This window comes from Mus caroli, unplaced genomic scaffold, assembly GCF_978045245.1.
Source record: "Mus caroli unplaced genomic scaffold, Mus_caroli_1 scaffold_4, whole genome shotgun sequence".
Classification (NCBI taxonomy): Eukaryota; Metazoa; Chordata; class Mammalia; order Rodentia; family Muridae; genus Mus; species Mus caroli.
In genome coordinates, this window is record NW_028227259.1 from 137,776,408 (window position 1) to 137,920,586 (window position 144,179).

The following is a 144,179-nucleotide window of genomic DNA, read 5'->3' on the forward strand; positions in this document are numbered from 1 at the left end:
AAAGGAAGATTAAATGTTCTCTAGGTTTCTCTCCGTCTCTGTGCTTATTTGAATGAGAATGGCCCCCAGAGGCTCATACATTTGAATGCTTAGTTCCCAATTGGTGGACTGTTTAAGAAGGATTAAAGGGGATGGCTTTGTTGAAAGAAGTGTGTCAGATGGTGGTCTCTGACATTCCAAAAGCCCCCCCCAACCCCACCTCTCCTCTCCTCTGCAGGTCACGATGTAGCTCTCAGCTACTTCTCCAGCACTATGCTGCCTATTTGCCTCCATGTTCCCCACCAGTGTGATGATGGACCAAGCCTCTGACTGCAAGCCCCTTATTAAATGCTTTCTATAAGTTGCCCTGATAGTGATGGCTCTTCACAGCAGTAGAACAGTGACTAAGATACCCCACAATTTGATTTGAATGAGAAAAGGAAAGAAGAAAGGAAGGAAGGGAGGAAAGAAGGAAGGAAGGAAGGAAGGAAGGAAGGAAGGAAGGAAGGAAGGAAGGAAGGAAGGAAGGAAGGAAGGAAAGGAGGGAGGGAGGGAGGGAGGGAGGGAGGGAGGGAGGGAGGGAGATCCTCTGAGAATCTCCAATGCAAAATATGTAATGAGGGCCAAGCCAGAATTCATTCAATATATGTACTAGAAAATTTAAACTTCTAAAAAAATGTTGACTATGAAGCTGCAATTAAGAACGGGTGACACTAGCACAGAGAGGCAAATAGACTCCTGATCTGTCCAAGCATCTCAATATTAAAGTAAGGAAAAGCTACAGTTGCCAAGAAGTGAGGAAGAGTCTGCCATTGTGATTAACAGTGACAATGGTGTATCCACATGGAAAACAGTGAGACCGACCTCATACCATATATACACATACTACAGAAACAACTGATGGAGGAACGACAACTTTGATCCTGGCATTAGAGGTTCCAATCTATCCTGGCAGACAGAAATTGGAACAGAGTAGCAACAGGAAGAGGCCAAGATGGGATGTACTCCCCAAGGAAACACCCTTAATTACCGACTTTCCCCAATTAAGCCTCTTTTAGGAAGTCTCTCCACTTCTAACAAGATAAAACTGTGTCCCTGAATTTTAACTGTTACATGTATGATGACAAACTTTCATGAGAAGGGAAAACTTTGAACTTTGAAAATTTTTAGGAGAGCATCTGGATTGTTTCACAACAGGGAATAATTTTTTCCAGGGCTCAAATGGACATAACACACAGGTAAACGTTTCTAATGATGGAACTGCTGTATCAAGGTTGGGATCTGGAACTGGGGGTATAGTTCAGTGGACAGCAAGCTTGCCCAGAATGTACAAGGTCCTGGGTTCATTCCAACCACTGTACAAACTGAGCTAGAGGGTGCACACCTACAATCCCAGCCTATCAATGGAGGTTGGAGGTGGAGATAGGATTGATAGGGTGTCCCCAGAACACACCCTTAATTACCAACTTTCCCCAATTAAACCTCTTTTAGGAAGTTTCTCCACCTCTAACAGGATTAAACTGTGTCCCTGAATTTTAACTGCTACATGTATGATGACAAACTTCTATGAAAAGGGAAATTTTTGAAGAAATAAAACGGAAGTTTCTAGTTGTGTCATGTGATGTAGACTCACATGGTGTTTTGTTGAGGCAAGTCTTGTGGGAGGATACATGATGTTTGGAGAGATGATAAATAGGACTCAAGGGACGGTGTTTGGGAGCTTGCATAGCTAGCTATACAACATTTAGTTGGTCTGGAATCTTCACTGATCTTCACTTCATTGAGAGAGGCATAGTAAAGAACTCCTGGCACTCCAGCTGGTCCTGGTAGCTCCTGCTGACTAGTGCCAGCTCAGCGGAGGCCTGGTAGTTTCTGCTGGTAAGTGCCAACATTGCTGATTCATGCTCCATGACACTTTTAAACTGAATTCTTGGTATCCTGACAAACAGAGATTGGAATGGCCCCAAAGAACTATTTCTAAACAGGTTCACATCCTCTCCTCCTATTTACCATCTTTTTGGGGTCAAAGAACTTAAGAGCCCTTATTAAAATGGGCTTTAAAAAATTTTAGTCCTATAGGGAATTATTCTCAGTTACATGGGAAGTTCAAGGCCAGCCTCAAATGCAATGACACCCTGTCTCATTTTTTTTAAGTCCTAATACAATATAAAAGAAAACCATAATGAAAGAAGTGCATATTTTTTCTAAAACAAAACAAAACAAAACAAAAAAAAACAGAGCTAATATTCAGAGAAATACAGAACGTATAACAATTCAGAGAGGAAAGAGCAGCTTGCCAGAAAATGGCAAAAAATTAGAAGCAGATATCTCACAGGAAAACAACACAGCATGAGCAGCCCACGAAGCCACAGAAAGATTCTAAACAATAATCAGAAAGATGTCATACTGTCAAAACATTTGAAGTGAAGCTGCACCAACTCTTGGCAGTGATGGGAGGCCTCGGGAAATTCTTAAGCACCGTCTGTGGGCATTTAAATGGTCACAGGGAATCTGGAATGCTCTTGCTTGACCCTGCTTGGCACAAACAGCTAGCTGTCCTTCAAGCCCCCTTCTCCCTCTTCCCAGTACTGTGATGCTCCTGAGAAGTGCCTGCCACTATTATCACAAATAATTAGGGAGTTGATTAAGGAATGAATCAATTAACAAGTGTGACTGAAGATTTGGAGAAACGGGAACCCCAGTGCCCTATCAGTGGGGAAGTAAACCGAGCAGCTGCTGTGGAAAACAGTGAATTCGTTACTCAAAAGATTAAAAAGAACTATCATAGGACTATCCCACCCAACTTTGAGATTTGGGAATTTTTACCCTAAATAATTTAAATCAGGATCAACATGTCCCTTAAAATGTAGGTCTAAAGAATTGGAGAGATGTAAGAAATGCATCTTTAAAAAAAAAATGGTCTAAAAAAAATAGCCATACAGTCCCAAGTATTTTGGCAAGGCAAACAGTTTCACTCCTGCAGAAGGGCGGTAGCTGTGCAAATCAAGCAGTCAGGGGTGGGGAGTTCTGGGTTTTAATTCATAATGGAAAGGGGTCCTGTGCCTCACTCCAAGGCAGTGGCTCTCAACCTGCAGGTCATGACCCATTTAAGGGATCGAATATCAGATATCCTGCATATCAGATATTTGCATTACAATTTATAGTAGTAGCAAAATTATAGTTATAAAGTGCAACAAAATAATTTTATGGTTGGGGGTCACCACAGCATACAGAACTGTACTGAAGGAGAGAGAAGAAGAAGAAGAAGAAGAAGAAGAAGAAGAAGAAGAAGAAGAAGAAGAAGAAGAAGAGGAAGAGGAAGAGGAAGAGGAAGAGGAAGAGGAAGAGGAAGAGGAAGAGGAAGAGGAAGAGGAAGAGGAAGAGGAAGAGGAAGAGGAAGAAGAAGAAGAAGAAGAAGAAGAAGAAGAAGAAGAAGAAGAAGAAGAAGAAGAAGAAGAAGAAGAAGAAGAAGAAGAAATAGAAGATCTTACATATAGTGGGTACAAAACCATTTCAACTAAGGAGATGGCTCAGTGGGTAAAAAGCACTTGCCATGTAATATCGATGACCTACTTCAAATCCTAGAATTCAGAGGAGGAAGACAGGGGAGGGGGAGGAGAAGGGGAGGAGTGGGGAGGAGGAGGAAGGGGAGGAGGAGGAGGATCATCTCTATAAAAACATTTCAATAAAACAAAAATTAAAGACTCCATTCCATACATTCCCATCTAGCATTCCTGCAGTAAGATGGGAGGCAAAGCAGCCAAGTCGTTGAGAAGCTTACAGGCCAGCTACCCTGAATCACAGAGAGCATCTGCAGAACAAGAAAGATTCAGCCTCCACAGACCAGGCGTGCAGATACCTACCCCTTTGCATTGCAATCACACATAGACATGGACACACACACACACAATAATTAAAAATTTAAAAGCAATTGCACTAAAAAATATTCTACAGATCTGCCATATAAAACCATGCTTGGGGGGGGTATCAACATGTATTGTGCATTAAAAGTGTTTGTTTGTTTGTTATTAATTAATTACTTTATTTATGTCCCAAATGTTGCCTCCTCCCAGTCCCCCACACACACTTGAGAGTCTTTCCCCCATCCTCACTTCCCTTCTTTGCTGAGAGAGTACAGTCCTCCCCCTGTATCCCTCCACCCTGGGACATCAAATTTCTACAGGATTAGGCTCATCCTCTCCCACTGAGGCCAAACTAGTCAGTCCTCTGCTATGTATATGCCAGGGGCCTCTGACCAGCCTGCATATGCTCTTTGGTTGGTGGCTCCGTCTTGGGGAGCTCCCAGGCATCCAGGTTAGTTGATACTGTTGGTCTTCCTATGGGGTTGCCATACCCTTCTGTTCCTTCAATCCTTCTTCTAACTCTTCCATAGACATCCCCCTATCTCAGTCTAATGCTGGGCTGTAGGTATCTTCATCTGTCTCAGCCAGCTGCTGGTAGAGCCTCTCAGAGGACAGCCATGCTAGGCTCCTGTCTGCAAGCACGACATGGCGTCAGTAATAGTGTCAGGGTTTGGTGCTCACACATGAGATGGATCCCAAGTTTGGCTGGTCACTGGCTGGCCATTCCTCCAGTCTCTGCTTCATTTTTGTCCCTGCATTTCCTTTAGGCCGGAGTAAATTTGAGTCATAGATTTTGTAGGTGGGGAGAAGGTCAACACTATGTTTTTTTTGTTTTTTGTTTGTTTGTTTGTTTGTTTGTTTACCACAATTAAAAAAAAAATGAGAACTCCTAGCAGATTCTGACCCACAATCAGAGGAGAACAGTTTTGTGTTCTAGCCTGAAGCTTCAGGGAAGGTCCATGGAATTTCTATATTTTTTTTTACACAAACACCTTTAGATCCAGTCTTCTGTATTTAATTCGAATTACTTCAGCTTGTGGGTGGTTTACTTTCAGAGCTTTATAAGTTCTGTTTACTTCCTGGAACCTTTGAAGCCCCCTTTATTTCTCCCCCTCCCCCCAGGAAGGATTATGTCCATTTAAAGGAGATTTCCACTACTCAGCAAATTTATACCTCCTAGAATTTTGTGTCCTGCTTCTCTTCACTCCACGCTCACTAGGGAATAAAAAGTGAACTCTATTATGTAACCTCCAGCAAAATAGGGTCTAATGGATAGGTAGTATTCAATTCAATAGATGTGCTGTATAATTCACTCACTCTGTTCCCTAGTATTAGATATCTCCTTTACAGAAACATTATACTGCCCCAAAATTATCTATTTGTGTCACCCATAATTAACTAAAAGGCTAAGATGATGCTTATGAATATGTCTGCAAAGAACACCACACTTAGAGTTAACACAACACAGAGGAGACTCAGTAACGTTGGGCAAGCTCCTTTCATGAATAGCTGAAAAGATTCTAATGTGGAAACTTTACCAGTTCTGTGCTGGGCTGCTCTTCCTGACAGTAGGACCATCATGGAAAGAATTCTAAAGTAGTCTGGGACCAAAAATAGAAAAAAATAACTATAATTGCCAACTCTGGCAGCTTACACACAGCATCAAAAGACCCAACATACTGCTTCCTCGGAACGTACCCACGTCTGCCTTTAGAAAACTGTCTCACATCCAATACCTTTCTGCAGAGGCTGTGATTATAGTTTTGTATTTATCCAAGACTCAGAACTGGTGGGACTCTTTTTCATATCTGCAAATTAATAGAGAGGTGATATCATGGGTTTTTGTCTACCTTTTAAAAATAGCTTAGGCTTAAAGTAAATCTCGCTTTGGGGAAGAGATTCTGGTCTGCTTCCCAGAGTGTTAAGTAATAAACTCTCACTTACAAGCACACAATTTCCCCCTTAGTGGATTCTCTAAAGTGCATATTTAAGGCTGCCTGTTGGAGGGCCTACTGTGACTTAGCTGATCTGTTATGAAAAAGTCATAGAATCTTATAGACAGGAAGACCCCGTGTTTGGCAGATGGAGGGATTGAAGCCTAGGGTCAGGCAGATAACCTCTGACAGAGGTCACAATTGAAGCAGGACTCCGCCTCTTTAGATGTCTAATGATAATCTTGACACCAGGACAATGGCTTTGGTCACTTTCATGGAGTACTTGAATTATCTTGTGTCTTAAATGAAGTCTACATGGATCCATTATTGTAAAACACACATAGTTGCTAAGAAAGAAGAAGATCATCCCAGCTCTCTGTCGGAGAGTGTGCTAGTTACGACTTGACACGTGTGTGGAAGTAAGAGAACAACTTGTGGGAGTTAGTACTATTCTTCCATTGTGTTGGTCTCAAGATTCAAACTCAGCTCTTTGGGTTTGATGCCAAATACCTTTACCTGCTAGACTGTCACACTGGTGTGTCATTTGTTAAGTTCATATTTCAACCTAGATATGTGTAAAAAGTAACTATTCTTCTTTAGTTTTTAGTTTCCTTTTCATTTTCTTCTTAGCGCATGGCCTGAGCTTCCCTGAGCCTTAAGATCTTCCTGCCTCAGCGCCCCTAGTTCTGAGATTATACACATGTACCACATGGCCAGCATATGACCTCAGGGCTATCTCAGTCATCTGGGATTTAAAACAGATTGTATGAGGCTGGAAATGTGGCGCAGTGGTAGAGAACTTCCCCAGCATGCATGAAGCTGTGGGTTCCATCCTCAGCACTGAAAAACAATGGCACAGTGGGCACTGTGCCTCTGAACAAGAAGGTTTAGGGTCAAGTAATACCTAGAACTCTAGAAGGAGGTCTAACAGAGACAAAATGTAATAGATGATGAGGAAGAAGAGAAGAAGAAGAAGAAGAAGAAGAAGAAGAAGAAGAAGAAGAAGAAGAAGAAGAAGAAGACGAAGAAGAAGAAAAACGAAGATGAGGAGGAGGAGGGGAGGGGAGGAGGAGGAAAAAGAGGAAGAAGAAAGAGGAGGAAGGGGAGGAGGAAAGGGAGAGGGAGAAGGAGAAGGAGAAGGAGAAGGAGAAGGAGAAGAAGAAGAAGAAGAAGAAGAAGAAGAAGAAGAAGAAGAAGAAGAAGAAGAGGAGGAGGAGGAGGAGGAGGAGGAGGGGGAGGAGGAGGGGAGGAGGGGGGAGGGGAGGAAGAGGAAGAAGAAAGGAGGAGGAGGAGAGGGAGAAGAAGGGGAAGAGGAAGAGGAGGAAGGGGAGGAAGAAGAAGGAGGAGGAGGAGGAGGAGGAGGAGAAGAAGAAGAAGAAGAAGAAGAAGAAGAAGAAGAAGAAGAAGAAGAAGAAGAAGAAGAAGAAGAAGAAGAAGAAGAAGAAGAAGAAGAAAAAGAAGAAGAAGAAAAAGAAGAAGAAGAAGAAGAAAAAGAAGAAGAAGAAGAAAATAGATAGATAGATAATAGGCAAGTAGGTAGATAGATAACATATAGATAGATGATGGATAGATGGTTAGATAGAGATAGATAGATAGATAGATAGATAGATAGATAGATAGATAGATAGATAGATATAGATGATCGATAGATATAGTAGATAAGCAATAGATTTTTAGATAATGATAGATGATACATACATACATACATACATACATATATACATACATACATGCCTTTGGAAGTAAAAAGATGCTTAATGTATAAGGTTAGTGATGTGTGCTATCACAGTGGAGGACACAGGGTCTCAAAGATGAATTAGTAAGCTGTGGTCCTAAAATCAACTATACAGGTATGGCAAAGCAGCTTATTCTGTAAGTAATTATAATGATGCATTTGAAGAAGATATGCCTAAGGAACTGGAGAATATGAAACACGCTCATAAAACAATGGATAAAGTGTGCTGATGAAATCTTGCTGTGTTTTTTTTTTTTGAGGCGAGACAGTACCCACCATACTCTACTTAGTATAGAGTACATACTTAGTACTGGCAGGAGGTTCATAAGGTGAGCCTGGCCTGGGTCACAAAATCAGACCCTATCTAAAAAAGGAAAAACAAGAAGGAGGGAGAGGGGAAAGGAAGAAGTGGGGAAGTATAAGGGGGTGGGGGGGACACTGTGATGTTCCCATGAACCTGGAAATCATGCAGGAGCAGCTGCAGATTGTAGGAACCCTCAAGTCCCAGACACCTGTTATTTTGGTTCTGGTTTTGTATTTAGCAAGAAGCCTTATGTTCAGATATTCAACCTCTTGCGCTCTAGAGAAGCAGATGGCTGAGAAGGCGACCATGAGAACTCTGGGCACTCCTCTACAAGGGACTAGAGTGCCATTCAGTCTCTGTGAGCTTAGTCAGGATAAATCAGTCTTCCGAGGACTCCCTGAAACAATGTGACAATGGAAGCAACTCTTCAAAGTGGATGTTCCTGGCTCCCCTTTCTTAACCGCTTTGCTGGTGTCTCTTGGGCAGTGCTGACAAAGCATGGGAAGAGAGAATACACAATTCTGCATAAGAGAATAAGAAACATGGACCCAGGTAGATAAGGACTGATCTGCCCACTGGGTTATTTCATATGCAGGATTAAGCAAGTCACTGAATGAGGTTTGTATTTTATTAACCTTAGAATGGAAACATTGAAGTATTATGCCTCATAGAGGCTGGGGAGATAACTCCACAGGTAAGGCACTTGCCATGCAGGAGTGAGGACCTCCCATAAACTCAGACAAGGTATATAAATCTGCTATCCACTGCTCCTATGAGGAGATGGGAAGCAGAGACAGGAAATTCCCTGGAAACTTGTGTGCCTGGCAGAAAGCAAGAGACCCTGTCCTAATGAGGTAGAAGGTGAAGACAGGACCCAAGATTGTTCTCTGACCCCCACATGTGCGCCATTACACGTATAAACCTGCATGTGCACAAACACACACATGCCTGCACACACACATAGACATAAGTACACTGAAAGTATGCCTCAAAGAATTTGAAGAAAGAAGGCATGTGGCACATAGTGTGTCCCAGAAAGCTCATGTAACACAGAAGGCCATGGCTTCAATACATAGACAATGCTGGTATGTGATGAGCTTAGCACGTGGCACTTGCTCATCTGGGTTATCTCCTCTTCCCAGTAGTGGACTGCTGTTTGGGGAATGGGAATTAATTTTTACTTTAACCTAAGCAAATCAGAATCAGGAAGTTAAATCTGTTGCCTTAGCAGCCCACCATAGTAAACATAGAAATGTACATCATCGTTAATGGTGTGTTTGGCAGCCTGGAACATCCTTGCAAGCTAGTCCCCCAGACAGATGGTTGAATTGATGGAGATTTCATGGCACCAAGCAAAGAGCACCAGGTCTGGAATTTAAAAGACTTCCATTTAGTTTTGCTTCCTTCCTCCTTTAGGGGACGGTGGGTGACAAATCTCATTCTGTGTCTAAGTTCCTCTGCCCCAGCATGTTAGTAGTCGGAATCCGGTGGGGAGATGGGCTTTTTCTGTGTCTGAGGAGATGGCTCAGGGGGCAAAGTGCTTGTGGCACAAACATGAGGACCTAAGTTCAGATCCCCTGAACCCACATAAAATCTGGGTGTGGTGACATGTCTGTAGCCCTAATTCTAGAGATAGATCTCTAGCCCCAGACAGGTAGATACTGGGCCTACCTAGCCAAAATGGTGATCTCCAGGTTCAATAAGAGATTCTGTCTCAAGAAATATAGTTGAGGGTGGTAGAGGAACATCACTGACATTGATCTCTGACCTCTACATGGGCATGTGTAGGTGAACACAGCTACGTGTGTGTGTGTGTGTGTGTGTGTGTGTGTGTGTGTGTGTGTGTGTGTGTGTGTGTGTGTGTTACTTACCTTGGTGAAGTGAGTAGACAAAAAGGGAGTATAGAGGAGCCATGAGAAAAATAGGGAGCCTAGCTGAATCCTCTCACCAGCTGAGAAGCAACAATTCCAACACAGTCAACAGTGTTTGCCTTTCTTTCTTCCTAGTCATGAACTTGGAGTTTCCTAAAAATATCAAAACCCCATTTATATTGAGAGTTGTATCCTAAAGCCCTGTGCAACTCAAATGCCTTCTGGCTTCACCTTTTCAGATTACCATAGCATCTAAGTCACCTCCACAGTGAAACCATAATCTCACCTCCCTAAAAGAGGAAAAATTCATTCATGGTTCTATTCCCAGGCCCTTCCAGATTTCTGTCTCAAAGCAAGTATGATGGGAAAGAAAAGTATGCTATTGTATCCATCTGTTCTATCCAGCCAGGAACTTAAATCTGACCTCATTCAGATATTTTATTGGCTGAAGTGAAATTACCCTTGAAACTTTAAAGCAGCTACTGAATTTCTGATTTGTAAGAAATGTCTGAGAAGTTGGGAAAACCTTAGCTACCAGGAGAAAGGCAGGTAAGGAACTGCTCCATACTACTACTGCTCTCAGAGCTGGAAATGGAAGAAGGATGTGGGTTTCAGGGAAGATATGCCACAGTTCAGGGTCCGGTTAGAACTTCGAGATAGAACATGCTACACAGTCACCAATGTTAGGAGTGGGACTCACATTCAAGGTAAGATTGATTTATCTTGGGAGAGAGGTGTAGCCATTTACCTCATACACACTGTGGATACCCTCAGTAATGGGTGTCCTTCAGTTAGCTGTCAGAGCATCTAAGGCCTACAGGAGAGAAAGCAAGAAAAACCCAAGAAGTTCAATTACAGAATGGGCCAGGAGATAGATTCAGCAAACCCACTGTCGGTGTTAATTTTGTGGGGTGATTGAAGTGGTCCATGGAATGGTCAGGTAATTGATGGAACATCATTTTGGGGTGGTTTTGTAAGGGTGGTTTGGGTCAGGATTAGTCTATAAAATGGTGGAATACATGGCCCTCATTAATGTGGGAGGGAATCTTCTAACTTACTGAAAGATCAATTAGAGGAGAGAGAGGGAGGGAGGGAGAGAGAGAGAGAGAGAGAGAGAGAGAGCAAAGAGGAATGCATGTCATTTATCCTGCTTATCTAAGCAATTCCTCTCATCTTCCCTCATCTCCATACCAAGATACCAAGATCACAACACCTACTCCTCTGTTTTACATTACTATGAACCTGGACTGAATCTTACTACAAATGCCAATGTGAAAATATAAGCAAATCAGTGGACTTACACATTATAATTATGCAAGTCATTATCTGTGTAAGATAGATAGATAGATAGATAGATAGATAGATAGATAGATAGATAGATAGATGATAGATAGATAGATAGATAGATAGATAGATAGATAGATAGATAGATTAGATAGATAGATAGATAGATAGATAGATAGATAGATAGATAGATAGATAGATAGATAGATAGATGGTGGATGTGTAGATAGATATAGATGATATATGGGCAAGCCTTTATATGTGTAGACAGACAGTCAAATAGTCAAGAAATTATCTGGATGAATGGATAGATAGATAGATAGATAGATAGATAGATAGATAGATAGATAGATAGATCAGATAGGTAGATGATTATCTGTATATATGACCATTATCTGTGTTGATGGATAGATATCAATATATACCTTATATATTGCATGCATGTTATACATATATGTGACATACACAGATAGATTAATAGAAAGACTATAGATATGTATATAGATGGTAGACAGACAGACATATAGATAACCTGCAGACTATTATTCTGAAGATCCATGCCTAACAAGCTAATAATGTCTGCATTCTTCAGATAGCTCTGAAGAGGAATGGTTAAGTTTGAGCCATAAACTTGAAGGAGAATGTCCCACTCTGGTCATTCCTAGCTTAAGCCTCACTGGGATCAGGATAGGATTTGGAAGTAGAGGGTAGGATAGGACTACAATCACAGCTAGACCCAGAAATCCAAGTTTTTCTGTCTATAATAAAGCAAGAATTATAAAGAAATCAAGCTGGTGAAACGTGGTCCTATATGTTGTATTCCACAAGTGTATGTAAGAGTCTCATCCTTCAGAAGCTTTGTGGGATTTCTCATGGCGCTGCATCAGTCTGCAGTTCCCCACCACAAACATTATCGTGTGTGGAGCCAACAGTTTCTTATCTTGCTTTGTTCTTTAAAAAGATGTCCTTAAACTAGATGAGAGGAAAGAGATACCCAGGACACACTGCCATTGCATCCACACTAAAATGCCATTTAGTCAGCATGCAAGCTGCCAGATAAAAGTGAGTGGTACCAGAGGGATGAATTGGAAATTGTCATTCCGTCAAACTTAGTGACAACATTATCTGCAGATCTTAAGAAAAATCAGCTCAGGAAAAAAATCCCTGGTTGGTAGTGATCCTCTCAGATAGATTGAAATCTTGCCAGGCTATTCCTCGGGGCTCATCAATCAAGGGCAGTTGTCATGGAGAACGGTTGAATAGATGGTTTCCATTTAATTATCTTCAGCCCTCTAGATATTGAAAGTGCTTGGGAACAAGCAGGCTTGGCTGGCCGGCCCTGGCCTCCTTGGATAAAACAGTGATTGTTCTTTCTCCAACAGATCCCCACCTGCATTCATACATCCATTCCATGATCAAAAAGCTGAGTATCAAGTACCAATTATGTGAGCACATGCAATATATGTCTGTATTAAAAATGCCCAGTGCCAAATTAGATGCCATGTACTTTAGGCTGGCAGAAGATAAACCCATAAGCAGTCATGAGGGCTGTGTCTGTTCTGTGTTTAGTAGAAGGTGGTGCTTCGTATGGGGAAAGCGCCATCTGTGGTGGCCAAGTTGATGAGTGCCTACTGTTGGATCCCTCACATAAGGATCTTGATGCAAAGATGTCTGGCTCCAGTTTCTTTGAAACCACTGAAAGAGGAAGTCAATAACACACGTACAAGTGAAGGCAGTGAAGCCCTCCCGCCATGAGAGGAAGTTCTGTTGTATCCCACATTTAGGAACATTTTTTTTTTTTTGCATTAACTTGGAGATGAGGCAAATGTCTATTCAGCCCACACACAGGACTCACAACAAACCAAAGTAACAATCCTACCAAAGTCCAACTTGATAAACCAATGAGTTTATTACAAGGACTTGTAGGGCATGGATGATGGGTTGCTAGTAAGAGCTGGGGGACCCCAAATAGCTATATCACTTCAATATCCTACCTCAGCATGAATGGTGACCTCATGGAGACAGTCTCACGAGGCCCAGCTACAAGCGATTTTGAAAGGTGCTATACAACATAGGTAGTGGGTGGTTGACTGAAAAGAGAACTCTATGATGCAGCTTCCATGATGTCAACTATAAATTAGACTGCTATAAACCTCTATGTATAGTAATGTAAAGAATAAGAGATCTGAAAATGGTATCTCACTTTGTAATTCTGTTTCCCTTACATCTTATTTTCCTTTTTAAAATGTATATATTTGTGTTGTCCCTGTCGATTTATGTGCACATACATGCAGGTCCCACAGAAGGGGTGACAGATCTCCTGGAGTAGGAGTTACAGGTAATTGTAAATTGCCCCACTTGGGTGCTGCAAGCCAAACTCAGGTCCTCTGCTGGAGCAGTAAGCACTGTTTACCAATGAGCCATCTTCCCAGCCCCTTATCTTCCATTTTAAAATTAATTTTTGGTTATTAACATTAATGGATATTATAGATATTATCATAGATATTATAGATATTAGATTATATTATATATCTAATTATCATATACATTATAATTAATGGTAAAATTAATGGGTTTCATTGTGACATATCTTTACATATGTATCTGGTTCTTTGTCCTTATTTATTTTCTTCCTCCACAGCCATCTTTTCTCTCCCATTACCCACAGCTGATTTCTTTTTCTCCTCCAGCTAATCCATACCTTCCCTCCTACCCCTCACCCTTCTGCTTGCCTATTCCAAATATTCCATTGTCCTTTTGCCCACTCACCTTCCTTAGGCCCTCTTACTCCCCTGATAACTCGGCTTTTTTTTTTTTTAAATCAAGTTACATTTTTGTTTCCTTTTCTGTGAAATGGAGATAATGCATGCTTCGTAGTAGATTAAGATTAGTTATGCAAAAGGATAAATTGACATTGGGAGATGGCTCAATTGATAAAATACCTAGTTAGCATGGGGACTTGTCTTTGATCCCCTTGAAGCCATGTTTTAAAAAAAAAAATCCAAACAGGGCATCACGTGCTTGCTATCCCAGCAACAGGGTAATGGAGACAGGTGGACTCCTGGGACTAAGGGACCAATCAGCCTAGTCTAGTTGGCAAGTCCCAAGTTAGTGAGAGACCCTTTCTCAAAAGCAAGCTAGATGGTGCCTAAAAAATGATAGCTGGAGTTGACTTCTGGCCTACACATGCACACGTATACACATGCATGCACTCCTGCATCTGTGTACACACCTGCACACATTTACACATACACACACACAAGATTTAAAACAATATTTTCTGATGCTTTTATGGTTGAAATTTAAATGTAAAATCGCCCCCTCAAAGTAGCAACTTTTTTGCCTCGGTTTCCCAAGTACTAGGATTATAGGCCTATGAGATCACACCTGGGAGAGTAAGAATAAACTATCTTATTCTTTCATCAAATTCATTAGAAGAAGGCAAATCCTATCTCAGACATTAACTGCAGGAGAATTTCCCAAGCTCTTGTATAAGAGAATGAAGAGAACGTGCCTGGGAATTCAGGAGTAAGCAGCAGATTTAACATTGCAAAAGTCACACAAGGATCAGAGGCTCCTACCAAAGCTCCGATGCAGCTGACAGACCCATTGCATGTCATTAAGGAATTTGCAAGTATGTATCCCATTGACATATTTAGAACAAATTAGTCAATTTGGCCTTGTGCCTCCAAATTGCATCATATCATTGCTTCATTAAAAATGCTCCAATTAAGGGAAGGGAAAAAGTTGCCTAGGATATCCATCTTTACATATTAGTCTAATATGTTCCAATTAGAGACTAAGCCACAGGTCTCTGTTACCATGAGAACCACAGTACTTCTCTGACTGTTCAAATTATTAACTCAGAGAACAACTGACTTCATAAACACTTCCTGTTATTTTGCTACTGGGCCACAGGCTTGCCTCCACCCAGAGAGAACTCTATTGATTACCAAGGCTAGGAAATACAAGAACGGCTACAGGAGATGGAGCAGCTGTCCCCTTCTTCCTGTCAAGAGTGTGGATCAGCAGCAATTCATTTTCCCACTTGCTCCATCTCTCATACAGGGGATAGGCAAGGAAGGACTGAGAAACCAAGAGGTAAGATAGTTTAAAGAGTTCATGATAATGTATAACATGAAGGAGACCCAGACCCAGAAAGTCAAATATTGTAGGCACTTACTTATAAGTGGATATTACCTGTAAAATAAGAGACAATCATGTTACAGTCCACAGACCTGGGAGAGGCTAAGGAACAAGGAGGGTTTAAGGGGGAGAAGCAAGGATCCCCCTGGGAAAGTGAAAGAGAATAGATTTTATGGACTGACTGGGTATGGGTGGGGCTAGAAACAGGAGGGATCAGCTATGGGAGAAGGAAGAAAAACAATACTGGGAGAAATAACTGGAATAAAATTGGGAGTGGGGGAAGGGACATTTCAGGGGCAAGATGAAAACCTGGAGCAATGAAACTCCATGGAATCTACAAGTAACCCTAGCAAAAACTCCTAGCAATGGAGGTAGGGGGAGGGTGGACATGGAACCTGAACTGGCCATCTTCTGTAACCAGGCAAGAACTCAACTGAAGGTATAGGGAAACCAATCCAGCCATAAAACCTTCAACCTAAAGTTTGTCCTGTCTACAGAGTGTTCTGGGACTGGAACATAGCAGAATTATCAGCAAAGTGACCAGAGAGACTTCATCCAGAAATTGATGGCAACAGATGTAGAGTCTCACCCACAGCCAAACACTAGGTACAGTTCAGGGAGTCCTGTGGATGAGGAAGAGGAAGGATTAGAGGAACCTGAGGGGTCAGGGACACACCAGGAGAGCACAGTCCATGCAATCAACTATCTGGAACTCATGGGATTCACAGAAATCAGGGAGCCTGTAGGGGGTCTGACTTAGGTGATGTCCTGGCCAGAGCAAGTGAAAGAATTTCTCTTAGCCTTAGAGCCTTTCTGTGTGAATTTGGGGTGAAGCATAGATTGGAGAGCAGCCACTTTCTTCCCCATGGCAGATAATTGGGCCCTGAGCTCCAATAGCTCATATAAAAACCAAGATTAGTTAAAAACAAGCTAGAAGCTATATACCAGCTTTTACTGTAAAAACCCTGAGGCTCTTTACTCTACTGTGAAGGACTTCTGCTTTTCGTGTGTGTGTGTGTGTGTGTGTGTGTGTGTGTGTGTGTGTGTGTGTGTGTGTAGCTATATATGTGCAGGAGCACATGCACATTTTCGTGAAATGACCATGGAGATCAGAAGAGGACACCAGAAGCTGTAAGTCCTGCAGCTGGAGTTACAGATGGTTGTGAGACACTTGACATGGGTGCTAGGAACCAAATAGGTCCTCTGCAAGATTGGTAAGCACTGATAACTACTCAGCCATTCCCAGCCAACTTTAAAAAACAGTTTTTAAAGATAAAACTACAAATTGATAATTGAAAGATTGATTTATGATCCAATATGAAGCTAAAGCAATGTAATTTGGCATTCTCCACCACAATACACTATCCTTAAGTGTATTCTTTTGCAGACATCACTGTACAGCAAACTCAAGAGTTAACAAAGCTTAAAAGGGAAAGGGGAGGGAAGAGGAAGGTAAGGGAGAACAAACAAACCACTAAGGGCCATGTGAGGGATCATATGGACTAACAACTGTAGAAGTTTCTTCAACTATATACATTTATGAAAGACGTCTAAATGAAGTCACCAAATTAAGGAGGAGATAACACCCCAACTAGACACCTTTCACCAGGAAGTGAAACTTCCTGTGCAGCAAATGGGTTATAACTAGTTGAGTTGTTGCTCAATGGGTCCCATGGAAATCCCCAAACAACTCTGGCAATTGCCAAGGCTGTTGCTTGCTCTCCACGAACTGACACTAAGTCCTCGTTCCTGAAGACAACACCTATATATCTTACTGAACATGAAGAAGTCAAGCTGGTGTTAAACTAGGTCCTTCACCCATACTGACTAGTGTTCATGTACCAGAGGAGAAAGATAACCACCAACCAAGCTCCAAACCTTGTGATCTACAATGGAGACTTGCCTGCCTGATATACTGGTGTATTAGTGGTACAAGCATTGGGAGTAACCAACTACTCTCTGATTGGATTTAAAGCCCACTCTACAAAATGGAATCCATCCCTACTATTGCTCCGATGGCCAAGAACCTGAAACAAGATAAGTCATAAAAATACATACATATATACATTTGGGTATATATGTTTCATAATGTATATATGTATGTAAATACATATATACATAAATGTATACATACATAAATGTATATATGTATGTAAATTTCTAGCTCTGGTTATAGAAAATAATATGGTCAGTTGTCAGAAGATTATAAGGTTCCTCTAACCAGGCATAAAAGATCTATATTTGGGAAGATGGCTCGGTAGGTAAGAGACCTGCATGAATTCCAGAACTAGTGCAAACAAACCATCAGGGACCTGTTGTACCTGTAGCCCCAACACTGTGGGATGCAGAGATAGGAGCATTTCTGGGCTGGCTGAGTGCCACCCTAGTTCCAAGTTCAGTGAGAGACCCTGCCTCAAAAAAGTAATGTGAATGGTGATAGAGTAGGACATACAACATATACTTCTGGATTTTGTACATGTATGGGCATACATGTGTGGTGTAAATGCATCTATACACATAAAACTCTCTCTCTCGCATGCGTGAATATGTGTGCGCACACACACACAGAATCTAAAGTCTGGCCCTGTTCTCCCAGTTTGTACCCCATTTTCCTATTTTTCTGGTCTAAAACCATCTCTATGTGACTCCCCAGAATATCTTCACATCTAGCTCTTGGGCCCATGTCAAACTCTTGTTCTTTGGTGGTTATGTCAAATCTTTTTGCAGATGTAATTGGTTATAGTTTCCATGTCCTTAGAGCTGCTAAGCTAGCAGTTTAATTTATCCTAATTCAGAACCTAATTGTCTTGCACTGCTGGCTAATTAAATGTTCAAAGAAGTGATAAATTAGGCAGGTTGATCATTACAGCACAAGTAATTAGCCAGTTGGTCTAAAGCCAGCCAGGTTTTTAGGACAGGACTCCAAAGGAGGAGGGAGCCATACACAGTAATAAAATGTTTGTGTCACATTGATTTGTCATAATGAAAGCTCATTGTAAAGTCTGCAACCCGCCATATGAACCATGGGTAGGATCTCTGTCATTCAAGGCCAGAGTTTTTCCCAAGTCTTGGATCGAGGTAAAATATTTTGGTCACCTAAGGCTCTCTGTGAACCTGTTATCTCCTGAAGCAGGCCCGGGAGATATTCACTGGGGCATCTGCACAGATGAATCGGATGAATTGAGTCTGAAAACTCTAGACACATTCTAGGCAAACATTAGTTCATAGGATTGAAAGAGGGAGATCCATTAGCACTGCCAAGATTCTGATATACTACATAGTTACATATGTATGTTTATATTTTGTGTTTGTGTGTGACTGAGGTATGCACATGCCATCTCACATGTGAAGGTCAGAAGACAATCTCAGTTGTCTGATCCTATATCCCTTCCTGTTTGAGACAGGATCTCCTTGTTTTGTTACTGTATACATCAAATTGGCTGTTTCTGGGGTTCCCAAGGATACTCCACATCTCTCCATAGAAACACTGGGATTACAGATACTCATGCTTGGGATTTGGCTTTTCACATCTTCTGGAGATTTGAGCTCAGGTCATTGTATTTTTGACAGCAAGTGCTCCTACCCACTGAGCCCAGCCTACTGCACAGTTCTTCCACAGTAATAAATCCCCCTTTCCCGGTCTTGCCTTTAATCTGACCTCTGCATCTCTGCCCCTACTTCCCCTTCCCAGAACAATGTTTCCCTCTTCACTACCTGTCATTCAATTCCTTGCACACCAAACTTGCCCACAGAATGCTGTCTCTGAAGAATATGATGCAATGTACACAGTCCCCTCTATATTCTTAGGGCATATCAAATACATGAAAGCAAGCTACTGGACACATGTTTAAGACAAATGAACTGTAGGGCTGGGGAGATAGCTAAGTTTGATAAAATGTGGGCCGCGCAAGCATTAAGACCTGGGTTTGATTCCCAGGGAGACACTTAAAAGCCACTCACAGTAGTTTGTGCTTGTAATGCAAGCTGGGGAGATAAAAGCAGGAGAATCCCTGAGACTTGCTGGGTAGTCAGTAGCTGAATTAGTAAGCCCAAAGCCAGTGTAATGCCCTTTCCCAAAAAATAAAACAGGAAGTAATTGAAGAAATATCCAACATTGACCTCTGGCTTGTAAAAGCAAATGAAAACATACATACACATACATACATACATACACACACACACACACACATACACATGCATGTGCGCATGCCTACACGTACACCCATACCCCACACACAAAGTAACTACTGGCTATATCAGGTTGTCTACTGATGCCCCCTTTGAAGACTATATGTATTCCAGGACCCCAATGTACTCTGACATAAGTCATGGATTCTATATTGATAAATGGTTCCCAGATTTTTCCAAAGCTCTACCAGTGCTGAACTCTGATCAAAATTCCATTGAATAAATGAAGTACCCTTTAAACACCCAAGAGACACCATAACTGAGGCCTCCCTCTTACTCCAACTCTTGATCAGGACTTTGTTCTTCACTTCCTCCCTCGAGGATCCACTGTATGACTGGCACAGGAGCTATTGGTTCAAAGATTGTTCTTGGGGGTCAGAAGACCTTCAAACCACATAGAGTTCTCTTTCATTGCCTCCTTCAACTGACTTGTTCCATGCCCATCCAACTGGTCTCTAATTGTGAACTTGACACAACCTAGAGCCTTATGGGTAAGGAATCTCAGCAGAAGGGTTACTTAGATCAGATTGGCTTCTGAGCATATCTTTGGGGCATTGTCTTGATTCACACAGGAGAGCCTGGCCCAATGTAAACTGTAACATTTTCTAGGTAGGTGGTCCTGAGCTCTACAAGAAAGGTAGCCATGCAGGTCTTTTACAAGTAAACCAGAAAGCAGTAGTTTCAAGCTCCTGCACTGACTTTCTTCAGTGATGGACTATGCTAATCCCAGCCTATAAGCTGAAATAAACTTTTTCCATCCCTTGATGCTTTGGGTCAGAGTGCTTTATCACAACAACAGAAAGGACACTAGAACAGAGAGCTACAATCTCCCAGAGAAAGGTATTTATTAATTCTAAAGTGAGAGGAAGTGAACCAAACAGCATTCTTCTGAGTTGATAGGTCTGACACTCAAAAAAAAAAAAAAAAAAAATCTAACAATCTGGGTGGTAGACCAGTTATCCCAGACTGCCCTCACATAGTTTATAAATTACCCTGTTTGCTCTATTAGTCCTCATTGGATGAAAAAAAGAAAAATAACCATAATTTCCCTCAGGCCCACCATCCATAATTATATTCTAATTCCAGATAAGGCAAAAAGGAATATCCATAAATCCTTGAAACACACATACACACAAACACACACACACACACACACCAGAAAGAAAAAAAAAACTCTGAATCATCTATTATTCTTACCTGCTTATGGATATCACTGGTCATCAGAAAAGATACAGTATGTGATCTGTGAGCTCATCCCTCACTTGGTTTTGGCTGGAGTCTCCTTTTTGTTGGAACTGTTGAGTAAAGAGGGGTTCAGAATCAAGGGCAGTAGCAAAGGGAGGCGAGGGAGATAAGGAAGACACCAAATGAATGTCTACCGCTTCCTAAAACCTGATGAAATGAACTCAAGGTATGAAAAATAGAAGTGGAGACATCCTTCGACAGGAGGGCTAATAGGCAGCTACGACCTCTGGCCTCATTTTGCAAATAGTATTCACCAAACCTGAAACATGAACCAAGTTCAGGAAGAAGGGCAGAAAGAAAAAGGAGCGTGTGTGCTTCAAGGTCTGCCTCAGCAGTTTGACTTTCTCCTATTGTCATCACTCTCAACTCAAGGACCTGTGGAGCCAGATCCACCCAACTGAGAGCAGCAATATCACACAAGGATTGGCTATCCATCATCGTCTCCATACTCAGAGAGCGACATCTGCAACAAGGCAAAGGCAAAGTAAAAGGAGAGAAGTAGCTACCCTACTTGCTGTTCTGTGAAGACATGGTGGTTCAGGACTGGGGTTAGCATTGACTTATAACCTAGCTGGCAGAAATGAATATATTCTACAGAAACACTTGTGTCCCACATTCTGTCAAACTACTGAGACAATGAACCCCAAGAAACTGGAATCCCCCTAAAGCAGCTTACTCTGTGAAAAAGAAAAGGCTGAAGCTTGGCTTCCTGCCAAAGGGGAACTTGCCTCCCACAAATTGTCAAATTGACCTTATATGAAGAGACTGGAACCAACATCATAATGAGTCAATGGTGGGTGGTACCACACTTGGACTTAAATGTGTGGTCCTCTATTTAAACTTTAATACCGTTTCAAGACCCCAAAGATGGACCATAGGGAATCACTGGATCTCTTTAGGTCCCTCTTCTCAATGGGGCCATGTTGACTAGATCCCCTTATTCTGCTTTTTGCTATTAACTTGGCTGTTCTAAATGCCTTGTGGAGGATAAGCAGCTGACCCTAGATTCTTAGAGCACACTCTGCAGCCCTAATTTTGGTAACATAGTAACTGATAAAAGCCCACAAGTATGGTGGCTTGAATGGAAAATGTCCCCCATAGTGGTAGACATTTGCACACTTTGTTCCCAGTTGGTGGCGCTATTTGGAGGAGGTTTAGGTGGTGTCCCTTGATGGAGGAAATGTGCAGTTAGGGGCTGGCTTGGGGGCTTAAGGCTTTGCCTACTGCCAGTTTGTTCTCTCTGCTTCATGCTCACGGTAAAGGATGTGAGTTCCCGGCGCCACTTGCTGCCATGCCTCCCTGCCATGATAAGCTCGCATCCCTCTACAACAGTGGTTCTCAGCCTTCCTAATGTTGTGACCCTTTACTACAGCTCCTCATGTTGTGGTGACCTTCACTATAAAAAAAATAATTTCTGCTACTTCATAACTGTATAATTTTGCTAACATTATGAATTATAATGTACATGTCTGATATGCAGGGCATCTGATATGCAACCCCAAAGGAGTCTTGACCTGCAGGTTGAAAACCACAGCTCTAGGATCATAGGCCTGAATAAACTCTATCTTTTATAAATTGCCTTGGTCATGGTGTTTTATCACAGCAACAGAAAAGTAACCGGCACAGGCTCCCATCTTCTGTGAGCCCTTCTCTTTTCCTAGCCTCTGCCCTTATGTTTAAGAGAGGACACAGCCGACTAGGCAGGGGAGCCCTCCAGAGGAAACACGCTGCTACTCTACTGCAGGCCACTCATAGCAAAGAGGTGACATTGTCACTGAACTTGGGATAACAATCACTACCCCGAGAAGATCAAGTTCAGCAGCCCACATCCTCCAGACACCAATTAAGGCAAACATATAATAAAAAGCAGAAAGTAGAGAATGGCCACTGTAAGAATGTGATGTTAGGATCTAGGCTCTGCTCATGCCACAGTATCTGTAGCAACCTGCTAGCTAACAGAATGTCAGAATCTCTCACCAGGAAAGTGTGTTTAAATCAAAACCATAACGGCCCCATGTGGGGCAGTGGGCTGTGAAAGGTATCCTAGTTCCCAGTTGAGCTAAGGCTAGAAACCCTGGTGACCCTAAAGGGACAGTAGGCGTTTTGCCTGTTCCTGGGCACCAGGCCCCTATCATGTAGCTACAATCCCCCCACAGCTCCCCAGAGAGAGGTTTGTGGCCATCAATGTAGGAGAAGCACCCCCAAGCCCTCCCACATGTAGATAAGGTATCCCCAAGCCTTCAGACCAAACCAATAGGAATTACCTGCTGTCAGACCCTGATTCACCCCAAAACTTATATAATATCCTGTCCAGAAGGAGTAAAGGTGTGAGAATGACTCCATCGTCTGAGAGCTTCTGTCATGAGAGCTGTAACACAGCCACTTGGGGAAGAGATCTGCTCTCCCAAATACGCCACTAGAAGCTCCCTCACACCTCTCGCTGGAGTCAGCCTCCCACCTAGCTCAGCCTGGCCCAACTCAGTACAGAGCGACCGACCTATGCAGCATCTTGGAGCAACTTAAGAGGCAACTATGGAGGCAGGGGTGAAGGCAGCTGCAGCAGCAGAGGTGGCAGAGGCAATTCCCCCCTCCCTTCTTGAGTTCTCTTCCCTTCGCCTGAACCCTCACACCTGGCCGGGCCAGAGATCTCCGTGGAAAGCCTCCAGTGCACAGGCCCACACCCTAGATGTTCCCCTGCTTCTGGAATCTGAGAGCCTGGCTACAGGCTACTTCTCAGCTGTAGAAGAGGTTTCCTCCTCTGCGGCAGGGGCTCTGACTCCTCTCTTCAGAGATCTTACCACACAGTCTGTTCCTGATGCTTCAGCCTGAATTGTCCTCTAAGCACCCACTATGCTGTTGTGTCTCTGTCTGCCCACTTACCTGAGTCAGAAATACTTAAAAACAGAATACGTCTATATGTCTCTCTCTCTGTCTCTCTCTCTGTCTCTGTCTCTCTCAAAACAATAGGGCAGGACACATTTGGACTAGTCACCAACCAACCTACTTCCCTTCCTTCCTCCCTCCCTCCTCTCATTATTTTAAAGAATTTATGGACTTCTGCAACTTTCTGTTCAGAGATGAGACAGCAGAGGTGTGCCTAGGTTTAAGTGGAAGGGACAGCATGAGCCCCTTCCCTTGAGAGAAAGCACATCAGGCACATCTTTTATACCACAAAGACTGGGCTCTTGGCTACAGCGTCCAAGAGTTCTAATTCTTCCAAGAATTAAGACCTGAGAACAATTGGTGTGTGTGTGTGTGTGTGTGTGTGTGTGTGTGTGTGTGTGTGTGTGTGTTTGAGGTTTATGGCTTTCATTCTGATTTTTGCAATGCTGAATGGAACAGAGACTTAAACAAGCTACTTGAGGGCTTTAACAGGAGTCATGGTGAAGGAGGTACAGAGGGAAGGAGAGGAGAAAGCCAGGGCTGGAGGTGGGAGTGAGGCAAGGAGATGGATGGAAGGAGGCATGGGGAGTGGAAAGGGGAAGGGAGGAGAAAGAAAGAGAGTAGATAACAGGAAGGAAGGACAGAGAGAAGAAAGCAAGGGCTGTTAGAAGAAAGATTGCTTGTGACATAAAGTACAGCTCCACTTCCTGCTCCGTTTTTCCTTCTCTGACTCCTGTGTCCCCACCCCCACCCCCCTACAGCCTCAAGGTCAGGAAGACTCAATTTTGCAGCTGAGATGAGACGCTTCACTTCCCTGCTCCAGACTGGCCAACTCTGAGCTTTTTCGCTTTGTTTTTATAAACTGAAGTGACTGGGAGTCAAGGTTGGAATTGATCCCACCTTTACAAATGACTGGCAAAATCGATGCTGCAGGAACTTCCAAAATCATGCGTTTTGCAGACCCAGAGCGAAACACTCTCTTTATCGCTAGTATTAAAGCGGTCATCGAGCCATCTTTTCTCTTTAACCGAGCTAATAGTTTCCCTCCTGACCAACAGGTTGAGTCATACATACTGCTCTCACTTCATGCCAACAAACCCTTGAGCAGAGGATAATGCTGTGTGGGAAGCACACCAAGTTGGGCATGAGAAGGTCAGAGGCTCCCACCATTCCTTCCTACTCCGTCCTCACAGGACTAACACATGCCCCTTGGACATCCTACAAGAACACGATACCAATGGTGAGGGTAGAGCCCCTAATATCTGATTATTAACCCAAAGGAACTCCATCTTTGATACCATTGCATAAAGAATTTAATTTCAAAACACAAATTTTACCTCGAGGAATGATCACTGTAGCACTGGGGGAGGCTAGGTGCGTCTGAATAAGTCACCTGTCATCTTTTATCCTCTTGTTTTCTTAAACTGTTGTTGTCATTGCTATTGCTGTTGTAGGATATATTGCGACAGTATTGGACACCAAATCTGGGTCCTCAACCAGGCTACACAGGTAGCACAGCATAAGCTAGGTCTTACCCTCAGCCCCTCACTGGGGATTCTAGGCAGGGGCTCTACCACTGAGCCACGCCCCCAGCCCCTCACTGGGGGATTCTAGGCAAGGGCTCTACCACTGAGCTATGCCCCCAGCCCCTCACTGGGGAATTCTAGGCAAGGGCTCTCCCACTGAGCTATGCCCCCAGCCCCTCACTGGGGAATCTATGCAGGGGGCTCTACCACTGAGCCACGCCTCCAGCCCTCACTGGGGAACTCCAAGCAGGTGCTCTACACTGAGCCACATCCTTCATTCCTTACTAGGGAATTCTCAGCAGGAGATTCTCTACTGCTGAGCTACATCTCTAGCTGTGGAGCATATTGTTTTATTGTGAGCATTTTCCTTCTTTATCCTTAATGGTTAAAAACCTGGTTTCAAGTGACTGTATGATAATCCATTGTATGAGCACGCCTTGACTTAACCAACCATTCGTCTATTGTTGAACGCTCTCTCTCTAATTTTCCCCACTGGCTTATTAATAATAGAGAAATATGAATAGCCTTATTCATACATCTTTGTCCACCTCTCTGATTATTTTTGCAAGACAGATTCCTCGGCATTAAATCACTGTGTCAAAGACATAAACAATTTAAAAGACCATCATGTATATTGCCACAAAGCTTTTCAGAATTGGAATCAATTCATATTCCCATCAGCTACTTGGAGGAGAACTTCAATCTCTTCATTCACAGCTCAGCATTATACTCTAGATTTTTTTTCTTTACACACTTGATAGGATAAAAAGGTATATTTTGTGTTGCTTGTCTTTTTTTTTTCTAGCCATTTATTTACTCAGTAGGTTGAGAGGTTTTAACTTATTTTAACTTTATTATTGTATGAGGGGTGCAAATGTCCATGTGCCACAGTACATATGTATGTATGCATGTGAGCATGCATGTACACACGTGTGCGTGAAGAGTGTGTGTGTGTGTGTGTGTGTGTGTGTGTGTGTGTGTGTACATCAGAGGATAACGTTGAGGACACAATTAGTCTGTTTTCTCCTTCTAGCTACAATGTGGGATCTGAGGGTATGACTCAGGTTACCAAGCTTGAGTGGCAATCCCTTTATATCCTGAGTCATCTTGCCAGTTGTAGTTTCTAAAACTTACCTATTATTTCATTTTGAACATCTCTCTGGACATATTCTGTTTTTATGTTTAATTTTTATCTTATTTTTTAATTGTGGGGTGTAGTGTGTGTGTGTGTGTGTGTGTGTATGTATGTGTGTGTCTGTGTATGTGTCTGTGTGTGTGTCTCTGTGTGTGTCTGTGTGTATATGTGTATGTATGTGTGTATGTGTGTGTATGTGTGTGTATGTGAGTGTGTGTGTATGTGTGTGTGAATGTGTGTGTATGTGTGTGTATGTGTGTATGTGTGTGTATGTGTGTGTATGTGTGTGTCTGTGTATGTGTCTGTGTGTATATGTATGTATGTGTGTATGTGTGTGTATGTGTGTATGTGTGTGTGTATGTGTGTGTGTATGTGTGTGTATGTGTGTGTATGTGTGTATGTGTGTGTATGTGTGTGTGAGTATGTGAGTGTGTGTATGTGTGTGTGTGTGTGAGTGTACATGTGAGTGTGTGCGAGTGTGTATGTGTGTGTCTGTGTGTGTCTGTGTGTGTGTCTGTGTGTATGTGTATGTATGTGTGTATGTGTGTATGTGTGTGTATGTGTGTATGTGAGTGTGTGTGTATGTGTGTGTATGTGTGTGTGTGTATGTGTGTGTATGTGTGTATGTGTGTGTATGTGTGTGTGAGTATGTGAGTGTGTGTATGTGTGTGTGAGTGTGTGTGAGTGTACATGTGAGTGTGTGTGAGTGTGTGTGTGTGTGTGTGTGTGTGTGTGTATACATGTGAGTTCAGTGTCCCTGGAGGTCAGCAGAAGGCATTGGATTTTCTGGAACTGATGTTACCAGCAGCATGGGATCTGATACTCAAACTCCAGTCCTCTGCAATAGCCACAAGCGCTCTTAACCTCTGAGCCATTCCTCCTGGCCCCCTTATGATCACTTTTTGCAGTACTGGTGACTGACACACACTAGGCAACCACTCTATAATTGAGCTACATCCCCAGCCCTTTCTTCTGACTTTTTATTTTAAAACAGAGTCTCACTGAGTTGCCCAGGCTTGCCTTGAACTTACTCTGTAGCCCAGAGCAGGCCTTGAAATTGCAATCATCGTTGCTGAGCTTCCTACGTACCTGTTACTTCAGGTGACTCTTACCACATCTGGCTTAAAAGAATTTATATGTTTTAATTGATTGATTAGTCATGAAGGGTGGCACCATGGCTCACATGTGGAGGTCAGAGGACAACCTTGGGAGTCAGTTCTCCCCCATATGGGTCTCTGGCTTGGCAGTAAGCATCCTTACATACCAAGCTATCTCACTGGTTCTTAAAAATACCTTTTTAAACTAAAGTAATACTAATAGCCCTTTCTCCTCAAGATTTTTGCTGTTATTTTCTCATTTCTGTTCTTGATGTTTTGCATGGGGAAGTTTGGGATATCTATGAACTGATGTATTAAGCTTTTCATTGTAGAAAGATTCTCCATCCCTGCTATCAGGAACTATGTGGCGTGGCTCTGTTGGTAAAGTGTTTGCTGTGCAACTATGAGACATGAGTTCAGACCTTCCCACAGAAAAGGCTGTGCAAGATGGAGTTCACCTGAGGAGACAGAGATAGAGGATCCCTGGGGTTCACTGGCCAGTGAGCCTAGTCTAATTGGTGAATTCCAGGCTGAATGGCACTGTCTCAAGAAACACCTAAGTTGGCCTCCAGCCTTCACATGCACATATACATGCAAACACACCTGGGTGCATACCCAAACAGACACACACAAAATCTCATGTACCTTGCCCTCACTGTTATAACTTAGCATGCCCCTACCAAGAGTTAAAGCTTTAATTCCTCTTTGAGGAGTCTTAGGAGGTAGAAACTATTGAAAAATGTTTGAGCCACATCTCATATCAGAATGGCCCCCGTGAACAGATGAACAGCCTCCTTCCAGCAATGTCTAAACAGTAGCCTCCCTGTTCCCTACATATGCACGCACATACACATACACACACACACATACACACTCACACATACACACAAACATATACACACATATACACACATTCACACACTCACACATACACACACACTCACACATACACACTCACACATACACACACATATACACACATCCACATATACACACATCCACACACTCACACACATACACACACTCACACATACACACACACACACACACACACACACACACACCCTGTTACATTTCCCTAGAAGCTTATTTCTCCTTATGCCATGAGATCTTCACTAATGCTGAGTAGGTTCAGGCCCACACTCAGTTCCTCCTGCTTGTGTGGCAGGCATGTTCCCAGCTGAGGCATCTCCTAATCCCAGAAAAGGGGAATTTGACACAAACAGCCTAGAGTTTCCTGGTGCCCCCCTTCCCAATCTTCTCAGACATTCAAAGCCATCGTAAGAAGACAGGTAAGTCCTGGTTCAATCTTCATTTCTTTCCCTCTAATGTCCCCTAGCCCCAACCCTGATATCTAGATTCTTGAGCTGAATATTTGTTTATTTACATACTTTCTCGTTTCAAAATTTGAGTGTGCATAAGTGCACATTTATCCCTCCCCTCCACTTCAACCACATTCCATAACACTTGGTAAGAACTGTTTCACTACTAGGATTTTTTTCAACGCCCTATAATTATGAATCTTATTTCCTCATGGACTTAAAAAAACGTATTATTGTTTTTGTTTTAATTTCTAAGCAAGTGGGTATTTTAAATGCTTAGCATCATTATGCCTGTTTTGCTTTGTGATCAGAAAATATGAACCCTGCAATTTCTGCTTTTTGAAATTTACTATGTTTTTTCCACAAAGCCTGGTCTATGGCCAACTCTTTTGATAGAAGCTTAATAAGGAATTGAATTCTCTAGATTGAAAAGTTCATAAAGCTAGCCTAGAGGAGATGGGATAGAGGGCAATGAATCTACTCTTAATTATTTTATTTTTAATCTGTGTGTCTCTGTGTACATGTATCATGTGTACAGGTTCACACAGAGGCCAAAAGATGGTGTCAGATCTCCTGAAGCTTGTGAGTCCCACAACACGGATTCTGGGAACTGAGCTCAGATACTCTGCAAGAGCCATAAGTTCTTCTAACACTGCGCCATCTCTCTGACCCCTATAATTATTTTAGTGCTTGGGCATTTAATCACTAGAACACAAAAGTGCTTAGGGAGTTATCTCTTCTCTCACACTCGCTGGTACTTTTTCTGTGTGTGTCTGTGGCATATGTGCATGTATGTATTCATACATATGAACACACATGGAAGCCACAGAAGAAAGCTAGCCATCCTGGTCTATCACTCTCACCCTTTAATTTCTTAAGACAGGATCTCTCATTGGACCTGGAATTAAATTGGCTGTCAGCAAGACCCAACCATCCTCCTGTCTCTGCTCCTGGTAGTGCTGGGGTCACATTTGCAGCCATACTTTCACGGCAAGTGAGAGGTCTTACGACTCAGATCCTCCTGCTCGCATTGAAGCTCCTTCCGATCCACCTCCCCCGCCACTTTCTACTGTTCATAGCTGCGATTATATGTTTTGATGCTGTTGACTATGCATTCATTGCCAAAGCAGAATGTCTATTTGCATGGTTTCCCCCAAACTCTGCTGCTTCCAATGGCATCCATGTTGAGTTTTGCAGCCATAAGTTGGTGCCCTGGGTGTTACTACTTCTTTTGTCTACATTTGCACCATTTCACCTGCTCTGTTTTGTCACAATTGTTAAAAGATAGGCACTAAGAAGTACAGTGGTAAAAGCGTGTCTTTGGGTTAGCAAGCTGGGTCAGATGTTAATGCATTTGCCATGCAAGCATGAGAACCAAGAGCTTGGGTTCCCCAGAACCTACATAAACATGGGGTGAGCATGTGGTCTCATTGTAGATCCAGTCTCAGAAGGCAGAGACTGGGGGTCCCCAAAGCACATTGATGTAGGGAGACTAGCCATTTTAGTGAGCTCTAAATCTGACTAAGCTCTAAATCTCAATGAATAAGGTAGAAGAGCAACTGAAGATGATTTCCAACATCATCCTCACGTTCATACATGTACATCCATATACACATACAAATGGGGGGAGGAGACCATCATTCACAGGATATCACCTAGTACATTTTTTTTTGTCTTCTTCCAGGGTTCCCTTCCAACCACAAAAGTAACTAATATATTCTTCAATATCAGTGGAAAACAAGAAAGGATATGTGAACATTTCCTTTAGACAGAATTAAGTATAGTAGAGAAAGTCTTTGGTTTTGAGGAGAGCCCAGGAGAACTACTCTTCATAATAGGGTCTTGGTGGTGATTACTAAGAAAAGAAAGGGATTCAAAGGTAATGGGAGGGAAAAAATGGTTGTCTCATCTGATTCTTTTTAAAGTATGGAATAAAGCCAGAGCCTCACACACTAGCAAGCATTGTGGCATGGAGTCATATCCACCCCTTCACTAGGGGAATTCTAGCCAGGTATTCTACATCTAAGACATATACCAGCCCCTCACTGGGGGATTCTAGGCGGGGGCTCTACCACTGAGCCACACCACCAGCCCCTCACTGGGGGATTCTAGGCAGGGGCTCTCTCACTGAGCCACACCCCCAGCCCCTCACTGGGGGGATTCTAGGCAGGGGCTCTACCACTGAGCCACGCCCCCAGCCCCTCACTGGGGGATTCTAGGCAGGTGCTCTACCACTGAGCCACACCACCAGCCCCTTACTGGGGGATTCTAGGAAGGTGCTCTACCACTGAGCCACACCCCAGTACCCCCCGGGGAGGGGGGATTCTAGGCAGGTGCTCTACTGCTAAGCCACACTTCTATGTCCTTATTAGGGTATTCTTTACAGGGACTATACTGCTGAACCAAGCCTACAGCTGTGAATTATGTTTCAAATTCTGAATACTCTCCCTGATTCAGACCCTTGAGCCAACTGGATATTCATTGGATATAGAAGAATCTAAAGCAAATTTCTCAGTACTCGAAATGGAGTCATTTCGCTATGGTGCAATTACAGTCTCACCAATCAAACCTAAACACAGAGCAGGGTGGCAGTAATTTATACATAGGAGAGGAACAATTTAGAATTTCTAGAAATGTCACTATGGCAACAAATTAAGAAAGTTAGCTACAATTTGTCATTCCTTAAAGTCATGCATATTACATTATCCTAATAATTTACGTAGTAATTACTTAACAAGCCCAAATGAGAGGCATAAGTAATCACGTGATTCCCCAGGCTGAATTGATGCCTGACTTAAAGAGTGGATGGCCTTGTCTCTTCTATGAAATCCTGTTACCTTCTGCTCATTAGACATTCAGCAAAATAAATGACCTATGCTTTCTTCAGGGTCAGATTTATAAAGGCAAAATTCTCCCTCCAGAGACAATCACGAGAGTTCATCACCATGCCCTGTACTTGCATGGACCAGGAGTCATTCACCAGTCAGAGGTGGAATATTTTGGCTTAAGCAGTGGTATTAATATTCGTCTGGTTCCAATCTTTAATATAATTACAATCAGCTATCCATGTCCATAGCTTCTAGAGCCAGAGAGTCAAGCAATTCAGATCCAGATCTCTGAAAAGGCTGTATTTGATGGCGCCTATCATTCCAGCTTTTGTGAGACTGAGGCAGAAGCATCTTCAGTTTGACACTGGCCTGAGCTACATGTTGAGATTCTCAAAGCTTTGGGATTTTTTTTTAAACTCCTTTGTTCTAAGCACCAGAACACTTCCGTACTTTCTTTTCCTCTTTCTTTTCCTTCCTTCTGCACTTCCTTGGCTCCCTCATATATCATTCTATTTCTTCCTTTGTTTCTTCCATTCCTTCCTTCTTTCCTTCCTCCCTTCTTCACTCCCTCCCTCTTTTCCCCTTCCTTCTCTTCCTTTTAATTCTTTTAAAACATTGTCCTGTGTGTGTGTGTTTGTGTGTGTGTGTGTGTGTGTGTGTGTGTGTGTGTGTGTATGTGAGAGAGAGAGAGAGAAAGAGAGTGCTTTCATTTACTGTGGGAATCTCTATAAAATCCTAGACAGAAGGTCGTGTGTGATTAGCTTGTATTTAAAAGGGTGTTTTCCCTTTCTACTGACAATATGAAGAGGGCAAGGAAAATGATGAACAGGTTAGAAGCAGACTGTGGAGAACGACTAAAGAAATTATGGATATCTGCCTGGAGACAGAAGGCTGAGATGTAGTTAATTACAGTCTTCAAGTTAATGAAGCAATATTTTATAGGCAATAGTAAGTGGCTGTAATTTTTTTCACTCAAAGAACAAGATGACCTTATGTCATCAGACCATCTGTGTTTAAAGGGTTTTGAAGTTAGAGACCTAACTCCTAAAAAGGTTATAGAATAACCCTGAGGAGTTTTTGTTAAGAGTTTTTCTTCTCTCCTCTCTCTGTCTCTGTCTCTCTCTCTGTCTCTCTGTCTCTGTCTCTGTCTCTGTCTCTGTCTCTCTCTCTCTCTCTCTCTCTCTCTCTCTCTGTGTGTGTGTGGGGGGGGGGGGGTATGTGCGCATGAGTACAGGTAACTGTGGAGTCCAGAAGGGAGCATTGGATCCCCTGGTGCTGGGGTTACAAGTGGTTGTGAGCTGACATGGTACTGGGAACTTAACTTGGGTTCTCTGCAAAAGCAACAAGTGCTCGTAGCCATTGAGCCATCTCTCCAACACCTGGTCTTAGTTTTGGGGTTTTTTTCCCCCCTTTTAATGTAGGTTTAAGAATATCTTATCAAACATGCTTAAGACCAAGAATGACTGGATCCCGAACTTTGGAAGTTTTCAAAATAATTGCATGAGCTATCTTAGGGGATAAACCTAAGTCTAAACATAAAGTGTGTGTGTGTGTGTGTGTGTGTGTGTGTGTGTGTGTGTGTGTGTGTGTGTTGACCTGCCTGTGTATGTGTAAGTAAGAGCCCAGGTATGTGCAAGTACATGTTCACATTTGTATGTTCATGGAGACCAGAGACTAACTTTAGGTATAATTTTTAGATGTTCTTTCTTTCTTTTTTTCTTTCATTCTTCCCTTTTTCTTTCTTTCTTGAAACAGGATCTCTCACTGGCAGGAGTTTACCAAGACGCTAGGTCACCTGGCTCCCGAGCCCCTGGGATCTACCTGTCCCCACTAGCCCAGCCCTGACATTAAAGGTATAAACCACCAGGCCTGGCCTATTCTTCTTTTCATGTGAATTCTGTGAATCAAACTCAGGCCCTGGTACATGTTTGGCAAGTGCTTTTCCAGATAAGCCACTCCCCAATGCCCACATGTGAGTATACATATACTCTCTGACATATACCAAATAAATTGAAAATAACGATATAAATCAATAAATGTTAACAGGATCTCCCCAAGGCTCCCAAACAGGACAACCTAATTATTCTAAGCCCAGATTTTGTGAGCAAAACTCCCTCTGTGTCATTTGTTAAGCCTCATGAGATAGGCAGGTTTATATCTTGTATCTATGACCATGCACATCGTCCAGGAGTTAGTATTTATTTAGACCCATAGTTTCAGAGGCTGTTGTTCATGGGCAGCTGGCTTTATTGCCTGAGGCCTAAGGTGAGGCAGAGCATTGTGTCTGAAGGGAATGGTGGGCCAGAAGTGTTCACATCATGCATCAAGGAAGCATTGAGAAAATTGTTTAGAGACCCAGAACAAGGACACATCTCTAGTGACCTGTCCGGAAGTTTTCAGCACTTCTCAGTAAAGCCATTAAATTACAATTCCATCAATAGGCCTGACTATTGATTAGGTCAGAGACTCATGATCCAGTCCCTTCTCAAAAAATCCCATTAACTTGTAGCGGATCCTTAAATACACAAACCTTGGTTGTGGAGTTTATTTTACATTCTGTATCAGAAACCTTCCACAGCTGAGTGAGGTCAGATCAAGGGAGACAGCATATTAGTGGCTTGAGGGGCAGCTCAGCACTTACAAGCAGATGCTGTTCTTCCAAAGGACTCGAGTTCAGTCCCAGTGCCTACATCACGTAGCTCACAAGCACCTGTAATCCCAGCTTCAGGAGATCCTATGCCTCTGGCCTTCTTGGGCACACACACTCATGCTTGAAAGTGTATAGACATGTAACACACATAAATTAAAAGAAGAAATCCTTTTTTTTAAAAGAACTGTTAAGTATTAAAGAGTTTGATGCAATTCTAATTGTTTCTAAGGACTTTGGACTGCTTACTCAAATGCAATGTCTTAAAGCCCCACCCCCCACCCCCCCACCCCCGCCAAAAATTAACAAAAGATTAAAATGTTTAGTATGAACCTGGGAGACGACTCAACAGGAAAAAGGACTTGCCATCAAGCCAAATAACTTTAGTTCCATCCCTGGAATCCACGTAATGAAAGGAGAGAACTGACTCTCCAAGTTGTCACTAATGCCACAGGAGCGCTCTGAGGCACATCTGTGCCCTGCCCCATCCCCGACACACACATAAATGTAAAAAAGAAAAATTCTAAAGCATAATGGTAGATTTTTTTTATCCTCGTTTAATAATGAAGCTCTATCCATTTAAAGGAACCCTGGCCCCCTTAACCGCATTTTGAACACAGCTCTGTATTTTTTAAGTAGAAATCCTCTTAAAGAGAGATCAACGCAGCAATGGTGAGTTCAGGTTGGAGAGTTTCTTCACAAACACTGACCTCCTCCCAGGGGAGCCTGCCAGAGTCCTTGCTAAATGGATGCTCCATTCAGCTCAAGAATGCAACCAGAACCTGGTTGTACCAGAGCCAGAAAGAGGGGACACTGGAAGTTCATGCTCTGAATCCCGAGGAAACAACTAGTTTATTGAAAGGGGGAATTCTCTTGAATCTCCTCACCTTGCAGGGACCTACATCCTCCAGCAAGACTCCACTTGTAGAGGTTCCATAAACTCTCCAACCAGCGCCACCTACTGGAGACCAAGTGAAGGGTTCTAATAAGCCCCAGCAAGGCAAACTTGGCAAACATGGCGCTGGAAGGTTTCACCCTCTGTCCCATCCCCTTCTCCCTTGCTAAACGGTCAGATTCCCTTACTTAAACTTTTCCACATTTCTACAGCTACCAATGAGGTCTATTCCCTTATTTGGTCACTTCTTTTTGCCTGACTTATTCCTGAGGCTGATCACCAAGGTCCGACTATCAAAATATCAAGGTCTAGTAATCAAAAATCCCCATTTGGCTACCCTAATTAACATTCCAAATCAGAACTTACCAACACATCCTATCTCATTCTCACATAGACCTCCCCTCTTTTCCTCTTAAAATTATTCCACAAAGCTATTTGCTGCTGTTTCTGCCTGATTCAGATTCAGCCACCTTGTCTCTTTGCTTTGCTTGATAAAGGATCTCTTTATGTTGGAAATTGGTGTTGGGTTTGGTCTATGCCTAATAGGGGTCTATCCCGAGCTACGCCGGCAAGAACATACTCGGGACAACCGGAATCTTCTGCAGCAAAAAGCTTTATTTCTTCTTCAAGAGGGAAGACCCAGACCCCGGAAAATGGGGTCACTTATATAGCCCTCAGCCATGGCGTTTCAGCACCTGATGTGGCGTGTCAGCTCCTGATTCGTTGCTCACCCATAACCCCACTACTACGTCCCAAGATAGGCAGTGACTAAGTGTGAGTTCACTCTCGCACTTGCGCACAAGGCTTATTTACTAGTTAGGCACAGTGGAGGCCAGCACCATCTTATAATGGTGATTGCTCACACGGCACAGCTCTCCACAGGGGTCCAGAGAAGAGAACCCCACAGGGCATGGGTCCCTTCACTAAGAATTCAAGATTATTAACCTATGGGGGGTATTTCATAATCAAACTATCATAATGAACTTGCCAAAACATCTGGTAGTGCCCATAATTTAATTTTCCTATTTTTGAGGCCCTCAGTGTTATTTTCTATAATGGCTATACTAACTTTCTATTCCCACCAATAGGGTACAAGCATTTCTTTTTCTTCACAAACAGTGGTTATCTCTTGTCTTCTTAAAGGAATCATTCTTTAAAACAGCCAGGGATAAGAAATCCTGATGTGGACTGGGGAGATGCCTCGGTCAATAAAGTGCTTGTTGAAAATCTGAATCTGATCCCCAGGACCCATATGAAAGCAGTGCATGGTAGTGGGTGCAGAGAGGCATAGTCAGAAACAGACAGAGACAGAGAGAGAGGCAGAAAGAGAGACAGACAGACACAGAGAAACAGAGAGAGAGGCATAGTCAGAAACAGAGACAGAGAGACACAGAGAGAGAGAGACGGACAGACACAGACACAAAGAGACAGAGAGAGAGGCATAGTCAGAAAGAGAGAGAGAGAGAAAATCAAAGTGGACATTATCCTAAGGAATTAAACCAAGGTTGTTCAATGACCCATACAAGCAGATGCATGGATGTACATACACACACACACACACACACACACACACACACACATGTCAAAGAGACTCATTTCCCCAAGAGTGAAACACTAGAGAAGATGAAGCCTGTCCACAATTCAAGGGTTAGATCAGCAGGACAGAAGAAGTTGATGAGAAAGGGCCAGGGGAGCTTTGACAGTGGGAAGTATTGGCATGCGTCTCTGAATAAACTAAGAATGGGGTAGAGAGGTTTGGAGGTGAACTCTGAGATGTTTTAAGAGGATGCATGGCTTGGTTTTGAATGATGTCATGGGGCTAGTATTTGAACTTGACCTTCATGGAGCAACAGGGTGATTAGAGAAGTACCTTGAGAGAATTTCAGTGGGCATAAATTCTGTATCACCTTGGGGTTGAAAAGCCTTCTGAATCACTGAATCACTAATGTAGTGTACACCACACACACACACAACACACACACATAGAACACATACAACACACCACACACATCATATACACAAACATAGACCTCACACACATCACATACACATCACACACACATACACATACCACACACATACACACACATACCACACACACACAACACACATCACACACACACACACACACACACACACACGTGTACATACACACACACACAGCAGTACTTAATATTTCTTAGAGAACACATATTCTCCAAGTAGCAAATCCTTGGAAGTCACACTGAAGTCACACTTGAATGTGCTGTATTTGCATTCCATTTATTAATACACATGGGCTGTTCTCTCTAATCTCTACATCACAGCACAAATCTTTTTCATGCTCCGTTTCCTGCACAATTCAGCCTTCTAGTTGGTAGATAATGTTCCTCTTCTCCACTATGCTTACAAATGACTTAGGGGAAAAATACACACGGCTTAACCAGATTCAAGCAGCCGCCTGCTTAGACTATAACACAGGTTGCTGTGCGCTTTTGTTTATTTTTTTTTCCTTTGTAATATCGTTGACTACAAAGCCATGAAGATTCAAATGATAGAAGCTCTTGGAAAGATCAAGGATAGGTCAAAATGTCAGTTTTAAATCTGTGGGCTGTGGCCAATTTGGGAATCGCATATCAGGTATCCTGCCTATCAGACATTCACATTACGATTCATAACAGTAGCAAGATTACAGTTGTGAAGTAGCTATGAAATAATTTTTACAACTGGGGTTCACCACATAAGGAACTATATATTAAAGGGCCACAGCATTAGGAAAGGTTGAGAAACACTGTGTTAAGATATGTGAGGATACTTTAGATTCTTATAGTGTGTGTGTGTGTGTGTGTGTGTGTGTGTGTGTGTGTACGCACACGTGCCCTCAGATTGCTTGGTGCTGGAGTTTAAAGCAAACTCTGAACCACTCAGTGTAGATTCTAGGACCTGAACCCAGGTTCTCTTTATAAAGGGGTGTCGGTAATCCACAGACAGCTGTATCATCACCAATTCCCAACCTGCTATGGGTGGTGCACTCATGAGCACTGCATCCTGGAGTCTCAATTTCCATTAGCCAACTACTTCCTGTATTCTCTAATATCTCCCAGGATAATTTGCAGTAGAGGGGGAGAGACCCTAGATGAGGGTCTCTAGACCCTCTCCAGGGAATAGCATTTGCTCCATTACCAATGTCTTAGGCCTACAGACCACTAGACTGCTATATTGTTCTGCTCTAGTCGCCTTGACTACAGATGTGTAAGCAAGTCCAAAATGGTCAAGTTATGAGTGGAAGAGAAAATGTCACGTGCAAAACTACCTACAGAGTAGACCAACTGAGGGCAGAATGAATGTAAAACAGCAGCCTCAAGTTGGAGATGAATTTTAGCACTAGAGCATCTGCCTAGAATCCCCAAAGGCAAAGCTGGGGTATCTCGACAGTGGAATGTTTGCCTAGAATGATCAAGTGGGGTGCTGGGAACATAGTTCAACAGTAGAGCACTCCCTAGTACATGCAAGCCCTGCTACAAAAATAAATGAAATAAAAGGGGGAAAGCAATGTTCTCTGCTGATTATGTCAGCTAATGACATTGTACCTGCCTTAGTCTGGTGCCTTAGGGTTTCTATTGTTAGGAAGAGACACCATGGCCAAGGTAGCTCTTATAAAGAGAAACATTTAATTGGGGCTAGCTTACAGTTTCAGAGGTCTAGTCCATTCTCATCATGGCAGATAGCATGGCAGCATCCAGACAGACATGGTGCTGGAGAAAGAGCTGAGCTCTCCATCTTGATCCGAAGGCAGCAAAAAGGAACTGTGTCCCACAGGCAGCAGAAAGGAAGACTGTCATCCACATTGGGCAGAGCTTGAGCATAGGAGACATCAAATCCCACCCCTACAATGAGAAACTTCCTCTGACTGGGCCACATCTACTCCAACAAGGGAACACCTCCTAATAGTTCCACTTGCTATGGCTAGGCACTCAAACACATGATCTATGGGGGCCAAACCTATTCAAATCACCACCACATTTGGCAAGCACAGTTTAGAATATTCATAACATGATAAAAATAAAACCACCTTCCAGAATGTGTCTACTTTTGTTAAGTGCTTTTGTTGAGTGCTAATCAGCAAAACTGTGAAACGAAGCCTCCCAAAACTCAGTAGCTATAGATAAAGGCATGCTGTAAGAGCCCACAACTAGTAGCCTCCCTGCTCATACAGCCCTATGCCTAGGCCCTTTATAGCCATTGATAGTGAGGAATCTGAAAGAGACAGAGAGACAGAAACAGACACAAAGGAGGGGAGGGAGAAGGAGAGGGGGGGCGGGGGTATTCATAAATGCCAGAAGAGATCCCCTGAAGTTGGAACAATGGCAGAATGATAGGCAGCATTGAGCCACCCAGTGTAGGTGCTAAGAACTCAGGTTCCCTGAAAGAGCAGAAGGATCCCTTAACTAATGAGCCATCTCCCAAGTCCCCAGAGTGTTCTTAACTGTCACAGGCCCCCAAAACTGGTATAAACAAGAACCAATCTAACAATGCTACCCTACCACTTGTTCACCAGCCTTGCGATCTGCGAGTGGCTGTTGGTCCTTGGTCCATACTGTTTAGCAGCCTAGGGATGCTTTCAGATTATACTTCCTAGGCTGCCTTCTCTTTATTTGCCTGTGAGTCTCTTTGCCCATCTGATAGAGAACTCCTTGAAAACAAGCAGTGAGCCTCCACTCAAAACCTTTAGATTTAACCTACTGCTATGGTAAGATATTCTGACAGGAGGAAAGGGTTTATCTAGCACACAATCCCAGGTGACAGCCCATCTTGGATAGGAAGTCACAGTGGCAGGAGCTTGAAGCAGCTGCCCCAGGTGTGTGTACCACTGGAAGTTGAAAACTATGCATACATACCATTCCTCATCTTCTTTTTCTTATACTGCCTAGGATACTCTGGGTTGGAAATAGTCCTTCACACAACCAAGGCCTTCCAACATCAGCCAGCATAATCAAGACAACCCTTCTCAAGCATGGGCAGGGGCCCATCTTCAGGTAATCCTAGTTTTTGTCAATTTGACAACATGCACCATTAAATCTATTAGCTACAGAAACCTCGAATGATTGGGTGAGAGAGACTTGCCTAGCCATCTAAACTGGTAAGAACAGCATCTCTTTTGGGCAGAGCAGTTAACTTCCCTGGGCTCAAAAGAAACTGAAGTAATGAACCATGCCACCTTTTTCTTTCCCTTCAAGCCTTATGTCTCAATGGAGTCTATTTATATTCCGGCGAAGCTATGAACTACGTACAGAAGAAAACCCCCAAGTCCCAGTGGCAGTCATTTCAACGTGGTACCTAAATTAGGCTGTGATCGTCCATCTGTTTATTTTGGAGATCACTCACATCCCTCGATCAGAGCCCTGATCCTGCATCGCTCTTCCTCTTTCCCCCCCGAGGAGGCCGCCTGTTGTCCCATCCCGGTCTTGTCTTGTGTAGCAGGCTGACGTTTGATCTTCAGTTCACATTTGTTCCCTCTCTTCTCACTCTTGGGAGGGCCACTTTAGACTCTTCTGATGCCGTCAAAGGTCTTTAATGCCTACCTTTCGGCACATCGCGTGTCATCTTGTCGACGCTGCTGAGTGTGAGCTTCAAGTTGCCCAGGGACATCCCAGACCTTATGAATGACAAGTAGGCACAGACTGAATTTGCTCTCTTTTAACTGGTCTCAAAACAGAACCTCCAAATCATAAGGTCGTTTGCCCTTTGGGTTAAGGGATTCCTGGATGTAACTTTTTCAGAGCCCCTATCCTATAAGCAAAGGCTGGCGGAGACAAGAGAGGGGGGAAGAGTCTGAGTTCCATTAAGCATAATAAGTGGGTATTAAGACATTCAACAAGCCATGCCTGGTGGCTCAGACCTGTAACCCCAGCTACTGAGGGGCCCGAGGCAGGAAACTAATCACAAGTTCTTGGTTATTTGGGCTACAGAGTGAGAAAAAGGACAGCCTGGCTACATTGTTTCAAATTTTTTTAAAAAATAAGTCATTGTTTCAAAATTAAAATTTTAAATTAAATTAAAGATTGGGGTTATAGCTCAAGTGGTAGAGCAGTTGCATGGAACCCACTAATGAGGGGCCAGGAACATGGCTCAGTGGTAGAGCATCTGCCTAGAATCCCCCAGTGAGGGGTTGGGGGTTTGGCTCAGTGGTAGAGCCCCTGCCTAGAATCCCCCAGTGAAGGGCTGGGAGTGTGGCTCAGTGGTAGAGCACCTACCCAGAATCCTCCAGGGAGGGGCTGGGGGAGTAATCCACCTCTAGTCTGGGCTGCACCCTCTGCTGGAAGCCTGTATAAGGGCACGGAAGAGGTAAGCTTTGGGTCTTTGCCTGACTGCTTTTGCCTTGCTGCCTTGTCCATTTTTCACTGACATTAAAGCCTACCTCTTCAGGATTCCGGTGTATACTGAAGACCAGATGACACATCCAGTCTTGTGGACTGAGCAAATATTGAGTTCTTAGACCTTTCATTCATAATCAGCCTTTGTTGGACTAACTGGACCACAGCTTATAAGTCATTCTTATAAATCCCCTTTCTATATACATAGAGAGATTTATTCTATAAGTTCTGCTATTCTAGAGAACCCTGACTAACATATAGAATATATTTAGTCGTATATAGAATAATGTTATATAGAATAATGGTAACGGGCAGCAGTTGGTCTGGGAAAGGAAGCAGACACAAAACCGCTCTTATGTAGGAGGTTTCTGAGGGCCTTAGCATCATAATCAGGCCTCAGAGTAGGAGGGAGAGCATTAGACACATATGGGGTGCACTGTATGGAGAGGCTCTCCTGGCTAGTTTTACATTAACTTGAGTCATGTGAAAGCAGGAAATCTCAATTGAGAAAATATTTCCAGAAGACACGCCTTTAAGGCCTTTTATTTATTAGTGATTGATGATTGATGGGAGGGGGCCCAGCCCATTGTGGGTGGTGCCATCCTGGGCTGGTGGATCTGTGTTCTGTAAGAAAGTGGGCTGAGCAAACCCATGAGATGGAGACAGTAAACAACACACCACCACCTCCACCACCACCACCTCCACCTCCACCGCCACCACCACCACCACTACTACCTCCACCACCACCACCACCACCACCACCACCACCTCCACCACCACCACCACCACCACTACTACCTCCACCACCACCACCACCACCACCTCCACCACCTCCACCACCTCCACCACCACCACCTCCACCACCTCCACCATCACCACCACCTCCACCACCACCACCTCCACATCCACCACCACCACCACTAACAACAACAACAACAAAAACCCCTGCTCCCAGGGCCTCTGCATCAGCTTCCTGACTTTTTTGAGTTCCTTTGAGTTCCTTTGATGATGAGCAATGATGCAGAAGTTTAAGCCAAATAAACCCTTTCCTCTTCAAGTTTCTTTGGTCATGGTTTCTCATCAAAGCAATGGTAACCCTGACTAAAACAGAGACCAAACATGATAGAGAGCCTAAAGTGAGGAAGAGACTGGATGGGAGCTTCATTAAGGGGCAGACTATGAGGGACTGGAGATGGCTCAATGGTCAAGAACATGTGCTGCTCTTGCAGACTCACCACCACCAGTAATCCCAGATCCGGGGAATCTAATGCCTCCTTCTGGCATCCACAGGCACTTACACTTGTGTGCACATGCACACATATCACACACACACACACACACGTACACACAAATAAGTAAAAGTAAAGTTTTAAATAGACTAAGAAAGATAAGTGAGAAGGGGGAGAGGAAGAGCGAGACCATGGAGGTGATGGTAGGATAAGGCCAGAAGACTGTCTTTAAAGACCCACCCAGAGAGACTGGAGAACCCCACCCCCCAAAGACTACCTGATTCTCCTAAGTTTTGTGAGGCTAGCAAGAAGTTCATATCACATGACTTAATTCAAATAGTGTAAGTGACAAAGAGCATAGAGGAGCCTGGGACTTGTTGGGACCAAAAATTAGCTGTAAAGGTCAAAGCACAGAACCACCTTTTAACTCTCTGCCCCAAGCAGAGAAGCTGGGATGGAAAGGGATGCATGACCTGCTCGTTCAGGTTATAGGATCTGGCATCTTAAGTGACCACTGTCCCAGCAGTCAATGTAGAACCTCATACTTAATCAAAGTACAGCGAATAAGACATCCGGGATTCAACCATAAATAGAACATCAATATCATGCCACACCAGGCCCCCGAGGCTCAGGAAAGGGGGCTGGGGAGTTTTAAAAGGCCAGAGGTCAAGGAGGTCGAGGGCTAAATAATATCTTCTGAACATGACAGAGCTGTCACACACAAAAGCTCATAGCAGCTGTGGTTGCCTGCGTAAGATCCAGCATTGGGGTGGGGGGGTGTACATGCTTTCACTTCTAGCCGAGGAGCTATTGACAGTAGGTGGCTGCTGGTAGAGGAACAGTTAGTTTTCCTGAAAGGTATGGTCACTGGTAGGTGGACCACGACCCTGTGGAGGACCCCCATATCTATGAGTAGATGGGCAGCACACACTGGGCTCTGTGGTTTCTTTTTAAAATAAATTAATTTGGGAGGGGGGTTGAGGGAGGGGGTCTAGATCTCAGAGGACTTGGGAGAGGCACGTTGATGTATACAAATAAATATATTACATCCATTATAATATTCTTGAAGTAATATTTAAAAAAAAAGCAATCACTGCCTCAAAGGACCAAGCTAATAATCTAACAGAAGAAGTGGGGGAGGGAGAGAGAATGATGGAGGGAGAGAGGGAGGGAAGGAAGGAGGGAGAGGATGCTAGAAGGTACATAAACCCCTGAATAGAGGTCTGTGCTGCTGCTGCTGCTGCTGCTGCTGCTGCTGCTGCTGCTGCTGCTGCTGCTGCTGCATGGAGACAAGCTTCCCTTTCCCCTTTGCCCAGAGAGGAAGTCTGCTCCCTCTGAGCGGATATTCCCATTCTTAACTGAATTTGGTGAGTGTCTGAATGAGAGGTCCTCCCCTCTCATAAATCAAACGCAGGGAATAATCCTACCCATACAGAAACAGGAGAATATGAAAATTAATGCTTGCAGTAACCTTATTTAATTTTGCAGTAAACTGATTTCCGTGACATTTATGCTGTGTATTTTGTGCAGTTGTGCACAGATCCCCTCCCTGCCCCTGCCACGTCTTTTTATATTGTTTTCTACTCACCCCCACCCCTGCCCTTTTGACTCCATTTCAGAGAGGCCTGTGGACGTTCACTTCTAAAATGACCTTCCTTTTTTGAAATCCTTGTCCTTCCATTTACAATAAAAAGTCATCAACTTGTGGATGGGCGGCAGGGGGGGTGGGAGGGATCAAAATCATTACTACAGCAATATACTACAAGACCGCCATTATTAACCTCTGGATGAACAGGCAGGCGGGGAAGATGGATAGAGAAGGATAGGGCTTGTGTTGATACACGTTTATCTTTGGTAATTAGCCATCTGGGGGGAAAACCGCAAATACAGGCAACAGAAATTGATTTATCTTCAAATAATAAGTTTTGCTTCACAACAAGGTCTAAAAGTGGCTCCTCTCAAGTGCTAATTCCGCACGTCACTTGCAAGCTTTAAGGATGAAAGTAGTAATTACCAGGCCTTTCATATGCAAAAATGAGGTGCTAAGGAGGTGGGGCTGGCTTCATCCAAGAGGAAGGAAATGTGTGTGTGTTTCTGTGAGATCCTCGGAGGTCCTAAAGGATCTTCCGTTGTGCCCCCTAGAGGCCCAGAAAGAACCATCAGTAAGAGATTTTAAGGAATCAGCTGTAGACAAATGTGGGTCTCCACTCAGAACTGTGAGAACTTCCTTAAGCGGTCTTTGCCAGTATTTTGTCACGGGATCAAGAACAGAGAACCAAAATGCAAACAAAGCCCTGGATGACAATCTTATGTCATTTTTATTGTTTAATCTCCTACGTAGATCATAGTATTGGCATACTTCAGGCTGCTTAGAATCAGAATGCTGCTTGGTTTTCTCAAAGGACACATTGAACAGCTCAGTGGGGACCAGAGCCTGTGCTGGCACAGACTAAAGCAGCCCCGCCCATAATATATCTGTACTGCTTAACAGGGGTATCTAACCCACGGCCCATGGACCCCTTAAGCCCCAGGATGCCACTGAGCTCAAAATTTATAAGGATAGGATGGAGAGATGGCTCCATAGCTAAGGGCAGCGTCTGCTCATGGAGAGGACCCCAGTTCAGTTCCCAGCACTCGCATTAGGGTATCTCACAACCATCTGTAAGTTCAGAGAGTCAGGTACCCCTTTCTGCCCTCAAGGGATGCCTGCATCCCCGTGGTCATCCACACAGAGAGACGCACTACACACACACACACACACACACACACACACACACACACACACACACAAAATTTTGAAAGTGAAATCTTTAGAAATATTAGATTGATCTGTGGTTTCATTGCCTGCCACGTGCCCACTAAAACTGTGTGAGCCAAGCTGACACCAAGTTCTTCAGCAAACAGACGGACTGGGGGACTCAGGAGTCACCCCTGGCTCAGTCTCTGAGGGTTTGGCAGCGACCAGTGAGAGCCGACCAAAGGTCTTTTTGTTCCAGGAAGAAATAGCACAAACCAAAAGGGGATGTGTCCTGGCAATTCCCCATCTTTATAGCTAACCCTCAGGGGAAGCGCCGGCCTCTAATGAGCAGTGGTTCAAAACCACCCATCCAGGCTCACACATGGCACCCTCTGAATTTATTCGCAGACAAAGGAAAGCAGAGGGAGACACTGCAGAGAGGCCCTGCTGACATCCATCTGCCGCAGCTGAGCCTTCTCCCATTAAACCCTTCTCATAAATAGCACGAGAGCCCCGCCGCCTGCTGCCAAATGGTTTGCTGAACTGTTTGTATTAATAACAAATTGGGATCCATTGCTGTCTGAAATACACCCTGCACGCTGCCACCTGTGAACCCCTTTTGGCAGGAGGTGGGGGTGCCCGATAGGGAACACCTGTCCACATGCTTTAGGTGTGATTCTACGCACTGAGACAGACCCACGCACAAGCGTTCCAGACCTTGGGGGCCTCCTGTGACCACAGGGGAGCTGATCTGAGCATTTTTGTTGGCTAGTGGGTAAGGAGGGAGGCACCATACCTGCATTCCAGGTGTAAGCCCTGCTGCCCCTCATGGACACGTGACTCTGAAAGGGTTGGTTAGCTTCTGTTCATACTCTTCAAGGTACAATGGGGTCTTTTGCACTCAGAATGCCGTAGAAATGGTGTTAGCCAGGGTTGTCCAACAGCTTACAAGAACATATGTATGCTTGGGTTTTATTGATCTTTTATTACATTTATTTCTCTTACTGTATGTGCGGCAGTGCATGTTTGTGTGGCAGTGCGCGTATGTGTGGCAGTGCATATGTACCACAGTATGAGTGCAGCGCTCAGAAGGCACCCCGAGGGAGTCAGTGCTCTTCTTCTTCTACTACGAGGGACCTGGAGATCAAACCTAAGTTATCCGGCTTGGCAGCAAGTGTTACCCACAAATCAACCTCTGCAGCCTATGAATGTTTATCTTTATTTGTGTGTGTACATGCATGGATGGCCACATGTGCACAGGTGGACAAGTGCATGTGGAAGCCAATATTGTCCCTCAGGATGCCATCCACTTTATCTTTTGAAGCAGGGTTGCTCATTAGCCTGGAGCTCACCAAGTGCAGTAAGCTGGCTGGTTGGGGAGTCCCAGGGATTTACCTGTCTCTGCCTCCTTGTATATAATTGCAAGCTTATGCCTCCAACCCTGGCTTTTTAAAAAAAACCAAAGATTTAATTTATTATTATTATTATTTTCATTGTGTGTGTATGTTTTCACACATATTTTCAGGAGCCCATAGAAGGCCATCAGACCCCCTGTAGCTGGGGTTATAGGCAACTGGGAGCACTTACATGGATGCTAAGAACTGAAATGTCATTCTCTGCAACAGCAGCAAGCGCTCTTAACTATCGAGCTGTATCTACAGCCCAGATGGGTTCTCAATGTTTTACATGGGTTCTTGGGGACAATCCCAGGTTCTAATGCATTCAGGGCAAGCACTTTATATACAATCTCCTCAGCTGTTAGCATCCCAACCCTGACCCATGTCTTCAGACAAAAAAATAAAAAAGAAGAACCTTATTTTGTTCAGAATGAAAGCCTTTTGACTTTTCCCCAACAAAGTCCCCAAACTCCACTTTGTGAGCTAGTTTCCCAGTCCACTATGGGAGGCACCATTCCCTAGGCTTTGGGTTCTGAACTATGTAAGAGTGTGCATACATTCATTTCTCTGTCTTTCATTGTGGATGTGATGCTCCTGACTCAAGTTCTCCAAGATGATAGACTGTAGTCTGGACTTGTAAGGTGAAATAAACTCCTGTCTCCTCTAAGTTGCTTTTTCTCTATGTATTTCATCATAGCAACAGAAATGAAACTAAGACATGAGATTACCTTGTAGTTATGAAGAGAATGGACATAGGCTTGTAAACATATTTTAAAAACATTGGTTTTATCAATATAGAGGGTATTAATTTTCTTTAGACATTTCTGCTTAATTTCTCCCAAGTGTAAAAAAATGACTTGGGCTGAAGGTGTAGTATGTTGGTAGTATGTTGGCCTAGTAGGGACAAGGCTTTGGGTTCTTCTAATTCTAACATCATATAAAACATGCATGGGTGTATACTCCTGTGATCTCAGCACCCGGGAGGTCAAGGTAGGCAGAAAAGAAACCCGATGGCATCCTCAGCTACACAGTTACTCTGAAGCAGGCCTGTATTTGAACCCATGACGGTCTATCTAAAAATAAATTACTTGTATAAAATGTAAATTTTTTTTAGTCAAGAAAACTTGACTATGAAAACATATGGCAAAACTAACATCCTACAGTGGATATTAATATGCTCCTTCTGAGGACCTTCTAAAATATCGTCTGTTGTTTTCAAATATTTATTAAGGTCTATTCTCATTCTTGGATAGGATCTTATCCAATTATTTTTAGAGCGATACCTGATTTCCCTCTCAGTTCTTTATCCCTGAGTAGAGATTAAGAACTATATTGGGAAAGGATATTGATTTATCCAGATGGATTTGTTCAGCAGGATGAAAGTAACCCTGTAATATCACTGCACAAACACAAATATAAATATGGATGAGCATCTGACCATGTGATTAATTGCCCATATTTCGTGCAGAACCTCACTATTACATAGTGCATCATCCAGCAAGTCCTCGAAAAGCTCAGTGCCTTGCCTGGTAGGAATGAGTTTCAGGGTGTTCCCTATAGGTCTCTTCTGTCATCAGAAATTTTTGCGGAGCTAAATATGGTCAAATGTCTAAATATGGTCAAATGACATCTGCATATTCAAGGAGCTACAAACCTCTTCATCCTGTTTCCTTCTCTCCCGGGCCTCTCCTTGTAATGTGTACGTGTGTGTGTGTGTGTGTGTGTGTGTGTGTGTAGACAGAGGCCCAAGGTCAACCTCAGATGTCTTTCCTCAGGTCTCATCCACCTTGTTTTATGAGGCATTGATTCTCAGTAGGATTATCTAAATTACATTAGTCTCTGGTCATGTCTGTGATACATTTTCTGAATTAGGTAGCTTAGGTATAAAGACTCACCCTATATGTAGGTGTCACCACCAAGGTATTGAGGACCTAAGCTACACTGAAAAGGGGAAGGAAGGGAGAAGAGCTAAGGGCCAGCATTCATCTCTCTATGCTTCCGGACTGTGTATATAATCTTACCAGTTCCCTCACACTGCTGCTGTGACTTCCCTGTTATAATGCACTGTGCCCTCAAACTATGAGACAACATAAATCCTTCCTTCTTCAAGCTGCTTTTATCAGGTACTTTATGTCAGCAACAAGACTTGTAACCTGTGTACAGGTAACAGAATACCTGTACATATAGAGAGAAAGAGAACCAGCAAGTGGGGTTCAAGGAGGGCAGGGAAGAGGCAATGAGGGAGAAGGGTGAGTAAGAGTGAAGATAATATGTGTAAAAATGCCATAATAAAGCCTATGGCATGAGGCTGGAGAAATTCCTCAGCAATGCTTGCTGCACTTGCACGGGGACCAAATTTGCTTCATAGCGCCCACTTTGGGTGTCTTACAACTACCCATGACTCAGGTATCAGGTGATCCAGGGTTGCCTCTGGCTTTGCTAGCATGTGCACTCACATGCCCATAAGCACATATAGACACACACAAACTCATGCACACATATACACATATACTCATATACACACATACATATACATATATACACATATACACACAAGTGCATATGCATATACATGTATCCACACACATATATGCACATATGCATACATACACATACACACATACTAACACACACAATTTCAAATTTTTAAAAAATCTGTTCAAAAAATTCTAGAGACAAATTACAACGCTGTGTTCTTTCCTTGTCTTAGAGCTGCAGTTGTAGGGTTGTGTTGTTACTTTTCTTACTTCTTGCCCTGTCACCTTCTGGGAGAAAAAGTGACATTACACCTGTATAAGGCACATGTAGGTTCAGACCATTGGCACATACAAAGCATGTCCTATCCCACACCAGGGTTCTTCTCTCTGTGTGTGTCTGTGTGTATATGAATGTCTGTCTGTCTGTCTGCCTGCCTGCCCGACCCCCATCTACCTATACCTATCTTCTATCAATCTATAGTTATCCATCTCTATCTATCATCTATGTATGTATATCTACCATATATAATCTATCATCTTTATCTATCAATTATCTTCTAACTATATCTATTGTCTATCATTTCTATCATCTATCTACCTATCAGCTCTATCATCTATCTATCTATATCTATTATCTGTCTATCATTTCTATCATCTATCTACTTATCTATCATATATATATGTGTGTGTGTGTATCATATATATATATATATATATATATATATATATATATATGATATATATCTGCTCTCTCACTTTCTTCCTTCCAGGAGAATACAGTGGATGAAGAAGCGAGGCACCTTGAGAATTTACATGCATATTAATTGTGGCCTGTGGCTTCCTGGTGACAAGGTTTTATTTTGTAGCCTTTACAACTTTTATTAGAGACATGACTTCTTTGTTACTGTTTGTTGCCCCAGGAGTTTTAAAAGAACTGATTTTCTGTCAGAAAAGATTGGGATCAATTGCAGTCTTCCTCTCTAGATAGTGCTAAAACATTTATTTAAGAGTTTAGCTGCTTGCCTGGCCTTATCTGTATTCTGAACAGCCTGTCCAATGAAATAAAACTCATTCACGCCTTTGCTCTGTGTTATTGACAAAGCCTGCACTGTATGTGACTCACAACCAGAGACCTGTCCTCTGGGAAAACTTCCCTCTAAACTTGTCTGCAAGAATTGTTTCATGAGACTCTGTGTGCATGTGTGTGTGTGTGTTATATGGGGAGGAGGTAAGTATGTGGAGGTGAATAGCTGTGTTTGTCTATATACCCAGCTCAGGAATCACTAAATGCTAAGTGCCAGGGTTGGAGAGGAAGCAGGGCTGGGGGGCCTATAGGCTGGGTGGCTGGGGAAATCTAATTGAGCAAAAATAAGCAACCTCTTTTCTCTAGCCTGAGTTTCATTAGAAAGTTGAACTGAGACAACTGTGCTCCAGACAAATGAGCTCTATGGGTTGGCGACCCAAACTCAGGTCCTGGGGCTTGTGTAGCAAGACTTTGCCCATGAGCCAGCTCTACAGGCCCAAATGTGCACGCTTACATTCTAGTGGAGTTCTAAAGTCGCAGTCCTCCTCCTGTGCTAATGCAAGAGAAACTAAATGCAATGACTGACAGACAGACGGGGGTATATGTTCTAGTTTCATTTCTGCTGCAGTGATATAATCTCCCAACAAAAGCAGCAGAGGAGGTGTGATGGTTTGTATATCCTTGGACCAGGGAGTGGCACCATCTGAAGGTGTGGCCTTGTTGGAATAGGTGTGACCTGGTTGGAATGGGTGTGTCACTGTGGGTGTGGGTATAAGATCCTCACCCTAGTTACCTGGAAGTCAGTCTTCTACTAGCAGCCTTTGGATGAAGACATAGAACTCTCAGCTCCTCCTGCGCCAGGCCTGTCTGGATACTGCCATGCTCCCACCTTGATGATAATGGACTGAACCTCTGAACCTGTAAGCCAGCCCCAATTAAATGTTGTTTTTTATAAGACTTGCCTTGGTCATGGTGTCTCTTCACAACAATGAAAACCCTAAGACAGGAGGAAAGGGTTTATTTGTGTTATAGTCCATTGTCGTAGGGAATTCCCAGAGTTGGGATCTTGAAACACCTGGTCACATCACATCCACAGTCAAAGACCAAGGAAAACAAATGATGTTGTCTTGCTTGCTTGCTTGCTCGATTGCTCTCACTTTGATTTCTTCATTCATATAGTGTGGAGGCCCCAGTCTAAGTAATGACACTGTCCTCTATGGGCTAGGCTTTTCTATATCAACTAACAATAAAGATATCTTTACCTCTCCCCCTCCCCCTCCCCTTCCCCCTCTCCCTCTCCCAATCTCCCACTCCTCCTCCCCCTCCACTTTCCCCTTCCCCCTACCCCTCTCCTGGACCAAACTGATCTAGATAATTCATTCCTCAACTGAGACTCCCTTCTCAGAGGATTCTAGATTGTGGTAAATTGACACTTAAAACTAACCCTCACAGAAGAGGACTTCTTAGAAGGTAGAAAGGAGATGATGGGGGTCGAATATAGTCAAAGCCTGTTATATATTTATATATGAAATTGTCAACTTTTAATTTACCAGGAAAAAATGTACTTGGCAATTTTCTTAAAATCAAATATTTTGGGAAATAATTTCTAACAGATTGAATCCAGGTATGCAGTTCTTACACCGGAAGCCATAACAGAGGGTTAGACAGTCAAGGCCCCAGGTGTGACTTCAAAACCATCTGCTCACTGAATGACTAGGCCTTCTTTAGAAATTAAATGAAGGGGCTGGTGAGATGGCTCAGTGGGTAAGAGCACCCGACTGCTCTTCCGAAGGTCCAGAGTTCAATTCCCAGCAACCACATGGTGGCTCACGACCATCTGTAACAAGATCTGGCGCCCTCTTCTGGAGTGTCTGAAGACAGCTACAGTGTACTTACATATAATAAATAAATAAATCTTTAAAAAAAAAAAAGAAATTAAATGAAGCACATGGCTCCTGGCGAACAATGTGGGAACTAAGTGAAGCAGGGGAAAAAAAAATTTGTTTCATTTTTCTTCATGTGTGTCTGTGTGTGTCTCTTTGTCTGTGTGTGCAAGTGAGTGTGGGAGTGCATGTGCACATGCCTGCAGCTGCCTATGAAGGCCAGAAGAGGGTGTCAGAATGGCTGGAACTGGAGTTACAGGGATTGTGAGTCACATGTTGTGGGTGCTAGGAACTGAGTTCAGGCTTTCTGGAAGAATAGCAGCAACTGCTCTTAACTTCCGAGCCCTCCACCCAGGCCCTAGAGAACTTCCCCTTCCATGATTTTAAAGAAAACAGATGTTTTCTTTCAAATGTGCCTCAGTTTCTCTCCCTCTTTCCTCCTCATCCTCCTCTTTTTTGAGGCAGAGTTAGTGATGGTCAGTGTTAATCACCAACTCAACAGATTCTAAAATCATCAGGGAGATAGGCCTATGTACATACCTGTAGGTCATTACCTTGGTTACTTCTATGGATGTGGGAAGACCCATGTGGACTGTAGGTGGGAACATTCCTTGGTTGGAATCCTGGACTGGTAAACGGAGAAAGGAATGGACATTGACTGGAAATGCTTTATAAATAAAATAAACATAGTATATTCAATTCCTAACTCCTGGTACCTTATATGGTAATAGTAAGAGGTAGTCAAGGGCCCAGGAAATGTCTCAGTGGGAGAAGTGTTTGCATTGCAAGCAGGAGGAGGTGAATTAGAGCCCCAGAACCCATGTGAAAAAGCTGGTGATGGCAGGATGTGAGGAGCGGGTGTGGCAGCAGTCCCAAGATGGCCCAGGGACTGCAGCTAAGTCTTATGACTTGCACCTGACTTCCTCATACACCTGAAAGTAAGCCACGACCATCGTGAGAGCTGCACAGGTGCACAATGATGCTGGCGGTGTAAACAAGTCCATATTTGGTGAAGACATGCCCCTGCTGCCCTGATTGGCTGAAGCTGCGTGCCTGGTGAGGTGACGTGGCCGGCTGTGAGTGGATGGGGGCTGAGAGTATATAAGCAGACCTCCCTGGGTTCCCGGGGTCCCCGTAGCAGCATTGAGGCGTTCCTGCAATAAAGGCTGTTGAGAAGAATCCGACTGTATTGTGTCGTTCTTGCTGGTCGAGAGCAGACACAGCAGCAAGACACACCATTCCAGCCTCAGCAATGATGAGATGCAGGTCCAAGGCCATCTGAAACTTGCTGGCCAGGAAGCTTCATACTCTGCTCTGCATGGTTTGGGCCAGTGAGAGACTCCGTCTCAGAAATCAAGGCACACGGCACCTGTAGAATGTCTTCTGCTTCCAGTGTCATTAGAGAAACAAGTGGCAGAGACAGAGAACAAGCTGGACACAGGTGAAGACAGAATGAGCCAGAGAATGAGGAGGCAGGGGATTAGAATATATTGTCAACGTTAATATGTGGCCAAGCAGAGCAAAACATCAGAGGCTGAGAGAGAAGTCAGATTGAAGCAGTCAGCTTGGAGAGGAGTCTGAGCCAGAACAGCTGAGTTGAACCAGCCAACCAGAGCTCAGAGATAACTAGAAAAGGTGAGCTTATTCAGCAGCAAGTCTCAGAGACTGAAAACATTGTAGGCCTAGATAAGATTGTACAGAGGACAGAAGCTTCCAGAACTAGGCCTATGTCAGCAGACCAAGGCAGCAGACAATTACTTACTACAGGTGAGTAAATGATACTTTTCCACAGTTCTCTCTCTCTCTCTCTCTCTCTCTCTCTCACACACACACACACACACACACTCATAGCTACACACAGAGACATGCCCACCTACACAAAATTCAAAACAATAAAACCTCAAAAATAGATTAATGTCTGGTGGCTTTGAGATTCACAGGGCATTGTTTTCTTATTGAGTCCTCCTGGGACAGAAAGACAAGGACTGGGAAGACGGGACATTTCTACCTGAATATCTTCATGGATGTTTTTCTGTAAATACCCATGGGCATGGGGCCTGCTGATGCAAGGGCCAGCTCCTACCCTGTGTTTAGCCTTAATTGAAATGGAACTTGAAATCGGAACTATAAGAAGTCTTAGGTAAAGGCCTTAAGAAGCTGCAGCTGTGAACTGGACATCGAGGCAGGTACACCTATAGGGCTCAGTTCTCCAAACATAGAAAGAATAGTATGGTAAGGTCAAGGGGGCCAGCCTGGGATACATAGTGAAATGCTGTCTCAAAAACAAAGGGAAGGAAGATAAAAGGGCAGGAAGGAGGAAGGGATAGAGAGAGGAGAGAGGGAGAGGGGAAAGTGTGGAGAGAGGGAGAAAGGGAGGAAGGGGTAGAGGAAAGGAAAGAGAGAGAGGGAGGAGGGAGGAAAGAAAGAGGGAGAGGGAGGAAAGGAAAGAGGGAGGAGAAAGGGAGAGGGAGAGAGAGATGGAGGAGAGAGGAAGGAAGGAAAGAGTGAGAGGCAGGAAGGGAGAGAGGGAAGGGGAGGGAGGAAAGGAGGGAGAGGAAAAAGAGAGAGGGAGGAAGGGAGGCAGAGAGGTAGGAAAGAAGAGAGGGAAGGAGGGAGGGAAGGAGGAAGAGAGGAAAGGAGAGCAGGAGGGAGGGAGGAAAGAAGAGAGGAAGGGAAGGAGACAGGGAGGAATGAGGGAGGGAGGAGAGAGGGGAGATCGAAGAAACAAAGGAAATAATGAAGAAGGAGAAGGGAAAAGAAGGAAAAGGAAGATGGGAGAGAGACAGGAAAGTAACAGGGTTGGGGGGTGAGGGGGAAGATGGGAAGGAGGGGAGGCAAGGTGCCAGGAGGGAAAGCATCACACAGCAGCATCCCCAAGGTGTTTGAGTGCCAAGTCACTAACTTCTCTGGAAATTCATCAAAGGTTCTGTGACTATTTACTGAACGGTCACCATAGAAATGAACTTCAACCTCTGGTAATTCCCTATAGTGTGAAGGAGACTTTAAAGTCTGCTGACTAAAAGGGCCAGTGTTTTCCTATTTTATTAAAATCAGTGTTGAACAAACATTTCCACAGTCATGTGCCCTGCAACCTTTGCTAGACTCCGAATGTTCATTATAGGAGGCTCCATTTATTGGGGGAAGAGAAAATGTTCTGTTGGAGTTGGGAAATATATTTACCACAAAGGTCGCTTCTCTCACCAACTCCGTGATAATTAATTTGCCAGCCTGACCTTACTGAACTAAGTCTAATTAACTCCACCAGTACAAAGAATGCTACAGAGTCTAAAAGCTTGAGAACACCAAAGGCCATCCTTCTCCATGTAAATAGTGATTTTACATATTAAAAACAAGTCGCTGTGTGGTAATGACTCTCAAAATTGGAATTACCAGAGCATTTAAGAGGCCTGATTTTAGGGCTATAGTTCGATGGTAGAGCCCCTGCCTAGAATCCTCCAGTGAGGGGTTGGGTGTGGCTCACTGGTAGAGCCCCTGCCTAGAATCCCTCCGTGAGGGGCTGACAGAATGTTCAGGGGCTGGAGTGTGGTTCAGTGGTAAAGCCTCGGCCTAGCTAGGTGCCTGGCTCAGTGGTAGAGCACCTACCTAGAATTCCCCCAGTGAGGGGCTGGGGTGTGGCTCAGTGGTAGAGCACCTACCTCAAATCCCCCAGTGAGAGGCTGGAGTTGCTTTGTGGTAGAGCTCCTGCTTAGAATTATTTACTCTTTGTTTTTAAACTGAGTTTCACTAAGTCACCCAGGCTGGCCTTGAACTCATCCTTTAGCCCACACAGGTATTTTTGGTTTGGTTGGGTTGGGTTGGGTGTTTGTTTGTTTTTCTTTTCTTTCTTTCTTTCTTTCTTTCTTTATTTATTTATTTATTTTGGTTTTGGTTTTGGTTTTTCAAGACAGGGTTTCTCTGTGTAGTCCTAGCCGTCCTGGAGCTCACTCTATAGACCAGGCTGGCCTCAAACTCAGAAATCCGCCTGCCTCTGCCTTCCAAGTGCTAAGATTAAAGGCATCCATCACCACTGCCCAGCACCTACACAGATCTTACACTTACACTGCTTTGGCTTTCCTAGTAGCTACTGTGAACAGACTTATATCACTAACCTGGCAACTTTGTTTGACATATGAATGCACTTCTGAAACCATGTAGAATAGCAAACAGGTTTGTTTTGATGTCACTCAATGATATACTATGACCCAACACTGTAAACCAAGCCAACCACTGTGAGGCAATGGGCTATGCACAGACAGTCTGGTCTCTGAGGTCTGAACCCTGGTAAAACCTGGTGGTCTTAATTCTCACCTAATGAGACGGAAGGCGTTCCCTCAGGTCCGCTGGACCCCTGGCTCCTGTCAAAGTTACCACCCCCACAATCCCCACAAGAGAAGCTGTGGCTTTTAGTCACATACAGGATGTCCCAGGCTTCTGACCTTCAGGCTAGACTCCTCCACAGTTACCTAGCAACAACAAAATAACAAGCCCACTATAATAGGAGCTGTTTGGCCCCTCCTCACTCTCCTCTCTCTCCCTCTCACTCTCTAAGCTTTTACTTTCCTTACTCTCTCCCTCTTAACACTCTAGCCTTTCTTCTCTCTCTCCTTTTCCCCTTTCTCTCCTCTTGGACATGGCTGGTCTCTCTCTCTTTCTACCTTTTCTCTTTCCCCCTGTCTTTCTACAATAAAGCTCTAAAACCATAGACTGTCTCTGATCATAAAGGACTGGACTAAAGACTCTCGCCTGCATGGGAACCTTCTCCCCCCGCCCTCTCTTCCCGTATCTCTGGGGCTGAGAGTGTCACCCTAGAGCTCCTATTTTGTTCTCATCTGCTCTGTTGTATCCAGCGTGGGATGCTGAAGACTGAGAACCTGGTACGGGGGCTGCCCCTTGTCCCCCCTCCCCCCTCCCATAGAGTGGGGTAGCTTAACACAGCCAGATGCCCACCCGGGGCTGAGTGGCAAGAATCAACAGTTCTGCATCCGCCTGCACAGAGCACAGGAACTCTGGCTGGACACGGGCTCTCTCCCTCCCTCCTCTTTCTCCTACACCCACTAGCCCCACAAACCACTCCCTCTCTTACCTGCCCTTTGGTCATGGTGTTTATGGCAGAGAAGACACTATAACAGAGGTATCCAGAGAGTTTGGTGCATGGATGAAAGGTTTTAGTTACATAGGAGAAGTAAATTCTGGCATCTTACTGAACAGTAAAGTGACTAGATTCAGCCATCACAAAAATGTGTACTTTAAAGTAGCCAGAGATAGACTGGGAGCATAGCTCAGTTACTAAATTCGGGGCATGCAAGCAGAAGGAACTGAATATAATGCCCAGAACCCACATAAATAAAGGCCAAGTATGGTAGTGTGTGCATGTAATCCCAGCACTGGAGAGAAAAAGACAGGAGAACCCCTGGGGCTCACTGTCCAGCCAGCCTAGCAGAATTTGCAAGCTCTAGATAATAAATAAATAAACAAATAAATAAGAGGCTCTATCTCAAAAAGGAAAACATGAAATAAACGGGATAAATAAACATAAATAAACAGCTCAAGTTGTCCTCTGGTCTCCACATACACAAATCTACAAGTACACACACACACACACATAAAAAAATAAAACTAGAATATCTCTGAGAATTTCAAATGTTTCACTACAAAAAAAAACCACTAGGAAGTGTTTGAGGTGATGTATATGTTAATTAGCCTGATTTGATCATTATACAATACATACATATATCAAAACATCACATCATACCCTATAAATATGTACAGTTATTTTGTGTCAATCAAAGATTAAATGAAGCTAAACTAAGTCTTTGCAGAAACATATGCTGCCATTCTCTTGGGTAAATGCCTAGGAATGGACTGGCTGAATCCGATGCTATGCAGATGTCTACAATTTTCAAGAAAAATGCATAACAGTTTTCAAATATGCATACTTTCTTTAGCTTAGTACCTACAGGAGAACTGAAGAATTCTAAAGCTTCCATATTCCTATTGTCCTAGTTAGCACTGTCAACATGGCACAGCTGGAAGTCACCTGACAAGGGAGAGTCAGTTGAAGGATGATTCAAATCAGGCTGCCGGTGGGCATGTTTTTGGGAGCGTGTCTTGGTTGTTATTTGTCATAAGAGGGCTCAGCCCACTTTGGGTGACACCATCCCCCAGGCAGGTAGTCCTAGAATGCCAGCTGAGTATAATTTGTCTCTGAGCCAGCAAGCTGTGCTCCTCTGTGGTTTCTTCTTCAAGGTTTCCCTTGACTTCCATCAATCATGAACTATAGCCTGCAAACTACAACAAATCTTCCCCCCCCCCAATTTTCTTTGGGTCATAGGGTTTGATCACAGCAGCAGAAAGGAAACTAGAACACTGATAAACACTTAAAGTGCTCAATAATGAGCAATAGTAAATGCAAGATACCAGACCAACCTAGTGCTATACAATCTGAAAAATTATCTATTGTAGTCTTGCTTTGCATTTTTAATGAGTGACTTTATAAAGCATATAGTAAGACAATGCAAAAGAATAGTTAAATAGATAAATGAGTGAATGGATAGATGATTGGAAATAGATGATAGATAGTCAGTCAGACAGACAGACAGACAGATAGGCATATGATAGTGAGGGACTCTAAGGGCTTCTTCCAGTCCCATACTCTCTTTACTGTTTCCCCTCCTACATGGGGTCAAGGCTAGGCCAAGTTCCATTCTCCATGCACAGGAACATTTTTGAGTAAAAAGTTCTCAAAAAAAACTGAAGAATGTTCTGGCTGATAGTCACCTGGCCCTCTGGAAAGTCCCAGGTAGAGTTGAAATGCATGTCATGCTTGCTAGTCAATAGATTTAAAGGTCAATACACTTAGCCAATAAGTTTGAACTGTAACTTTGCTGATGTAACTTATGCCCCTAAAAAGTATAAAAACGGCTTATAATAGCCGTTCAGTTCACCTTCTAGTCACTCACATTGAGGGACTAATTGAAGGTCAACCCCTATGTGCCAGAAAATAAACCTCTTGCTTTTGCATCGATTTGCATTTCAGTGTCTCACTTGGGGGTGTCTCAAAGTAAGTACTACTAACCAAGGGTCGGGATCTTACAATAGAAGATAAATAGATAGATAGATAGATAGATAGATAGATAGATAGATAGATAGATAATAGACAGATAGCAGACATGATAGATAGAAGATCAATAGCTAACAGATGATAGATATACAGACAGATAATAGATAATTAAATGATAGATAGATAGATAGATAGATAGATAGATAGATGAGGGAGTGGTATATTGATAAACACAAAACAGAGAGAGAGAGAGAGAAAGAAACATCAGATGCGCAAAAGATCCATCAGAAACTGATTGGAGCATGGGAAAGTTGCCTTGAGGCAGTCATCAGGAATGTTCAAGTCAGAGCAGCATGCCCCCTTGGGTTCCAAGCAAATAGCCACAGATAGGGGACTCAAATCACCCAGCTAAAACTGACTCAGGAAATGGCTAAATGGAGTTTTTGTTGGAGCTTTCTATGGATGACTTTCTTATGGTAGAACTCCCCAAGTTGGTTTCTGCTAATTTGATTATGTTTTCCCCTTCTATCTGTCTAAACTAGTTGGTTTGGTTTTTGTTTGTTTTTTCAACTTAACACAGGCTGAGGTTATCAAGAAGACAAACCTCAAATGAGAAATCGTTGCCATCAGATTGCCTATAGGTAAGTCTGTGGAGCATTTTCTTAATGCTTTATGTGTAAAGGGCCAGCTCACTGGGGACCGTGCCACCTGTGGGCAGGGGTTTCACGGTGGTCTAAGAAAGCAGGCTGAGTAACAAATCATAGGAATCAAGCTAGTAAGAGGTTTTTATGGCTTCTGTTTCAGTTCCTGCCTTGAGGTCCTCCCTTGGATTCCCTTGGTGATGGACTATAGCCACTAAAATAAACCCTTTCTTCCCTAGGTTACTTTTGGTCATTCTATCTGTCTGTCTGTCTGTCTATCTATCTATCTATCATTACTTGTTCATTCACTTTGGCTTGCTATATATTTAATAAATTCCATCATTCAAAACAAGAACTCTGTTACAGATCATTCTCTGGACCATATAAAACAAACAACCAAATTGGAGAACACATAGGTGACTATCATCCAGCACATTATTAATGTTACAAAAGAAAAAGCATGGCACAGATAAGTTGTTTATGCAGAAAGGGGAAGAGTTAGCTAGAACCATTCCTTCTTCCCTTGATTCTATTTTACCATGACCTCCTTCAATATATGCCTATCTCCCAGAACTTTTATTCCATAAATACTCAACAGAAAAATGATCTCTCCTTTGGGAGCATGTTACTATTTTATTATAATGGTTAGTTTTAACTGTCAGCTTGATACAAACTAGAATCAGCTGGAAAGGTAGTCTTAATGAGAAATTATCTATCTAGGTCAAGTTGAGCCTTTACATATATCTATGTGGAATTGTATTGATTGTTAATTGGTGAGGGAAGGCTCAGCCCACTGTTGGCAGCACTATTCCTTAGAAAGAAATCCTGAACACCATATTCTCTCTCTCTCTCTCTCTCTCTCTCTCTCTCTCTCTCTCTCTCTCTCTCTCTCTCTCTCTCCCTCTCCCTCTCCCTCTCCCTCTCCCTCTCCCTCTCCCTCTCCCTCCCCTTTCCCCTCCCCCTCCCCCTTATCCTCCCCCTCCCCCATTGACTACCCTGAAAATGATGGACTGTGACCTGGAATCATAAACTGAACCAACCAGGAGAAGATCCTGCCTTGATTTTTGTTGGAATATTTATCACAGCAACCAATGTGAAATTAGGACAGTTATATTTTGACATACCTGAGAACACAAACATTTTGTTTTTCCTATACCCTTTTGGATGGAAACATTTAGTACATACTAGGTTTTGGTTTTCTTATATAAATTTAAATTATATAACATGATATTTTGACACACACATAAACAAATGATAATTATAGTCAGAAGCATTAATACATCCATTATCCCATTTACATTTTTATTTTTGTGACAAGTTACATTTCTATTTTTGTAACAAGGGCTCCTAAAACCTCCCCTTTCAGCAAAATTCCCGAATATGGAACAGTATTACTAACGAGACATTCATTCTCTAGGCTTCTTCATCTACTATCATTGTTTTTAAGTGCGTGTGTGTGTGTGTGTGTGTGTGTGTGTGTATGAGAGAGAGAGAGAGAGAGAGAGAGAGAGAGAGAGAGAGAGAGGGGATGTTTTGTGTTGCATGTATGTATAAGAACATGATGTGTATATGGGTGCATGCATGACATGCAGAAGCCAGAAGTCAACTTCAGATGACTTTCTCAGTTGGTCTCAGGGTGTCTGAGTGATCATAGATCTCTCTGTTTCAACGAGACTGGCTAGCCAGAGAGTTCTAGGGAACCCCCAACATCTACTCCCAAGAGCTGGGATTTCAGTTGTTTACCAAATGAACCTGGCTCTTCACATGGATGCTAAGGTTCCGAACTCAGGTCCTCGTGCTTTCACAATAAGCACTTCATTCACTGAGCAATTTCTGAAAGCCACCCTAGTTCTAAGGCACATTGCAAAGTTGTAAACATTGGCATGGGGGAGGGAGCTGGGCCATATGGGGGTCAGGGGGCATGGAGAGATGACTCAGCAGTAAGTCGCTTTTGCTACCTGATCAGAGAACCTAATTTAGTTCCCAGCATCCATGTTAGGCAACTCATCATCTGCTGTGGCTCCAGCTTCATAGGATCCATGCCCCTGTATGGATTATGCAGATACCCACATGTACATATGCACACATACACAGAAACACACATAGATGCATAATCAAACTAAAATCTGGTTTTTTTAATTGATATTCACATCTTGGGACCAGTGTAAATGGCTGTTACATCTCCAGTCGTATTTAAAACCATTTGACTTCAATCCGTTCTGGAAGGTTTATGCCTCTAAACATATTAGTATTGAAAATAGCATAGCTTTGCTGCCTGGTTTCTCAGGACCATAAGGGGGTTCCATCTTGTGGTATGATAACTATTGGCAGGACCCCATAATATCAAACTTCTTGGGACACATAAGCCTGTCTCTATAGTAGGAACCATCCCTGTTCCCACACTTTTACTGACTACAGAATCCTCCTCAGAGGTGCTTTCAATTTCAATGGTACTTTCTGTGCCTGAAGCCTACACACTGTGGGCCTAGGGGAGGCCATTTCTTTTTCCAGGAATCCATCAAGAACGTTGCAAATCTTGAGTAGTTTCTCTTTGCCTTTAAAAAAAAAAAAAAGAAGAAAAAGAAGAAGAAGAAAAAGAGATTCTTTGCTTTTTTCCATATGCTACCCATAAAATCTTATAACTCAGTCTGGCTCCCAGCTATGTAGATGCTTCACAAGTTAGTTGAAGTTGGTTTACATACATTCAACCCTGTTCTTCATGTGTTCATGTGTTTATGTCTTCTTTCTTTCCTGGATGATTTGCATGTGTTATTTTTGAGATTTATCTTATTATCTTAATTGTGTGTGTGTGTGTGTGTGTGTGTGTGTGTGTGTGCACATGTGTGTGGCTGCAGTACTCACAGAGACCAGAAGTGGGTGTTAGACAATCTGAACCTGGGGTTACAGACAGTCACGAAGTGTCTCACATCAGGGCTGGGAATCAAGTTTGTATCTGCTGTAAGACCAGGAAGCATTCTTAGCTGCTGAGCCATCCCTCATGGTCTTCTTATTTGTGACACAGTGTTTTTGCTGAACCCTGAGATTACCACTTAAAGTAGGCTGGCTAGTCAGGAATGTCCAGCAATCCTCCTGACTCTGCCTCCCCAGTGATTGGATTATAAACACAAACTACCCTGCCTGGCTTTTTACTTGGGCTCTGTAGACTGAACTCAAATCCTCTTGCTTGCATGACCAAGCACTCACTGAATGAGCCATCTTCCCAACCCCCAAATTTGAAATAATACATTTGTATAACCAGGACTCAAATCCCATCCACTGTGACCCTTATCCATGATAGTCAATGAAATAATCTCTCTGTTGCTATAGTTTTCAATTTCGCCTGAGTGACATAAGAACAAAATCACAACATCTGTAACATTTGAGGCTGGCTGCTTTTGTTGAGCATAGTGTTATAGAGTTATTTATATTGTTGCTGTGTTAATAGCTCATTACTTCATTGCTAAGTAATTGTCTGATGTGTGGATATAGCACAGTTTGTTTATTGATAGTTTCTAAAGCTTATGGGCTGTTTCTCATTTGGGTAAGTGTGTGTGTGTGTGTGTCCATATGCACATGCTCATCTATGTGCCTGATGTGTATTTATGTGTTTGCATGCACATATGTCTTTTGACATTAGTTACAGGTGTCTTCTCAGTTGTTCTCTACCTTACTTTTGGAGACAAGGTTTCTCACTGAACCTGTAGCACACCAGTTCTGCTAGACTGCAGGCAAGATGGCAGAGACCCAACTGCCCCCACCTGCCCAGCATTAAAAGTCTCGGCTTGCATCACTGTTCTTAGATTTTACAGGGATGCAGGGGGTTTCAACTCCCTGGATACTGTGTTTAAGTCAGAGTTTAAAAAAAATAATAATAATCAATACCAATGGAATGGTTATATACTAAGAGAAGGTAATTAAATCATCTTAGAATAAACAGTGTGAGTAATCCAGTATTGTCTGCACACAGGAGAGGCTTCTCAGTCTACTGGCTAAACACTTCAGCAGTCCTAATCTGGTACTGAAAACCTGGAGATCCCTGGAGAGCTTCTGGTCTTCCGTCTGCATTGGAAGCTAGATACTGGGTTGTGATGTCAGCAATGAGTGGTGGCAACAACAACAGGGTAGATGCATACACAAGTAAGAGGCAAAGACAAGCAGACCCCAATATATACAGAAGGCCAATAGAATCTGCTGCCCACTCTAGGGAGGGTCTCTCACCTGCCACCGCCAGCACATAATACACTCACAGACATAGGCAGGGGCATGTCTCTTAGTTGATGCCAAGTCCAATGAAATTGATAACAACAACTAACATAATAAATAAATAGATGAATAGATATTCATAAAGATATTCAAATATTTCATAAAGGTTTTATAGTAGCAGAGCAAGAAAAGTTGTAAATTTTTCAAAATATACTGGTGGAAATATCCACCAGGCAGTCTATAGTAAAGCCTCTACTCCAGGCCTCATAGCCCATCTAATGACATTTTTAGCCCTTGAATTAGTGGAAGCTATCAGTCTGTACCTTCCAAAAAGGACTCTCCCTAATAGTCACAAGGATTTGGGGTCAAGCACAGCAGTGAGCAACAAATGACTACCAAGACAGCTAAAGGTAACCTGTAGTGGCTATTCCTGGCTGTCGACTTGACTGTATCTGGAATGAACTACAATCCAGAATTGTAGGGGCTCACCCATGATCCAGATCGTGAAGCTAGAAGACAAAAGTTTCTGACCTGGATCTTGGCATGGAGATCTTGAGGTATAGTGGCCATGAAAATCATAGGCCCAGGCAAGGTAGTGTACTCCTTTAATCCCAGGAGACTAAGGCAAGGAGTTTTCTGAGTTCAATGTCAGCCTGGGACAAAACAAGTCCCAGATTCAGGCATGGTGGTACACACCTTTAATCTGGCCCACACCTCCTGCTGGAGACCTTCATGAGGACATTGGAAGAAGGAAGATTCGCTTAATTGCCAACACATCTTTTGGAATTTACTTCTACAGATGACCAGCTGAAACAACTAACCTTGTGGGACTGAGCAACTACTAGAGTCTTGGACTCTCCATCCACAGCTGACCATTGTTGGGGTAGTTGGGCTACAGACTAAGTCATCACAGTAAATTCCCTCAATAGAGAGAGACATTCCATACATTCTGCAACTTTAGAACCCTGACGACTACATAACCTAAGATAATCTGAAGAACCTGCAACTCTCCACAAGCTCTAATCTGTCAGTTTTGAGGAACAATGAGCATAGATGTGGCATTTCTTCTGGGAACTTCCATTCTCCACAGAGCTCTCTAGTGCTCTTTGAAGCATGTCTTCCTCACTCCAAGTGTGACCGTTTCCACAAAGTAGTCTCTGTATCTATGTATCTCAGTTCTCTTCTACTAAAGAAGTTGCAAGATGCAACAGGGAAACCTGAAGATCAAATCTGGTCCCCAGCACCAATAAAAACAAAACAAAAACAACAACAAGGGGGAAAAAAAAACCAGCTCTGCACTGTGGCCCACACCTGTAATCCCTGCATTGGGAAGGTGGGACAGGGAGACCCCTGGAGTTCACTGTCCATCTAGTCTTGCCATGTAGATGAACTCCAGGTTCAGTAAGAGAATCTGTCTCAAAAAATAAGGTGAGACATCTAGAAAGATAGTTTCTTAGTACTGTTCTATTGCTGTGAAGAGACATCATGGTCAAGGCAACTCTCATAAAGGAAAGCATTTCATTGGCAGCTTGCTGAAAGGCTTAGGTTAGTCAATTATCATCATAATAGGAGGCAGACAGGCATGGCAGTTGAGCAGTAGCTGAGAACTTTCCATCCTAATCTCTAGGCAACAGGCAGCAGGAGAGACCCTGGGCCTGTGTGCGATTTTGAAACCTCAAAGCCCACCCCTCAGTGACATTCCTTTTTCCAACAAAACAACAATCCTTCTAATCTTTCTCAAACAGTTCACCAACTGGGGACTAAGCTTGCAAATACATGAGTTGATGAGGACCACTCTCATCCAGACCACCCAGAGAGTCCGTGGTTAAGAGTATTTGCTACTCTTCCAGAAGATCCAAGTTTGGCCCCCAGCACTGTTGTTAAGCAGCTCATAAGTATCTGTAACCCAGATCCAGGGGATTGGCTGCCTTCTTCTGGCCACTGAGGACACCTCCTGTGTGCATACACACGCACACCTGTAATTAAGACTTTTTAATCTTCAAAAAAATATAGATGAACTGAACTCCCAAGCTAGAACAAAAGGCTCTGCACATGTTTAATGAGCTAGTCTCTTTGGGAGTTCACTGGTTTGGTTTTAGCACTAAGAATTCAGATCCCAGATGTCTGTATTTCAAAGCAGGGAATCTAAACATAATAAGCCTCTTTAAGTTGCATGTAGTGTGACCCGGGCCTGTAGTTCCATACATTTGGACAGAAGGGCTGGATATCAGAAGTTCAAGGACTCTATTGGGTGAACTAAGGACAGCTTGACCAATTAGTAAGACCTTATCTCAAAGTAAAGAATGAAAAAGGAGTTACAACTATGAATCAGTGGTAGAGTGCTTATCTGAAATCTGTCAGTGAGGGGCTAAGGGTGTGGCACATTGGTGAAGAATTTACTAGAATCCCCCAGTAAGGGGGATTGGCTGAAGCTAAAGGGTGGAGCCCTAGCCTAGCATGCGTGAGGCCCTGGATTCAATCCTCAGTGCAACACAACCATAGTAATCAAAACAAGCCCCTTTAAACTAGTGTTGAAGTCTAGTTTATTTCTCCCTTTATATAGAACACAGCATCTGTTTAATGAACACCCAGCATACGGGAAGAAATATGGTATACACGATGAAAAAGGAAGTTTGCCCATAAATCATGTGAGTGGAACCAGTGTTTTAAACAATGCCTAAGGGGCAAATAATTTTTTATAGTCATTCTGGAAACACAGATCTGGTGAAATTACCTAGTAAAAGCCTTGCAAATTTCCATTCCTTTATCCGAAAAATAAAGGGCCTCTGGATGATTCCTTGTGATACCTGTGAGGCACATTTCTTTCAATATTAATAAAGTCAATCATATGACATCATGGGTGCACATTCGGGGTTCAATGGCCGATTGCTGCAACCAACAGCTGCATAGCTAGTGGCTTAAAGCTACCACAGTCTGGCTACTCATCACATTTTAAATAGGTCAGTGATTCCCAGCCCATGCGTCTCAATCCCCTTGAAAGTCAAATGACCCTTTCACGGGGGGGGGGGGGGGGGGGGGCGTCACCTAAGACTAGCAGAAACCATAACTATTTACATCATGACTCATAAAAGTAGCAAAATTACAGTCATGAAGTAGCAAAGAAAATAATGTTCTGGTTGGGGCATCATCACAGCATGAGGAACTGTATTAAAGGGTCGCCGAGTTAGGAAGGTTGAGGACCACTGAGTTAGGTGGATTATCTCAAAGGTGCATCAAGTGGTCTTGAGACCGGAAAGACAGAGAGGAGGAAACTACCAAAGTGAGAGGAAAAGAGCCATTATCTGGAGTCTAGCTGAGGCCTCTCACCAGATGAGAAACACAAATTCTGGCGCAATTATCAGCCGCTTAGGCCTGTCTCCCCTCTGAAGCTGTAATGCTGTTATTTTCTAGGAATCCCACCAGAAATCCCACATCCAGGGAAAAGTCACGTCATAAACTACTTGTACAACCCTAATCTTTGTTGCTTTTATCATATCAGGTAGTAATTCACCCAAGGTACTGCCTTAGTTACCCTTCAATCTCAGTAATCAAAGGTTGGAACAGAGATAGAAGGAGAGTTCCTTTAAAACATGTTGTGATAGAATGCTGTGTCTCTCACACCAGCAAAACTGTCATCATCTTCATCAGACGGCCTGTGCCTGCTTGCCATATGTCATAGTGGGGCCTGTGGATTGTTGATATGACATTCCCTTGGAGAAAAAGGACATGGGGACTGTCATTAGACCCTTGTCTGAGTTTCGAGCCAATCTTTCCAACCATTTGTATACAATTCTGCCTCAGTTCCAGATGACCTCAGGGTTCTGGAGAGTACAGTATATTATCTGTGAGAGGTACTGGGGTATACAGATTATATATTATAAGGTATATGAGAAATGCTAGAGTATATACAGGATATATGATAAGGGGTTTCTAGAGTATATAGTATATGGTATACAATACATGGGATTGCTGGAGTACATTCTGTATATATTATATGGTCTGTAGGAGGTGCTAGAGTATATAATATATAGTATATAGGAGATTACAGAGTATATTAAGTATGTAGTATATGGCCTATAGGAAGTGCTACAATATATAGTATATGACATATAATACATTGGATTGCTTGAGTACATACTTTATATATTATATGACCTATACGAGGTGCTAGAGTATATAATATATAGTATATAAGAGATTCAAGATTATATTAAGTATGTAGGAGGTGCTAGAGTATATAGTATATAAAGAGTATGTGGTGGTTTGAGTAAGCTTGACCCATGGGAAGTGACACTATTAGGAGGTGTGACCTTGTTGGAATACGTGTGGCCTTGTTGGAGGAAATGTGTCACTCTGTGGGTGGGCTGTGAAGACTCCTAGCACTCAAATTCAGCCCAAGGCAGAAAAGATCCTCCTCCTGCCTGCCTGCCTGCCCGCCTGCCTGCCTGCCTGCCTGCCGAGAACAGTCTCTTCTTGCTGCTTTCAGATCAAGATGTAGAAAGCTAAGCTCCTCTCTAGCACCAGATCTGCCTTGATGATTCCATGCTTCCTGTCATGATGCTAATGGACTGAACCTCTGAAACAGTAAGCCAGCCCCAATTAAATGCTGTCCTTTATAAGAGTTGCCTTGGTTATGGTGTCTGTTCACAGCAGTAAAACCCTAACTAAGACAGAAGCATATGGAATACAGAAGGTTCTAGAGTATATAGTATATAGCAGATACTAGAATATATAGTATATATATTATATGGCTGCTTTGGGGTATTCCATGCCCTTGCCAGTAATTCCCTACCACGTTCTGTGAATAAACCCAATAAACCCATTAAGTCCCCAGAGGGAACTATGATAGTATCATATTTTGAGTTGTCTTGGGGAATGGTGCTTCTATGAGTTCCCTGAGCACTGTTCTATTTTCAACCAAACCCTAGTTCTGTTTTATTCATACCAACTCATACTGAAATTCTCCTGTGTTGAAGCCACCAGTCCTGGCTTTGCCTAAATTGAGGTCCTAAAATGATCAAGGGAATCCATCAGGCTACTGAGGGTAACAGTATGGAGCTGTGACTGCTCCCTCTCTGCTAACAGTCATGTGACCATAGCTAGATGGTGGCTGGGCATGTGATCATCCAAGAGATATACTGGGAGGGTTCTTCCCCTCCATAGATGTTCTCCACACTGCTCCACTCACTGGGCAAGCAAGACTTCACCATGATGGGCCAGGGCTCCTAAAACTACAGAAACAGAAACTGCATGGGCTCAGACAAGACATTTCCACTGTTGGTCATTGTTTAAAGCAACTCAGGTCTGCATCACTTCAGTGTGGGAGAGGGTCTTGGTTACTTTTCTCACCGAGTACATAACAAAAAGCAACTTAAAACATAAAAGCTTTATTCTGGCTCACAGTTTGAGGATGCAGTCCATCACCACAGGGAAGGCAGGGCGGCAGGAGCATTGGGCAGCTGGTTACATTGTATCCACAGTCAGGAAGCAGAGAGAGATGGATGCTAGTGCTCAACTCACTGTCTTAGTTTTTATTCAGTCCAGGATCCCAGCCCAAGGATGGATCTTGTGTTACTCAGGGTTTCTATTCTTGCACAAACATCATGACCAAGAAGCAAGTCGGGGAGGTAAGGGTTTATTCCGCTTACACTTCCACGTTGCTGTTCATCATCAAAGGAAGTCAGGACTGGAACTCAAGCAGATCAGGAAGTAGGAGCTGATGCAGAGGCCATGGAGGGATGTTACTTACTGGCCTTGCTCAGCTTGCTTTCTTATAGAACCCAAGACTACCAGCCCAGGGATGGCACCACCCACAATGGGCCCTCCCCCCTTAATCACCAATTGAGAAAATGCCTTACAGGTGGATCTCATGGAGGCATTTCCTCAACTAAAGCTCCTTTCTCTGTGATAACTCCAGCTGTGTCAAGTTGACACACAAAACAAAGCCAGTACAGATCTTTTAAAAAAAATCCCACACAGACATTCGCCTTTTCTAGGTGATTCTTTGTCCATTACAACCCCGCTAACAAAACTGTCAAGAGACTTCTCCTCAGGTATATCTTTGAGGTAAAGAAAGGACCCATGGGCAGAAACACAGGAAATGAGATCCTGTGGGAAGCTGGACACTGAACCACTCTGAAAGGGCAGGATTGGTGGAAGTGGTCACGTGGGAGTAGTTAGGTTATTAAATCTATTTTTCCTTACGTCTGAGCTTTCCTACACAGGAACTGGGAAGAAGCTCTGCCACTGTGCCAGATAATCTCAAGGAGAGATGTGGTCACTAGCTGGGCTGGGGAAAGGGCTCAATGGGGTAAGGATACTTGCTCTGCGATCATCAGGACCTGAGTTTGAATTCTCCAGCATCCATGTTTAAAAGACAAAAAAGTTAAGACCAGGTTTCATGAGCATAGCTGTAACCTCAATAACAGTGGGCAGAGACAGGTATATCCTGGGAGCTCATTGGCCAACAAGCCAGCCCCAGCTGAATGGCAAGCTTCTAGCTCAGTCCCCGGACTCCGTCTCGATAGAAGATATATAATGCCTTTCACTGGCCTCTACATGTATATACATGGACTTTATTCCAATTTGCTTTCTGTTGCTGTGATAGAATTCTCTAATCAAAAGCAACTTAGGGACAAATGAGTGTAGTTTGTTTATGCTTCCAGGTCACAGACCATCATTGAGGACGGTCAGGGTGGGAACTCAAGCAAGAACTTGAAACCAAATCCGTGGAGGAACACTCCTTTTTGGCTTGTTCATAGGCTCATGCTCAGCTGGCATTCTTATACATCCCCAAATCACCAGTCCAGGGAATGGTGCCGCCCACAGTGGGCTGGGCCCTCCTACATCAATTAACAATCAAGACAGCCACCATGCAGATATGTCCACACCCCTTCTCAGGTGACTTTAAATTGATATACAAACAAACAAACAAACAAATAAATTAATAAAATATAGTATTAAAATAGAGGAACAGAATAGTTCAAGAAAATCTGGAACTAGGAATACTCTTGCCTCCTGTAGGAGACAGTACACATTTAGCAGAATACAGCCTCTGAGAACCTTTACTGCAAACATTAAAGAAAAAAAAAAAAAACATTTAATTTCGCTCAAGTTCACACGTCCTCAACTTACATCACACACCACTCTTTCACAGGATGCTTATTTCTCTTAAAAACCAACATCCTGTGCGATCCCTTTTGGGAAACACCACCGTGGACTTATTCTTGGATCTGTGAACAAATCCAATTAGCTTTCTTCCAAATCTCAAGCGTCTGAGGGAAGAGCTAATGGGTGTTGTTGCATTTTCTTACTAAGCTGTTTCTTTCATGGTGACTCCGCACCAGATGACACCCGAAGTGTGTGTGTGTGTGTGTGTGTGTGTGTGTGTGAGGCTTTTCATAAACAGCAGAGCGAAAACCCTCACCAGAGCTTCACGCTCCTTCCTGTGGAAAGAATCCGATGCACTCTACATTAGAATTGCAAATACTTTTTCACCCAAGTGCCCACGTGTTTCCCAACCCTATAACTTTACATTTGGGGATGTATCTTTCAACATGAATTGCATGACTTTTTAAAAAAAATATTTTTATTATAGAACTAATTGCTTTCTTGCTTTGATTGATTTTAAAGGAGGAAGGAAAACTATCCCAGAATGTAAAAACACTTATTTTGAAAATAAACATAAACCTGAGTTTCCTTAGGGGGGAAATGATTGACAGGAGTGTTGTGGAATACTTAAAAAATAATAAGAGGAAGAGAGAAAAGCATTGTGGGAAGGGAAGCATAGAATAAAAGCAGATAAAAAGCATAGATAAAAGCAGAGAATTATGGATCAGGATGCCCAGGTGTGATGAGGAAGGAAACAGCTGGGTGAGAGGAAGGGACCAGAGGCTTTAAGGGAAGAAGCCTGAATTCCAGCAGCTCTACCCAAAGGACTCTTAAGACACGCCCATCCTGGGTGTCATCCCTAGAGTATCCCAGGAGGTCTGGGATACGAAATTAAATGTTTTTTTTTTTCTTTAATTGTTTTCTTCCAATTGTTAATTCTTAAAACATGAGATCCAGACTCACCACAATTGTGTGTATGACTGTGGGCCTGTGTACCGGGGGCTTTCCACGGAGATCTCTGGTCCAGCCTGGTGCAGAGAGTTCCGGCAATGGGAAGGGAGTGCGGGCAGAGAGGAGAAGTCATTTCTGCCACTTCTGCTGCTGCAGTTGGCTCCACGACTGTCTCTGCTGTGCCTTCCAGGTTACTTCCAGGTTACTAGGAAACTAGACAGAGTCCTGTCAGAGAGAATCTCTGTGACCTTATCACAAAATCAAATGTCACAGGGGTGCATAATAACCCTGAAAACATAGGCTACCCTTAATCGATCAATAACGGTTAATTCTTTTTTTTTTTCACAACTTTATTTATATTTTCAAATTTTATTTATGTAAGTATGTTATTGCTGTCCTCAGACACACCAGAAGAGGGCATCAGATCCCAATACAGATGGTTATGAGCCATCATGTGGTTGCTGGGAATTAAACTCGGGACCTCTGGCAGTCAGTGCTCTTAACCGCTAAGCCATCTCTCCAATCCAATTGTTAATTCTTAAAACATGAGATCCAGACTCACCACAATTGTGTGTATGACTGTGGGCCTGTGTACCGGGGGCTTTCCACGGAGATCTCTGGTCCAGCCTGGTGCAGAGAGTTCCGGCAATGGGAAGGGAGTGCGGGCAGAGAGGAGAAGTCATTTCTGCCACTTCTGCTGCTGCAGTTGGCTCCACGACTGTCTCTGCTGTGCCTTCCAGGTTACTCGGTTACTCCGTGCCACCCTGCACTGAGTCTGGTCAGGCTGGGCCATCAAGAGGCCAACTAGCCAGGGAAGAGTGCTGCGGACCTTCAGGCAGCATTTCAGGAGAGCAGGCCTCTTCTCAAGTGTTACAGCTCTCAGGACAGAAAGCTCTGACACTCTTCCGGGCAGAAAAGCGCCAGGGCATCTGGGGCGCGGGGTCGGCTGACACTCGCCAGCTACCCACAACACCCGCCACAGGATCTTAAGACTTCTGGTGAGTGGAGCACAGCTTCTGCTCCAATCCAATTGCACGGGACCTGAGACTGCATTAGTTAGGGAAGCAGAAACCGGCCTGAGTAGGGCCACAGGCCTCATCCGGCAGGATCAGCGCCGGGGTAGCAGGAGAGCAGGGTTGCCTGACACCCGCCAGCTACCCACGACCCCCGCCGCAGGATTTTGGGACTGCTGGTGAGTGGAACACAGCTTCTGCTCCAATCTTTAAACAGTGACAACGATAACAACTAACCCCAGAGATTACCAGATGGCGAAAGGTAAACGTAATAATCTTACTAACAGAAACCAAGACCACTCACCATCATCAGAACCCAGCACCCCCACTTCGCCCAGTCCAGGGCACCCCAACACACCGGAAAAGCTAGACACGGATTTAAAAGCATATCTCCTGATGATGATAGAGGACTTCAAGAAGGACTTTAATAACACACTTAAAGAAATGCAGGAGAACACTGCTAAACAGGCAGAAGACAATAAAGAGGAAGCACAAAAATCCCTTAAAGAATTGCAGGAGAACACTGCTAAAGAGTTACAAATCCTTAAAGAAAAACAGGATAACATAATCAAACAAGTAGAAGTCCTTACAGAAAAACAGGAAAACACATCCAAACAGATGATGGAAATGAACAAAACCATACTAGACCTAAAAAGGGAAGTAGACACAATAAAGAAAACCCAAAATGAGGCAACACTGGAGATAGAAACCCTAGGAAAGAAATCTGGAACCATAGATACCAGCATCAGCAACAGAATACAAGAGATGGAAGAGAGAATCTCAGGTGCAGAAGATTCCATAGAGAACATCGGCACAACAATCAAGGAAAATGTAAAATGCAAAAAGATCCTAACTCAAAACATCCAAGAAATACAGGACACAATGAGAAGACCAAACCTACGGATAATAGGAGTGGATGAGAATGAAGATTTTCAACTCAAAGGACCAGCAAACATCTTCAACAAAATTATAGAAGAAAACTTCCCAAATCTAAAGAAAGAGATGCCCATGAACATACAAGAAGCCTACAGAACTCCAAATAGACTGGACCAGAAAAGAAATACCTCCCGACACATTATAATCAGAACAACAAATGCTCTAAATAAAGATAGAATACTAAAAGCAGTAAGAGAAAAAGGCCAAGTAACATATAAAGGCAAGCCTATCAGAATTACACCAGATTTTTCACCAGAGACTATGAAAGCCAGAAGATCCTGGACGGATGTTATACAGACACTAAAAGAACACAAATTCTAGCCCAGGCTACTATACCCAGCCAAACTCTCAATTAACATAGATGGAGAAACCAAAGTATTCCACGACAAAACCAAATTCACACATTATCTCTCCACGAATCCAGCCCTTCAAAGGATAATAACAGAAAAAAACCAATACAAGGACAGGAACCACGCCCTAGAAACAACAAGAAGGTAATCCCTCAACAAACCTAAAAGAAGACAGCCACAAGAACAAAATGCCAACTTTAACAACAAAAATAACAGGAAACAACAATTACTTTTCCTTAATATCTCTTAATATCAATGGACTCAACTCCCCGATAAAAAGACATAGACTAACAAACTGGCTACACAAACAAGACCCAACATTTTGCTGCTTACAGGAAACTCATCTCAGAGAAAAGGATAGACACTACCTCAGAATGAAAGGCTGGAAAACAATTTTCCAAGCAAATGGCATGAAGAAACAAGCTGGAGTAGCCATTCTAATATCTGATAAGATTGACTTCCAACCCAAAGTCATTAAAAAAGACAGGGAGGGACACTTCATACTCATCAAAGGTAAAATCCTCCAAGAGGAACTATCAATCCTGAATATCTATGCTCCAAATACAAAGGCAGCCACATTCATTAAAGAAACTTTAGTAAATCTCAAAGCACACATTGCACCTCATACAATAATAGTGGGAGACTTCAACACACCACTTTCACCAATGGACAGATCATGGAAACAGAAACTAAACAGGGACACAGTGAAACTAAGAGAAATTATGAATCAAATGGATCTGGCAGATATCTACAGAACATTCTATCCTAAAACAAAAGGATATACCTTCTTCTCAGCACCTCATGGTACCTTCTCCAAAATTGACCACATAATTGGTCACAAAGCAGGCCTCAACAGATACAAAAATATTGAAATTGTCCCATGCATCCTATCAGATCACCATGGACTAAGGCTGATCTTCAATAACAAAATAAATAATAGAAAGACAACCTTCACGTGGAAACTGAACAACACTCTTCTCAATGATACCTTGGTCAAGGAAGGAATAAAGAAAGAAATTAAGGACTTTTTAGAGTTCAATGAAAATGAAGCCACAACATACCCAAACTTCTGGGACGCAATGAAAGCATTTCTAAGAGGAAAACTCATAGCTCTGAGTGCCTCCAAAAGGAAACTAGAGAGAGCACACATTAGCAGCTTGACAACACACCTAAAAGCACTAGAACAAAAGGAAGCAAATTCACCCAAGAGGAGTAGACGGCAGGAAATAATTAAACTCAGGGGTGAAATCAACCAAGTGGAAACAAGAAAAACTATTCAAAGAATCAACCAATCAAGGAGCTGGTTCTTTGAGAAAATCAACAAGATAGATAAACCCTTAGCCAGACTCACTAGAGGGCACAGGGAAAGCATCCTAATTAACAAAATCAGAAATGAAAAAGGAGACATAACAACAGATCCTGAAGACATCCAAAACACCATCAGATCCTTCTACCAAAGGCTATACTCAACAAAACTGGAGAACCTGGATGAAATGGAGAAGTTCCTAGACAGATACCAGGTACCAAAGTTGAATCAAGATCAGGTTAATGATCTAAACAGCCCTATATCCCCCAAAGAAATAGAAGCAGTCATTAATAGTCTCCCAACTAAAAAAAGCCCAGGACCAGATGGGTTTAGTGCAGAGTTCTATCAGACCTTCAAAGAAGATCTAATCCCAGTTCTTCACAAACTATTCCACAAAATAGAAACAGAAGGTACTCTACCCAACTCATTCTATGAAGCCACAATTACTCTGATACCTAAACCACAAAAAGACCCAACAAAGATAGAAAACTTCAGACCAATATCCCTTATGAATATTGATGCAAAAATCCTCAATAAAGTTCTTGCTAACGGAATCCAAGAACATATCAAAACAATCATCCATCCTGACCAAGTAGGTTTCATCCCAGGGATGCAGGGATGGTTCAATATATGGAAATCCATCAACGTAATCCAGTATATAAACAAACTCAAAGACAAAAACCACATGGTCATCTCGTTAGATGCGGAAAAAGCATTTGACAAGATCCAACACCCATTCATGATAAAAGTCTTGGAAAGATCAGGAATTCAAGGCCCATACCTAAACATGATAAAAGCAATCTACAGCAAACCAGTAGCCAACATCAAAGTAAATGGTGAGAAGCTTGAAGCAATCCCTCTAAAATCAGGGACTAGACAAGGCTGTCCACTTTCTCCATACCTATTCAACATTGTACTTGAAGTCCTAGCCAGAGCAATTCGACAACAAAAGGAGATCAAAGGGATACAAATTGGAAAAGATGAAGTCAAAATATCACTTTTTGCAGATGATATGATAGTATATATAAGTGACCCTAAAAATTCCACCAGAGAACTCCTAAGCCTGATAAACAGCTTCGGTGAAGTAGCTGAATATAAAATTAACTCAAACAAATCAATGGCCTTTCTCTACACAAAGAATAAACAGGCTGAGAAAGAAATTAGGGAAACAACACCCTTCTCAATAGTCACAAATAATATAAAATATCTTGGCGTGACTCTAACTAAGGAAGTGAAAGATCTGTATGATAAAAACTTCAAGTCTCTGAAGAAAGAAATTATAGAAGATCTCAGAAGATGGAAAGATCTCCCATGCTCATGGATTGGCAGGATCAACATTGTAAAAATGGCTATCTTGCCAAAAGCAATCTACAGATTCAATGCAATCCCCATCAAAATTCCAACTCAATTCTTCAACGAATTAGAAAGTGCAATCTGCAAATTCATCTGGAATAACAAAAAACCTAGGATAGCAAAAACTCTCCTCAAGGATAAAAGAACCTCTGGTGGAATCACCATGCCGGACCTAAAGCTCTACTACAGAGCAATTTTGATAAAAACTGCATGGTACTGGTATAGTGACAGACAAATAGACCAATGGAATAGAATTGAAGACCCAGAAATGAACCCACACACCTATGGTCACTTGATCTTCGACAAGGGAGCTAAAAACATCCAGTGGAAGAAAGACAGCATTTTCAACAAATGGTGCTGGCACAACTGGTTGTTAACATGTAGAAGAATGCGAATCGATCCATTCCTATCTCCTTGTACTAAGGTCAAGTCTAAGTGGATCAAGGAACTTCACATAAAACCAGAGACACTGAAACTTATAGAGGAGAAAGTGGGGAAAAGCCTTGAAGATATGGGCACAGGGGAAAAATTCCTGAATAGAACAGTAATGGCTTGTGCTGTAAGATCGAGAATTGACAAGTGGGACCTCATGAAACTACAAAGCTTCTGCAAGGCTAAAGACACCATCAATAAGACAAAAAAACCACCAACAGATTGGGAAAGGATCTTCACCTATCCTAAATCAGATAAGGGACTAATATCCAATATATATAAAGAACTCAAGAAGGTGGACTCCAGAAAGTCAAATAACCCCATTAAAAAATGGGGCTCAGAACTGAACAAAGAATTCTCACCTGAGGAATACCGAATGGCAGAGAAGCACCTGAAAAAATGTTCAACATCCTTAATCATCAGGGAAATGCAAATCAAAACAACCCTGAGATTCCACCTCACACCAGTCAGAATGGCTAAGATCAAAAATTCAGGTGACAGCAGATGCTGGCGAGGATGTGGAGAAAGAGGAACACTCCTCCATTGTTGGTGGGATTGCAAGCTTGTACAACCACTCTGGAAATCAGTCTGGCAGTTCCTCAGAAAATTGGACATAGTACTACCGGAGGATCCAGCAATACCTCTCCTGGGCATATATCCAGAAGATGTCCCAACCGGTAAAAAGGACACATGCTCCACTATGTTCATAGCAGCCCTATTTATAATAGCCAGAAGCTGGAAAGAACCCAGATGTCCCTCAACAGAGGAATGGATACAGAAATTATGGTACATTTACACAATGGAGTACTACTCAGCTATTAAAAAGAATGAATTTATGAAATTCCTAGCCAAATGGATGGACCTGGAGGGCATCATCTTGAGTGAAGTAACACAATCACAAAAGAACTCACACAATATGTATTCATTGATAAGTGGATATTAGCCCAAAACTTAGGATACCCAAGATATAAGATACAATTTGATAAACGCATGAAACTCAAGAAGAATGAAGACCAAAGTGTGGACACTGTGCCCCTTCTTAGAATTGGGAACAAAACACCCAGGGAAGGAGTTACAGAGACAAAGTTCGTAGCTGTGATGAAAGGATGGACCATTTAGAGACTGCCGTATCCAGGGATCCATCCCATAATCAGCTTCTAAACGCTGACACCATTGCATACACTAGCAAGATTTTGCTGAAAGGACCCAAATATAGCTGTCTCTTGTGAGACGATGCCGGGGCCTAGCAAACACAGGAGTGGATGTTCACAGTCAGCTATTGGATGTATCACAGGGCTCCCAATGGAGAAGCTAGAGAAAGTACCCAAGGAGCTAAAGGGATCTGCAACCCTATTGTTGGAACAACATGATGTACTAACCAGAACCCCGGAGCTCTTGTCTCTAGCTGCATATGTATCGAAAGATGGCCTAGTTGGCCATCAATGGAAAGAGAGGCCCATTGGACTTGCAAACTTTATATGCCCCAATATAGGGGAATGCCAGGGCCAAAAGAATGGGAATGGGTGGGTAGGGAAGTGGGGGGCGCTATGGGGGACTTTTGGGATAGCATTGGAAATGTAATTGAGGAAAATATGTAATAAAAATATTAAAAATCAAAAAAAAAAAAAAAAAGAAAAAAGAAAGCTCGGACAACAATGGCGGACAATGGTGTAGTTCTTGCACAGCTTTAATCCTTCCAGATAGGATTCTTATATACAGCTTTGGGGTGGGTAAGGGTCTGACAACAGGAACTTCTCATTGGTTTGGTCTGAGAGCTTTGTAGGAGGGCTTGGTGCGGCTCCTATGTGACTCCTATGGCCACATACCTCTCTGTGGGGGTTGGGGGGGGCGCTGTGGGAGGCTGTAGCTGTGATAGGAGCCAGGGACCCAGGAGGCGTGGCCAAACACCTTCTGTCCCATGCAGGCCGAAATCACCACCCACTGGGTCACCAAGGTTCCAGACCTTTGTTCAACTGGGGACCAGGCTGTCTATGCACAGCCCACCACCCCACATATGATGAGGTTTCCAGAAGTTTTAAATGTGCACACCATCCGTGCATGGGCTGGAGTCCTGGACTGAATGAAGAATGCAAGCTGAGCCCCAGCATCCATCTCTCTCTGCTTCCTGACAGTAGATGTCATGTGACCAGCTGCATTGTCTTCCTACTTCCACGACTTCCCTGCCATGGTGAACTGTGCTATAAGCCAAAATAAACTCTTCTCATCAGGTATTTGGGCATAGCAATGAGAATAGGAACTAATATAGGGCATGTTACTAAATGATACAGAGAGGGCAGCCTAAAAGCTTTTAGATGGGTGACAAACAGAAGCTAGTAAAAGAGCATCTCACAGCTGGGGAGATGATTTGGGGGGAAGGAGGGTATTGGAACACTTGCGACTCTTGCAGAGGACCTGAGTTCAACTAGCAGCACTCACATCAGACAGCTCACAAGCCCCAGCTCTATGAGATCCGATGCCCTTTCCTGGTCTCTGCAAGCATTTTAGACATGTGTCCATACCCATACATACACACATGTATAAAAATGAAAGAAATCTTTAGAAAATAAATAGCATCTCATATAGTTAAATATCGTTGAAAAACACTGTGTTGTTCTCCAAAGAAGGTGTCTGTACTGATGGCTCCATTTTAGATAACACCAGCATGGCATGCAGCAGTGGGGGCTTTGAGATGCGTTGGATCATGAAGAATCTGACTTCATAAATGAATTACATTATGACTCTCTGCAAAAAGGAGCTGGCATGAAATTATCATTCAGAAGGGCTCATTAAGAGAGCTACAGACTCATGGCCATAGGCAGCCATGACAAAGCCTTGAAGAAGAGCTTCCCAACTCATAAAACATAGGGATTCTGTTGGATGACAGGCCACACACACACACACACACACACACAATCTAAGTTAGCCAAACATAAAACAAAAAGTATTACTAGCCTTTTCAGTGTGTTCTGCCCTCTCCCACCCTCCACCAAATAGAAGCAAAGACAATAACACTTGGCTTTGTAGTAGTAACATCAAAATGCTGATAGCAGGGATCTAGACACAGCCTGTCATCCTCTGTGTCAACGCATGCTGGGAACCAAACTTAGGTCTTCTGTAAGAATGACAAGAGCTCTTAGTTGCTGAGCCATCTCTCATATACTCTTAATTATTAATTCTGTACTATTGCTTGGTCTCCAACAACTATAAACCCTTCTATGTCTTACCTGTATCAAGTCCCTCTGTTCTAGTACCCAGTGCTTGCCTTTCTTTGTCTGTAGTCTGTTCTACAGGATTCTGAATAGTTTATTTTCCTTTCTTCATTTCTTTCTTTCTTTCTTTCTTTCTTTCTTTCTTTCTTTCTTTCTTTCTTTCTTTCATTTTGGTCTCTGGTACAGTTATATGTGTTGTTGAATTTTTAATAGAACAGTTTTTATTTATTCTTTAACCATTTCATGCATGTAAACAATGTATCTTGACTATATCTACCCCAAATTTCTGTGTCCTCCCTTTCCCCACTTTACATCCTGTCTTTTATCTATTTTTCATTTTAATTTTCCTGTAACCCACTGGAGCCCAATTGGAGCTGCCTATTGGAATGTTGACTAACCTTTTGGCCAGCTCCCGTGCAGATATCCACAGCTTTTGAGAAGTCACAAAGGCAATGGCCACATAATTTCCAGCAGAAGCAGTTGTTTTCTCATCAGACAGGGTCTCAGGTAGCCTATGTTGGTCTCACATTCACATAGTCATTGCCAAAGATGACCTTGAACTCCTAAACCTCTGGGAGCTGGGCTGGGATTTCGGGCATGTACCACCAAGCCTGGCAGTATTCTCTCGATTCTAAATTTATTTGATTAATTTGATTTTCTGGCCCATCACTTCCACCTTTTACTATTTCAATAACGGTCTGATTCAGGCTGCCTCACTTCTTCATCAGGCTTTGTGTGTTAACCTCACCAACTCAGGCATCTTCCAGGACCTTTTAAACATCTTTCAAAGGATAAACACCAGAGCTATTGTAGAGATTAAGACTACTTGACTTTGAATACCTGACCCAGCCTCTTAAAAGCTTTATGACCTTAGAACCATAAAAAAGAGATAAGCCAGCCCATGCAAATACAGCCTCAGTGTTGGATAATAGTAGGAAAAACCTTGAAGGCTGCTGCATTTAAAGGGCAAAAAGATGGAGGGAGAGAAAGGGGACTGTCCAGAGATTCAATATGATTGGAGTAGAGATTATTGGGCTTATGTGCTAAGACAGAAGGTCAGAAAAGGTTAGATCATGAAGGCTCTTATATGAGAGAGGCATTACAGAATTGCATCCGTATAGACACTTGCTTCTCTTTCCAGTGCTGAGGATTGAACCTGGGACCTTCTACAAGCTAGATAAGCATTCTCCCATTGAGCCATGTTCCAAGCTCTCCCTCAGGGATTTTAGGCAAGTGTTCCATGGCTGAGTTGTAGAGCCAGCCCCTCACTACTAAGCTATATCCTCACCCTCTTTTAACCTTCCATTTTGAGGCAGGGTCTAGCTAAGTTATCCAATTTGCCTTCAACTCACTCTGTAGCCTGAGCCCACCTTAAACATACCATTTTCTTACTTAAGCCTTTTTCAAATTGCTGAAGTTAGCTGCCTGTACAACCAGGTCCAGAGGATAGGTGTTTTGTAAGGGCACACCCAGAGCGTTGACATAGTCTTCAGACACAAATGTGGATGCACCAAAAAGCACCAAGGTATTTATTCTCTTTCCATCCTCTAAACTAGTAAGATTTGTTGATGCAAGCTCTTTCCCAAACACCACTTTTTATTTAAACCAAACAATTGCACTATGGCAGAGAAAGTAAAAATCAAAACAAAATCTTCAAAAAAGCATTTATTCAAGAACCTATGTTGGCTCACACTGAGTCAGTAGAAAGTCCATTCAATCCTTTGTGGTCCTTGGGATGGTCACCAGGAGACCCTGTCTGTTTCCCTGCATCTTCTCAGTGCAGATTTATACCCTTTGTAAGCCATAAGGTACCACAGCCCTCCCTAAGCCAACTGCAATGACCCTGTTAAGTGCTTACTTGGTGTGTGTGTGTGTGTGTGTGTGTGTGTGTGTGTGTGTGTGTGGTATACATTCGTGTGATTCTGTAACATGTACATGTCATTGCATGTATACAGATGCATGCAAACATGTGTACACATATGGGTAGAGGCCAGAAGTAGGAATCTTGTATCTTCCATTATATGTCTCTGGGTGGTTTTGGTTTTGTTTTTGGCAAGGTTTATCACTAACCCTGTAGCTCACTGATAGAGCTAAACTGTCGAGAGCTGTAGGAATCTTCCAGCTCAGCCCTTCCCCTCCAGACACAGGGACTACATAATCACTTCACTATCTTACATCTTTTACAGGAGTTCTGGGGATCCAAACACAGGTCTTCATGTTTGAGAAGCAAGCACTTTATTGACTGAGTCATCTCCCCAGCCCCTTAAGTGGCTTAATGGTAATAACACCCGAGCCCTTCAGAAGACACTGTCCCCAAACAGAGACCAACGAAAGATGGCATTTCTCACTAATCCTGATGTATTTTCAATTTATGCAATCAAGAGTACATAGGTCTGCAGTGCCATGATTAATGGCCTGGCCCCAGCTAAGGTCCAAAAAAGAAAAAAACCCAGGGAAGCAAAGGCAGGGTGCTTTATATTATCATGACTACAACAGACTCATTCGATGGTGTTAGCGCCGACTGTGGGCTCTGATTATGAAATATGATGCATGTTGAATGTAATGACTTTCTCTGCCCTTCTGGGGAGTTCAGTACTTCCCAATGTCATTTTCTGTTCTCATCTGAATGGTAATAAAAGGAATATCATCGACTGTTGCAGCGCTGTGACCACTGTGTGTTTTACAATAAATTGCATTTCAAGACCTTTCATCCCAGGAGAAAAGCGCAGGGCCAGAGTAGATGATCCCAAGTCGGGTTCTGGGCCCCCAATCTTCACAATGGGGACCTTCACTTTTTAGGGAACAATTCCCTATGAACACTCATTTTTCAAGCAGTTCTATATCAAAGGCCAGTTCAGACTAGAGAGGAAGATGATAAAACACATTTCCCTTAGACTGTGGTCCTGCCAGGCTAATGTGGAATGGACCAGTGGATGCCTTTGCCCTGGTGCCGGTGATGAATGACCAGTCTCCAGGGAGGCCTGAACCTTAGAGCCTAACTCCCGACAGGTTGAGGACAGGGTAAAGGCAAGAACACAGATTTAAATGGAGAACGTAACCTGGGAAATCCTAAGCACTTGGTTCTTACCAACTGAGACTTGCCGTTCCTTAGTCCATGTGGATGAAGTAATGTTGTGTTGCTGTGGTCCAATGCCCGGGGTGGGGTGGGGGGTTGCATTGTTCAGGATTGAACACAGGACCGTGTTTATTTTAGTCAGATGCTCTAGTACTAAACCACACCTTAGTCTCTTACTGGAGGATTCTAGGTTGGCAATCTACCACTGAACCAGACCCTCAGCTCTTCCTGGAGATTCTAGGAATCATTCTACTGATGAACCTATGCCTAGGACCCCCTTTTGGTTTTTATTTGGTGGAAGGTTTGTTTTAAGTTGTCCATACTTGTCTGAACACACTCTGTAGTGCAGAAAACCATCAAACTTGCTATTCTCCTACCATAGCCTCCCGAAAATGGGTACTGCACCACAAAGCCTATAGCCCAAAGCCTAACTCTGCGAAAACCTAAAAGAAGGGGATATTAATTTGACTCGTGGTTTCAGAGAGCTCTGGTCATAGACTTTGGGTCTCACACACTTGGAGCTGAACATCATGGTAGATAAAGGGCCTTAGTTACTCTTCACATCTTGAAGGATGAGAGGCCACAGAATGGCATAAAGGAAAGGGACAAAGTAAGATATATCCTTCAGGCACTATCCCACCAGTGCTTCCAACTAGGCCTCACCTGTAAGCTTTCATGACCTCCCAATAATGCCATAGTATTATGAATCTACCTAGAGACTGACTCACTCATTAGGCCTGGAGCTTGTAGTGTACCTTGTTCATATCTCAGCAGAAAATAAAGCAGAGAGAGAGCTTGGGCTGGAAGTGAATCAGGCTATAACCCTCTGTCCCCAGGGTCTCACCAGCCATTCAGTTACTACCATGTGACCATATATTGCAACCCTTGATCCTGTGGGAACATTTCATATTCCATTCATAACAAGAGGGATCAAAGGTCAGGCAGGGAACACTCAATTCTTAATTGTACAGGGGGGGGGTGGTGGTTAAACTGGATTATCAACCTACAGGATCTAGAATCTTCTTGGAGACCATCTCTGGGCATGTCTCAGGCACTTCTGGAATGTTCTCTCTATGCCTCAAGACCATGGGAGTATTCTGTTAAGACTTGGAAGCCAGAGCAACACTCTGACAAGGTCTTAAGCCCCCATGGTTTTGTCTAAAATACAAGTTAGTCTAATGGCCTCTTAGGCCATTACCAGTTCTCAGCCCTTGAAAGTACTCCATTTTCTTTATAATAACTTTAATGGATATCACAAGGACTAGGGACCCAAGGGACACCACAGATTGGTGATGGGTTAGATGGCTTAGTCAGTGAAGTGTTCACCTTGTGTCTATGCAGAGGAGATAAGAGAGTTTATTCTGGAGTCAGATATGAATGAGCATGGCCCAGGAACAGATTTAGGTTACCCATGTTCCATGTTCCAGCATGGTAACTAACAGTTTGAAGGTTTGATAGGAACAGAACTCCAGTAAAGAAAACCATACATTAAGACACTTTCGAATACAGTAGTAAAGGCACCAGGTATGTAGGCAGGTTACAATGAATTAAGGAAACCTCTGATATAAGCCTCAAATGATGTCTAATGACGTTTTTGGGGCTTCCAGGTTGTAAAATCTATATTCCATATGTACATCCCAAGGGACTGACCTACTGGGCAAAATGATGTTAGGTCATGTATAAAAGAAGGCAATAAGCAGCTATTATGGGGGGCTAAACGTGGCCTAAGATAATGTCTCTTGGACTTTAAACTCTTCAAGCTCTCCATAATCACTGGAGTCCTAGTCAGTCAAACAGCCTGGCAGAAGGTTCACTGGTGTGTTCAGCTTCTTTGCAGGAACTTTTATTCATGCTCAAAAGTGTGAATACCTGAGTTCAAGTCCCAGAACCCACATTTAATAGCCAAGCATGGTGGCATATGTTTGGAACCCCAATGCTGAGGAGGTGAAGACAGGCAGCTTCCTTGGGCTCACTGGCCAGCCAGCCTAAACAACCTGATAAGCACTAGGGCTGTGGGAGGCCCTGTATCAAAAACAAGGTGCATAGCATCGGAAAAACTCTGCCGGAGGTTGTCTGCTGGTCTCCATGAGTATGCACACACGTGTATATCTAGTAAACCCACTGTGGCGGTTTGAATAGGAATGGCCCTCGTGTGTTTGGATACTTTGCCCCACAGGGAGTGGCACGACTAGAAGGTTTGGCCTTGTTGGAAGAAGTGTGTCATTGAAGAGGCGGGGTTTGAGGTCTCTTATGCTCAAGCTTCAGCCAGTGAGTCACACAGTCTCCTTCTGCTTCCTGCAGGCCAACTTGTAGAACCCTCAGCTCCTCCAGCACCATGTTTGCCTGCAATCTAGGCCTGATTGAACTCAGGTATTCACACTTTTGAGCACGAATAAAAGTCCTTGCTCAAAGAAGCAGCACTGATCAATGAGCCTTCTGTCAGGCTGATGAGGGCTCCATGTTTCTCACCATGACAGTAATGGACTAAACCTCTAAAACTGTAAGCCAGCCCCAATTAAATGTTTTCTTTTATAGGGGTTGCTGTGGTCAGAGTTTCTCCTCATAGCGTGGAAACCCTAACTGTAATACACACATGCACACAGAGAGAGAGAGAGAGACAGACAGACAGACAGATCAAGATATACAGATAGACTCTAATGACAACTTATAGGTGAGCAAACTGGATTCAGAGAACTAGAAAGGCCACACAACAAAGTAGAGCCCACCCAAGGCTTGGACACCTGGCCTGGGTAGTTGTTTCAATCAAAGTTTCTGAGTTTCTTTGTCATACACATTCGTTTTCCTTTACTAAGAATGAAGCATGTTAATAATATTCTTTCTCTAAACATCTTTTCCCAGAGAAATATAATGGACCACAGAGAGAGGTTTGCCTTCATAAAGGAGCATTGTTATTTTTATACGAGCACTAAAACAATTCTGAACTCTCAACCCAGAACGAAGCTACCCTTGTCTTACCTGTGCCGTACACCTGGGAAACTGGGTTTAGAATTTCTTTTTCTTTCTTTCTTCTTATTTTTTTTAATGAATCAAATCCATTTTGAATGGTCTATCTTAAGCTTTTCAGTCTGTACTCAATTTGTTTTATCACAGTGATAGGAATTAAAGGCCTTCACTACAGTTTAGGCAGCCTGCCAATACCTATTTTATAGCAGTAAAATATGTACAAATTAAGGAATCTCATGTGGAAAATCCATTCAACGGCCTCAAAAGCCAAATGAATGGTAATTACTCCAAGCACAATGAGGCAGCAATCAAGCACGATTGGATCATGCTTTTAAATGTACGTCTACATTTTAAGAACGGCGATAATTATGAATTATGAAAATAACCAACAGAGACAATGTTGTTTGTGAAACATGAAAGGGCCATTTTCAGAGGGGTGCGGGGGGGGGGGGGGGGGAGCCAGTCATTCTCTGCACCTGCCAGGGAATGCTAAACAGGGGCTCTTTACAAAGCACAGGGGGCTGAGATGGGTTCCTCTCTCCCAGTCATTCATGGGGTGGCTGGAGAGGGGAGGAGTTCCTGCTGAGCTCCAGTGTTTGTAGCAATTGATGGGGGAGGGAATGCAAAGACACCCAAGCTCCAGTCCTACATCTTTTCCAGTTGTACCACATCTTTGACATGCAAATCAGAACCATGTAAATTGGGGTCAGGCAAATTACGGCCATGCAAATAAGGGCAGCCTCCATTGATCAAAGTTCCATTCCGAGTAAAGGCTTGGACCACTGGGCTATCGCCCTGTTATGTCAGCTTACAGCATTCCATAGGGAACTGCTTGGGAGTTGTAGAATTTGATCCTCTGAAGAGAATAGTCACCATTTAGCTCAGATCAGTGATACCTACTCTAAGAGTCCATCACATTGGGTTTGTTGGCTGTTAACACTGATTCAAAGAAAGGGTCATGGAAAGAGTCATAGAACCCTCATCTGAAATTCCACTCAGTCTTCTCAGCCATTTGTACAATTGTACCCTAACTGTGGCTTTTGGGTCTGGGAAAAGCTAGAATCTACATTGGAAAAATTACCTGAAGTGGGGGCCCCTTCTGTGCAGCTGTCGGGGAGCCACCATCTAAGCCAGGGGTAGGCCTTCCAGTGATACTGCTTTGGGGACACTCATGCTCCTATAGGCGACTCCTCACCTGTGCTCTGTAAGGTGGTTCAATAAACTCACTTCTTCCCCAGGTTGAACCTGGGTGGAACCGAACTTTGGTTCCTCAGAATCGATGAGAAAGGGGTATGCATTTTTGTAACCTCTCCCCAGAAAAGGAACTCTAGCAGCAGGATTCTTGGATCACATTGACAGTCTATACTATATATAGATTTCTCTATGAGGCAATCATGTCAGACCTATAACCCACTGTGCTAGGATCATGATAATATGTCAAGTACCCTATTGCTGGGGAGCGACATAGATAGATGGTGTCTTCCAGCTCTGGGAAGGTCTATTTTTTTTCTCTTTTCTTTCCAGTGCACAGTCACTCTGACTGGAGTTCTCTTTGGGAGCCTGGGTGGGAGCCTCTGACTATGATGCTTCTGAAGATGTCAGTGAAGTAACTGGCTTTGTTCTACAGATTTAAGGGCGCATCATCGCCTCCATCTACCCCTTGACATCAACCTTTGGGCTGCTGGCTTGTGGGGAATTGCAGGCTGGTCTTCAGTCCAGCTGAGGTCTGAACCCCGAGAATGGTCATAATTCACCTACATGACGTGGTAGGCGTTCCCTCATGCTCCTGGAACTCTGGCCCCTGCCTAAGTTTCCACCTCCCACAGCACCCACAAGAGAAGCATGGTTAGTAGTCATGTAAGCAATGGCCTAAGCTTCTGACCTTTAGGCTAAACTCCTCCCTAGTTACCTAGCAACAGTGAAGACCATAAAAAGGGGTGCTCAGCCCCCACCTCGCTCTCTTACTCTTACTCCTTTGTTCCTTTACCTCTCACTTCTCTCTCCTCTTCCCTTTCTCTTTGTCTTCTCTTCTCCTCTCCTCTCACCTCTCTCTTTCTCTCTAGCTTTAGCTCTCTCTCTCTCTCTCTCTCTGTGTCTTTCTACCTTCTCTCTTTCTTCCTGCATTTCTATAATAAAGCTCTTAAACCATAGAGAGTCTGTTCCATCAAGACCCACTGTGCACTCTGATCAGGGTTGGGAACTTTTTCCCCTATTCCCTCTCTCCTATAACCCTGGGGATACAGGGTGTGGCCTTGGGATCCCTGGTCGGGGACTGCCCCTTCTCCACTCCCTGCTGCATGGGTCAGAGGCTTAGATCTCCACCAGGGCCATGTGGAAAGCACCTGGCAGTCTCCCCGAGTCTGCCTGCCTAGAGCACAAGAACTCTGGCCAGACGTGGCATATTTTTCCTCCCTCACTTCTCCACGGGCCTCCCCACCCCCCTTTATTTTGTTCCCAACACCAGCTATCGATTTCCTCATCTAAATTTTGGAGATTATGTAAGAAGATGACTTTTGTCTTGTCCATGGACCATAGTTTTCTGCCATTTAGAGTAAAACTGCTATCTCAGTTTTGAGTGTGTGTGTGTATGCGCACTTGTGTATGTTTTCCTGTATGTGTGTGTACCTGTGTATGTGCTTGTTCATGTGTGCATGTGCAAGCATTTTCACGTGTGGGCACATGTCAGAGGTTAACCTTGGATGCTGTTCCTGAGGTACTCCACTCTATGCCTCTTTTCTTTCTCTCTTTCTCTCTCTCTTCCTTCCTTCCTCCCTCCCTTCCTTCCTTTCTCCCCTTCTCTCTTTCTCTCTTTCTTTCTGAGACAGGGTCTCTCACTAAACCCCAAACTCACCCATAGTCTTGGGTGTCTGGCTAATGAACCCCAGGACTGGAATTGCATATGTGTGCTGCCATATGCATTTTTTTAAATGTGCATTTTTTTAAACCTGGCTTCTGGAGATCCAAACCCAGGGTCCCTGTGCTTAGAAGAGAAGCTCTTTACCAGCTGAGCTATCTCTCTAGCCCTATTGCAGACATATTTAGCATCACTTTAATGTTCCTGCCCTGCCCTGTCAGCTCAATGTCACCGCCTGGCCCTTCACAGCTCTGAAATCCTTTAATTTCATGGATACTCAGCTGTGTGGTGGCTTCAGCTGCTACCAACCTCAGCCCAGAAAGACCAGCAACCATTAAATCCCATAAAGAATGCAGTGCTACATCTATCCACACACTCTTTACTCTTTTCTTATGCATGTATATATATTCATATACAGGTTCATGGGTGCACTTGTGTATGCCAGTGCACATACATGTGTGTGCACACATACAGAGGCAAGAGGACAATCTCAGGATCATCTTCATAAACACCATTTCCTTCCTTCAAGACAGAGTCTCTTCCTGGCCTGGCATTCCCAATTAGGCCAGGCTGGCTGACTAGCTAGGCCCAGGGATTCACATGTCTCTGCCTCCCCAGTGCTGAGACCACAGCCATATTTGGCTTTCTTATCCTTGGGATGTAGTGATCAAACTTAGATGCTCACACTTGCAAGGCAAGCACCTCTTGAAGGAGGCCATATAGTCTAGTCTCCATGAAAGAAATGAGGTGGGGGAGTGTTTTATTAAGAGACTGGATGTTTTCTAGTTTCATAAATCCTTCTCAAATTCTCCCTCTCTAGACCTGTCTGATGGCTAACTCACTCCTCCTTCAAGGTGATGTTGACAACTCCCATTTATTTACTGTGAGCCTTCACCAGATGTGAGCTTTGTGAAGGCCTCCTAGCAATGACCTTCCCAGGTCATTACCCATAAGTTGTGGAAGATTGTTCTCTGATCAATAAATTCTCCCCTCTTCAGCTGTCTATTCTGCATTATGTTCGTGCGCGCCTGAGCCATTATGACCACCACTATTGATCTAATATTACAAGCTTCTCTCTTCTGACTCCTCTTAATATGCTTTTGATAAGTTGGGGTATCATCATCCTCATGTGTTATATATGTATTGTGGGGAGTAGGGTTGAGTGAACATGTGTTTGTGTGCAGGTATGCATGTACGTGTACACTCAAGTGTGTGAATGAAGGCCAGAAGTCGATCTGAAGTGACCTTTTCAGTCACTACCTTTTTTATTAAAAAAAAAAAAAAGATAGGATCTCCCACTTTTACCAGGAACTCCCATATTTGGCTAGGCTGACTGACTAGCCAGCAAACCACAGAGATCTACCAGTTTCCATCTTTATAGAAGGGAGAAAGAGGGGACTTACACGCATATACTATTATGCCTACTGTTTTTATGTAGTTTCTTAGAATCAAACTCAGGTCCTCATGCTTATGAGATGTTCTAGTTACATTTTGGTTCCTGGGGGGGGGGGGAGAAGTGGGAGGATGGGGAGAGGAAATCTCAGATCAATAGCAGTGTAGAAGAAAAAGGGGTATACTTCACTTTATAGGCTACAGTTAATCATTGAGAGAAGTCAAGACAAGAACTAAAGATAGACAGGCAGTGGTGGTGCACGCCTTTAATCCCAGCACTTAGGAGGAAGAGGCAGGCAGATTTCTGAGGTCCAGGCCAGCCTGGTCTACAGAGTGAGTTCCAGGACAGCCAGGGCTACACAGAGAAACCCTGTCTCAAAAAACAAACAAACAAACAAACAAAGAACTAAAGATAGGAACTTGAAGGCAGGCCTACTTGCTATTCCACAGAGCATCACCTCTGACCAAAGGCTTCATTGGCAGCCAAAATAGTATAGCAAGGACCATGGAAGATACTGCTTGCTAGCCAGCTGTCCATTTTATGGTCATTTAACTTCCTCATATAGTCCAAAAACTATATGTCCAAGGAATCGTATAATTCAGAGTGAGTTGGGCCCTCCTATGTCAATTAACATTCAAGACAACCCCTTCCCAGTCAACATACAGCCCAAACTGATCTAGGCAATCCCTCTCGGGTGACTCTAGGATTGGGTCAAGTTAACAGGAAGTGGACATAAGCCTGTAAAAGACAAATAGAAAGGAAAAAGAAATGGGGGTTGGGGTACTGTATAGAACAGTTTTCCAAGGAGCTGCCCCAGGAAACCCTGAAGAGGTCGAGGAAGCCAACAAGAGATACAGGGCTTCTGCCAGGGCCATCCAAGACAGGTCAAAGGTCAAAGTAGTACCAACCACTTTCTACATTTGTTTCTGTCTCTTCAACCGGTAGGGGCCAAAGCCAATTGAAGTGGCCAATTCCAGTAATTGAACATACCGTCCACTCTCCTCTAGTAATTCCCTGCTCTATCCTTCCTTTGTCCTATTGCAATGACCTGACAGAGGCAACTTAAGGCGGGGTGGGGATTATTTTGGAGTCCATCATGGAAATAGTGAAACATAGAAAAGGTACAGTCCATTACATGGGGAAGATAAGTTTGAGGTTGCTTTCTCATATCTTGGCCAATCAGGAAGCAGAGATTTCAGATCAGAATTATTGAGGATATAACCTACAGGGAAGTCTCCCTTGGCAGCCTACTTCCTCCAAATATATCCCATCTTTTGGCTTTTGCACCCTCCAGCACTACCAACAGAGGACAAAGTCTTCAAACACAAGAGCCTGTGGGAGATATTTTACATTCAAACCAATGCCCGTATTAGTAAGTTTCTAGCAATAGTCTCTTCTTATAGAAGGCACCTCACAAATGCTCCTGTGAAATAGCTCAGCAGTTAAGAGCTCGCAGAGAACAAAAGTTCAAGTCCAGGACGTACATTGGGCAGTTAAAAATTTCCTGTAACTCCAGCTCTAGACTACACAAGCAACTCTATACACACACACATACACACACACAAGAGCACACATGAGAGTACACAACATACGTATATACACATGCACCCCACATGCACACATACACATGTATATACACAACACATATATATGAACACACAAACACACTTAATCCTAGAAGAAGAGTAGGAGGACGAAGGAAGGAAAGAAAGAAAAGAGGAGGAGAATGGGGAGGAGGGTGAGGAAGAGGAGGACGAGGAGGACGAGGAGGAGGAAGAGGCATCCTTTTAACATACCAGGACTTGGTTATGAATAAATGTGTACGCAGTTTATTCTTACATTCAGAGGGCTGGCCAATGATTTTGCAATTCTCTTTTCGGACCAATCTTTTGAGTCTCTGTGTGGGGAAATGGCAAAATAAATGCTCTAATTTGCGTTGAGAAAGCAGATGTGCCGGCAGTACAAGACATTATCTTAGAGCCACCACAAAAGACCTCTTCCTTCCTTTATTAAAAGTGGCAGGCACTGCCAAAGTGCTGGAACATCTAGGAGCCAAGGAGATTGCAAGGGCACTCTATACACCACTCAGCACTAACAGGCAACAAGTTCTGATATTTTAAGAATTTCTAATTCATGTCCATTTTCACTGAGAGGCCAAGCAGATACCTAAATTGATTCTGCCTGCTTCAGACCCAATGTGTGAAAACAGCAAGTGACAGGGACACCAAAGGGGGAGACATCCGCTGAGTGATTGGTTAAACAGCTGTTCCTTTTTTTGAAATATATCTCCAAGATGCAGAATAGAGGGCCACTGTAGTATGCTGCCCATTAATTATACAGTTGACAAGAAAATTACCCTTCAGATCAACATGAAGTGGAGATGGGGACTGGAAGGGAGGGGTGGGTCAGGAACAACATTCAACAGGGTTATCTGCAGCCCATGAGTGACTGAGGCCCTCTGAGCTCAGGGAGGAGGCAGTTTGTATTCACACAGCTGCCCAACCTTATCCAAGAGTTGGGCATTCACTAATTTAACCATCAGAAGATTGAAATGTCCTTAGCATAGAGATGCTAGCATCTGTAATGGACATACATCTTTTTTAAATATTTATTATTTTCCTAAGCATGTGATTATCTGGGGATCTTTGCATTTGCATGCAGGAGCCCACAAAGGCCCAGGAAAGGATGTCAGAGTTCCTGGAGTGGGAGCAGTTGTGAGTTGTCAAGTGTGGGGCTGGGAACTGAACTCCAGTCCCTGAAGAGCAGCAAACATACTTAAAGCACTGAACAATCTCTTCAGACCTGACATAGAGACCACTCCTCTCATCTTCAGTCCCTGGACAGGATAGCATAACAAGTCTTTGCACATCAGCTATATTGTATAAAACCAGTGTCTTCGTTAGCTTTAACTGTCAACTTGACATAAACTAAAGTCACCTGAAGAATGGTCCAAATCAGATTAGCCTTCAGACATGTCTTGGAAGGGTTGCCTTGATTGATAACTGATGTAAGAGGGTCTAGTCCACTGTGGGCAGCACCATCCCTAGGCGGCTGATCCTGGACTATATAAGAAAGGAAGGTGAGCATGAACTTGCAAAATAAGCCAATACGCAGAGTTTCTCCATGATTTTTGCTTAAGATTCTTGCTTAGATTTCCACTCTGACTTCCCTCAGTGATGACTCTGACCTGGAAGTATAAGCCAAATAAATTCTTTCCTCCCCCAAGCTGCTTTTGATCAGATTGTTTTGTTACAGCAACAGAGAGCAAACTATAACAATTAGGCACACCGAGTGAGTTAGAGATAGTTGAAAGCAAGTAAGATGGTATATAGCCATGTGAAAGTACTACAGCATTTTATGTAATAAACTGGGCCATTCTTAGATTTTAGGTCTTTGGTATCACTTGTTTAATAGAAGATGAACACCTAGCATGTGCAAATCCCTGGGTTCTGTTCCCAGCGATTGGTAAAACTGGATGTGATGATGCATGCCTACAGTCTCAGTACTGAGCAGGTAAAGGCATGATAATAAGAAGTTCAAGGTTATTCTTATCTATAATAGTAAGTTTAGCACCTGACTAAGCTACAGAAGACTTTCTGAAAGGAGATGAGCTTCCAGGTCTTATCAGTCTCTAATCTCTTTTCTTCCCCAAGCTAAGGATGGCCCATTTAAATGTCTGGCTCCCCTCTGAATCCAGGTCTGCCTCATGGGTTTCCTCTCAAATGCCTTTTGGAGTCAGAATTCCACTGTTAAATCTATCCCATCCCAAGGGCGCCTGAGATCTAGATGGTGCATTTGTTACTGGGAAATTGCTCAGTTCTTATCTTCTTGAAGTAAATAGTTGAGAGACATAGACAGTTGAAGCAGAAATTTATTTAGGAAAAAAAAAAAAAAAACCACTCCAACATGAAATTGGACAGAGCTTCCCAAAGGCAAATGAGTTCTTAATTGTGGATCTAAAGTTTTTGTGAATACTTATGAGGTGGGTAACTTATTTACAGAATGACTCTTCCCCCAGATTCTGATGGACTGGTTCTCCATCCAGGCTATTTCTTCCCATGATACCAACAAAAGGGAAGTGAGGTCAAAATAACAATTCAGGTGATGTCACAATGATGTCAGAGCTTTTGAAGATGTGCAGCTCTACTCTCCCATTTGAATCCATGTTTCAGACGTAGTGGGAACTGTAGCTCCAAAGATGTTTACCCACACAGGAACATATACAGATCTTTTTTGGTCACCATTTGTTATACAACGAAGAATTAACATCTTCCACTGCATTACAAGTTGTTTAGAGATAGGAGGATGTCATCAAGTGATATGCAAACAATATGTCATTTTATAGAAGAGATTTGCTCATGCACACATTTGGGTATCTTTAAAGGTCATGGAGACAACCCTTCATAGGTACAGACTGTGTGAGAAACAATGGTTGCAGAAGGTCTGAGGAGCACCAAGAGGATGACTGTGTGGGGATCAATGATTGCATAAGGGCTGGGGAACATCAAGAGGAAGACTGTGTGGGAAGCAATGATTGCAAAAGCATCAAAAGGATGACTGAGTGGAAAGTAATAATTGCAGAAGGTCTGGGAGCACCAAGAGGATGATTGTGTGGAAATCAATGATTGCATAAGGGCTGGGGAACATCAAGAGGATGACTATGTGGGAAGCAATGATTGCAGAAGGTCTGAGGAGCACTAAGGATGGCTGTATGGGAAGCAATGATTGCAGAAGGTCTGGGGAGCACTAAGGATGACTGTATGGGAAGCAATGATTGCAGGAGGTCTGAGGAGCACCAAGAGAGGATGACTGCATGGGAAGCAATGATTGCAGAAGGTCTGGGGAGCATTAGCGATGACTGTATGGGAAGAAATGATTGCAGAAGGTCTGGGGAGCACCAAAATCAGCAAGGTTAGCTCGATGCTTCTCCTTTGTGTAACTGAATGGGTGGCATGTCATTTGCTGAACTCTGTTCTGGGAAGGATTTCCCAAGTTGGAGGAAGGGGATCAGTAAAGACAATTATTTAGATTTTTGTTCCCTCAACAAACTCTCCCCTACCCCTATAACGGTCTATGTATGTTCAGCCCGTTTCAGTCTGAGGACATAGCTGGAGGACTATGCTCCATAAGCTAAACTGTGTTTTCTCTTAGTTGGTCCAACACCTAGTAATATTTTTTTAAAATTCAATTTTGACAAGGAGTACACACAAAGCCAGTTTGTAATAGTGACATGGGAAAGTTAGCAGCTAGCTAGCTCCGTGTTTGCTATGCCTGGAGTTCCTTGTTTCCTGTTCTCAGCACCCCCCTCTGCCTTAGTCGGTTGTCCTGTTGTAACAACATTCCTAACAAAGTCACTTAAGGGAGGGTGATTTGGGCTCACTGTGTGGGGTGCAGTCCAGCAAGGTGGAGGAGGCATGGTGGAATAGGAGGCAGCTAGTGACATTGTATTCACTGGAAGCAGAAAGTGATCAGGAAGTGGGGCCAAGCTATGGGAAGGCATCATGAGAATAACCTGAGACCACCCTTGATCAGGGCAAGGCAATGCTGATAAAATAATAAACACACCCCTCCTCTTCCCTCCTCCTCCTCCTCTTTTTCTTTCTTCTCAGTTCTCCTTGTCTCTCTTCACTCTCCCATCCTATTCCTCCTCCTACCTTTCATCCTCCACAAGAACTCCATAGAACGTTCTTAACAATGGAACACAAGTGATTTGTAACCATAGTCAAGTTAATGACTAGTCTCTGTGTCAGTCCTCCCAGCTCCCATCCTTTCTCTGATCTTCCATTCCCTCACTCCTGCTCCCTAGAAAAGGCCCCAAAGTTATTGAAGGGGATTATCTTATTTGCTTCTCTGCTTGGGTGGGGAAGGTAAAATTAGATAACTCTAGAATATTGTACCAAGCTAAATGAAAGACTAAAGACATTTTCAAATAGTCAATGCTGAGAGAACAAAAAAGGAGGGAGAAGGGGAAGAGGGAGGAGAGAAAGATAGGGAAGAAGGAGAGGAGTGAGGAAAAGAGAAAAGGAGGAGGGGAGGAGGAGGGAGGAGAAAGGGAGGAGGAGGGGGAGGAGGGAGGGAGGAACAAAGGAAGGGGGGGTGAGGGAAGAAAGGAGGAGGACAAGTAAAACTGAATCCAAATCAGGTCTTAGCCAAGGAAAGCTCCAGGGTCAGAGCTGAGCCACAGGTCCGAAGGTCAAGCATGGTGGATGGAACCTTCAGGAAGGACAGAGAGCTCTTAGGGACCCCAGGCTCAGCCCTCTAAAGATCTAATCCGTGTGTGCTTCGTGCGAGAAAGTATCACCCACAGCAAACCAACAGGTCTCCTGGTTAGACCTAGATCTGTGTGTAGCAAACAATGTAAGTGAAACATAAACTAATCACTTCCCCCTGCCAGGCTTTCCAAGAGAGGAAATATAAGCGTAATAAAAGTGTGTCCCTTGAGTGAGCCATATTTAGACAGCCACCATGACGTAAATTTTCATGACTGATTTTCTTTTCTTTCCACGCGGTTGTATTGGTGGAGTTAGGGAAGGAAAGTTTATAGCTAAGAAAGAAGCTTGGAAGTGAGCAAGTTCGTCATTTCACACACATACACACATGCATGCAAGGGCACACAAAGGCAATAGAAGATATTTCAGCGGCAAAGTCAAAAGGCAAACTCCCCAGCCAGTCAGCTGTGATAGCAGGATGCTTTGGTGGGTGTTCCAGCTCTCAGCCTAAGAATCCACTCGAAACATGACATCACCTCATTTTCTCCTTCTGCTGTGATAGACTGAATTCCATTTTCCCTCCTCACCTAACAACCTCTCTGTCAGAACCCATAGATAGCATCCTGGTTAGTTTAAAGAACCTGTGATGTGACCAGTCCACCTTTCTTCATTTTAAAACTTCAATCTTCTGTCTCACTGAATAGTCTTTTCCTGAGGCAAAGTTCTCAGAGCAACGATGAGACATGTTTCTGATTTCAGCAGCTACCCATTTTGTTCAGGAAGTGGGGTTCAGACCACAAGCATAAATATCTTTATGATGATGTTGTGTTACCTAAATGTCAATCAAATGATTATATTCTCTCTCTCTCTCCCTCATTCCTTCTCCCTGCCCCTTCTCTCCTTCTGTCTCTTCCTTCCTTCATTTGAGACAGTTTTATATTGTCCAGGCTAGCCTGAAACTCATTATACCCCACTGTGTAGCTTCGAAAGTGTTTGAATCACAGATACTCATTATACCCATTCCTCTTGGTGTTCATAAGGCACTCATGAGAGCTGTTTCTTTTATGTGATTGCTTATTTGCTATATATTGAGATAGGATCTCATGTAGCCCAGGCTAGACTCAAACTTTGCATAGCTGAGAATGACCTTGAACTCCTCGTGTTCTTTCTTTTCTCTCTGAAGTGCTGAGATTACAAACAAACACCACCATACCAGATGTATATGATTCTGAGATAGAGCCCAGTACTTTGAGCACTCCAGGCAAGCATGGTGCTAATTCATGCTGGCCTCAGTCCCAGAGATAACTATCGTTATGCTATTGGCTGGCTTTGAATGGTTGATGGTGTGATTCAGCATTCACCTCACTGGGCCACCGCAACAGTTAAATGATAATAAACTTGTGACCTTTAGACTATAACCTGTAACATGGTAGATACAATGTGAACATTATCTTATTCTTGCTATTCTTGCCGGATGTTTGTAAAGTCTTGGGAGATGAGTCTCATTATCTTGTCAATTCTCTTCGGGCTATGGGAGTTCTTAGCACCTATTATTTTCAGTTTTGAGGCTATAGCAACAATTCAGAGACCAAAGTAAAAATCCATTTAATGTCTTATGACACATATTATTGGGAAACAGGGAGATAAACACTGGAAGAAATAGCTGAAATGGAATGTGGTGGTTTCCCCTAGAGAGCACGCTAGGGGTGGGGCGTGCAGCCAGAGGAAACTACAGCTCCTCATTTCAAGTCCATTAGTGCTGTTTGATTTTGAAAAACTAGATCCAGGCATGGCTTTGATAAAAGTTAATTCTTAATTTTTAAAAGAAGAAAACATTCTGAGAATATGAAACAGAATTCTGTAGTTAATTAGCATCTATTTGTTTTAATCAAATCTTGAGGATGGCATGACAATTCTGAGGGGGGAAAAATACTTATCTCCCAAGATAACACGGAATGAAGACTTTAACATTTATATGTAGGGGCTGGGGAGATGGCTTGCCAAGCAAACACAAGGACCTGGGTTTGGATCACTAGCACCATGTAAGATAAGCCAGGTAATGACACACAACCCTGTAACATCAAAGAGGCAAAGATAGGAGGAGACCTAGAGTTTCCTGGGCAACCAGTTTAGCCAATCAGTGGATTCAGTTTCCAGGGGAGAACCTATTTTAAAACACATGTGAAGAGCAATCAAGGAAGACACCAACACTGGCCTCTGGCTTACACATGCCCAAATGAAGATGTACCACATGCAAACACACACACACACACACATACACACACACACACACACTCATTCATTCATTCATTCACACACATGCAAACACACATTTAGTGCAGAGAGTACAAAAAAAAAAAAAAAAACCCTTTTACATAGGTTCCTTTTGTTCATCTATTCTCTCTCCTAAGCCAAAGGAAAATGTGTTATTTTTCTTTTAAAGAAATTTCTCTAATACTTGTACTTGGTAGACTGGTACCATAGTTCTTGGTTGGCTTCCAAATGTCACCAGGTTTAGGATACATACACAGGAACAATGTTTTGTCAGGCTGTTCACTGTTTTATAAGTCACCTGCCAATTTCACAATGGCAATTTACCAACATGCAGTTGTTCCTACATTCTGCACATTTGGGGTTCAGCTTTTGGGGCAACTGGGTGAGCAAATCTGTACTGGCATTTTTCTGTGCCTTTCAGGAAACCATGAAGGCATCACTAGTATTAAGCATACGTGGGCAAATCAGTGCGTTAGTAATGAGAATACAAGACAGGGTATATGTAGTTTTCATCCTGAACCTTTTGCTAGCTAGTTCCAAGCCAGTGCAGACAGCATTACCAGGGCAACTTCACCAACATGGATCAAGAAATAATCTTACTCAAATATCACAGCTACCCCTCTGAGCTGAGAGCTGATGATTGAATATTATTATTGTTATCATCATTATCATCTTTTTAATGCATGTGGGTGTTTGCCTGTCTGTGTGTGTGTGTGTGCACAACCTGTGTGCCTGGTACTCAGAGAGGTGAGAGAAGAGTGTTGGAATGCCTGGGACTAGAGCTACAGAGAGATGTGACCCACCATATAAGTACATAAGATTGAGCCTGGGTCCCATGCTTGTAACCACTGAGCCTTCTCTCTGGCTCAGAGTCTCATTATTGAAACAGACTCATATATGTTCTCTATCTCCCCAGTACTGGAGAAAGAGCATGAACCATCATATCCAGTCTTCTATGTGGATCCTGGGGATCAAATTCATGCTTGTAAGACCACAACTCTACCAACTGAGCTCTATCTTCAGGACTTGATGCTTTTTGAAAAATCCCTTCATATTCAAAAAGACAAGTGCATCATCTAAATGTCCCCTCTTCTACCTAACATTGTGGTCCCTCTGTGATACTACTTGGCCAATTTTCTGGCCTGGCCCCTGATACTGACCTGCCTGACCTCCTCAGACCTTTTTCTCCAGTGGCATCCTGCTTTCTCTTTCTGTCTCCTTCCAGTAGGAGCCTTCCTTTCTCATTTGCATATTCAAATTCATCCTCTTCCTCAATCCAGCCCAGCTCCTATCTCAGTTCCTCCAGTCAAATCTTCCCTAATGACTTTTGTACAAAGAAATGGTTTCTTTGTCTCAGAAGTTGTGACCATAAGGATCCAAGTAAATGTTTTGATTCCTAGGGTCGAGGGAGGGGTGTGCATGTATATGAGAGATAGTATGTATGAGATAAAATGCTTAACTATGGTTGTCAACTTTTCTCTATTGAGCAATGCCTAAGGGATTAGTAAACCTCACTTCAGCAGAAGTCTCTGTGAGCATCTATCTGAGATGAAAAGATTATGAGGAGCCACCCTGAATAAGGGTAGCACCAACCCGTAGGTTGTGGACCTGGACCAAATAAAAGGTGAAAAAAGAGAAGAGAGGAAGGTTAACAAGAAGTAAAGAATCAATCCCCACCCACCACCCACCACCCACCACCCCACCACCCACCTCTGTCTCATCTCCTTTCTCTTTGCTTCCTGGCCACTATGGTACAAGCTTCTCTGTGTCACCACCACTGTATTGGTTGAGGTTTTATTGCTGTGAAGAGACACCATGACTAGGACAACTCTTTTAAAGAATAACTTTTCATTGGAGCTGGCTTATAGTTCAGAGGCTTAGTCCATTGTCCTCATGGTGTAAAGCATGGTGGCATATAGGGAGACATAGTGCTGGAGAAGGAGCCAAGAGTTCTATATTCAAATCAGCAGGCAGCAGGAAGAGAAAATGAGCCACTGGGTCTGACTTGAGCATCTGAAACTGTAAAGCCCATGCCCTGTAACACACTTCCTCAAAATTAAGGCCACACCTACTCCAAACAGGCCATACCTCTAATTCTTCCACTCCCTCCCTATGAGTCTATGAGGTCCATTTCACCCACCATGATTGCTGAAACCTCTGAAACCACGGACCAAAATAAATTCTTCTACCTCTAAGCTGTCACTACTTTATCATGCCACCAAAAAGTCTAACAGAGGTAAAATGCCCTTTCTGAACCTTAGAGTCTCTCTATAATTTGTTTTCTATCTATTCCAACCTCCGGCTCTTTGTTTCCCACACTGTTCTGTAGGTGTTAGAGCCTTGCTAATGGTTTGTTTGGATCTTTCCCCCCAGGATATTCCTGTTTTCTCTGCCAAATTCACACACAGTTGTCTTTTCCTCAACTTGCCAGATGTCTATACACGGAAGGATATATCTAAATGTAGTGCTTATATAATCTCAGCACTTGGTTTGTGGAAGCAAAAGGATCATAAGTTCAAGGTCACCCTTGGCTGCATAAAGAACTGAGACAAGGGGCTGGTGAGATGGCTCAGTGGGTAAGAGCACCCAACTGCTCTTCCGAAGGTCCACAGTTCAAATCCCAGCAACCACATGGTGGCTCACAACCATCCGTAACGAGATCTGGCGCCCTCTTCTGGAGTGTCTGAAGACAGCTACAGTGTACTTACATATAATAAATAAATAAATCTTAAAAAAAAAAAAAAAGAAACGTTAAAAAAAAAAAAGAACTGAGACAAGCCTGGATAGCAGGAGACCTTACTTCAAAGTAAATGGATAGATAAGGACTGAAATGAGGCTCAGAGTTCAGAGCACAAACTGATCTTATAAAGGACCAGAGTTTGATTTCCAGCCCTCATAGCCTCCCAGCTCACAACTACCTAGAACTCCACCTCCAGGGGATCTGTTATCTCTCCTGGCCTCCAGGGTCACTGTACTTTTATGCCTACACACACCTGTAATTATAAAGTAAATCTCTTAAAAATCCAATTAACAAAATAAGAGAAGAAGAAGAAGAAGAAGAAGAAGAAGAAGAAGAAGGAGGAGGAGGAGGAGGAGGAGGAGGAGGAGGAGGAGGAGGAGGAGGAGGGGGAAGGGGGAAGAAGGGGGAAGGTGAATGACCCAACCTATATCCTCCCTCCTGGCCCATGGATAATGAACCTCATGAGACAAGGCTTGAGATTCATACTATAAAAGATCTAGATATAAATAAATAAAAGGTGATGGACATGCATGTGGTATGCTTCTTAATGTTCAATATTAATTCTGATTCAACAAACCAATTAAAACAATCTATTCCAAGTAACTTCACATCTGAGAAGCTCAGTCGTGTGTCTAAATTCTTTAACCATCTCTCTTTAAGAATATTTCAATTTTCCAGCTGTTTTATTTGCCTGTTAGATTCGTTTAACCTAGACAAATAACACCAGTGGTTATATTAGCAATAAGTCGTTATCACCTTTGCTGTAAAGCCAGGGGAACATTGGCCAGTTTGGAGACTAGTCAGAACATGTAATCAGAAAGTTTAGGTAAAAGCTTCACTGACTGTGTTGATACCATGTGCACAGGGGCTGAAGAGATACCTTTGTGTATCTCCAGAACTTTCTAGTCAGCCTTTCCCAAACAATGAGCTCCAGGACCCTCCAAGCTACAATTCCAATCTTCCTAGAAAGTGTGCACACTACTACAATAGTGACATGACAGTTATAGGGGTAACCAATTGCTTTCCAATTGGACATAAGGCTTGCTCCACAGTAGAGATACAATGATGGATACCTTAAACCTGGTCAAAATCCCATGATGTGAGTGATCATAGACCCTAAAGGGGAGTCTACTACCGTTATGGTAAAGGATAATGCTATCAAACACCCTTCTAAATATTTATGCTTATATGCATAGATTTGTGCAATTCTCAGCTCTTCCCTAGACTTCTAGCAGTGCCTGGGTGTTCAAAAGCCTGGGAACTCCATGGCCCCAGCCTCTTCGCAGGTCCAGAGACCCCTGAGCCAGCTCTGGCTATCCCTGGCCAGTATGAAACAGTCTATACATTCATGAATAGACTCAAATCTGGTCAAAGTACCAAGTATAATTAATCATTAAGCACTCAGCTATGGATGAATCATCCATACAATATCTGTGCTCACCCAAGGCTCAGGGAACACATCAGAGAAAGAGACTGGAAGAACGGAAGAGTTGGAAGATGATGGGGACTGCTGTGAAATGCTGACTCCTAGAAGACCTACAAAATCCAAGCTGAAAAGTTTGACAAGACCAAGCCCGTCAAACTTCCAGCATAGATAAGTAAGGGGGCCCAGAGGCTCAACCCTTAGCAATGGAACTACTCAGGTTAAGGGTCCCATGTCCACTCTGTCACACGGCACAGCCACTTGGGGAAGCAGGATTCAGGAATTAATTGTACTTAGCCCACCTTGCCAGGATGGTGTTGGGCCATAGGGAAGAGAGACAGTCAGAGCTGGCTCAGGAGTCCCTGGGCCTGTCAAAAGGCTGGGGCCATGGAGTTCCCAGGCTCTTGGACACTCAGGAGCTGCTGGAAGTCTAGGGAAGAGCTGAGAATGGAATCTGGTCCTGAGGGCTGAATCTAGCCAGGGGCAAGGGGGTTGAGAGGAAGAGGAACTCCAACTGGTTCCAGAGGAAGTCTTTGGCTTGATGGCAGTGAGGTGCAGGCTTGGGCTTGGTGGTGTTCGTGAGAGTGCAGAGAGGTCTTCTACAGAAGACTAGACATTGACTAGCAGGCAAAACCTTCTTTATGGTTTCCCATAGCAGATCTAAATGAGAAAAGGCAGTTCATGGTTTTAAGGCATTTATTATCATGGTGGAAAGTGGATGTGTAAACCATACCCCACTTCTAAGGGTGGGCCTGTGATTAAACACCTTTTGCAGGGAGGGATGTCTGGGAAGGAAAGCTTAATGACTGAGTCCTCCACGCCTTTAGGTGCCTCATTAAAATGGAGATCTGTCTTGAGCCTTCATGACCACAGGTCACATCCTCCATGTGTGAAGGGGCTTGGGGTGTTGCCCTTCTGTGACTGATGGCCACAAATCTAAGGGAGGCTGCAGCTAGTGGCAGGGGCCTGGGGCCCAGGAGCAGGCAAAACTCCTACTGTTCCTTCAGGGTCTCTGGGGCTCTACCCTTAGCTCAACAGGGGACCAAGATACCTTTCATGATCCCACAGTCAGCTAGCAGTTGTTGGTTGTTGAGAGAGGGAGAGTCTTTCCTTAGGCAATGTGGCAGCTAGTAGGTTGCCTATGCCCCAGTGGATGGTTACACCCCATGGGCATATGGGCAGCATTAATTAGACTCAAAGGATTATTACCAACAAATAGGACATGAATCTGAAGGGGTGGGGGTTAAGGTGGAAAGAGGAAGTTGCATTTGTATATGATTGAAATATGTTGTATGAAATTTTCAAAAATTAAAACAATCAAACAAGACATACTGACTCCAATAAAAGAGAAAGTAGAGAACTGCCTAGAACATATTGGCATAGGAGACAAATTCCTTAACAGAACATTAATAGCTCAGGCACTAAAATCACAACTAATAAATGGACCTCATGGAACTGAAAAGCTTTTGCAAGGCTAAGGACACTGTCAGTAAGACAAAACAGCAGCCTACAGGATGAGGAAAAGACCTTCACCAACTCTATATTCCCTAGAGGAATAATGTCCAAAATATATAAAGAACTCAAGAAATTAGACACCAAAAAAACCCAAATAACCCAATTTAAAAATGGGGTACAGAGCTAAACAGAGAATATTCAACAGAGGAATCTCAAATGGCCAAGAAGCACTTAAACAAATGTTCAGTGTCCTTAGTCATCAGGGAAATGGAAATCGTAATGACTCTGAGATGCTATTTTACACCCATCAAAGTGACTAAGATCAAAAACTCAAGTGACAGCACATGCTGGCAAGGATGTGGAACAAGAGGGAAATGCGAACTTTTCCAACCACTTTGGAGATCAATTTGGCGATTTCTCAGAAAACTGGAAATAGTTCTACCCTAAGATCCAGCCATACCACTCCTGGAAGCACACCCCAAAGATGCCCCACTATACCACAGGGACACTTGCTCAACTATGTTAATAGGATCTGTATTCATAATAGCCAGAAGCTGGAAACAACCTTGTAGTGGATTTGGTTTAATGCTTGTATTATGTTAATTGGATTCCCATAATTGCATAAGATTCCACATGTAAGATGCTGAGGGTTCCTGCCCCCAGTTGGCTATGAGTGGTAAATAAAGTGGTCTGGTGGCCAATGGCTGGACAGGGAAACAGAGACAGACTTTAGGATTCACGGGACTGAGAGAAAGAAGGAAAATCACCATGCCAGAAAGGAATAGGATCCAGGCTTGAGAGCTACAGAAGAGAAAATATTCCAATCAGGTAAGAGCTAGGAAGAGCAGCCCCAGGGTGCCCTCTCCTCAGCCCCATTGGATCTAGGGTAACAAAGACAAAATATAGATTTTAGTAAGTAATAACTCAGGAGTATTGGAGAGGAGGTGTTAACAACCTGGAAGTTTGTGAGTGGCCCAGTCATTGATCTGTTTAAGACATAAAATAGAAGGCTGTGTGTGTGTGTGTGTGTTCTTTCACTTGGGAATCCAGAACATTGATGTGGGTAGTGAGAAACCTGCACTGCCACCACCAGGACAATTTGAGTAGCATTAATCACCGAATGCAATACAACCTAGATATTCCTTAACTGAAGAATGGGTAAAGAAACGTGGTAAATCTACACAATGGAGTACTATTCAACTGTTTAAAAACAAGGACATCATGAAATTGGAAAACAAAAGCATGTAACTAGAAAATATTATCCTGAGTGAGGTAACCCAGACCCAGAAAGACACACATGGTATATATTCATAAGTGAATATTAGCCATAAAGTACAAGGTAACCATGCTACAATTTACATGTCCCAAAAACTAAGTATAAGGAGGGCCCAAGGGAGGATACATGAATCTCACTCAGATGGGGAAACAAAACAGTCATCAGAGGTCTATGGATAATGGGAACTGGGTGGGAGAGAAGTTAAGGAGGGGAATGGGGATAGGGATCAAGTGTGGAGAGAGGGGGCAGGAAGAGCTGGGGGTGAGGACATTGGTGAGGACATCTCTGGGACTACTTGGACAGTTGGGATAGGAGTGGGGTAGGGAGAGGCTCCTGGGTGTCTGTGGGTGTGACTCTAGCTGAGATTCCTACTAGTGAGGGATATGGAGATGGAAGTGGCCATCTCCTGTAGCCAGGTGGGACTTCCAGTGGAGGGCAGAGGACACCAACCCACCCACAAAGCCTTCAACCCCAAATTTGTCCTTCCTACAAGATGTGCAAGGTTACATATGGAGCAGAGACTAAGGGAATGGTCAACAAATGACTACCCCAAATTGAGACCCAATCCATGTGAGAGAGCCAACCCCTGACACTATTAATGCTTGCAGACAGGAGCCTAGCATAATTGTCTCCCAAGAGGCTTCATCCAGCAGCTGATGGAAACAGATGCAGAGACCCACAGCTAAACATCAGATGAAGCTTGGGGAGTCTTGTGAAAGAATGATGAATAGAATTGAGGGAGCTGGAGGGGTCAAGGACAGCACAAGACCTACAGAGTTAACTCACCTGGGCTCATGGTGGCTTACAGAGATTAAACTCCCAGTCAAAGAGCATTCAGGGGCTGTACTAGGACCCCATTTGTAGCAGATGTGCAGCTTGGTCTTCATATGAGTCCCCTAACAATTGGAACAGAGGTTGTATCTGACTGTTACCTGCCATTGGATCCTGTTCCCATAACTGGACTGCCTGGTTGACCCTCAATGGGAGAGGATGCACTTAGTCCTGCTTCCACTGGATGTACCGGGCAGGGTGGTACCCAAGAGGGGCTTTCCCTTCTCTGTGGTGAGGAGGGAAACAGGGAGAAGGATTTGTAAGAATGGGATCGAGAAGAGAGGAAGGATGGGGCAGCGATCAGGATATAAAGTGAATGAAATAAAATAGTGAAAAGAAAAAGAAAAAATCCTCTTTAAGGTCTACTTTTATACTTAAAAATAAAATTAAACCCTTTTCTACCTTAAAAAATTACAATTAAGGTGAGCAGTGACACAGAAAGGTAAGTGAAAGCAACTTGTACCTCTATACACAAATGCACGGGTGCACACACCCACCTGCACACATACTTACAGAGAGAGGGGGGGGGAGATGGAGGGGGAGGGAGAGGGGAAGGAGAGAGGGAGAGAGAGAGAGAGAGAGAGAGAGAGAGAGAGAGAGGGAGGGAGAGAGAGAACCTGCACTAGTGAATTAACCACTGCCATTTTTTGTCCTGAGCCTGAAGCCAAGGCAGAAGCAAACCCTACTGGGAAAGGGACATATTTCTTGGACGCTCTCTTCAGTCCATCACTGACATTGGCTCTTCATCCGGTGGTAAAGTTAAAAAATGTAGTGGCAGCAGAAGGGTGTTCAGGATGCATTAAACATTGAATGTCTCCCAGGGAGGTTCCTGAGAATTGAACACACCATGCTCTCCCCCAACGATTAGTTCTTAAATCATTCTGAGCACTTCTGTTCAGAAGGGCCTTCTGGAGCTTTTCTAAGGAGAATACTTATTGAGAAGCTAGTCTGGGCTTCTCTCCACCCATGATGGGATTATCAATAATGTCTGGGTGGAAGGAAGGAGGGGTGAGGGAGACATCAATTGGATCCCACACAAGACATTGCTAAAGGAACCAGACAAAATGTCAGGAATGTGAAGGATCTGAGCCTCAGGAATAAGAGAGAATGAACTGAGACCATAGCACAGGCCCATGATCCCAGTTTTTTTGGAGGCAGGAACAAGAAGATCACAAGTTCAAGAACATCCTGGGCTACATAGTACAGAGTTCTATGCTAACCTTGGCAACTTAGTGGGTTGCTATTTAAAATGGGGGACAGGTATAGCCCAATAGTAGAGCTTTTCCTAAAATTCCCCTAGGAGGATACATAAGTAACAGAGCCCCTGCCTAGAATGCCTCAGTGCTGGGGCGTGGCTCAGTGGTAGAGCCCCTGCCTAGAATCACCCAATGAGGGGCTGAGGATGTGGCTCAGTGGTAGAGCACCTGCCTAAAATTCCCCAGTGAGGGGCTGGGGTTGTGGTTCAGTGGTAGAACATTTTTCCAGAATGTGATACTTGGATCACTATGATATCCCATCTTCTGTAAATCATATTGTAAGACTAGAAGTCAAGAAGTAGCATTCTTGCTTAAGAAAGAACAAATTAAGTTTCAAAAGAATAATAAATACAATTGATGGCATGCTCAGTATCAGTCAGCACATGGAATGCAGCTACATAGGCTGTAGTTTAACTCTTGCAAGATCTCTGGAAGGTGAATATTGCTACCCCCATGTACTGGCTATTTTTGCGTCAACTTGACACAGCTGGAGTTATCACAGAGAAAGGAGCTTCAGTTGAGGAAATGCCTCCATGAGATCCAACTGTAAGTCATTTTCTCAATTAGTGATCAAGGGGGAAAGGCCCCTTGTGGGTGGGACCATCCCTGGGCTGGTAGTCTTGGGTTCTATAAGAGAGTAGGCTGAGCAAGCCAGGGGAGGCAAGCCAGTAAAGAACATCCCCCCATGGCCTCTGCATCAGCTCCTGCTCCCTGACCTGTCTTGAGTTCCAGTCCTGACTTCCTTTGGTGATGAACAGCAGCATGGAAGTGTAAGCTGAATAAACCCTTTCCTCCCCAACTTGCTTCTTGGTCATGATGTTTGTGCAGGAATAGAAACCCTGACTAAGACAAATTGGTACCAGCAGAGTGGGGTATTCCTGTGACAACCTGACCATGTTTTGGGGAGGATTGTGGAAGGACTTTGGAACTTTGGGCTTGAAGATCCATTCGTTGTTAAGAGCTCTGTCAGATGTTGTGTAGGAGCTTGGAAGATAATGCTGAGAACAGTGCAGAAGATGGAGGCCTGTTTTGTGAAATTTCAGAGGGAAAATTAAAGACTCTCTTCAGGGCCATTGCTATTTTTATTGTGAAGATTTTGTAGTTCTGGTTAGCTGGGGCTGAAGAATCAGCTGTGATTAACAAGATACCAGAACTACTAAAGCAAAAACTTTGCATTACTGGGACTATTGATGCTGGTTAGCTGGAGCTAAGAAATTAGTGGTGATTAAGAAGAGACCAGCATCGTTGAGGTGACATCTTCTGGGAAGTGTTTTCTGAAAGCACAAAGAGGCTGTGTTCCAGAGATAGGCAATGTTGTACTCCTTCTGCAGTGGGACTTGGTAATGTGTAAGGGTCACCCAGGTGGTACTGGTTTTGAAGGCATGAAGGGGTCACGGAGAGCAGCTCAGGCTCGGCACTGTGAGAGGCCATGGAAGGCCATTGGTGAGGTGCAGCCCCAGTTGTAATTGAAGGCCCAGGACTGAAGGGGTCACACAGTGTTTTGGAGATGCCAGTACCACAAGATGACCACCAAGAGCAGCAGCAGCAGTGGAGTACAGGCATCTGGAGCCCAGAGGACGACGTGTGTGCTACAAAGGGCATGGCTGGAGAAGTGACCCAAGCCCTTGGAGGAGCCCAGAAGATCGTGAGTTGGATCCCAGACGTTGGACGGTTGGAGATTGATTTTTGCTTTGATTGTGACTGTGCCCTGATATTTTCCCTCTTGAAGGAAGAAACTGTTTTAGTAGAGCCCACAGTTAAGAGACTTTTAATTGTAAAAAGACTTTGGATTTTAAAAGAGATGGATATTTTAGAGATTGAAATTTTAAGAATATGTAAAGACTGTGGGACTTTTAAAGTTATTTAGATCTTGGGGATGAATAAGAATGTAAGGGTTGAGGCTTACTAGTGATGTTTGTGTGTCAAGTTGACAAGGGGTCAATTGTACTGGCTATTTTTGTGTCAACTTGACACAGCTGGAGTTATCACAGAGAAAGGAGCTTCAGTTGAGGAAATGCCTCCATGAGATCCAACTGTAAGTCATTTTCTCAATTAGTGATCAAGGGGGAAAGGCCCCTTGTGGGTGGGACCATCCCTGGGCTGGTAGTCTTGGGTTCTATAAGAGAGTAGGCTGAGCAAGCCAGGGGAGGCAAGCCAGTAAAGAACATCCCTCCATGGCCTCTGCATCAGCTCCTGCTCCCTGACCTGTCTGAATTCCAGTCCTGACTTCCTTTGGTGATGAACAGCAGCATGGAAGTGTAAGCTGAATAAACCCTTTCCTCCCCAACTTGCTTCTTGGTCATGATGTTTGTGCAGGAATAGAAACCCTGACTAAGACACCCCATTTCACAGATAAGGCAGAAAAGAGAAAAAAAAAAACAAATAAATTTTTTAAAAGAAAATAATGATGGGATCCATCCCATAAACAACCACCAAACCCAGACACTATTGAATATACCAACAAGATTTTGCTGGAAGGATCCTGATATAGCTGTCTCCTGTGAGGTTATGCTAGTGCCTGGCAAATACAGAAGTGGATGTTCACAGTCTATTGGTTGGAGCACAGGGTCCCCAATGAAGGAGCTAGAGAAAGTACCCAAGGAGATGAAGGGGTCTGCAGCCCTATAGGAGGAACAACAATATGAACTAACTGGTACCTCCAGAGCTAGTGTCTCTAGCTGCATATGTAGTCGGCCATCAATGGGAGGAGAGGCTCTTGCTCTTGTGAAGATTCTATGTCCCAGTATAGGGGAATGCCAGGGCCAGGAAGTGGGAGTGGGTGGGTTGGGGAGCAGGGGGGAGGGTAATAAGGGATTTTCAGAGAGGAAACTAGGAAAGGGGATAGCATATGAAATGCAAATGAAGAAAACATCTAATAAAAAAGAAAATAATGAAATTAATCCACTGTTCCAAAAATTCTAAAATATGTCTTATTTAATCCAAATTTATATAAAGAACTTTAGTCCTTGGGGTTTCCCTTGTGAGGCCACCATTGAGGCTTATTCTATTTCATGTGTATCAAGTCTGGCTACCTATAAAGCACACTGTAGCTTCTTTTCCAGAGGTTACATCCTAAATACCTTAGTGGACATAGGCAACTACACAGAATCTCAACCCCTATTGAAACCATGGTTTGTATTTGTTTCAGGATCCCCAGCTTGTATTCAGCTGGCTCTACTGATTTAGGACTGAGGTGAAGCCAAACACCACTGCATTAGGAGTGTGGACCAGAGAAGGATGCTCACCTCATGTGGACCAGGAAGCAGAGAGATGCAGATTGGCTGGGGGAGGGGGATCAAATATCCCCTTCATGAGCACGTTCTCATCAACTAGCTCCTCCTAACTATGCCCCACCTAGTAAGGTTTCCATACACTTCCACAATATTTCCTTCAACTCTGAACCCATCAATTAATGAAACCATTTGTGATGTCAGAGTCCTCATGATCAAATCACTTCTCAAAGGCCCCACCTCTCAGCACTGAGCATTGAGGTCTAGGTTCCTCATAACATCTAGCCAACCAGTTTCTAATATCTCTTCACCCTCCTCCATATACCTGGATATTTCATTGATCTTCTCCTGCTCCTTTCCTCTAACCCTTCCACACACAATAGCTACAGAATGGGATATAACATCCCCAGTGAAGCTTCTCTTGGGCAGTAAGGGCAAGGCTCATGGTGGCAAATGAGTTAAGCACATAGCCTATGACTAAGAGGGATGCTGGTGGTCACCTAGGGGACTGCAGAGCTCACTCCCTGGCACTAACAAAGAACTAAACCTCTGGGAAAGACAGAGTTCCATAGAGAATGCAGAAATAATAGCTTTTACCTCTTGGGAAAAGAAGGACCCTAAAGCTGAGAGTGTGTTCTGCTTTCGCATTTTTATAGGTTCCTCATATCCTCTCCTTTCCCCAATTGGTCCTGTTTAGATACCCACCCCTGTGTCTTCTTCCTTGCAATATCTTCCTGGACCAAGAAGCCATCATCTCAGGGAATGTCTTAGTAGGCTCTCATTGATGTGAAGAGACATGATGAGCAAGGCAACTATTATAAAGAACAACATTTAATTGGTGCTTGCTTACAGGTCTAGAGGTTCACTCCATTATCACTATGGCGAGAAGCATGGCAGCATCCGCAGGCATGGCCCTGGAGGAGCTGAGAGTTCTACCTCTTGTTTTGAAGGTGAGGGATCCTAAGGACTTTTTCCAGTCCCACTCCCTCCTTACAGCTCCCCCCTCCCATCTGGGGTGAAGGGTAGGCCAAGTTCCATTCTCCACCCACAGGAACATTCTTGAGTAAAAAAAAAAAATCCTCAGAATGTACTGACTGATAGTCACCTGACCCTCTGGAAAGTCCCAGGTAGAGTTCAAATGTGTGTCATGCTTGCTAGCCAATAGAGTTAAAGGTCAATATGTTTAGCCAATAAGTTTGAACTGTAACCTTGCTGATGTAACCTGTGCCCCAAAAAAGTATAAAAACTGCTTATAATAGCCATTCGGGGTTGCCTTGTCATCATTCACCTCGAGGGACTGATTGAGAGTTGACCCGATGTGCCAGAAAATAAACCTCTTGCTTTTGCATCGATCTGTGTCTCAGTGTCTCACTCAAAGGAGAATCTCAAAGGAAGTACCACTACCGAGGGTCAGGGTCTCACAAAGGCAGATAGATAGGAGGAAGGTTTCAAAGTCCAGCCCCACCCGGACACACTTCCTACAACAAGGCCACACTTACTTTAATAAGGCCACACCTCCTAATAGTGCCACTCCCTGGGCCAAACATATTCAAACCACCACAGGGAGCCTGCTTTTGTTTTCTTTGTCTTTTCTTGCATCTAGGAAACGTACAATGCAATGCAAAGCACCTGCACCTGCTGGTTTTGTGTGTCAACTTGACTCCAGCTAGAGTCATCAGAGGAGAAGGAGCCTCTGTGGTTAGAAATATTTAAATCCTGGCACGGGTTTCCTTCCCGCCTTTGACCATTTGTATTCCGGAATGAAAGACACACACACAGCCTTTATATTTTAATATGCCTTAAGCAGCTCAATAGCTGGACAACTGCCTAACCTCCATCCTGTTAGAATCCATTCTCCCATCAATAACTCCGAGTTACTACTTACGAATTTCTATGTTCCATCTTGGCTGCTCTTGACCCAACTGAGCAGCCCTTTGGACCATATTCTCTTGGCCCTTTCACATGGTAGCTCGCCTTCCTTCTGCACATTCTTCTTCCCTGGTGACTTTGTTCCTCCTGCTCCTTTCTCATGGTCTCTACCTAGGGAAACCTAAACCCTGCCTATCTTCCTCCCAGCTCTTGGCTGCTGGCATCTTTATTTACCAATCAGAATTAATTAAAGACTACATGCTCTAAATCTTGGAGGCCAGCACTTAGCATTAGAATACAAGCAGTGTTAGGCCAACCCACTATGCATTAGTCAGGGTTCTCTAGAGTCACAGAACTTATGGATAGTCTCTATATAGTAAAAGAATTTATTGATGACTTACAGTCGGCAGCCCAATTCCCAACAATGGTTCAGTCGCAGCTGTGAATGGAAGTCCAAAGATCTAGCAGTTACTCAGTCTCACACGGCAGGCAGGCAAAGGAGCAAGAGCTAGACTCCCTTCTTCCAATGTCCTTATATTGTCTCCAGCAGAAGGTGTAGCCCAGATTAAAGGTGTGTTCCACCACACCTTTAATCCCAGATGAAAGGTGTAGTCCAGATTAAACGTGTGTTCCTTAAACTCGGAGATTTAATCTTCCGGAATCCATAGCCACTATGGCTCAAGATCTCGATACCAAGATCCAGATAAGGATCTCCAAGCCTCCAGATAAGGGTCACTGGTGAGCCTTCCAATTCTGGATTGTAGTTCATTCCAAATATAGTCAAGTTGACAACCAGGAATAGCCACTACACACTACAAGCCTCCATTGAGAAAATGCCTTCATGAGATCCAGACATAGGGCATTTTCTTAATTAGTGATCAAAGCGGGGGAGGGGGGGGGAGGTCCAGCCCATTATGGGTGGAGCCATCCCTGGGCTGGTGGTACTGGGTTCTATAAGAAAGCGGGCTGAACAATCCAGGGAAAGCAAGCTAGTAAGCAGAACCCCTCCATGGCCTCTGCATCAGCAGGTCCAGCCTTGCCTGAATGCCTGCCCTGACTTCCTCCAATGATAAACTATGATCTAGAAGTGTATGTCAAATAAACCCTTTCCCCCTCAACTTGCTTTTTGGTCATGGAGTTTCATCACAGCAATAGAAACCCTAATTGAGAAGCATTCCCTCCCCCCAATAAAAGAAACTAAATATGCAAAGGCAAATAGACGATTGGCAGCACAGAAAATCTCAAAGGGCTTTTTTGTGTTGGTTTGTTCCTTTGCCTTCTAACAGTTTTCATTTGGCTCTTGTGGGCATCAGAAGCCCGGGTGCATGAGGCCAGTCATCTATCCCCTTCTTCTGGTTGTATCTGGTCTCTCTGACCTGCTTCTCCATGAAATCTTCAATTCCAGGAATTTCTTGATAAGGTGCTTGTGTTTCACCTGTTGGCATTTTACCTCTGAAAGCTCCCACTTTGTTAGCCTGCTCAAGCCCAGGAACCTCGTATCTGGGCCAACTCTTGTTCTTCTGTAGTGCCGTGGATGGAATCAAGTATATATGAGGCAAGGGCTCTCTCTACCGCTGAGTCATACTCATGGCCCCTCAGTGTAGGGTTCTAGGCAAGCATTCTATCATAACCTCATCCCTGTCCTCCTCACTATGGGCCAAGTGAGCTATACAGCCCTAGTCACCCACTGGAGGACTCTAACTAAGTGCTCTATCATAGCCTCATAGGTAAGAGAGCTACACTTCCCCAGTCTCTCACTGGGGGGTTCTGGTAAGTTCTCTACTGCTGAGCCACACCCCCAGACCTTCATGAGAATACAGTAAATATCCAACCATGCCAAAATATCTGGGGCCTCAGTTTAACCACTAGTTGTAAAAGGTAAACTTCATTCATTCCATATATTTCACAATCACTCCAAATCTAGAAGATAACACAGAAATGAAGAAGCAATTCCCATTAATTCATTTAGTTCTGGATAAGCGGTCCAACAGAGGTTCATTCTGGGGTGAAGCCCCCCCCCAATCAGGGAGGGATGTTTTCTGAATTCTCCTTGCCTTTGCTAACCTCATCCAAACAACTTCTCTTGCTTATGTGAGAGAAAACCCAATGTTTCATTTAGCAAATTAACCTCAGACAATCGAAATGATTTCTTCCTAGCCGTGGGGAGGCTGCCTGGGTTATGCCCAAGTACTGTTTGGCTGGGGAGGCCAAGAGTCAATCTGTCTGAAAAGCAATCTGGAGTTATCTAAAAGGGAGATTTATCCCTCAGAAAGCAGAAGGCGGTGTAAGGACTCAGCGAGAGCCCACAGATCAATCCTCTCTTACCCTCTGAACCACCAGCCTGCGCTCTGTCACTCCGAGTTCAGCGGGGCCAACGCCTACTCCAAACAAAACAATAATCATCTCGGACGCAGTAAAACAGATGAGATGGAGGGGAGGCATTAACCAGCTCTGTAATGGGCAATTGCCTGTGTTCACAAGACATCCAGGCCTTGTCTCTGCACTGATCGGAATATGCTACATTAACTCCAGCCTCCAAGTAAGATCGCTACTCAGACGTGAAGTGATTGTTCTTTTAACAACATGTGACAAGGGGGAAATGCTCGGTATTAATACTGACACATTCAAATCCATCCTAATGTGTATTACGAGCGATTTCCCTAAGCAATGTGGCAAGTCTTGAAGGTGAGATCGTCTCTCCCCCCGCTACTCCCAGTCTGAAGCCAAATTTAATCGATGTTACAAATTAACACTCCGATGCTGGAAGAGTAATCGATGCTTTCCTGCACGGAGGGGCTCTGTACACTTCCAATTATATTTATTATGCTGACTAAATGAAAGGAGAATGTGCCTGAAAGGGAGTGTTTGCAGGGAGGAAGGGGCTATTCTGGTTTCTACAACTGCTCTTTATAGCTTGGTCCTGCAGCCTCGCCATCTGACTAGATACTCTATTTTCTGAAAGAGAGATGCCAGGTGCAAGATTTTGATACCATTTATAGCCTTATCCAGATTAGGGGATGTGATTCATACACATCCAGGAGGCACAAACTCATCTCCTAGTACATATGGTTTCAAGAAGGCTTATAGCAAATGAGATGTGGTGGTACCTGCCTGGAATTCCAGCCCTCAGAGGCTGAGACAGGAGGATGGTGAATTTAAGGTCATGTGTACATAAAGACATAAAGAGTTTAACAAAGCCAGCTGTGCTACATCACAAAAGCTAGTGTCCAACACGTACACACACACAAAGGAAACAGGAAGGAAGGAAGAGATAGGAAGGAGGAAATGGAAGAAGTGAAGAGAAAACTGAGTGGCGACTGGAGGAAGAGGAGGAAAGGAGAGAAGACTGAGAACATGGATGCAGTGGAAGAAATCAAAAGAAAGAGGAAGAATCGAGGAGGAGGAAGAAGGAAAAGCAGGAAGAAGATGAAGAGACGGGGGCTTCAAGGGCCTTTCCACATCATCCTTGATTCAAGCATCCTAAGAGCCCTGTGAGACCAGGCTCCAAGGACCAAAGCTGGCATTGGGACCAAAGCTGGTTCATGTGGCATTTGAGCTCTGGTGTATAATAGCCTGATTCAGTGGATCTTTGGTGAGCCTGGGAGATTTCCCTTGCCTTGAGCTCTTCACCAATATTACAGTCCAGGGACCAAGAGGTGAGAACTTGTCAACTATTTCTCCATTTGGTGGCTGGGGAGAGTAGGGCACAAAAATGATAGGAGATTCTTCCAGGATGACACAGAATAAGAGGGTGTGGATCTGTGCACCTGAACTTGAGCCCCTCAGCCTCTGAGTCGCATACATCATGGGTCTTGAGGAGGATCCTGATACATCACTGCCTTGCTCAAGGATCATCTTCACACCAACAGAGACTCACACCACCCAACCCATCCACTGTGACCTGTTTCATAAGTTGGGATTGTGCTTGGAATTTGGTGGGAAGTAAAGGGTTAGTACAAAACCATCTTTTTCTTTACATTTATTTATTTATTTATGTGTGTGTGTGTATGTGTGCGTGTGTGCACGCGCATATGTGTCACAGCACATGCATTGAGGTTATACAATTTACAGGAGTTTATTCTCTCCTTCCACTCTGAGGTCCCAGGAATTGAACTCATGTCATCAGGCTTGGAATCAATCATCTTTACTCACTGAGCCATATCTCAGGCCCCAGCTCTATTATTTTGTACTAGCAATGTCAATGCAGAAGGTAGGTACTCAGGCATTACTTACATCAGTCGAGTGTGCTGGCACATGCCTGTCTGTACTACCAGCCCTGGGGAGTCTGAGGAAAGAAAGTCGTACACTCAAAGCTAGTAGAGACTCGAGAGCAAGATATTGTTTCAGAAAAGTAAGTGCTGCAGATATAGCGCAGTGGTAGAGTGCTTGCCTACAATCCCCCCAGCGAAGGGCAGGCAGCATAGCTCAGCAAACACTTTAGATATGTTTGTGGGACGAATCATCAATATCAATGCCCAATCCTGACCCCCCCCCCACTGTGGGGGCCAGGAGCAATCCTTGCTCAATTGTGACACGTTTTAATAACGCTCGCTAAATTATATGCTGGTGGCATTAATAGCAATCAGGCTGGTAGAACATGGACTCTAATGGCTCATAAATGAGATGCGAGTTCATTTTTGCAAACCGTCCATAATAAACTCATTATTTTGCAGCTCTCAGACATAACATTTCTCAAAAAGCTGAATTGTGTTAAAACCATGCTGTGCCTTATAGATCTCGTCTTTAGGGCAAGAGGGACATACATCTGTTTGATGAGTAGCCAGAAAGAAAGAATGAGGGTGGGAGACACAGAGACGGGAGTCACTGGCAATAAGGACCAAGACAGCTGCCAGAGGGACACATGGAGTTGAGGAAGACAAAGAGCTGTCAGTTTCCTCGTCAATTACAGCCGCTCTCTAACCCACGAGAGACAGGATTGTCGCAGTCATCAGAGATGGCTCTGTTAGGATTATGGAGTTGGGGATTTCTCCTGATTTATTCAGCGCCTGGAGGACAGACGAGTGTCTGTTGTTTGGGGATTGCATCTTCTCTGCTCAAAGACATTCAAAGTTCAGGAATAACCCATCGATGTCAGAAATGCTCTGAGTGTGCACCCTTCTAGTAGGAGTCGACTTCTGACAGGTCTGTCACACAATCCAGAGAGGGCTGACAGGCCCACTGGAGGCCTGGGGTGATGCTGCAGGGAGGGTGGGGGAGGGGCTTGCATGTCACAATCCCTAGCAGGTCATTAAATGCAGGGACTGGTCATGGCTTAGACATTTTCCAGTGTTTCTGACTACTCCCACCCCACCCTTATCCCCTCCCCAACCCCTGTGTATCCAGGTAGGTCCCAATCCAGGCTCCAGGGCTCACTTCTCATTGAGCAGTCATGTGTATTGCCTAACCTTGCTGGAGATAAGTTATGTACCATTACCACTAGGTAGACATTAACAAACATCTACTAACCTCACATAGAAACAGGCCAAAATAAGGACACTACCTAAGTACAACTTGGTGAAACAGTCCGTTTATTGAGGTTACTTACAGGAGAACAAATGACTCAAGTAGATAACAGGATCAAAAGTCCACCCCAGGATAGGCTGGAAATTAACAGTAATGATAATAATGACAATAGTCAGGTAGGCTGGCAGTAGAGCTCGGTAATAGAGGGCTTGTCAGCCCAACATAGCTCCTATGTCAAAGGAAATAAAGGGTAGTTCCATCCAGGGCCAACTGTGAGTGGTCATGGTAACAGATTCACTTCAAATACCATATTCCCATGTGGTAACAGTTTTATAATGTTTCCATAATGACAGAACAACGTTATAAATCAAGACATTGGTGGAGGCATCAGGTAGACAGGTTACAGAAAAGTAGGGGATTCTCTGCTGTAGGAGTCGGACACTATCTGATAACTTCTAGTGTTTGGGTTGGTGGAAGCTAGCGATGCGTTTATGAATTCCAAAGGGATTTACCTGACAGTCCCAAAAATGTTAGGCCAGACACAAAGGGAGGCAATACATAGTTATTTAAGGGGCTGAGATAGGCCTAGATAATTTGGCTATAGTTCTGCACCATTGCCACCTTCCACGATCACAGATGTTTTAACCAGTCAATCATCCAATTTTTGACTCCTCTGGAAACTTCACTTCACACCAGCATGTGCAATGTTCTGTGTTCCGTTCCCAGGACTGACGAGAAGGAGTAGTTTGTGGATAATGGCATAAAGCTACCTTAATTCAGGGGGTAGAGAGAAGACTCAGCAGTCACAAATGTGTACTGCTCTTGCCCAGGATTCAAACTCAGTTCTTGATTCTAATATCAGTACACACACACGCACACACACACACACACACGCGTGCACGTACACAGACACACACACTTAAAAATAATAAAAGTAAATATATATCATCTATATATAAGCATATATACTATATAAAACACACACTATATAGTATAATATATGCTATATAATATATTAATATTAATGGTATTATTATATCATATGAAGGCCACAGATAAACCACACATGTGTCATTTCTCAGATTCTGTTCTCCTTGTTGTTAGAGACAGTGTCTCTCACTGGCTTTAGACTCACTGATTAATATAGTAATGATAATATTACATGTACTATATATATAATACTATATATTATTTATTTACATGTATATGTAGGGGATGGGTGTGTGCATGTGAATGCAGCACCTATGATGTCCAGAAGAGGGTGTGGGATCCCCTGGAGCTGAGATTCCAGGCAGTTGTGAGTTGCCCACTGTGTGTGCTGGGAACCAGTCCTCTGCAGGGACAGCAAGTGCTCTTACCTGCTGAGTTATCTCCTCAGCCCCATCCACTGCTTTTCTTATTACCGTGTAGGAAGATGAATGTAGAAGCACCTCAAATACCCTACCGAGGCAGAAACAAGGTGATGGATTCTATCCCCTGGCCCTCTGTTTAAACCTTTATCTCACTTCAGGACCCTGTGGGGTGTCTCTGCATCTCTTTGTTCCTCTCTCCAATGCAGCCATATTAAATAAAAATCCCTCTTTATCATTATTTTTTTCTACTATTGATATGGCTATTTTATGCACACCTAAGCATTCCTAATCAGGTATGGCCCTGCCCACCACTGGCCAATGGATTCCGGGGCTTCAGTCTCATCCTGTAAGGTGATCTGACAAGTTGTAAACCAACTTCTAGAAGACAACTTCCCCTCTACTGGCACCTTTTCATTCTTGAAGCATGAGAGTCCTAGGGGAAATCCCCATTTCTTGAGAGCTGTTATTTCAATAGTCAGCTAGATCCAGAGATACACCCGTCTCTGTAGAATGCCTTCAATTCTGCCAGGGTAGCTTACATTCAGCTTCCAAAGTCACTGGGGTTACATATCTGCGCCACCAGGCTTAGCGAGTCTGTCTTCTATTCCTTTTGCCACTATTTGTGGCTTACCACTAAAATTTATTTTTCATGGCTTTTGTATTGACACTGCTTGTTGTGTTGTTGAGACATGATCTTGTGTAGTCCAGACTGGTTCTCCTAACAGTCCTTGCCAAGTGCTAGGATTATAGGCATGCACCATCAAGTCCAGCTTCTTTCTTTCCCTCCTCCTTCAACCCCCACCGTGTGTGTGTGTGTGTGTGTGTGTGTGTGTGTGTGTGTGTGTGTATGTGTGTGTGAGAGAGAGAGAGAGAGAGAGAGAGAGAGAGACGGGGGTGGGGGGAGATGAATCATGCATATGGTGGACACAAATATGTTCATGAATATGGAAGCCAAAGATGTAATTCCTCAGATTCTGTCCACCTGGCTGTAGAGACAGGATCTCTTATTGGCTTCTGACTCACTGAGCAGTCTAGACTAGATGGCTAGCAAGTCCCACAGATTGCTGTCTCCACATCCCCAGTTTTGACATTACCAGCCTGTGCCACCATGCCTGGCTTCTTGACATGAGTTCTGGAGCTCAACCTCGGGTCCCCCCTGCTCACAGGACAAGCACTTGACAGCCTGAGCTCTCTCCCCAGCCCATTCTTCACGTCCTTAATGGAAATCAAGCAGCTGGGGGCAACCACAGAGGCCTCTTTGGAACCCTGTGCTTAGGTAAACAGTTCCTTTCACCGAGGAGGACACCTGGGGCAGCAGCTTGGGGCATCACAGGCTTTTCCCCGTGAGTTGCCAGCTGGCTTTCTAGACAGTGTAATTTTTAACAGCAGGCTGAGCTGCCTCTGCCAGGAGGACGGTTATAAACACCCTCTCCTCTCTCAGTGAGGGGCTTCCTACCAAACCAGTTCATCTTCCTCTCCCCGTCTGAGATGCAGGCTAAGCAGGGTCTTTATTTACAAAGGTTAAACATTCCTTTAATTGGATTGCTGGCATTTCAGCCCCAGCCCTCCTCTTCCCTTTTGCTTTGTCCCTCTGGTGCATACCTGGAGATGTGCCGGAGAGAAATGCCAAGGGGAGATTTCGTTTTAATAAAGCTGAGATGAGGCCCAGTCCCTTTAGAGACTCCTGTTACAGCTTTGAGACACCACGAACTAATGAATTGCATCACAAAAGGTCCCCAGCTGTTGGCTTGTTGAGCAGAGCAAAGGGAAGAACTCTCTAGGCCGGGTGAGGAGGGGGTGGAGCAGGATTCAGACTATGCTTGCTTGGCTCCTTCTACACAAAGCTCTCTTTCCTGTGCAGAGGACAGGGTTGCCATCCCCCGTGGGATGTACAGGCACCATCTGCGCCTCTGCCAGGAGTCACGAGGTCAGGCAGGACCTCACCTTGTCTCTCCACACCCTGAGTGACACACTTCAGTGACTATCCACAATGACCTTGTGACACCCTCACCAAGTCTCAGGTCCTCTCTCATAAATAATGACTAAGTTCCCTCCTATGTCTGACTTACCCCCTGCACCTCCTCTCCTTATAGGTCAAGTATGGGGGTAGGTGGTGTAGGTAAGGTAGAAGAATAAGGCAGACAAGAAGGTACTGGAGACATTGAGGTTAATGTATGAGAGCTGTAAAGGCTGTGCCTGGCTATCTTGATCCTGAGTTCAGATACTCAGAATCTACGTATAAAGCCAGATACAGTGGCATGAGCCTGGAATCCCAGTGTATGGCAATGTTGGAGGTGGGGACAAAGGAATCACTTGACACTGCTCAGGATGCCAGCTAACCAGGTCTATGTACTCACACTCCAGGACAATCAGCACAAAGGTAGAAGATACTTGGGGACACCCTTGAAGCTATTCCAAAGAAAGATGCTAGTGTACTCTCTTAGGTTGTCAGAGAGCAACCATGCGTCCCGAGAGATTGGAATTGCCTCAGAGAGATGAGACTCATGAGGAAGAGGAGGCTTCTGTTTGGTGCTGACCAGAAGAGAAGCTTGTCACCAGGAAGAGATTTCATGGCTTTCTGACAACTTGTCAATCACTACAGGAGAGTCTAGAGCTGAGAGAATGAAGTGTCAGAGACGAGCCACACCTTAACTAGAATCACTTTTCTCTGCACACCTCTTGCCCTCTACTTAAACTAGAGCATCTTATCAGAACCCTAAAGATGGTCTTTGGGAGGTGGAAATCATGGACCTCTTTACTTCTCTTCCTAGTGTGACCATACTGAATAAATCTTTCACTACTTTCACTATTACATGTCTGGTGAGTGTGGGTGGCCTCGCCTGGCTCATTAAAGCTGTTGGGACCCAGGCTCCTATCCAAACAATTCTCTATCAGGATGACATAGAGAAACACTGGTAGTGCAGGGTGTACATACACACACACACACACACACACACACACACACACAACCTCAAGGAAACAAGGAAGAATAAGCATGAAAATTCATTCTTCAGTGGAAATCAAAACAAAACAGAGTAGAATGGGCAATAGGAAGCTGGAGCAGAGAAGTATGTTGAGTCTTGAAACTGGAGTTACAAACAGTTGTGAGCCACCATGCTGCTGCTAAGAATTCACCTTCAGGTCCTCTGGAAGAGCATCATATACACACATGCTCCTGATAATGAGATTAGAGGAAGTAAGTGGCTCAGATGTCGGTCACAGGGAAACATCATGGCATTGTTTCTCTCTTCTCACCTTTAGTGGGTTTCAAGGATTGAACTTATCTTGTCAGGTTCATATGTCAAGTGTTTTTACCACCTGAGCTGTCTCACTGGCTACTGTACGTATACACACAGTACTGTCTGTATTGTACACATGTAAGTTATCTTTTTCATTTTTTTTCTTTTCATACTGATTTGAATAGGTATGGTCCTCCTATGAGTCATGTGTTTGAATACTTAGCCCACAAGGAGTGACACTATTAGAAGCTATGGCCTTGTTGGAGGAAGTGTGTCACTGTAGGGTTGGGCTTCGAGGTCCCATGCTTAAGTTCCACCCAGGGCAGAAGAGAGTGACACTCTTCCTGTGTACCCTCAGATCAAGATGTAGAACTCTCAGTTCCTTCTCCAGCACCGTGTCTGCCTGGGTGCTGCCACGCTTCCTGCCATGATGATAACAGACTGAACCTCTGAAACTGTAAGCCAGCCCCAACTAAATGTCATCCTTTATAACAGTTGCCTTAGTCGTGGTGCCTCTTCACAGCAATGGAAACCCTAACTAAGACACCTTTCACCTAATCCAAGGTCATGGCTCCATCTTATAAGACCTTGATATTTTAAAAGCTTTTATATTTAATATCTAATCTTTGATTATTTTTTTTGTTAGAGGGTGCTAAGTACAAGACCCAGGTTGTTTTGTGTTGTGTTGTTTTGAAACAGAATTTCATATTCTGAAACTAACTATTGTAGCCAGTATGACCTTGGACTCCTGACACTCCTGCCTTTGCCTCTTGGATGCTTGGATGAAGTGTACACTACTATGTCTGAGACACAAGGTGCTAGAGAAGGAGCCCAATGTTTCCTTTATACCAAGCAAGCACTGTATCAGCTGAGCCACATCCTTATTCCTTTTTTGAGACAGAGTGTTGCTATGTATCTAGACTGGCCTCAAACTCATAATCCTCCTGCCTCAACCTCCTAAATGCTAAAATTAGAGACACTGTCACTAATGATCAACTAAAGAGTTGGGTATAGATAACTCTTCTGCCTTGTTGTTTGTTTGTTTGTTTCTATGGTTCTTGGGATAAAACCCAGAGATTTGTGTATACATTTAAGAAAATGCAGTCCATAGCTTAGCTATGAGTGGCAGTGCTTTTGTGTGAATTAGCCAAAGTGATGTTTTCCTGCTGTCGATGGCTGAATATAACTGGGGTATTAGCTCCCACCTCACTCCCTCAGCAATGTTCTCTTACATAATGTTTCCCATACATGCTGTACATACATATACATACATTCCTGAAGAGACATAAACATCTACTCACTCCAAATAGGAAACCAGTGACAGAATGAAACACCATGACCAAAAGCAAGTTGGGGAGGTATCTTAGTTAGGGTTCCATTGCTGTGAAGAGACACCATGACCATGGCAGCCCTCATAAAAGAAAACATTTAGCTGGGGCTGGCTTACAGTCACAGAGGTTCAATCTATGATCATCATGGCAGGAAGCATGGCAGCATGCAGGCAGATATGATGCTGGAGGAGCTGAGAGTTCTACATCTTGATCTGAAGGCAGCCAGGAGGAGACTGTCTTCTGCAGACAGCCAGGAAGAGTCTATCATCCGCACAAAAATACACTTCCTCTTACAAAGCCACACCTCCACCATTAAGGCCACACCTCAAATAGTGCCACTTCCATTGGGCCAAGCATATCCACCACAGGAGGAAAGGGTTAATTTGACTCAATTTTTTTTCAGTGTAGTTCATCATTAAAGGAAGTCAAAATAGGAACTCAAACAGGAAAGGAACCTGTAAGCAGGAGCTGATACAGAGACCATGGAGGAGTGCTGCTTCCTGCCTTTTTCTCATGGCATGTTCAACCTGCTTTCTTTCTTTTTATTTATTTATTTATTTTTAATTATTTTTTTATTACGTATTTTCCTCAATTACATTTCCAATGCTATCCCAAAAGTCCCCCATACCCTCCCCCCCACTTCCCTACCCACCCATTCCCATTTTTTTGGCCCTGGCGTTCCCCTGTACTGGGACATATAAAGTTTGCATGTCCAATGGGCCTCTCTTTCCAGTGATGGCCGACTAGGCCATCTTTTGATACATATGCAGCTAGAGACAAGAGCTCCGGGGTACTGGTTAGTTCATAATGTTGTTCCACCTATAGGGTTGCAGATCCCTTTAGCTCCTTGGGTACTTTCTCTAGCTCCTCCATTGGGAGCCCTGTGATCCATTCACTAGCTGACTGTGAGCATCCACTTATGTGTTTGCTAGGCCCTGGCATAGTCTCACAAGAGACAGCTATATCTGGGTCCTTTCAGCAAAATCTTGCTAGTGTATGCAATGGTGTCAGCATTTGGAGGCTGATTATGGGATGTATCCCTGGATATGGCAGGCTCTAGATGGTCCATCCTTTCATCAGAGCTTCAACCTGCTTTCTTATAGCATCCAGAATCACCCAGCTCAGAAAAGTACCACCCACCATGGGCTGGGCCTTCCCCCATCAATTACTAAGAAAATACCTCAGAGCTGGATCCTATAGAGACATTTTCTCCACTGAGGTTCACTCCTTTTAGATGGATCTAGCTTATATCAAGTTGACATAGAACTAGCCAGGACAGAGACCAAAGTAAGGATGTCAGTTTGGTGAATCGGTGAATTTTTTGCAGTTTCTTACAGGAGTAAGGGGAAGGAGTTACTTATAGGAGCAGGAATGACTCAAAGTCAGATGCATCACCAGAGTCCATCCCAGCACGGTGATGACTCACAAAATCTGCAGCCATGGACCTTGCTCAACAACTTGCAAGCAATTTGACAGATCTGAGACTCCTCTATTCTCAGCAGTCCTTACTTTGGGGAATGTTCTAGTTTGCTTCTTTGTTGCTGCACTAAAACACTGACCAAAAGCAACTTAGGAAAGAAAAGTTCTTCTTATTATATGGGTTGCACTCCATCATTGAAGGAAGCCAAGGGAGAAGCTTAAAACAGAAACCATGAAGGAATGCTGCTCTCTAACCTGCTCCCAGGCTGCTTTAGATAGCGCAGAACCACTGGCCTAGGGATGGGACTACCCATTGTGGGCTTGGTTCTCTTATATCAATTATCAATCAACAAAATGCCCCACGGTCATGTCATGCACATAACCCTATCTAGTGGAATAAAGCCTACAGTTGAGGTTCTTCTCTTCCTGGAAGTGTCAAGTTAACAACCAACTGACAGGGAGGAAATGGCTTTGTACCTCTGATAAGTTTCAGGGACTTCCTGAAACTGTGAACTGTTTACTTCCTGAGTCTTAATCAGCTTCCTTTAGAACTTCTTGAGTCTTATTGAGCTATGCTCTATGACAGAATGATTCAATTCCAAGGAAGTTACTACATAGCAAAGGTATAATCTACACACCTGCATATGGCAATAATACACACATGGATAAGAGTGTTCTAAAATATGTCATTTCTGAACCTTATTTTCTGCCATGATGACTTCAACAGCAGGGCATACACCATCTTGCAAACTCACACTGGCTGTGCTGGTATTGGCCTGGCTATAGATGATAGACAGAGTGTCTATGATCTGCTACAAAAGAGAGGCCTGGTGTGTTGGACCACTTAGATCATGGATGAGCCTCCCAACTTCATGTGTAGAGATAAAGTGGTTTGTGGGCAATATTTCTGTATTACATAGCACCATGATTTACAGAAAATGAAGAGAATGAAAAAATCCTCTCATTGGTCTCTGTTTCTCATTATACTAGAATTTATCATTTCATGATCTTTTAAGATTGCTTTTATTTTTTAAAATTATTTTTGTATATGTATGGGTGGGTGCATGTGTGCATGTAGGGTATGTGCATACGAATGTGGGTATCTGTGGAGATCAGAAGAGGGCTTCAGATCCCTAGGAGCTGGAGCTACCAGAGAATTTGAGCAACCTGACATAGGTGCTGGGAGCCAGATATGGGTGTTCTGGAAGAGCAATTTGCTCTTAATCATTGAGTCATCTCTCTAGCCGCTCAAGTTTTATGAAAACTTTTATCTCATGTTTAGTTAAAAGAGAAGAATCGATTCATCACTTGGCAGATACTCATATCTATAACACATGCTTCAACCCACAAAAGATAGGATTCGTCTTTTCTTGGTTGGCAAACAATCACTGTTTATTCATTTATTTTATTTTGTTTCTTTACTTGCATGTGTGTGCATATATGGCATGTGTACATGTATAATGTGTGTACATGTATGATGTGTGCATACATGATATTGTACAGGTGTATACAGGTGCATTATGCATACATGTGAATTGCCTATGTTTGTGCATAGGCATGCAGGTGCCATGGTATGCTTGTGGATGCCAGCATATTTAGCCTAAAAGCATCACAAATGTCTCCTGTCTCCTCCCCCTGTACCAAAGGAGCACTGGTATTACAAATGTGTGTAATGACATATGCAGATTTACAGGAGTTCTGGTGGTCTAAGCCCAGGCCCTCACACTCACAGTAAATGCTTTACACACCAAGCTATTGCTCAAGCCCAAGAATCTTTCTTTAATAAAATTGAGCTTCTTTGTCTTTCAACACATAGCAAAGCATATGAGATTCTACCTCTGGGTATGAAAGAGGTGGGAGTGGGTGTTTTTAATAAGCAGCTGAAAGACCAGCACATAAATTCAAAGTTCCTTCTGTATTTGATTATAGTGATCTAAGCAGAAGATTATATTAGGGGAGTTATAATCAGCCAATCATTTGAAGAAGATGAAGTGACCAGCTGGAAGTGCAGTAAGCACCTATACATTATGCAGTTGATCTAATTGCATAGCAAGCAGCCCGGAGATTTATGAAATTACTCTATCATTTGTTTCTTCCATAGTTCTGAACTTTCCTAAGAGGAGACTAGGTGGTGGAGTTAATAATTCACTCATGGGAAAGTGGTCACTCGAGGTAGAACACTTGCCTAGCATGTATAAGACTTAGGTTCTATCTCCATTCCACAAGAAAGGAAAAAGAGGGAGAAAGAAATAGAAGAGAATGAGAAGAGAGAACAGAAAAAGGATGGCAAAAGCAAGGAAAAGTTGAGAAGAAAAGATATATATTTATGATATTTTTGTATAGTGCAGGTTATTGCCTAAATCTTGAAATTTATTTGAATTATTTTCCAGTTGTTGTTGGTTTTATTACTGTCATGATAGTTAGGTGTGTTCTGATGTGGCAAAAAAAATTTTGGTTACTTTAATTAATTCCAATTTCTACTTTTTACTCTTTGAGAATTTCATAGAATGAAATTTGATCTATCACCACTTTCCTCTCCAATCTCCAACTATCCCACCAAACACATCCCCTTCCAACATTTTCATTGTGTGTGTGTGTGTGTGTGTGTGTGTGTGTGTGTGTTTGCTCATGATAAACCACTAAGTCCTACTAGTGTTCATATGTGCATGGATGCAGGATCACTCAACAAAGCATGGTACCCTTCTTATTGTCCACACCCTCAAAGAAGAAGGATTCTTCCTCCTCCAGTGGCTAGTAATAGTCAACAGCTCCTCAGTACATAATAGGACCTGAAGAACACCCTAGCCATGAGTCTATGACTTGAGGCACATATCAAATGCCTTCATTGCTCAGCATTTTGTAGTCTTACCTTGCAACTCTATAACACTGGTAGGAGGCATTATACAGATTTAATGAATCCCTGAAGGGATAGTCATCTGGCCAGACGCAAGCATTCAACATCTGTTACCCTAAGACACTAAATTTTTTCCAAGAATAAAAGTTTTTCAAAAATGAGAAGGAAGCAACAGGTCATGGTACAGAGATGTGTCTTTTCATAATGGCTACTTTCAGATCTTCCTATGTGAGATGCCCGGTGCCCAGAAAAGTGCATAGATGAAGTCTAAATGGTGAGATATTCTTCCTCTAATGAACTAATTACTTCATCCAAAGCATTTGGTCCAATTTCAGTGAATCAAATATTTCTTTCTCAAGCCTAGTGTTAAATAGTCTTGATTCACATCAATAATACTTAGTTCTTTCAACTGTTGAACCAAAACATGCCTATGGTTGGGGTTGGAGATGGGAGAGAAGTTGGTAGATGAAAACAAAGGAGTAGTTGTTTGTCTACTGTTCTCTACATAATAAGTTCCATGCCAGCCAGAGAGAGACACTGACACCCCCTCCCAAAAAATACAATCATCCATTATCCCATTACACCAAATTAACTATTAACTATTTTTCAAATACTTCTTTCAGATACCTAATGTTTTAAATTTATCTTTTCTATAAAATTTGCTTGATACCATTTATTCATAATCAAGGTACACAGAACATCTGCATTGTCATGAATAGTGTCTGAATTTTTTTCATGATTTTATAATTATCAAATCCATTACATAGTACAGACTATTCATTTTTTATTTTTGATAATGTAAATATTGCTTAAAGCATACACCTTTATAATAAAACATTAACATTATTTTAGTTATCTCCTCAAAAGAATAATCTAGACATTGAAGTCTGAATAATCACTTATAAGCATATTTCAAAGTAATTTTCACATACTATAAAATTCAGAGCCTGGCGGTGGTGGTGCATGCCTTTAATCCCAGCACTTGGAAGGCAGAGGCAGGCAGATTTCTGAGTTCAAGGCCAGCCTGGTCTAAAAGTGAGTTCCAGGACAGCCAGGGCTATACAGAGAAACCCTGTCTTGAAAAGCCACAAAAAAAAAAAAAATCAGAAAGTTTGGGAAAATGTGTGCTTTCCAGCACTAAAACTACTCCTTCACATAGTGTGTGAGGAATCCTACCATTGTGTTAGTCGGTTTCATGTTGTTATGACAAAATAACTGAATCAAACAGTTTAAAGACAACAGCTTGATTTTGGATAGTGGTTTCAGGGTTCCAGTCCATTGTTGTAGAGACCGATGGCAGAGCAGAGTCACTCACAGTATGTCATGCAGGAAGTAAAGAGATGTGTATATTGTTTGTTCCCTTCTTTCCCCCTTTTATCTGTCTCAATCTTGGCACTATGTGATGCTCCCCGTACTGAGGTATAGACAATCCACCCTGGAAATGGAAGCAACTAGCAGAAATGAAGGTATTCTAACACGATGCATGTATCTCTTGACCTGGTTCTCAGATTATTGAAACAATGGTTCCCAAAGAAATGGACAATTTACCAAGAACGTAATGCTGGGAGAAGAGAAAGGCACCAGCTGGCATAGGGAATTGTCTCTCAGAAAGAGATTTCACACGATCCTAACAACTTACCCAACTACCTTACATGGTGAGATTGAAGTCCAGACAGTGATGGGTCAATAATGGGTGTGACCATACCTTGACCAAGGCTGTTTAGATGTGCATTCCTTTGACTTCTACTGAAACTCTACTCTTACTTCAGGACCTTAAAGTTGAACTTGAAGGGCCCAAATTGGTTTTGTTTGTTTTGGTTTTTCCATTTGTTTGTTGTTTTTTGTTGTTGTTTTGTTTTTTTTTTAAAGCCCTCTTCCCAATCTCACCACATTGAACAACTTTCTTTTTCTTGCTTTTTTACTATTAATTTGGCTGTTTTATCTGGTCTCTGGAGGGTGAATGACCAAAATTACTTGTTGGAATACAGACTGTGACCCCAAGTTCACTAATAGTAACACTTTCTCAGACACACCCATAAATACGCTTTGCAAATCTTCTAAGAGCCTCTTAGTTCAACTGAGTTGACACTTGAGATGAGCTGTCACCGGGTATTAACATGAATATGTAAAAACAACAACAACAAGAAAACCAAATGTGACCTCTTAATTGTTAAATTCCTCATCTTCCACTCCAGCATCCATCCTTCATGCCTGCACAGAACATTCAGTTTTTCCTCTTCCCCAAACGGTCAGCTAGATTTAGTTGTTGATAGTTTACTGTTGCCATTACATATGTAGACGTAATATGTAGGAGAAAAAAGCACACAGAGCCACCCAGTCCCTCATCCCCACTATTATAAAGGAAAGTCACCCATTGATTACCTGTGTCTATTTCAGAGCTCTGTGGAAGGAAATCTCATCCCATTTATTCTCGATTTACATTCATTCATTCATTCATTCATTCATTCATTCTTCTTCTTCTTCTTCTTCTTCTTTAATCAACAGATCTATTCCCCACCCTCAGAAGCTGTAAAACACTTCCTCTCTCTTTTTATTCTATTGTAAGAAGTGTTTGGCTTTCATATCCTTAATTAAGGAAGAGAGCTCAGTGCAAAATGTAAACCAGTTTGAGCCTCTTTCAACTTAATGAGAGCTGCATAGTGAGTAACTGTGGTAACGTAAGGGAGGAGGGGGCTGGCCCTAAGGTCCCAGTTTTTGCATGCTCCCCCAGAATAGCTCTGCTATGAGTCCCCAGTGACCTGTTTTGTTTTGTTTTTTAAAGATTTATTTATCTTATGTATATCAGTATACTGTCGCTGTCTTCTGACACACCAGAAGAGGGTGAATCCAATCATAGATGGTTGCAAGCCACCATGTGGTAAGAGCAGTCAGTGTTCTTAATTGCTGAGCCATCTTTGGAGTCACCTCTCCTGTCTCTCCCTCCCCCCATAGTGACCTCTTAATTGTGAAGTCCCCCATCTTCCATTCCAGCATCCTTCATGCTACCACAGAACTTTCTCTGTTTTCCCTCTCACCGGAATTGATAGGCCAGATGTAGTTGTTGATGGTTTATTGTTGTTATTTGGGGTTTGCTATGGCTTCAGTTATTCCTTCCCAGTCAGCTCCCTCAGAGCTTACTTCATTGTCACTTCAACTGGATTTGGAAGCACCTAGGAGACACCCTCTGGGTGTGTCCATGAGAATGTTTACAGAGAAACTTCGCTGAAGAGGATAGACCCGTCCTGAATGTGCTATCCTGTGGGCTGAGATCTCAGAATGAATCAAAGGGATGAAAGGAGAAAGGAAGCTGGGAACCAGTGTTCACCTCTCAGGGCTCTGACTGTGAATATGATGGGACCAGCTGCCTCAGGCTCCTGTTGCCATGGCTCCCACACAAGGATGGAATATAACCTCAAGCTGAAATCCAGTATAAACCCTCTTTCCTTTTGTTGCTTTAAGGGGCCTTTTGTAACAACAATGAGAAAAGTAACCAACACACTACAGTTGTCTACTTAAGTCACCATCTTTGCTGGTTTTCTAGAGATGTAGCAGAATCCCATCAACCAGGTGTCTTGAAAACAACAGAAACATGTTGTCTCACACTCATAACGGCTAGAAGTCCAAGATCAAGGCCTTGGGAGGGCAACGCTCCCTCTGATAACCCTGGGGGAAAGTATCTCATTAACTTTTCTAACTTTTAGTGTTGGAAAGTCATAATGAACTTCCCTTGGCTTAGAGCCTGATGTCTTCTCTTTCTGCCCTTCTCAGCATCTTCCCTTCTCCATGGGGACACAAGTTATAATGGAAGAAAGCTAAATTCTCACTTCCACAAAGCTCTCAGATTAATAGCAATTAACCCAAGTGTTTTTCAAGGTCGCATCATTTAGGTAATAAGACTAGTTTACACTGTTGGTTTAATGAAACAGCTGTGTCCTCAGAGTGGTCATGTATACAGGGCTGACAGCAAATGGAACAGGCTTTCTGAATAGACTTTCCAACAAGAAGTATGCTTTAGGGACTGGAAAGAGAACTCGGGAATAAGAGCGTTGGCTGCTTTTCTAGAAGACTCAGGTTAGTATCCTGGCTCCCACATCTGGTGACCCAGGGGATCTAGTGCCCTCTTCTGGCCTCTATGTACACACACACACACACACACACACACACACACACACACACACACACACACATTGTTTCCTCCAACCTCCACCCTCTGAAGGATTCTTATAGAGAGCGTTTATTTAATTTTCCTTTTGGAATGGGTGTACTAAAGAATGGTTTCCTTATGACATCTTCATATACACATATCATGTTCTTGGTTCATCTCCATCCCCCAACACACACACACACACACACACACACACACACACACACCATCTTTTGTTGCTCACCCTGCACCCTCCCTTTTCCTTGATCTGATAATCTCTGTCTACTTGCATGCCATCTATACACATGTGGATATGAATATTTAAATATAAATAACCACATATGAGAGGACACATGGAACATTTGTCTGAGTCATTAGTTCACCTACCAAAATGATCTCCACTTCCATTGATTTTTCTTGAAGATTCTCGTGTGTGTGTGTGTGTGTGTGTGTGTGTGTGTGTGTGTGTGTGTGTGTGTAAAATGCAGCAGTTGAAACAGAATAGTGAGTTGGAGGCTAGCATACATACATGTGTGTATACCTATATATGGAAGGAGGATGTATGTGTGTGTCTATGTGTGTTTGTGTATCTGTGTCTGTGTATGTGTGGGGGCAGAGAACTGACTCAGTAGGTAAAGGTATTGGCTGCTAAGTTTGATCTCCAGAATGCACAGGGGGAATGCATGTCAGGGGGAATATAAACATTACTAAGGAGGCTTCTTAGATTGACTTACATGCTAAAGGCTGGGTAGTTCACATTGGCTGTCTTCACACTGAAGAAGCTGATAAAGGGAGAGAAGCAAGGACCACAGGTTGTCCTCTGATCTCCATCTGTGCTCAATCTCCATCTATGCATGCATACACACACACATACACACACCTTTTAAATTTCAACCTATTTATCTTTCTTCTTATTCTCTTCTTGAGATACCTTCTAAGATCTTACCTTGTATTGACTGACTATGACTTAGTGATGGCAAATTCCCCAAAGAAGAGACTATAAGGTTCATCTCCCTAAGCTTTCTCTCCTCTCCCCCTCCCCTTCCTCCCTTCTACCTGCCCCAAATTGTTACATCCTGTGTGGTTTGGGTCCTGGGGCCTGGACTAGGGCCTATAATGGAATGAGAAAAGGATAGACAGAGACATACATACAGTAAAGCTAAGATTATGTGGGGTCTTCTGTCTGTGCAACCCAGAACCTCAGCATGTTCATTAGGTACAATACAGGGGAAAGAGTTAGCTAGTCTTGGTGGAATGTTTCTGTCAGTAAGTGCTCTCAAGCTGTAAATATCCAGGGGGAGAAATCTGTAAGTTGCTAGTTTTTGCACACTCTGGTCAATCATTCATAAACTCTCACAGTCAGACTCTCAAGGAAAGCTTTATCATTTCTGTTGATCCTAGACCACATGGGTAGTGGCTGGCTTTTCCAATTTCTCATAGGTCCAAGACCTTGGAATCTTTGTCATGGTCATGCCATGTCAACAATAAGCATTCATCCAGGATGGTAGTCACTTAGGGTTTCTTTGGCTCCCTATACCCAATGAATCATGAGGCTAACCTGTCTTTTTCTCATTGCTATGACAAAAAAAGCTACAGAACAAAAGAAGGATGGGTTATCTTCACCTTAAAGTTCTAAGGAGTAGAGTTCATCATGGTGAAGTCACAGAGAAGCCATGGAAGACTGTAACCAGCCAAGATTCTAGTTTCTTTCTGTTGACATGACAGATACCATGTCCAAAAGCAACTTCGGGAAGAAAAGATTTGTTTCATCTTATAGGTTATAATCCATCATTGAGGGAAGTCATGGAAGGAAGTCAAATAGGAACTTCAAGGCAGAACTAAGTGTATACTACTTTTCCACACAACATTATCTCCAACCAAAGAACTCACTTCATTGCAAAGTAGTACATCAGAAACCATAGAGGACACTTCCTCCTGGCTCACTCAAGGCTCATATTTAGTTAACTTTCTTATACAGCCCAGGGAATGGTGCTGCCCACAGTGGGCTGGGCCCTCTTTCATCAATGAATAAACAAGGTACTCTTTCACAGACATGCACACAGGCCAGTCTGATCTGGGAAATTTCTCAACTGAGGTCTTCCTGAGTTGTATCAAACTGACATTCAAAGGTAAGATGAATAGGGAGCAGAGAACAGACAGGACAAGAGTTTGAGCTCTAAAACTTAAAACCCTAAGTGATCCACTTCCTCTAGTGAGAGTCCACAATCTCCACAAACAGCACTGCCACCTGAGGTCCAAGCATTCAAACACATTAATCTGTGGGAGTTATTTTTCATTCAAAGGACAACACACCCCAATAGAAGAGCTGTGGCCTGGTAATAAAATATGATAAACCAACATTTCTGTAATTGCATGATCCACTTTTCCTCCCTACAAATTAGTTATGATGGCTTTGACAACAGGAACATAATAAATAGACCTGATTTAAACTGCTTTAATAAATAAGGAAATTTATCATCACACTCAAAAATAAATCTAAACATATGGCCAGTGGCTTAATCATGAAATGAAGGACTTGAGTTCCTTCCATCCCTCCTCCCTAAAATGTCCACGTTCACATCTTTCCAAGGCCAGATAGGACATAGTTGGAAGGATAGTTCTCTGGAGGAACAGAACAGACAGGGGGAATATAAACATTACTAAGGAGGCTTCTTAGATTGACTTACATGCTAAAGGCTGGGTAGTTCACATTGGCTGTCTTCACACTGAAGAAGCTGAGAATCTGGTAGCTTCTCGGTCCACGAGGTTGGATGACTCAGCTGTCACAGAGTGATGTTGATGGCCTGTGGGGTTTCTGAAGAGCCCCTGGTCCTCCATCCATATAGGAAAGTCAAAGAAGCAGCATTCTGATGGCAGCAAAGGAGGGGGCAGTAACAATGGTGAGATTGTTACTTGGAGGACGCTGAAACAAAGGGTCTGAAACATGAAGCATTTACTCTGCTTCCAAAACTGGCTTCTCGGCCATGATGTAAATCACATTCTTTCTCTTTTGTTTGTTTTGTGTGTGTGTGTGTGTGTGTGTGTGTGTGTGTGTGTGTGTGTGTTTGTGGGTTAACATGTGAGTTCAGGTGCTCATATATGAAGGCCAGAAGTCAGAGTGTCTTCCTCAATTGCTCTCCACCTTCTACTTAGAGACAGGGTATCTCTCTGAACCTAGAGCTCACCAATTTGGCTACCGTGGCTGGCAGATGAGCCTCTGGGATACTCCTGTCTCCACCTCTCTCACGCTGCATAAGCAGTCACCGGCTGTCATACCCAGGACTTTGTTGTATTAGTGTTTGCCTGTGGTTACTCCGAGATGCTCCTTGGGTCCTTAGGTTTGCATGGTAAATACTTCACTTGACCAAACCCTCTCACCAGCTCTCTTCTTCTCTTTATGTACTCAGCTCCTTGGTTCTCTGCTTTCTCCCTCTTCTAGGTGTACACTGGTCTCTGGACATGATGAAAGCTTGACAGCTTTGTAACCACTCAAACATGCAGAAAGGGAAATTGAAACAGCATATTCTGCTACTCGTGTTGTACTGTGTTGTTGGTTTTTTTTTTTTTTTTTTGAGACATGGCCTTGACAGACAGACATATATGAGCACCAAAACTTAACTGTGAACCCATATGTGAACACACTCACATACCAGGATAAGAGAGAGAGAGAGAGAGAGAGAGAGAGAGAGAGAGAGAGAGAGAGAGAGAGAGAGAAAAGACATGGTATAGACATGGTATAATGTATATTTTTGAGCCAAGAATAGTCTCTAATACATGACCCTCTTGATTATTTCTTCTGATTGTGACTTCTTTTTAAAAGCTTTCATTATTTTACATAGGTGTACGTGTGCATGTAGTTATGTGGGGCTGCATATGAGCGCCTTCAGAGGCCATAAGAAAGTGTCAGGTTCCCCAGATTTGGCATTACAGGAAGTTGTGAGCTGCTTGTAGGTGTTCAGAGGCAGAGTCTGGTCCTCTGCAAGAGCAGGCAGTATTCTTAGCCTCTAAGCCATCTCCCAGTCCGCGTGCCTTTCCTTCTTTCCTAAAAATAATTAAAATTTACTAAGATTGTCTAGATTGGACAAAGAAATAGATCTGTGAGAACATTACATCTCTGAGGTGACATTTAGCAGAGATGCTGCAAGTGTCTGACTCACTGGGGGTGTCGTGCAGAATCATCCAGATGACACATTTTTTTTTTTTTTGTGAGTGCTCTGATCCCTTCTGAAAATAGATATTGACTTTGGAAAGGCCCACAGTCCTTCTTCTTGGCCATGACTCCATCTGCCCTCTTTTAAGCATTTTATTTTAATTTTACATGTATGTGTGAGTGTTTGTAAGTGTGCATGCATACTCTGTGTGTGTGTGTGTGTGTGTGTATTGGCCACAGAACCAAAAGTGTCAGATCCCCTGAAACTTGACTTATAGGTATTTGTGAGCTGCCATATGGGTGCTGGGAGCCCAACTGTGATCCTCTCCAAGTACTGTAAGTTTTCTTAACAGTGGTTTTAACAGCCATCTCTTCAGCTCACTCCACTGGCCTTCTTAAGCAATTATCCTTAGCCCCCACAAACATAAACAAAAATCAGAATGTCAAACTCATGAGTATGGTAGATTTAGTCTTTTTGGGATGTGTTTCATATATATTCTGTTGTTGTTGTTGTTGTTGTTGTTGTTGTTGTTGTTGTTGTTAATGTTGGTACTTGAACCCAGGTCAGCTTGCATATATAGTAAATCAGTCGGCCACTGAGCTACATGCCGTCTTTTTAAATTTTGAGACAAGATTTCACTAAATTCCCCATGTTATTCTTGAACTTACTCTGTAGCCCATGAACTGGCCTTGACTCATAACTGGCATAATAAAGACAAATACTGCATGTCTATCTCGTGCACACAATCTAAATTTAAGAAAAAATAATTACTTGAATAAAGAAGTGATGGCTTTTTTTTTTTGGAAGAGAATGGGGACCAAAAACTGGGAGATGGTGATAGAGATGTATGAGATTAAGAAGGATGACACAGACATGAGGATTCCAGAATGAAAGCCAGAATTCTCAACAAATGAATACATGCTAATAAGAAAGAAAAGGCGTTAAGAATCCCTCACTGTGTCCCTCAGCTGATATTTTTATAGAGCAATAAATTCCACCAGGTTTAGGGATCACCAATAGATCCCCAATCCATTATGAGAAAGGCATCACATTGCATATTGGGGTTCATGGTGAGGGGACTAGGAATCCACTACTGAGAAGGATTATATCCAAGTTATGGAAAAGTTCAATGTTAAAAATACTCTGTCACTTGTTAAAATGGTAAGGTAGACTATTTAAGATGCTGTGTGGCTGTCACCCCTGAACTGAGACATCCCTTCCTGGAGAGAGAGAGAGAGAGAGAGAGAGAGAGAAAGAGAGAGAGAGAGAGAGAGAGAGAGAGAGAGAGAGAGACTCCTAAGATTTTCTCAGAAAGTTTATAAAGTGTAGGAGGCTCAGAAAGCTCAGAAAATGGCAGATGCACACAGCCACTCCCCCAAGCTATATACGCCATAAAAAGTCTATGGGGAACTCCAGGGATGCAGAGTTCATGAGTTGCCACTGATGCTGTAAAGGGATGCTCAGTGATGCAGCTGCCTTTGAGGTACCCATGTAAGTAACCTTCCACTGTATTCCTATAAACAACCCCAATGAACTCATTAGTTTGGCAAAATAGACATCCGTGAAATGATTTCTTTAGCTTAACTAGACTTCAATGTAATCACCTTGAGTGAATGGTTTTTTAGTTCATGTATCCCCAGGAGAAGTCACACAACACAGAACTATTGCACTCGGGTGTCAAAATAGGATACAGAGGAGCATTCAAATGTAAATAGAATCTCTATATCGAATTCATACCCCAAGGCTTAGGGAACATCATGGAAGACGGAGCAGAAAGACTGTAAGAGACAAAGACCAGGTAGGGTTAATGTGCAACAGTGTCTGCTAGATATGACAAGGCCACTGAAGTGTGGTTTACTACCTAAGACCTGTACAATGCCAAGCCAGGCATGGTTCAAGAATAGATGAGAGAATGGTCCACAAGGCTTCATACCATGAGAAACTACGGGCAATAGATAGTTGAGGAGAGAGAAATAGTTTTGACAGTAGTATGGCCCCATGGTAGGTTGGCCATGCTCTAGTGGATGACCCCACACCTGTGTATGTATAGGCAACACTAACTGGATTTCATGGGTTATAACAAAAAAGACCTAAGAGAAAAGATGGTAGGAAATGTGGGCAGATACTGGAGAAGTCAAAGTAGGCAAATACAATCAAACAGAAATTAGGCTCAACTCTAAATCTAAGATGAGATTAGTAGAAAAAGAATGGGGTTATATAGCCAACTCGTGAATAGTTACTAAAAATGATATGGAGAATATGAGATTCCCATTAAGCTTTAGGACTCTTCTTAAAGGCAAACCAAACACTGGTACATCCAAGTTAATAAATGAAGAACTTAACCACAAACCAAGAGTGATCAGACACTAAGTGTTGGTGGAGCGGATTCAATGAGTTAGTAAGATTCTTATGCTGCCCTCCATCATGTCTGGATGCCACGAAATCCCTCACCAGATACCAGCTCCATGGTCTTGGACCTCTTCACCTCCAGAACTACGATCCAAACAAATATCAATGTTTTATAAATTACTCAGTGCTACATATTTAGTTATAGATATAGAACCAGCTGGGCAGCAGAAGCCCAGCAGAGATAGGATGCATATGAAATCCAAGGAAATCAAATCACATAATCATGGGTAAATCCTTTTTTTCATACCTGAGGGACAGAAAATGCCATGAGGTCAAATGATCATTAAGGCTGCAGGTTATATCCTAGGCATTGGCATGATGGGACGTGAGGGTTAGTGCTGTGTTTTTAATGTGTCCTCTGAAAGTGTTGACAACTTAACAAATTCACATGTTGATGTCAATGCGAGGCAAGGTCTTTGGGAAGTAATTAGAGTTTGTTTAGGTCAGGGAGATTATTTTATCCCAGGCTGGTTATCATGGCTTTCTAAGAAGAGAGAGAGAGAGAGAGAGAGAGAGAGAGAGAGAGAGAGAGAGAGAGAGAGACCTAATCTGGCATACTTGTTCTGTCTCTTCATGTGACACCATGTTATAATGCTACATGAAGACCTCCCCAGTTACCAGCATCATGCTCTTGGCCTTCCCAGTCTCTAGAACAGTGAATTAAACCAACTTCTCTTGTCTGTAAATTTCCTAGTCCCCAGTATTTTGTTACAGTTACAGAAAGCAGTCTGAGATACCTTTGCATGCTATTTCCTCTAATCTCGTTGCTAAAATGACCCTAATGTCACATAACCAAGGGAAATCAGTACAGGATTTTGTTTCAAGACCTATACTAGGAATTCTGATTTTATGAAAACCCTGGGAGCTGCCTTCTATTTCTCTCCCGTCTGAAGGAGGCTGGTAATGATGCAAACCATGTTGTCAATCTGTTGCCTTGGGATCTGACTAAGAAGGCATGAGAAGCTCCATTTTCATTGCAGGAAACACTCCTGTATCTGTTTTGGCTCTGGTTCAATGCCTTGGACGTCTGTGTCTCCTATTCTTATTGCTGTTTTTATAATGTCTCAAATTACACTGTACTAGATTCAGTCAATGGCTTACTAGATTCCCTTAAAAGTATATAACATTGTTAAAGCCATTGTTTTTAAAAAGCCCCTTTAAACCATGACATTTATTAGCCATTATATTAAGATAAACTACAAAGTTATCCCCAATATAGACGTTACCCTTTGATTTAAATTCCAACTTGAGTAAACCAGGCAAGGCACATTAAAAGCAGAATGGTTTTTAGGACCCACTGGGCAGTGATAGAATTTGTGGTGTGCTAAACACCAGCACAGTGTATAAGAATGAGTCTTGGTTAATCACATCTGGGACCCAATTAAACTTTTCTGACTTGCTCCCATTTCTACTTAGGCCCCAGTAAAGGGAGTACAACAGATGACATCACCATAGGCAGAAAGAAACATCACCTCAGAGAGGTGAGGATACATCGGCTGCTTGTTAAGAGATTCTTCCAGGATTCTGAAAGACAGACATGTTGGCTCCTTTTGCATAGCTGTGACAAAATACTTGAGAGAAATAAGCAAAGGAAGATATGTTTTATTTTATGGTTTCAAAGTTCATTTCATGGTCACTTGGTCTCATGCATTTGGACAGAGCATTATGGTGACAAGAAACTGTGGCAAAGGAGGTAAATAGTAAGGGGAAAGAAAGAAAGAAAGAAAGAAAGAAAGAAAGAAAGAAAGAAAGAAAGAAAGAAAGAAAGAAAGAAAGAAAGAAAGAAAGAGAGGGAAACAGAAACCGGCCTGAGTAGGACCACAGGCCTCACCCGGCGGATCAGCGCCAGGGTAGCGGGAGCGCAGGGTTGCCTGACACCCGCCAGCTACCCACGACCCCCGCCGCAGGATTTTGGGACTGCTGGTGAGTGGAACACAGCTTCTGCTCCAATCCAATTGCGCGGGACCTGAGACTGCATTAGTTAGGGAAGCAGAAACCGGCCTGAGTAGGACCACAGGCCTCACCCGGCCGGATCAGCGCCAGGGTAGCGGGAGCGCAGGGTTGCCTGACACCCGCCAGCTACCCACGACCCCCGCCGCAGGATTTTGGGACTGCTGGTGAGTGGAACACAGCTTCTGCTCCAATCCAATTGCGCGGGACCTGAGACTGCATTAGTTAGGGAAGCAGTAACCGGCCTGAGTAGGGCTACAGGCCTCACCCGGCCAGATCAGCGCCAGGGTAGCGGGAGCGCAGGGTTGCCTGACACCCGCCAGCTACCCACGACCCCCGCCGCAGGATTTAGAGACTGCTGGTGAGTGGAACACAGCTTCTGCTCCAATCTTTAAATAGTGACAACGATAACAACTAACCCCAGAGATTACCAGATGGCGAAAGGTAAACGTAATAATCTTACTAACAGGAACCAAGACCACTCACCATCATCAGAACCCAGCACCCCCACTTCGCCCAGTCCAGGGCACCCCAACACACCGGAAAAGCTAGACACGGATTTAAAAGCATATCTCCTGATGATGATAGAGGACTTCAAGAAGGACTTTAATAACACACTTAAAGAAATGCAGGAGAACACTGATAAAAAGGCAGAAGACAATAAAGAGGAAGCACAAAAATCCCTTAAAGAATTGCAGGAGAACACTGCTAAAGAGTTACAAATCCTTAAAGAAAAACATGATAACATAATCAAACAGGTAGAAGTCCTTACAGAAAAACAGGAAAACACATCCAAACAGATGATGGAAATGAACAAAACCATACTAGACCTAAAAAGGGAAGTAGACACAATAAAGAAAACCCAAAATGAGGCAACACTGGAGATAGAAACCCTAGGAAAGAAATCTGGAACCATAGATACGAGCATCAGCAACAGAATACAAGAGATGGAAGAGAGAATCTCAGGTGCAGAAGATTCCATAGAGAACATCGGCACAACAATCAAGGAAAATGTAAAATGCAAAAAGATCCTAACTCAAAACATCCAAGAAATACAGGACATAATGAGAAGACCAAACCTACGGATAATAGGAGTGGATGAGAATGAAGATTTTCAACTCAAAGGACCAGCAAACATCTTCAACAAAATTATAGAAGAAAACTTCCCAAATCTAAAGAAAGAGATGCCCATGAACATACAAGAAGCCTACAGAACTCCAAATAGACTGGACCAGAAAAGAAATACCTCCCGACACATAATAATCAGAGCAACAAATGCTCTAAATAAAGATAGAATACTAAAAGCAGTAAGAGAAAAAGGCCAAGTAACATATAAAGGCAAGCCTATCAGAATTACACCAGATTTTTCACCAGAGACTATGAAAGCCAGAAGATCCTGGACGGATGTTATACAGACACTAAAAGAACACAAATTCCAGCCCAGGCTACTATACCCAGCCAAACTCTCAATTAACATAGATGGAGAAACCAAAGTATTCCACGACAAAACCAAATTCACACATTATCTCTCCACGAATCCAGCCCTTCAAAGGATAATAACAGAAAAAAACCAATACAAGGACAGGAACCACGCCCTAGAAACAACAAGAAGGTAATCCCTCAACAAACCTAAAAGAAGACAGCCACAAGAACAAAATGCCAACTTTAACATCAAAAATAACAGGAAACAACAATTACTTTTCCTTAATATCTCTTAATATCAATGGACTCAACTCCCCGATAAAAAGACATAGACTAACAAACTGGCTACACAAACAAGACCCAACATTTTGCTGCTTACAGGAAACTCATCTCAGAGAAAAGGATAGACACTACCTCAGAATGAAAGGCTGGAAAACAATTTTCCAAGCAAATGGCATGAAGAAACAAGCTGGAGTAGCCATTCTAATATCTGATAAGATTGACTTCCAACCCAAAGTCATTAAAAAAGACAGGGAGGGACACTTCATACTCATCAAAGGTAAAATCCTCCAAGAGGAACTATCAATCCTGAATATCTATGCTCCAAATACAAAGGCAGCCACATTCATTAAAGAAACTTTAGTAAATCTCAAAGCACACATTGCACCTCATACAATAATAGTGGGAGACTTCAACACACCACTTTCACCAATGGACAGATCATGGAAACAGAAACTAAACAGGGACACAGTGAAACTAAGAGAAATTATGAATCAAATGGATCTGGCAGATATCTACAGAACATTCTATCCTAAAACAAAAGGATATACCTTCTTCTCAGCACCTCATGGTACCTTCTCCAAAATTGACCACATAATTGGTCACAAAACAGGCCTCAACAGATATAAAAATATTGAAATTGTCCCATGCATCCTATCAGATCACCATGGACTAAGGCTGATCTTCAATAACAAAATAAATAATAGAAAGCCAACCTTCACGTGGAAACTGAACAACACTCTTCTCAATGATACCTTGGTCAAGGAAGG